At 39.5% G+C, this 136,890-nt stretch overlaps 4 protein-coding genes across 12 annotated transcripts; 2 read left to right on the top strand and 2 right to left on the bottom strand.

Annotated features, from left to right (window-relative positions):
• Window positions 1–18,830: 18,830 nt before the first annotated feature.
• On the top strand, window positions 18,831–57,921 carry HEATR1 (HEAT repeat containing 1). 2 transcript variants are annotated; one of them, XM_074896795.1, is made up of 45 exons: window positions 18,831–18,896; window positions 19,089–19,267; window positions 21,275–21,491; window positions 22,300–22,441; window positions 22,956–23,057; window positions 23,942–24,082; window positions 24,665–24,876; window positions 26,123–26,256; window positions 28,631–28,739; window positions 29,081–29,191; window positions 29,647–29,764; window positions 30,956–31,063; window positions 31,476–31,571; window positions 32,562–32,650; window positions 32,944–33,155; window positions 33,439–33,560; window positions 34,063–34,260; window positions 34,888–35,071; window positions 35,334–35,482; window positions 37,399–37,591; window positions 38,120–38,292; window positions 38,623–38,790; window positions 39,617–39,859; window positions 40,610–40,741; window positions 41,153–41,259; window positions 42,371–42,514; window positions 43,250–43,368; window positions 43,629–43,750; window positions 45,208–45,336; window positions 46,598–46,828; window positions 47,512–47,638; window positions 48,779–48,945; window positions 49,561–49,607; window positions 50,442–50,565; window positions 51,415–51,555; window positions 51,761–52,050; window positions 52,797–52,947; window positions 53,455–53,613; window positions 54,336–54,470; window positions 54,717–54,821; window positions 54,901–55,069; window positions 55,754–55,908; window positions 56,278–56,436; window positions 57,149–57,257; window positions 57,691–57,921. In XM_074896795.1, the coding sequence occupies exons 2-45, from the start codon at window positions 19,126–19,128 to the stop codon at window positions 57,777–57,779; spliced, it is 6,474 nt and encodes a 2,157-aa protein (XP_074752896.1). In that variant the 5' UTR covers window positions 18,831–18,896; window positions 19,089–19,125; the 3' UTR covers window positions 57,780–57,921. The 2 variants fall into 2 exon arrangements, with proteins under 2 accessions (XP_074752896.1, XP_074752895.1); XM_074896794.1 differs by having other exon boundaries at window positions 35,286–35,482.
• Window positions 57,922–58,771: 850 nt separating this feature from the next.
• LGALS8 (galectin 8) lies at window positions 58,772–72,362 on the bottom strand. Its single transcript, XM_074896796.1, has 9 exons — window positions 72,245–72,362; window positions 69,986–70,122; window positions 67,590–67,678; window positions 66,657–66,867; window positions 65,886–66,002; window positions 64,024–64,050; window positions 62,543–62,631; window positions 60,509–60,674; window positions 58,772–60,045 (listed from the first exon to the last, which is right to left on the bottom strand). Exons 2-9 carry the CDS (start codon window positions 70,025–70,027, stop codon window positions 59,896–59,898), a joined length of 891 nt encoding a protein of 296 aa, XP_074752897.1. The 5' UTR covers window positions 70,028–70,122; window positions 72,245–72,362; the 3' UTR covers window positions 58,772–59,895.
• A 4,823-nt stretch (window positions 72,363–77,185) lies between these two features.
• Window positions 77,186–105,593, bottom strand: EDARADD (EDAR associated via death domain). Of its 8 annotated transcripts, XM_074896790.1 has the most exons (7): window positions 97,574–97,677; window positions 93,160–93,221; window positions 91,511–91,550; window positions 88,449–88,549; window positions 84,829–84,874; window positions 82,056–82,331; window positions 77,186–79,250 (listed from the first exon to the last, which is right to left on the bottom strand). In XM_074896790.1, the coding sequence occupies exons 1-7, from the start codon at window positions 97,602–97,604 to the stop codon at window positions 79,177–79,179; spliced, it is 630 nt and encodes a 209-aa protein (XP_074752891.1). In that variant the 5' UTR covers window positions 97,605–97,677; the 3' UTR covers window positions 77,186–79,176. The 8 variants fall into 8 exon arrangements, with proteins under 8 accessions (XP_074752891.1, XP_074752894.1, XP_074752893.1 ...); XM_074896793.1 differs by lacking the exon at window positions 97,574–97,677 and adding an exon at window positions 105,509–105,593 and having other exon boundaries at window positions 77,186–82,331; window positions 93,160–93,218; XM_074896792.1 differs by lacking the exon at window positions 97,574–97,677 and adding an exon at window positions 105,495–105,515 and having other exon boundaries at window positions 77,186–82,331; window positions 93,160–93,218.
• A 459-nt stretch (window positions 105,594–106,052) lies between these two features.
• On the top strand, window positions 106,053–134,722 carry ERO1B (endoplasmic reticulum oxidoreductase 1 beta). The gene is made up of 16 exons (XM_074896782.1): window positions 106,053–106,360; window positions 111,038–111,157; window positions 116,222–116,305; window positions 116,687–116,728; window positions 121,079–121,161; window positions 123,115–123,188; window positions 125,833–125,953; window positions 126,044–126,090; window positions 127,216–127,227; window positions 128,061–128,087; window positions 129,440–129,532; window positions 129,692–129,938; window positions 130,765–130,834; window positions 132,009–132,095; window positions 133,535–133,668; window positions 134,594–134,722. Exons 1-16 carry the CDS (start codon window positions 106,262–106,264, stop codon window positions 134,652–134,654), a joined length of 1,401 nt encoding a protein of 466 aa, XP_074752883.1. The 5' UTR covers window positions 106,053–106,261; the 3' UTR covers window positions 134,655–134,722.
• The last annotated feature ends 2,168 nt before the right edge of the window (window positions 134,723–136,890 follow it).

Raw genomic sequence — 136,890 nt, 5'->3', positions numbered from 1 at the left:
CAATTTGGTAAAATACCTGTCTGTCTTTTGTTTGGTTTTTTTTTCCTACCGACATGTATTTTTACTTCTCAAGACCCGCCTGTGATTTGCTAACGTAGTTTGGTATTATCATTAGTCTGAAGTCTGTGTGAAGCCTTGAGTCACTTCCCACTTTCCAGCTTAAGGATCACACGAGCCAGCACAGACAAGGCCACTCAAGAGATGAAACAACTTGCAGTGGAGATCAGGACTGGAGTTAAACCACGAAGTGTGGAAGCACAACTCAGAAAAGCAACGTACGTCCTTTTCGTCCATGAATCATACTCAGTAGAATCACCCAAAAGCAGGCACCAAGAAGCACATACAAAACTCTGTGGAACCAACAACTTCATAAATGTGTGACGGGAACCATTTATTCGTGCTTTCTACAGGGTAAAATCTGAAAAAGTAGCATGAAGATCAAGCATCCTGGCGAGCATGTCCCATACCTCCCCTGTCATATCATTTCAGTTGCCCTGGTGACAGTGTTTCTTCTGGGAACTGGCCCATTGACCGTGTTCGTCACATAGCCTGTCATTAATGCCTGTGCCTCTCAACATCCAAAGGTCATCTTCTCTAGCAGTGTCCACGCTGGATATAATGCGAACCTTCCTTAGAAAAAGAAAACGCTCACCCAAGCTGAGCTTTTAGAAGCCGTAAAAAACAAAGTCAGATATAAGGAAGAAGTATGTTCAGTAAAGGCAACCATAGGTCTCTAAGCCAACGTGAATGAATAACCAGAACAATTAACAGCTAGGCACTCCACTTCGTACTGCTAACTAGAGCTCTGCTTTCTGCCAGTTGCCTTCTATCCTGTAAGTCTATGCAGTTTAGAAGAACATGCATACATGCAGTTTAGAAGAACATACATACACAGCTAATACCTGCCCATCAGGTCAAAAAAACATCGTAAATGCAGTACTAAGGTTGCAAACTGAAATTCATAAGATTGCAACATGTTTCATCAGTCAACTTCCACAGATTGATGTATATACTGTAAGATAAACAGTCCTAAAATCAAGTTCCAAATCTAAGCAGCAAAGTCAGAACCACATGCTTTCCACCTCCTCAACGCAAATATTCTCAAGGTTGCTACATTTCCATCTATATAATGAAGTAAATGTTGATGAATGCTATGCCTAGACATTTTTCAAGTACAGGTGAGCGTTCTCATAGGATACTCTCAGACAATATCAAATAGCAGTTAGAAAACAAAGTATTTCATGTATGTACACATTATGTGTATGCTGGTGCAATTTGTGTGGTTTATTTTTATAGCTGGGCAGTCATCTGTTTATGATACGTGTCCAATTTCAATCACCTAAATAACAACTATTTAAGCCTTTGAAGTCAGTAAACCCATTTCTTCTTATTCACCATACACAGCACAGGAGAGGAAAAGGAGGAAGAAGTCAGAGAAGTCCCAGGAGTATAGACGTAAAGCTGTAATGCTCTGGACTGGAGCTGTCTCCCGTGCAATGAGCTCTCCTGCACTGACAAGGCCTGTGACCTTCCACACACTGCCTCCTTAGAGGGGACCCATGGCAGCCAGCTTCGTGCCTCTCCTGGGCGCTGCCTTCTCTGGGAACCTACATGGGTGAAGCCAGATGGTACCGCACAGCTCCCCACTGCACAGTATAGGTGAGCCTTACAGGTATGACAGCTTCAGACAGGGAGGTACTACTTAAAAGCCACATTTTATTTGTTGGCCCTTATCCTAGAACACAGGCCAGAGTGCCTGTGTCATGAAATAAAAACTGAAGCATCATAATGACAAAGAGTATCCGATCACACTGTGGATTAGGTCCCTGAAGATCACTGAAGTCAGACCCATGCCCATGTTTCTGGAACTCAAAGGAAAACCTACCCAGACCTTCTAGAATTCTGAAAGAAGGTTATTAACTTTCTTCAGAAAATAACTGGATTTGCTCAAAACAGAGCTAGCCACTGCTGCAAAAGTACAGTTTATTTTTTCACGTGTACTTGGTACAGAGGTAAACTTAGTAATTTCATAACAGAACAAATAAAAAAGTCTTAATTGTTCCAAGGAACCAAGAGCTAGAACCACAGTATCTTTCAGCTAGTTTGAGAGATTAAAAAAATCCAAGTTAATTCCAAACAGAAATAAACCCACATTTTTCTATAAGAGGCAAGTATTTAAAAATCCACTTTGGGTAGGTTATGTTATTCAGTTTGGATGAAAAAAAAATATTTCAGAATGAAAAATCTAACTTTTTAATTCTGAAAATGTCAAAATAGGAGGCTTCAACTTCATTAGTTTGCATTTTGAGAGAGGGGCTTTCTACCTACGAAACAGGAAGCTAAATAGAATATCCCCATTTAAAAAAAAAAAACCAAACAAAAAACAAAACAAAAAAAAAACCTGCCTATCTTGATGGAATCTGACGTGGTTTAGGTTCTCTAAATAACTGCTTACTGCCCCTTAATCAGACGGCATAAGTAGGCAGTGGAGATATTTATAGATGGAGCTTTAGGAGGAGTATCTGGTATTTTGTTTACTACTTTAATTTAATTTTATAAATGAACAGTGTGGATGGTAAACAGAAGCATCTGAATGGAGGTCTGTAGTGGTAAGAGAGCCAGAATGGGACTCTGACACCAAACTTGAAGTGGAAACGAGCTATCTCTTCCAGCTCACCTAGAGAAAAGGAAAGCTGTGTCCAGCAGAGCAGTATGAATAAAGCAGTGTGCTTCAATCAGCTTATTCCCACAACAGAGGTAGGTTAGGACTATCCCCATTAAAGCTGGCAGTTGCACAGCTACAAACTATGTGTGCCTAAGGAGAAAGAAAAATAAATCAAAACAGAAATAAGCAAGCTGAGCAGGAAAGAAAGGACTGAAGTCCCAAGTAGAGAAAGAAACACAGTGTACCACATAGCTTTGGAATTTTAAGCTGACATGGCAAGATACCTGAGAGCCAGCCAGTATATTTGGGGTAGAAATGGCACAGATTGCCTACAGTGTGGTAAACCAAAAAGAATACTCATCACTGCCAAACAGATTAGAAGAAATAAAGTGGCAAAGGGAGATCAGAAATGGAGATAGCAGAGCTGAACTGTCAACTGTTTTTCCCTTTTATTTGGCAAAACGCGCAGTTGTAGTGCATGCTAACATAAATGCTAGTAAGGGCCTACCCAGGAGAAAGCCCTTACCCCAGGAGAACACTGTGGCAGCAAGGGATCATTTCCCACGTACAAGGAAGACCAAGACCAGAACTTTGCTAACAGGATAAGCAGGTCTGCAGGTGAACTCACTCAATATTTCTTATCACAATTCCAACTTAGGAAGGATCTTTGAATCTAATACCACCTAAGTGAAAGCCTCCTGGCACACTTTGCATTAACCTCCTTGAGAATCAAAGGGCTTTCCTCCTTAAAGGAAACAAAGGTTTCACCTCCTCTGTATCATTTCTTAAATGAAATGGAAGTTGTTTCACACAGTCTGTATTTAACACCCATTTGCTCCCCAAAAAACAGTCATATCGTTCTCTCAAGAACTCCTCTATATTTTCACTATTCATCAGACTTTCAATCCCTTCAACCTGCTACTTATTCTTCCCTCTCACAAAATCTTAGAATGAGAATAAAACCCCAAATTTTTAATAAAACTTTAAAAACTCTGAACACTGCAATGTTTCCCCAGATCATTCTTCTATTTGAATTTAGTGAGATTTAGAGAAAGAAATCAGCCAGATTTCTCTACTTAAATAATCACCTGTGAAATAATCAACTGATGAGGAAATGATCACCATTAGTTTTCAGATGTAACACTTCTGTGTAGGAACACAGTAGTTCACATCTAAAAAAACTGTCTCAGAAAGGCCATGGGAAGATAGAGAACTTTGAGACCTCAATAAGTCAGTGATTCATTAAGCAATCGTCTTCCCATTGGCACAGTCCATTTCTTTGTGAAAAAGAACAGTAGAATGGTTTCTCAAAATAGAAGTCAAGGAAAGATAAAGTAAATTCAAAGTGATTGTTCTCTTGTGTAAACTGTTAACAGAATCTTAAAAGAGGGATCAAAAAGCCCTTTATTTTCAAAGCATGTTGTAATAGGTTAATAGAATAATAGGTTAATAGATAATAGAATCATTCAGGTTGGAAAAGACCCTTGGGATCACTGAGTCCAACCATCAGCCCCACTCTCCAAGCTCTCCCCTACACCATATCCCCCAACATCTCATCTAAATGACCCTTACACACCTCCAGGGATGGTGACTCCAACACCTCCCTGGGCAGCCTATTCCACTGCCTGACCACTCTTTCTGTGAAAAATTTTTTCCTAATGTCCAGTCTGAACCTCCCCTGTTGGAGTTTAAAGCCATTCCCCCTTGTTCTGTCACTAATCACCTGTGAGAAGAGACCAGCACCAACCTCTCCACAATGTCCTTTCAGGTAGCTGTAGAGAGTGATGAGGCCTCCCCTCAGCCTTCTCTTCCTCAAACTGAACAGTCCCAGCTCCTTCAATCTCTCCTCACAAGATTTGTTCTCCAGGCCCTTCACCAGCTTCATTGCCCTCCTCTGCACTTGCTCCAGAACCTCGATATCTCTCTCGTATTGAGATTCCCAAAACTGGACACAATACTCCAGGTGTGGCCTCACCAGTGCAGAGCACAGGGGGACTATCACCTCCCTACTTCTGCTGGTCACACTGTTTCTGACACAAGCCAGGATGCTGTTGGCTTTCTTGGCCACCTGGGCAACTGCTGGCTCGTGTTCAGCCACCTGACCATTAGAACCCCCAGATCCTTCTCCTCCAGACAGCTCTTCAGCCACACCTCCCCAAGCCTGGAGCGATGCCTGGGGTGCAGGACCTGGCACTTGGCCTTGTTGAAACTCATCCCATTGACATTGGCCCACTGATCCAGTCTATCCAAGCCTCTCTGTAGAGCCTCCCTTTCCTCATGCAGATCGACACTCCCACTTAACTTGGTGTCATCTGTGAATTTACTGATGATACACTCTATGTCCTTATCAAGATCATCAATAAAGATGTTGAACAGAAATGGTCCCAACACCAAGCCCTGAGGAACACCACTTGTGACCGGCCACCAGCTGGATTTAGCTCCATTGACCCCCACTCTCTGGGACTGTCCATCCAGCCAGTGCTTGACCCAGCAGACAGTTCGCTCATCCAGGCCATGGGCAGCCAGTTTTTCCACAAGAATTTTATGGGGAGCTGTGTTGAATGCTTTTCAAAAATCCAGGTAGTCAATATCCACAGCTTTCCCCTCATTCCATAGTTGGGTCATCTTGTCATAGAAGATCAGGTTTGTGAGGCAGGACCTGCCTTTCATAAACCCATGCTGACCAGGCCTGATCCCCTGGTTGTCCTTTATATGACTTTTAATGGCACCCGAGATGACCTGCTCCATGACCTTCCCTGGCACCGAGGTCAGACTGACAGGTCTAGAGTTTCCTGCATGGTCTTTTCTGCTTTTCTTGTAGGTGGTGTCACGTTTGCCACCCTCCAGTCCAATGGGACCTCCCCAGTTAGCCATGATTTCAGGTAAATCATGGACAGCGGCTTGGCAAGCACATCTGCCAACTCCCTCAGCACCCTTGGGTGTAACCCATCCGGTCCCACAGACTTGTGTGCATCCAAGTGGTGCAGCAGGTCTCTGACCACCTCCTCTTCAACTGTGCTGACCTCAGTCTGCTTCCCCTCCCCATCTCCCAGCTCATGAGGCTGGGCGTCCAGGGAACAGCCAGTTCCACTGCTAAAGACTGAGACAAAGTAGGCGTTGAGCACCTCAGCCTTTTCCTCATCCTTAATTACCACATTTCTCTCTGCATCCAGTAAGGGAGGGAGTTTTTCCCTAATCCTCCTTTAGCTGTTAACAAATTAATAGAAACATTTTTTGTTATCCTTAACAGCTGCAGCCAAGTTGAGCTCTAGCTGCGCTTTGGATCTCCTAATGTTCTCCCTGCATAACTTCACTACATCTTTATAGTCTTCTTGAGAGACCTGCCCCCTCTTCCAAAGGCAATAGATTCTCCTTTTGTTCTTGAGATCCAGCCAAAGGTCCCTGTTTAGCCAGGCCGGTCTCCTTCCTCACCTGCTTGTTTTTCGGCACATGGGAACAGCCTGCTCCTGTGCCTTTAAGACTCCTCTCTTGAAGCATGACCAGCCTTCCTGGACTCCCATATCCTTCAATGCAGCCTCCCAAGGGATTTTGTTAATCAATCTCTTGAACAGGTCGAAGTTAGCCTTGCGGAAGTCTAAGGTGGCAGTTTTACTAACCCCTCTGTTTCTCTAAGGATCAAAAATTCGATCATCTCATGATCACTGCACCCTAGACAGCCTCCAACCTTTACCTCCCCCATGAGCTCTTCCCTGTTCACAAGAAGCAGGTCCATGGGCGCACCTTCCCTGGTCGGCTCACTCACCAGCTGTGTGAGGAAGTTATCCTCCACACATTCCAGGAACCTCTGGATTATTCCCTCTCTGCTGTGTTGTGATCTCAGCAGATACCCTGGAGGTTAAAGTCTCCCACAAGAACAGCGCCAAGCGAGCACAAGATTTCTCCCAACTGTTTATAGAAAGCTTCATCCACCTCACCGCTTTGGTTGGAGGGTCTGTAGCAGACTCCCACAGCAAGATCTGCTTTAGTGGCCCTTTACCTAATCCACACACTCTCAACCCTTTTATCACTATACTTGATTTCTGAGCTGTCATAGCATTTTCTTACTGTCGCTTAAAATGTACTTTTGCTTGTAGCAAATATCCACTAGTTTAAAGCTTATCCAACAAAACCTGAATTATTTAAAGAAGACATTGATAATTTAGATTGGGCCAAAATGTTGAGTTCTGTTAAAAATTATTCATAAATTTCCTGAACAAATCTAAGCAGAAAGGTGGGGTGTGTTCTTTTTTATTAGAGTTTGGGAGAAATAACCCCTCTTTTTGTTTTTTTTTTTTCAATACAATAAACACAACCCACCTTCTTCAATGTCAGAAACACGCTATTTTGTAAGTTCAGAAAAAAACCAAGGAATTAAATTCAATATGTAAAGATAATATGAATAAACATTAAACTCATTTCATATTCTCAACATGAACACATACAGAAGGAAGGTGGGAAGAGAGCAGAGAAGAGAAGCAAACATCTGGGAAACAAAATTCTGACTTTATTTGAGCTAAGGAAAAGCACCATGGGCACTGAGCATATTAGCCCTCACACATCTAGCACCAAGAGGCACAAACATTGACTGAAAAATCCCCATGCTACTCATGCATGGTGATACTCACTATACAAAAGCTAAGTATATATTATAATTATTTATTTTAAAGTATATTATTTCAAATGACAGGTTTGGAAATAAAAATGAAGAAAGCTCAGAAAATGCATTGCTGGCTTCATAGTAGCAACTGACATTGTCAGAAGATTGTGAAGTGTTTCATCAGCTATATATAGAAACGACTTACCCTGTCCCTGAAACGCAGCCATGGATGAAGTGCAGCAAGAAACATTTATAGGACAGATGAATACTACCAAAGCATAGCTTGGGCTTCAGGAGTATGGAGAAAATGCTGACTGCACTGACATCACTGGCTTTTGCCAAACCTTTGTGCAGAAGGAAAATCACGGGGCTGAGTTGTGGGGTGATCCATACCAGTTTAAGATGCCCTATGTGACCTTGAGCAAGTCAATTCAGATAAAATTTTCTCAAAAAGCTGTGTGTTGGCCCACTAGACTACTCTCAAAGAAAGAGGAACAAGCTTGTTGAGGAACAAGCTTGTTGTGCTGCAGCCTCCCATCTCTAAAATAGCAATGCTTCCTTTAGTCCTTAATGTCCAACCAGAACACAAATTCTCTGGAGCAGAGGCTTTTCCTGTCTCAAAGCCCTGAGGAGCCTACACAACAATTATGATTACAGTGTGCTTTACCTACTGTACACCCTTCACCTCCATGTTTGTCTCTCAGGTCTGCACCCAAAAATGCCCAGCATTATTCTAGCGTGTCAGGTGTGCTCAGGCATTCGGGGTCCCTCATACTCTGGAGGATACGTCCCTATTGTTTGTAGGGCCATACTTGCAGCCCTGTAGCCTGTACAGCAGATGGTCCTGGTTCTCAGAGAGGCTTCAAGGGAGGTATTAGAAGGAAACATTGAAGATCTGGTCCCTGCCACAGTATCACTAGGCACTACTGTGATACATAGTACCAACCACAAACTGCAGTGTGAGTGCTGAAAGATGTAATGTAGCAGAGCGCAAACCCTCTGGCGATGGGGACTGCCAGGCAGCACTACACAAGATCATAGCTTTCATGAATGAGAAGAGCCCTCAGACCTCACATTCTGACATCTCTATTAAAAATTTCAGAAGAAACCGTGATACCTGAACTCCCTTGTCCCTGGAGCTAGCCTCCTGAGGGTGTCTTTTTTTGTTTAATGGTTCTTGTCTGGGTAGATGCAACTCACAAAGACAGATTAATCATGAACTACATAGTATCAGAAGCCTTGACAGATGCTTGGCACAGATTAGAAATGTAACATCAAAGGCAAAACTGGGAAATGTATAGGGTAATTTATATACAACACTGCAGTCAGTCTGTTAGCACACAGGTTGTAGAGCAATATGCAGACAGTTACAACGTAATACACACAGTAACAGGTGGGGAAACTACAAATAGTGCTGGCATACGATCGGAAAAAATGGTGAGACAGAACCAGGGTTTTAAAAATGGTTCAGTGATGAGAAAGCAAGGGGCAGGACTAGGGGTATAGCATGGCCTATTGCAAACCTTCTGAAGAAACCTTCACACCATCATGTGTTCTCAGAATCCTGGCTGTGTTCCTGGTTTAGGTTGGCTGTGTTAGGTTTAGGTTATCACACAGTGATACTAAGCAAGGAAGAAACTGTGCGACTAAGGCAATGTGAAAGCCCGCAACTGACTATGCAATTTGTACTTCATGAATACAACCAGTTAAATAAATTCCTTAGTGAGCCAGCCTGTGATGCATAACTGATTTACCTGAGACTGTCTAAAAAAGCACAACGTTACTCAGCAATAGCTTTGGTCACAACGAGACAAGAGAACAGCGATGTGTGTGTGAGAGAAGGAATGTATAGACACCATGCCTTCAGTTATCTAGAAACAAACATCAGCAACTAAGTCAGAGTTCCAGACAATAATTATCTAAGTGGCACAGATGAGACCTAGTAGGTTTTAAATCACTGAGGTATGAGGTAGAGATTATGGGCACAGGATACAGGCACTGGATATCAGACACTGCTGTGTTCCAAACTCAGCATTTGTACAGATTGACTCTGTGACCTTAGACAAGTTGTGGTCTCAATGCCCTCATTTCTCTTTCCACCATTAAAGTTACACACTCAAGAAGTCAACCTGGTTGAACAAGTTGCCAGTCTGTAAAAATTAATACTAGCTACTTATTAATCATTCCACAGGAGTGATACAAAGATTAGTAAAAGGGGAAAATTCATCCCTGTATAAGGCAACATGGCACAACCTGAATTACTGCCAAACAGGGATAACATGTTCTTTTTGCAACATGCATAGTGCAAGTTTTCCTTTTCCAGAACTGTTGTCCTTACAACCTGTCCAACAAAGCTTTATTCTGACACTCAGCTGTATTAAGAATCGGCGCTGAGAAAATGAGCAAGTTCCTGCCATGTCTGACATGAAAGCAGCAAAGCCTGAATTTTCCAGTTCCTGTTCTGAAGACAATTGTTCCCTGTCCAGCTATGATCTCTCTCACTAACTTTGGCTGTATTATCATCTCAGGAGCAATGGGTATCAGTTTTGCGCAACATACTTTCCAGTATGAGACTGGTTGCTTTTGAGACCTACCAGCAATAACCTACTCACAGTGAAGACTCTTGTATATTCTCAATCCCTCTGAGTGTGGACAAGTCCTTTGTTTCTTAATTGGCTCACCTCTCACCCTGCTTAAGTCTAGTTTAGCATAACCAAAGGAGGAGAGCACAGTATTTGCATGTTTCTCCACTTTGAAGCCAGTGTCTATAGGATAAATGCAGTGAAGTTGTGCTAATGTGCAGCCCAGATCTCTAGATCAGGGTTAAATCTGGAATAGCTACAATCTTCCAGAATCTCATGACTGAACTAAGTTCAAGAGGTTTGGTTTTTGGGGATTTTTTTTCCGAGCCAGATGCTGTTCTAGGTATTTTTCCAGTTCATATGGACAATAGTTACTGGAGGTAGTCAGCAACTAGGACAAAGGTGAACCTACCCTTATAGGCTGTAAGGCTACACATGTATTTATAGCAAACTCTGGAATTCATTTTTTAGTTGAGATACTGTGAACATATCTTCCCCTGGCCTCTTTTCCCATGATAAAAGCATTCAGCAGAAAGCTGGCTTTGCAGATCAAGTGGATGGATTCAAATGTATCTCGGACTTCTCTAAGGGAGACTATTCAGTTACGAATGCGTTTCTAGAAAACCAAGACACTTTTTCATTTGCTTCCCATGGCTCAGCAATCCTCTTTATATCTTCTTCATAGGTAGCCCTGGCACACAGATGATCTACGGAAAATTAGGCTGATCAGGCTCTAAATTTGAAGGGCCTGATTTTTTACTGCTAAAGTACCAGTGGTAGAAGTCAGGAGGGTCATAGACTGCACTTTCAATTGCGGGAGAGAATGTTCAAAACAATGCATAAGGAAATGCCATAAGGATCATGCTGGGCCTAAAGATTCAAACTGCCAGGCCTATTCACTGGGCAAAAAGACAGTATGTAATTGTACTATGTAAAGCACTTTAGGGAAAAGACAAATTCCATAGTACCACCATTCATTATCCTAAAACTATTCACCGGATGGGGAAATGCAACTATGGACAGTTTGGAGCATGCGTCTCTGTTTTCTTTCTGTAGACCAGGAACAATACTAACACGGTGAGGTGTAAGGAAATACATGAAAATCAAATACCCAACAGATTTGTAATACTTGAAGACAAGTACAAATACTGTGATGACCAGAGCTGAAAATCATAAATTATGTATTTTGGAATGTGCTTCAACTGAGTGCAACAGACCTTCACTGAATAAAAAAGAGAAATCATAATGCTGGAGAGCACTGCTTATGCAATACACTGAACAAAGCAGGATTTCTGGAGAAAAAAGTAGTTTGTGACTAGGCATTTTCAAGACTGCATTATGATGCATACAAAGCAGCTGGCCTGAAAAAGTTAACTCTGGAATAGTTCACCATTAATTGACTATGGTCTTGCTGTTCTTTTAAGATATCTGCTCTACAACTAATTATAAATGCATTATAAATTAAGTAATTATAAATGAGTTCTGAATTGGAAGACAGTTCATACAAAATGTTAAGGAAAGAACTAAAAGTTTCCAGTGCAGTCTAACAGTTGCATAACCACTACAGCTTCTGCTCAAGAAAGGTCATGTTTTGCAGCTCAGACCTGTCTGTTGTAGTTCACACAAAAGAGTCTTTAAATATGTTACAGTGACACAGACAGATTAGGCACATTTTAAAGATTAAAGGAGTCACAAATTGTTTAAAACGTTTTGTTCCCCCTCCACAGACTAAAGCAAGACACATATACCACAGTACTCTTAAGAATCAGCAGGTATTGCACACCAGAGGGATCCTACCACAAGTAAAGTGAGAAAGATTTTGAAGTGCAACCTCTCCTGTGCAGTATTTGAGAGCATCACAGCAGGAACTGCGTTGTCTCTGGCCACCAGACTTATTTGAAAGAGGGGTATTTGCATCAGTGGCAGAATCACCTGATTCTTAGCACCATGCACTCTCCTTCACTACATGTTCAAGACCAAGCTGCCTTCTTACCCACTATACTAAGTGCCTGTCAAGTGTTCTGCAGAAATAGCACCCTCCTCTCAGTGTGTCCAAGGAATTGCCTCTGATGTCACCGGGCCTCTAAGCCTCTCTAAAGTAGTTTCTCTGCAGAGAACTCTCTTAAGTCACTGGCATACACAACACATGCACAATAACAGAGAGTAAGAAATGCATTAGAGAAAACACTGGTATATACTTTTTCCAGTAAGAGTTATTAGCTGTTATCAAGAACATTTCCAGTTGCCAAGACTATTTTATGAAAGGCAACACAGAGCCTTTACATCATCTCGAGAGAGTGGGGCCACTATTTCAACTCTGAAAACATGGCACCTCTAGTAGGCCAGCAGATCTGGAGATCTAGGCTTATCAGTAAAACTCAGTTGCATGCCCTCACCATCTAAATCAAATGCACTATTTCTTCTAATAACAGGGTTTTTTCCCAAGAATTCCTGAGATACATAACAGCATGAACAGTTCCAATGAACAATGAAGGCAAATACAAAAGCCAATCATTTTTTAGAATGGCACTGAAATGCAGAGAAAAGTTTGGAGGATTTTTGTGATTGCAGATACTATGCATAATTCAGTATCACAGAAATCCACTCTCTGACTTTTTAATACCTTTTAAATATTATAATACTAATATCTCTCATATATGTGTATATATACATGTTAAAAAATATTCAGTTGTTCAGTGTTCACAATGCCACTGTGCTAGGCAGTACATGTACGCATAACTCATACCTACACAAAAATATGTAAAATAAATAAACTTTAGAAAGCGCATAAATAAAAATATGTAACTGAATATAATTGAACAACAAAACCAGCAGATATATATTCTACCCTCTACTATTGAATGTGGATCATACTGGTTTCAGGCATTATCATGTGAAGTTGTGAGCTCATTCTTCTTCAAACCATGTATTCACTAAGTATGGAAAATGTCCGTGGACTGGCAGTGACTGGGGGAAAGAAAGAAATGAAAGCAACACTGGTTTCAGTGGCCAGCCTGGGAAAAGGCTGAAATTTGCATTTAGTGCCTCCAATAGGAACAACACTATTTCTCCTTCAGGGGAAGATCTGTGATTCATCTCAGCATTTCAAAAAAAACCCCCAAAGCCCAGCAAATGTCTGGCTGACAAGCAAATAGAGGTTTGAACAGCTGCAGGTCAGGAATGGGTAGTTGCACCATATGAGATCTATTGCTATTCCAACGCCTGTCAGTTGCTTGAATAACAGGCAACTGAAGGAGGCAACAGTAAGACAGTATACTGCAGTAAGAAAAGCATGTTCCTTATTGATCACTTTTTCCTTCTCCTCATCCTTCAGTTGATTGTCTCTTTTACTGTTTACAGCCCTGCTATGAAAGATGAGACATGTCTAGTGCAAAATACTCCCCTTATTGCTTATTACATGTAAGTCCCTAATGGCCTTGTTGCTACATTCTGATTACCAAATTCTCCCAATGCATTAAACAATGTGACTCACAACTACCACACAGTAAATCTATGACACCTACTCTCTCAGTAGATTGTCTGGCACAGGTATCTTTTCATAAACAGCTAACATATACACACAATACCGTATTTCCCAGCCTAATATACATCAGATCATGAGAAAGGACTATCAGAACCACAGCATGAGAGACATTTTTCTATTTTTCATTGCAACAATTGTGCAGCTGTTAAACTCCAACTTTCTAGTTGACTTTTTACACAATAAACAAAAAAAATCACAATTCATTAAGTAGCTCAGCACTGAAAAGACTACTTTTTTTCTTCCATTTTTCACCATCTCCATTTGCCTTCCTTACTTTCCCTGATACTTTTGGGACAAACTAGACCTACCTCAAGTGGATACAAAAGGAGTTACAAAGATGACTATTGTCTACCCTTTTCAAGTCAATGTTTTCTCTGCATGTGCCTAGCTGAAGCTAGTTTGTTTACTAGGGGTTTATTTCTTCTTATCTAGAATATATATTTTATAACTCCCTTTAAAACAATTCTATTTCAAAAGCCCTCAGTTTATATTACCATATCAGAAAGACTTTAATACAGTAAAATCCCAAAAATAGCTTCCCACCACCCCATCCAGAGGGTTTCTATTTATTATTAGATCTGGAATGCAGCTACACATGAGAATTTATGGCTGGGGGAAGCTGCAATAGATTTTCCAAGAAAAGCCGGGGAAACATGATACTGCCTGCCACAGTGGTCAGTAAGTCGATACTGTGCTTGATACACTGCCTAGCAAGGAAGCTTCTTCTAGCCCTTCAGTTCAACTCAAGAATTATTCTCCCTTCAGTCCTCTTCCAGCAATGAGAACTGCAATTCTCTGTAACTTCAACCACCATCGAATTACGCTTGATTGTTTCTGCCTCCTGTTACATCAGCTGTGTACTCATACAACTTCACTGACATCATCGGAATTACTCCTGAGTTTCACTAATGTAAGCATGAAAAGATCAAGCCCTTAAGGGAAGAAGGGTAGACAGGGAAAACAAATCTTAACTCTCTCATTTTATATATTTAGACTACTACATGACACAATGGCTCCAATGTCTTTGCATCTAACAAAAGCTTAGCCAAGGGAATAATGGCCTCAAGGCCTTCTCATTGTATATGCTGCAGAAGGATACTGTCTCATCATTTCACAAGGGCCAGAGGTGAAGGGTGACTGCTGCACTGTCACAGAGCGCAAAAAGAACTGAAAACAGAGAATAATACAATACTGTAGCCTTAAAGTACACAGTAAAGCACTGTTCTTCCTGATAATTACAGTAACTCTATAAATCCAGAGACCACAGATGTATTCTTATAAGAATTATAAACTGTCAGTAGGGAGCAGATACGTACATGAATCAAGAACAAAAACCACAGTTTGGCTCAGAGCAGCAGATTTAACTGCACAGCCTCTAAAACAACAAAACCTTGGTATGCCTCCTACAACCAATAGCAAAACAAAATATATCCCTTGAGAATAAGATTACCTTGGCTGACAAGATGTTCAAGCCACTGCTCCAGAACACAGATTGGTTTACAGGTCAGCTAGCATACCTATACCCACATTAAACACATGTATCTGTTAACACCTACTTTTTCTTAAAAAGTTAGAGAACTTGATATATTCTAAAGAAGTTACAATCTCCTTTGCATATCCTAGAAACGTTTTAATATTACTTCATTACACTTCAATCAGATCAGATTTTAGATCTCAGACACTGTCACACTCCCTATCAGAAATGGCATGGGGAAATGTCAGGGAACATACCAAGATTATTAGCAAGCAATGGTGAAGTACACAGAAAGTGGCTCTCTTCCATCTCCTCCAGAGCTGTTTTAGCAATCCAAAATCATGGTGGCTCACTAGATTATAAGAGGTGGTGCATGAAAGAAAAAGATGCATCATTTTAGCAAACTAATTAATAAGCTTTTGAGAGCACTTAAGAGAGATGCCCCCTCCCTGGCAGTGTTCAGGCCAGGCTGGACGGGGCTTTGAACAACCTGGTCTAATAGAAGATGCCCCTGCCCATGGCAGGGGGGTTGGAACTAGGTGATCTTTAAGGTCCCTTCCAACCCAAACCATTCCCTGATTCTATAATTAATACAAACACTCTCTAACTTTGTATGCAAAAGGTAAATTTTATGGGTAGTACTAAATTCCTTACCTTCATTTTGATATATTACAATTGAATGCAACTGAACAGTCCTTTTTTGTACCAGAAGTGATTCTCTTTTCCCCTTTAAATGAAATTCCTCCTCATCTGTTGCCTACACGTGAAACCAAGCCAGAAGACGCATTCTCGAAGCGCACCTAATGGGGATTTGGTCTACAGAGCAGAATAAGATCTAGTCTGCATAAAACTTCTGAAATGCACATGGTGCAATCCTTGATGAGGGTTCCTCAGCACCACTTCATCTACAAATTTCCTCCTATTGGGTTGCATTACTTACCAAGGTAGATATAGCTCTATATATGCACAGCTGGTGAGGTAAGTTGGAAGGAAAGGAATATAAAGACTAGATCTTTATCTACATAAAGACATCAGTTATATTTGCTCCAGTGGTAGCATAAACTTACCCAGATATAAAGAGCATTAAAAGTTTAATAGTTCTCAATTTCTCAATCAAATCTTTTCAAACACACCAATGCTTACAAGTGAATAGGCTTACAGAAAATGCTTGGAACAGATAACATTTTTCCAAATAAAAATTAGCAGGTGATGACTAATATTCTAAGAATTCAAGATTTTTTAACAGACAATCAAATCTGGCAAACACAGATTAATAGCAGCCATCAGCAGAGGTGATCTCAGCTGTAGTACAGCTATGAGAATTCCACCCATACAGGCTAGCTACGTGATGACGCAGGCACTGAGAATCTAAAGGGACTGGTTGAAACAGGCTGGGATCCAAGTTCAGAAAAGCATCTCTTTGTAGGCCAGCATGGAGCAAATCTCTTTGATATGTAGCTTCACCACTGGGGAATTACAAAGCCAGCTAAACATATTTCCTAATAGACTTTCTGTTTTTACATTTTTCCCCAGGGAACACTTTCTTAGAATTAAAATCAAGAACAAATATTTTTTGTGTCTGCAAAAGTGTCTCTGTTCCTCCAATTAACCTCCAAAGGGAATCCCAACTTTACTCTGAAACCAAACAAGGATGCAACAGAAAGCACAAAGGTACAAAACCTCTGTCTTGCAGCTCTCCACAGCAAAGAATAGAGTGGGATAGCACTACTGGAAAACCTGAACACATTTCAGCATTTACAACATCTACTTTATCTTTCTGCTAGACTACTCAAATAATGAACCACATTGCTAAAAAAAAATTACGAGTTTTCTCTTTTAGAAACAGCTTTCTGTCCTTTACAAAGTCTATGTATTTTATATGTTTGGTATTTTTAGACCTAGAAACATGCATATTTTTACATGATTAAACTGTGATAAAAATAAGGTCACATGAAGGCTTCATAAAAGAAAAAGATGCGCAGAAGCCACAGGAACTGTGAAAAAGTAGAATAAATTGGCCTCTTGGTTTGCACCACCCATAGCCAGCTCATTTGCTAGATGATCAGAATCTCAGTGCTAGAACAATAAGAAAAATAACATCAATCCAATTAAATCAGTAATATCCTCCAAACACCTTAACACTGTTCTAACTGCAGTGATAGCAACTGCTGTCAGCAGTTCAGCAATTGCTGTCATTACATCCAGATAATACCATGTCAAAAGTAACACTACATATAGTTAATACATGCTCTCTGACAAAGTATTAGCAAATATAATCAGGCACAAAGTCAGACATCCAGCTTCCTTTCCTCTCTCTGCTTCCACTCCTACAAGATTTTAACTTAATACAAGCAGAGTCTTGTTGAAATCAGTGGATACTACTAATGGATGAAAAAAAAGCATTTAAACGATTCTCTGCAACCCTAACTTTTATCAGCTTTTTGTTATTTCTACCATATGCTAAATGATTGCCAAATAAGACAGCTTTACTATGTGAACAAATTTGGGTTTTCTCCATAGCTAGACAGCTTCTCAACAATATATGGAAACAATTTTTCAGATCTGGTGTTGGAATTATTATATTTGGCATTGTTTTATCCATCCACTGACATCAACTGAAATCCGTTGTGTTCCTGCTCTTTTTTCCAGACTTCTCCTGGTTAGCACAAGCTATGTTCCCCTTCTGACTTCATGCACCAACTTCCAGGTACAGAACCCTGCAGCCCTGAACGCAAGCTGGTGGGACACATTACAGCTTTTAATATTAGGAATTTCCTTTTAATCTGAGGGTAACCAAACCTTGGATGAGCAGCTCAGTGAAGCTGTGGAATTTCCATCCTTGGAGATACTCCCAACGCAACTGGACAAAACTCTGAGCAACTTGCTCTAAGCTGGCGCTGCTCTAGGGCTAGATCAGATGACTTTTAGAGGACTCTTCCAACCTACATCGCCCCGTGGTTCTTGCAGCCGGGATCTAGCCCATACACACAACAGTAGCTTTCAAGACCTTTTGCTCATGCGTGTCCTTGTGCTTCCCCTGATGCCTGCAAGCAGTTGGTGCTAATTGCTGTAAGGGGCCTCAGACAAGAATGCACCCAAGAACATAATTTTTGCAACTGTGATGGGTACATCCCGGGTAAGGCGGGTAAACTAGCAGACACCTGTGGAAGCCAAAGATAAGCTGAGAAACTTTACAGAGCGCTGAGCCCAGGCAAAACCTTATATGACAAAAGACGCGGAGTTCGTGGAACGGACACTAAGACACCTCTTCAACAACCACTAGGGACCACCACAGACTACGGAACCCCCCCGTGGAAGCCCCTCAGAGACCCTTCCCCAAATTTTAGTACGCTTGCTCAATGTATTAACCTATGCATTAGATTATCTGGAAACAGGTGTGTACTTCTCAGAAGCAACATGAATATTAATTTCTTTTATGGTGCAAGTGTGCCTTTGTCTTTCAGCATGCACGTTAGGCGGTGCGAGAAAGAATGCCTGCCTTCTAAAGCTGCAGACTAAATCCCGTGGGGGTTCTTCTGAGACCGGAATGACGGTTACACCCCCAGCACCGCACCCTTCTGATACAGAAAAATCCTCGGGTGGAACAACTCCAGCCGTGGGATCCCTTACTACTAAGGCACGCTGACACCGTTTAGCGGTTCCCGCCAAGCCCGGGCTACCGCCTTGCTGGGCTCCGCGCAGAGCCAGCAGCGCCCCTCGCCACAGAGGCTCACGGAGGCTTCTCCGGTCGCCGCTGCGGGCCGTCACGGCTCGCCTGGTGGCCGCGGCCGGCTGCTCCCCCCACGGCCGGCGGCCTGGCGCCGTCCCGCCCCCGCCCGAAGCCCCCACGCCGCGGGGAGCGCCCAGGCTCCCGCCCCCCTCAGCCACCGCCCCTGCAGACGGCGCATGCGCGGTGCCGCCCCGGGCCGGGGACCGGCGCTCCCCGCTCCTTCCCCTTCCGCGGGAGCCGCCGCTTCCGGGTCAGCGGCGCGCGCGGCCCACGTGGGGTCTGGCACGGAGCGGTGAGGAGCCAGGCCGGTGGTGGGGACCGGGACCGGGAGCACCGCTTCTGCCGCCGTCCCTCCTGTCCCCCGGCCCATCCCCACGTGCGCGCACCCCCGAGGGGCAGCGGGGCCCGCAGCGGGAGGGAGAGGGACAGGGACAGGGACGGCGTGTGACCACGCAGCCGCGTTATCCGGTGACCTGCTCTGGTTTCCCCCCGTTAGGTTTCTCTGGAGGCTCCTTTCCTCGAAAAGCGAAGCGATGACGTCCCTGGCGGAGCAGCTGAAGCGGCTGGCGCTTCCCCAGAATGACCCCAGCCTGCTGGACCGCAGTGAGGTGGCGTCCCTCTTGTTCAGTGGCAAGGAAGCGGCTCGCATTGACAGGGACACGTTCTTTGCCATCGGTGAGTTTGGCTCTTTAGATGCTAGTGACTTTAAACATCATCTATCTAGAAAAGCACCCGGAGAAAGATAAGTGGGAAAGGCAAACCCATGTTTAAAAAAAAACCAAACCAAAACAAACAAACCCAACCAAAGAATCATTGAAAAAAACACAGGCTGGTCAGCAACACTCCAGTCCATGGGGAAATTATGGCACAGCTCCTTTTGGGGCACGTTTCTGGGCATGTGAAGGGTCGAGTGATTGGAAGGAGTTGGGGGGCTCAGGGTGATCAAGGACTGGAAAATTTGGCCTAAAAGGGGAGGTTGGTGGGAGGAACGTTTTGTCTCATTCAGTGTGGAGAAGAGGCAGCTTTGAGGGGTCTAATAGCAACCTGCCAAATACCATCAAGAAGGTAGGTCAGGCTGTCCAGAGGAATGCACAGCTGGAGGGCAGGAGACAGTGGACATAAGTTGAAACGGTAGAGGTTCAAAGTGAGTGTAAGGAAAAGCTTTTTCACTGTGAGGACAGTCAAGTAGTTGAGCAGGTTCTCCAGGGAGATTGTGATCTCCATCCTTTTGAAAACCCCAACTGGATAATGATCTGAGCAGCGTGGTCTGACTTCAGGGCTAACCCTGCTTTGAGCAGGGCCTTGGACTAGAGATCTCCCAAGATCCCTTACAACCTGAGTTCTGTGATTTCATGAAAACATGCTGATGCCCTGCTCTTCTGTAACATTATGGCCGCAAATAATGTAAAGTGGCAGAAGCCATTCAGAAGCCTTCAGATCCTTTGTGCTTTTCTCTTCATTTTTGTATAGAACTTTACCCAGCAATATGATACTTCTTGAATAAGAAAGTTGTTTTCTAAAACCAGGAAGGTTGATATCATCTATTGATTTGAAGTAATGAGACTGTAGGTATATATGACTTTGATGCAACACAAAGTATTTTGTAGTTTCTTAGTTACTATAGAACTGCTGCATATAATCATTTATTTCTTCCAGATTTCAGCCAGGTGCCATATTTATTTATTTCAACTGAAGTTGTCTTTTTTGTGCTTATCCATTAATATTTACAAGCTTCTGTAAAATAAATAATTCCAGCGGTTGTCCAGTGGTGTATGTGCAGTATTGTATTTTAATTTATTCCAAGAGGTAAATTTGCTTGCTTTATCCATATAAAATCATAGAATGTTTTTGGCTGAAAGGGACCTCCGAAGGTTATTTGGTACTAGCCCAACTGCGCACAGAGCCAGTTCGTGCAAGTTGCTCAGGCCTATGTTCAGCTGAGTTTGAGGATGGAGGTTTTATAGTCTCTGATCCAATATTGGGCCTCTGATCTGGTGTTTGACCACACCGGTATTTAAAAAAAAAAAAAAAAATCAATCCATACATTGACTTGGAATTTCCTGTGTTCCAGCTTGTATCTGTTGCCTCCCATCCTTCCATTGTGCATCTCTGAGAAGAGTCTTGCTCCGTCTTCTTGATAACGTACACTATATCCCATTAAGTAGTTGCAGACAGCAGGAAGATTCCCTTTTGACACTCTCTTCTCTAAGCTGAATAAACACAGTTCCTTCTTTTCCTTGTATGTTATTTTCCAGTCCCTGACCGTCTTAGTGTTCCTCTGCTGGTCTCTCACCCATGTGGCAGTGTAATGTTTTTCTTCTGCTGTTGAGCTCAAAATTGTACCCAGTACTCCAGATGCCATCTCGCAAATGGAGGGGACAGCTCACCTCCCTCAGCCTGCTGGCTATGCTCTTGCTCATAGCTGCTGGCCTTCATTGCTTCAGGAGCGCACTGCTGATGCTAATGTTCTTTTTCTCCGTCACTTAAGAAATGCTTTCAGTGTAGAAAAAGTTTTGATCTTAGACACGTTTACTATTTGGTTTAGTTTGCTTAGTGGGGTGACATATAGCAGGTTAGCAAAGAAGTTGGATATGCCAATGAGGAGGTAGGTGGGCAGGGATGGTGAATAAAACTGTTGCATTTAAAGCAGTCTTCCTTTTTTTTTTTTTTTTTTTTCCACAGGATGCACTGGCTTAGAAGAGCTGATGGGGATTGATCCTTCTTTTGAAGTGTTCCAGTCTAGTTTGTTTAGTACTACATCCAAGGGTCTGGAACGCAGTGTTCAGTCTAAAGCAGTAAATCAGCAGCTGAATAAGAATATTTCATTGTTCCTGATTCACCTGTCCCCTTACTTTATGCTTAAACCAGCCCAGAAGTGCCTTGAATGGCTGATTCACAGGTAATCCACTGAATATCCTACATGTCGATAGATAAGGCTACTGGAAATGCTAGATTTTTTTTCCCTGATGAGAAAAATTTTGAATAATTTTACTTTAGTTTTCTGAAAATACAGGTTAAAATGTTAAAAATATCCATTTGGGTTTAGTCTTTATGGAACCAAATGTTCTTCTTTACCAATTAGATTTTTGTCCTTTGATAAATTTCTGTGAAAATTTTGGTCTTTCGTGATGTTCTATATAACAGCAATTATTTCCTTGCCTAGCTTTCACCAGATTTTCCCAGCTCTAGCCATCTTACAGAGGACCTAGAGAGGCATTTAGGTAATGTGCTTTAGGCTGTGTGAAATAGCTAATTTTCAATAATAACTATGAGCCATGAATAGCATACCCTTGTATTACAACATGAGCCAAGTACTCTTATTTCAAGGTGATGTAGGAATGTGTGAAGAAAAAACAAACCCAAGTATTCTGTGATGTTGTGTTTATTTATATAAATTAATGTATCCAGATGCAGAAAGTGTAATATTTCATTTCATGAAAGGGTGGGCAATTTTGTTGATACAACCTTTGAATCACAATTTGTTTTATATATGTATTATACTGAAATTCATACTAGATTATTGTAATGTCTGGTTTAATATTGAAATCTACGCAGAAGAAACTCAGTATGACAGTCATCTCTTTTCTTGCTTAAAAGCAAGTAAACCAGTTGTTTTGAGAAGAACATGTCTGGGTCTCTTTTTTTCTTTTTTTTTTTTTTTGGACTTACAGATAGTTTTTAATGGTACATATATGTGTTTTCTTTAGGTTTCACATCCACCTCTATAATCAAGATAGTTTGATTGGTTGCGTTCTGCCATATCATGAGACTAAACTATTTGTGAGAGTTATTCAACTTTTAAATATAAAAAGCCCAACTCATAAATGGCATTGGATGGATCCAATAAGGGTAAAGTATTTAACAGATGCAAGTTGGGAGGACCATGAGGGACTGTGTTAATATCTTGACTGTGTTACTAGATTTATGAATATGGTCCACCTGTTCATGTGGTTAGTTGCAGAACCGTACTGAAAGATTTAACTGCAGGGATGGAGCCTGGATGCCCACCTGTTGTTTCTGCTATCTTTCTTTAAATATAAAAGTTAATTATAATAATCTGATTATAATTGCTCTTTGCTTTGGCAAAGTTAAATTATGTGTTTAAGGTGCAAGTATTTACTGCTGCTAGGAAGATATGTCAATTACTAAAATATATGTGTATTTGAATATAGATTATATGTAATGCTCTTCATCTGAATTAATGTAGATACAAAAAAAATCCAGAGATGTGTGGGTTTCCATTACTTATTTCAGTTTAAATGATGTTAACTGATCGGTAGCATTAATTTAGAGATTATATTAATTTTTGCTTTGGGTGCTTTATACTTGAGTGTTCTGATTTAATTTCTTTTACCATGTAAAGAAACCTGGAGTCCCACTGGCAAGGGGTACTGTCATTACACACTGCTACAAAGACATGGATTTCATGGATTTCATCTGCAGGCTGGTGGCAAAATCTGTCAAGGTTGTTCATTTATTCTAGAACAGTATTTGTTTGTTGTCACTCAGTTTTCCCCATCTCTGTATAGTATTATGCTATTTACTAATGTTTTGAATTACGTATCAAATAGTAAAAGGAGTAATTTATTAGTAAACAATGTGAAAATTTCTTAATATAGATGACAATGTATCAGAAATTGTTGTAAGGAAGTGGCTGAGAATCGGTGAGCCGTGATAGAACAATTTGGCAATACTGTATTACTTAAAGATACTGTATTGCTTCAAAGTACTTCATTGTCTTAATTTCTCTTATAAAGTCATTCCTGCTATTGATTTGTAACTGTGCTTTGAATTTGGGTATCTCTTTTGGGGGTTGCCATGGGGTTTTAAACATATGTCTTCAAATATTGAGAAGATAAAATTGAGAATATTAGAAGGTGAGCAGGTTTATTTGTTTTTTCAGTTAATGTCAAATAGAGAACTAGTTTTATAGTCTCAGAAGGCTAAGATATGCAACAGTTCCAATTATTTAGAGAACTAGAATGCATGTACTGTGAAACTAAGCAAAAGCATGCACAATAGCAGGGTTTGTTCACAGGGGTAGTAGGGGGTGTTAAACATGCCTGACAACTTCTTGGCTGTCCAGTTCTCAGTCTTGAGCATTACACCAAACTCACAAGTCATTTAGGTTACTTTATTATGATTAGCTATAGTAGCTGAGGAATAGCATCCATTTCCTTCTACCTTTTCTGCAAGGGGGAGCAGTAACCTCTGGTATTACTGCCAGGATGAAGTGATGACTTAAGTTGTGCCAGCAGGAGCTCGTAGAGTTTACATGCTGGAGTTCTGAGATTTTGCTGGTTTGGGTGGAAGCCATACATGCTGATGTCTGATTTTTCTGTGGTCCAGGTCTTTTCAGAGTGTCCTGGGAACTCAGCTCAGCTGAGAGTTCTTCTTGTGTTTTATGCTTCCACCATTGTATCAGCTCTTGGAGCCGCAGAGAAGATAAAAGACAATACAGTCTCTATCCTCCTCCCTTACATCCAAAAGGTACATGAAGCTTTGTTTTCCTCCTTGTGTGGAGTGTACTGTGTTCTGCAGACATCTGTCTGTCGATAACATTTAAGAGGGACATTTGATGTGAAATGTATTGTACCGCTCTTAGCCTGCTTTGAAACATCAGGCAGGTAGGTGAAGGTCCATGAATAGTAATGTTTTTTCACACCTCGGGTAAGCACTTTAAGAACTATATTTCCTACTCTGCATGAGGAGTGGAGCTGTAAGAAATAGATACACAATTTGAATGAACCTCTTTGCCTTAGAGACTTACTGTGCTAAGTGATGAGGAAATGGAGTCAGAGTGGGAACAGCCTGCCTTGAGATCCTCTTTCCTCCAGGATTGTTTCTCAATTAACAAATAGAGCAGCAGTTAATGAATGTGTCTGCTATATGTGTGCACCTTGGTGACAGCTTTTTCTTCTTGAAAGTTAAGTTTACAGATCCCTTAAAAGTTAACATATGGAGAAGAAGGTAGTATGATTCCATGGATGTCAGAATGAAAATTATTTTTATGGTAATGTACTCTTTTTTTAAATTTGTGTGTTGAAAATCCACCTTTATCTCTTTTCCTAGGGCTTGAAATCCTCTATAGAGGATTACAGAGCTGCAACATACATGATAATCTCCCAGATTACCGTAAAAGTGACAGTGGAGACTTCCTTGGTGCATTCCTTGATGTTACAGATAAGCAAGACATTGTCTAAAGTGCCCTCATTAGTCAGGGACGGGGTGGCATGCTTGAACCTACTTCTACAAACTCAGAAAGGAGACAAACTCGGGAAAAAGTAAGTCTGCATTAATTGAGTGTTTCTACTTTTTAAAAGCTCAGAATGCACTTTGATAATTTGAATTTTTTTTGTCCTCTTCACTAAAGGGGTACTTTCAGAAATTTTGGCAGTTGACGTTTCAAAGGGCTCAGAAGTTTCTTTGGCTTACTTTGAAAATTTGTATGCTCACTACAGCTAAGGAGTCTGTGGTGCGAGTCTGTCATCTTTTGGTCCCTCTCCTGCCACTTCACTCAGAAAAGGATTGCTGTCAATATGCAAAACTGAACACTGCCAGTAAAAGGTTTTCTTGAAAGTGGGAATGCTGGATGAGAAGCCAGCATAATAATGGTAGTGCAAATTTGAGGTTACTTAAATAGCTTGGAAAAAAGTTCTGTCCCTTCAATGGAAGGGCTTTGAGTTCATATGGTTTGACACCCACCTGAAGTGTAAGTGCTTCTATAGCACCACTTCTTTGGTCCCACGAGTCAGGTGTTCTGGAAGTACATGTAGTATTTCATTCCCGTCGATCTGTTTGCCCTGCCCCGATACAGTTAGCTGGTGCTGTTAACGTGCGGTTGAACACGCTGATGGAAGTTCCACATGCTATAGGGAATTTGCTTGCTGGCAGAGAGGTTAGCATGAGTATTCCAACAGAATCAATCTTTGCTGGTGTAAGTATAGTGATTACCTTCCAGATGCTTGAACACACTCATAGAAGAGGAAAACAGGTTAAAAGCTAAGGTGTGGGGAACTAAGGAGAAGTATGATTTATGCTTATGCAGCATCCAGCCAGGTGTCTATAAAAGGAGACAAGGTGAAAGAAACTTTATTAGCAGGAAGGGAAATCGCTTCTACTCTTTAAGGATCTCTGTAGTTGAGCTATTATTTCTCCTCCCTTCCCTTTGCTGCTGCTGGTTAATAGATACACTACTTGCAATGTGAGCATATCTCTTCCTGCAAGCCATACAAGTATTTTTTCTTGTGCTACCAACTTTGCAAAAACACAGGTATGTTCACTGTGCCACTACAGCTGCTGTCCTCAACATACCTGGCAGTATCCTGTTTTCTTCTTGGACAGTAAATGCATCAGTAAACCTCTGGCAGTAAGGAAGTGGAACCCTTTGAATCTTTTCAGCGTTTGTTTATAATGAGGCTGTTACTTGGTGCTGAGAAATGAATCCTTAGGAAGTCTGCTTGGTTTGAAAGTGTTGGTAGCCCAGATGTGTATGCATACTTTTTTCTGTTTCCCTCTTCCATTGTGCAGGCCATTTAATTATCTGTGTAAAACCACAGAACTGGTAACACTTCTACAAAGCCTTTCAGCAGGCTATGATATCTCTCCTCTTCTGCGTTACCTGTTGCCTCACCTTGTTTGCGCTGTCATGAAAACTGATACGGGTAAGTTAGCGTATATTTTTACAATTTTGTTGAGTCTTAAAGTCAGATGGCTGTGGTCAGTGTTTAGCTGTGTAATTTTAGTTGCTTCCGCTATTAAAACTGTGCCCATACATATGAAGACCTGGTTGAACGCTTGTATATGTGTTGCTTTTTGTTTTTCCAGGTTGTCCTGGTTTCAGATGGGATCAAGCTAATTTTCTTCCTTAGTAGCTAGAACAGCTAGAGTTTTGGAGTCAATATAGGATTTGTTACAAGAAAAATGTTGATAAAACACAAATGTTTTCAGTTGTTGCTAAAAAAATCAAGGGCTTTCCAATTCCCCATGTCATGCTAGTGTGCAGGTGGACATGAAGCTGGGAGGCAGCACAGCCATAGCAATGGACTCAAATTGACCGATGAAATATTCCATACCATACAACGTCATGCTCAGTATATAGATGAGGATTGGCTGGGAAGTTCAGGCTCTTCCAGGGTTGTGGTTTCAGGATTTTCCCCCCTGGAATTTGCTAGCTGGGAATGGGCTGGCCACGAGTCAGCAGGAGATGGATAAAATATTTGACATGGTTATGATTTAGCAGCAGTTCAAGATTTATTAATGATGTGAAATAGATTAAAAGGTTGAATTTTAACAGCATTTAATGACTGACCGATTTGAAGATTAACAGGGTGATTTGGTAGAATATGTTATAATTAAAACAGCAACTTAATTACAAATTCGAGAATGACAAGATTCACACTAACTTACTACAAGGTACCCTAAATCAAAATATATACATGTGCATATGTGTAAGGGCAAAACATACACACAGACAGACAGAAATATTTGGATCTGGTGAAATACGTAGACACCCACACTGGTGAAGGCAAATGTGAGTATTCAGATACATAGATAGGTAGTGAGGTGGATGGAAGAGGCTATCTTACAGTTAAAATCTCCCTCCTCTCGAGTTTAGAGCAAATACTCACAAATGCATCAGCATTCCTCAACAGGCGCTAATTGAGCTTCGAGAAGTCTGACTTCTCCCTGGCCCTTTGTCGGCTTTGTCAGCAGACAGACTTAAAGCCTTGAGAAGCCTGTGCCCAAGAGGTGTCACAGCTCGGGGGAGATGCTGGGCACAGCCTGCTGCAATCCAGGAGCGCTCAGAGGGTCTCACTTAGGGTCACTGTTTATAGGATCTGAAATAATTGACTTTCAGGTACTCTTCCATGTCAGCTCAACTCAGATGATGAATGAATACTCATAAATACTCTGGTACTTTCCACCAGTTGCATGGCCCAGAACGTACTAGATTTCGAAGTTCTGATATCGCCCCCTTTGGGCCATGACCCAGGTACAGACGTACTGGGCTCTCAGGAGTTGATTGATTGTCATTACGGTTCCCAAGTGGCAGGGGAGGCAGGAGCCAGGTGCATTAAGGGGGCACCTTAATGCGCTGGTCCAGATGCCTTTCACAGTCCATGTTAGGTTGATACATGACCCAGGGAGGGGTAATCGCACCGAGTGGCCCAGGAGCTGGGGAGGGAGTTGCACCACCACACAATCACATTGTGCATCGCTCATTTGTATATTTTATTATTACTATTATTATTTTAATTTTAATTTAATTTCAAATATTAAGTTGTTTTTATCTCAACCTGTGAGTCTCCTTGCCTTTACCCTCCAATTCTTTCCTGCATCCCCTGGGGTAGAGGAGGGTGAGTGAGCAGCTCTGTGGTGTTTGGCTGCCAGCCAGGTTTAAACCATGACCCAGGCCCTACAGAGGAGGCTGGTTTAGGCATTGTTATATCACTTTGATTCAGGTGTGGAAACTTAACTTAATTTTGATGTATGAAATCTCTGACTCTGAGATGTGGTGTTGTACCATAAAATCATTTTTAGGTAAGTTACATGTACTCCATATGTATTTTAAGTAGTGGGGGTCTGTGCTTACCTGATAAATTAAACATGCCTGGGACAGCAAGGTTGACTGGCATGCAGTAGTAGCCTGTGTCTGCACTAGTAAGTCTACACTGTGGACTTGTAACTGCCAAATCATGACTGGGAAAGGTTTTTTTTGTTGAAAAGGTCCAGATTCATGCCAGGGAGTGCTGTAGGGAGTTGCTAGCACAGGTTGTGGTAGCAGGTCTGGGACTTCGCAGAGCATACTTGAATTTATTAGTAGCAATACAGCCTTTGGCATTTTAATGACATTGGTATAAAGCATTGCTAGCAGCTCATGAAGAGTTAGCACTAGTCATCAATGAACATTGTGCTCTTCCAGTTGTGTGCTTGATTCACCAGATGATGCTGCTTATACAAGCTTTTTCTTTGATCAGTATGAGGGAGTTACTCTCAAACTGTTGTTCATCTTTTATGATTACATGTTGTCCTTAGAGGAACAAGAAGAATCTGAAGAGACAGAGAATCAGATTTACATCAGACATCTTGAAGCTATTCTTCAGAGTGTACCACTTGAAAAGGGTTTAGATCACCTGTTGGCTTCGTGAGTTAACTTTTCTTTATTTTCTTCCACAGTACTGCAGTCGTTTTTGATTTAACAACAACCAAATTCCTGACAGGGGTATTAGCATTATATGAGTATGCTTTTCCTAGTTCTTAAGGGAACTCCAAAGCTACATTTTGAAACTGAAACATTCAGTAATTTGTCAGAGGCTTGTGTTTAGCACTTGTGGGAGTATTTGTGGGACAGAGTGGAACTTCAGGCCAGGAGCAAGTCTGTATTTGCAATATTAATCCTAACCTGTTTAGCAGTGTGCTTTATAACATTAATGAAAACTGTACTATCCAAAACATGGTGGCTTTTTCTTTTGTTTGTAATTTTAGCAAGTTTCTTGAAGAGTTTATCTCCTGTGGTACAGAGATCGAATCTAATCCTACCCAAATGGCTGCACTCAATCAAAAGATGCTTCCTCTTATCAGACTTCTTGAGAGAAAGTAAGTTCCATTTTTCTGTGACAGACCCACAGTCTGTAGATTGGTGATGTCAGCTATGATCTTGGCTTATTGGGTGTAAGTAAGTAAGCACAATATTCTTGCCCAAATAAATACAGTAAAAATAACCAACTCCTAATCTTTGTCCAAATTTTATTTTACTGATCTATCTTTACATATTTTGTCACTGTAATACAAGGACACAGACCTACTGGCTTTGTACAGCTGTTTGCTGTGTAGCATGACCTTATCTGCTTACTATTTATCCTCGTGGTCTGCATGTCGTTCATTTGTGTGAAGACATAATGGTTGATTGCCTTTGCAAAGCTGCTTAAAATAGCTGGTTCAGATGAGTGCATGTGTGTTCAGCTTCCTTGTATTTCCCTGCATCTCTCTAGAAAATATGTGTTCTTCTGTAATACGCTGTGGAAAATGTTGGGGGGTTTGTCTGTTGGCAGGTATCCTAAAGCCTTAGATGCTGTGTTGGAGAAGCATCTGGAAGATTGCACAGATGAGGCTGAGCAAAATCTTTTTCACCAGTTTATTTCTCTTTCATTAAGCTGTGGCAAATACAAGGTAGGTGGAAGCTCAGTTCATGATCCTAGCTCTTACCTGGTTATACTGTCAGAAGGCTGATATTTTGGAAAAGTTCTGCTCTATCTTCCTCTTTCTAAACAAAATCTCCTTTCCCAATGAATAAAAAAATAAATTAAAAAAAAACACAACAAAACACCAACTGAAATTACTTTGGGGAGGGAAACTTGACCAAAACTGGGGTAAAATCAAAAGTTGTCACATCTTTTAAGTTCATTTTTATTGTGAACAGTCATGAGTGTGGGCTTTTTTCATGGTTAAAATTTGTACATTTCCACCTGCCCCAATTGTTATCAATTTTTTTTTTTTCCTTAGGAACATGACCATTGCTTATATTGTGGTGATTTAGAGTGATGACATGGTGGTGCCCAGCAAGGCCTCATCTTACTTAAAGATTTCTGTCAGTGTTAGAGGTGTCTGTTTTGGAGAAGTTCACAAACAACTTTATTGCTCTTGAGAGAAGGTGGCTCAGTCTTTTTTGTTGTATTGATTTTATGAATGTTTACAGTGGAAGAATAGTGACTACAGAGTTCTTCCTGTGTCGTTTCTGAAGAGCAATTGCAACTCAACCTAACACAGAATAACCTTGAGTGTGACAGATCTAAGGAACTTAGATGCTTAGTATTATGGCTGCTGTTTGTAATGATTGAAAGACTGAAAGCACTTAGAAAAAGATGATAAACTACCTATAGAAGTGCTTCATGTATTTTTGTACTGATTTAATGAAGGCACGGTGTCTGTGACTGAGTAACAAGTGGATTAACAGAAAAACAAGGCATGCAGAACAAAGGCATATGATCCTCTTCTAGCCTTTAAGGTTCCTGAGATAAGTGCACGCAATTGGACTGTCAGGGATGCCTTTTTAACAGTTTCTATCTGTACTCTGTCACACTGACATTGTCACTAGAGCTTTCTCGGAATGCTTAGATAAGTGTAGTGCTTTTCTAGGACAAAAAGGTGTCTGTGGCTTACTGTACTTTTCAAGGTATATTACAGAAACTATCTGCAGAAGTGAAGAGAACCAAATTTGAAACAGTTAAACAACATCATAATTCTGTAATTGATGCTTTTTGGGCCTGAAATACACGGGTTTTCTTCTGGTACCAAAAATTGCTGAAAGAATTTCTCCCATTGTCTTTCATGCAGTAAGTCACTCTGAAATCTATATTTCAGTTTTTGGAAGACTCTGATACCTCCCTTCTGCTTAGTTTGAATCATCCTCAGCCAGCTGTGAGGGTCCTGGCTCTTCAGCATTTGAAGAATGTTATTGAAACATCAAAGGTTTGTGTCCTGAATCTCTCACTTAACAAAACTGACTTAATGTCTTCAAAAGCTGTTTGCCAGACATATCTGTTGAAGTTGAGTGGTATGTTAAACCATTCATATGTCATCCTGACTGGTTTTCATGGTATTTTTAATAGTCTTCTGTCACCATTTTCCCATATTCTAGAGTCTGGATGTAGTTCTTGTTTATTGAGCTGATTGTAGTCTAAGATAAAATCAAATTTCAAGGATACTTCTGGTTTTCTTTCATTTCTTGTTGCCAATTAGTCTGCCTGTGAGATTTAATTTAAATGATGTTACCGCTTTTCTTGTACTGGGATTCAGGTATTTCATTAAAACCCTGTAAATTGTGCTAACAACGATTTTTTTTTTTTTTCCCTTTGGCTCCTTTTTCCTTTATTTTTTTTAGGAAGGCTTTGATCAGTCTTTCATAGAAGAAGCAATTTTTGGCCGGCTGAAGGATGACAACAGAGATGTTGTAATGTCTGCTCTCAGTTCTTTGGAGGTAAGTGCGTACCTTTTGTATGTCAGGTGAGATTTTAGCTGGTCTTCAATATGTGTGTCTGGAATGTATTCTTTGTAATTGTCCTTCCTCTCATGTCCTTAATATACAGCTTTTGTCCTTTAACAAGGTGAAGCAGCACAAATTTAGGAGGCTTACAATTCCCCCCCAAATTCCTGCTCCCTGATCTTTCCCAAAGTGTTTGCAATTAACCTGAATTTATTGAATTTTTTTTTTTTTTTTTCACAGCTACTAAAGGGTATTTTAATCTTTGATTATTATTTGAAGTGTGCTTCCTGCTTACTCTGTACATTTTTCTATTAAAATGTAAGCCATGTTATCTGCCTTATGGATGGAAAGTGGTGCAGTGACAAGTCATTACGCTAGTGAGAAGTGCACAGTTAAGTTTTTCCACATAAGAGTCATTTGGTCAGTTGATAGTGGCAAAGTCCTAAACTCCAGCTCAGGTTTACTGGATGGGACTGTGGTATGCATTGTACTGATTGTTTCCAGCTAGAGTAACAGTCTGACTTTATTGCTTCTGCTAGTAGTAGTGGAGAATATTATTAGCAGTAGTATAATCGGTCTTGTGTGTTCATTCATTCTCAATCACTAAAAATAGGAATCAAAGCACATGAGAGTTTCTTTAGCTTTAGTATCTTTTGTTCACGTGCTTTATATTTTTGTCACGCAGATGCTATGTAAAGTAAAAGCAATTCTTATTTATTTATAAAGTGTTTTTCTTATTGGTTATCAATTTTACCAAACATTTCTGCATTCAGTAAATCTGTACTTAGCATATCAAGAGGGCATACTGGGCAGCCTTAGAACTTCTGTTTACCCTGATAATATTTTTATTACATGATCATCAATAGGAATGCAATTAGTGATGTTTGATCCCTGTTTCCACTTGGTATAGCAGATACATTTTCCATTACAATATGGTAGATTATTTTGTATTTTATTTAATTTTGTTTTCCTGGTTGTTTTCAGATTTTCAGGAAACAAGTCAATCCAGAAGTAGTAGTATCAAGTCTTTTGAACATCTTCCAGAAAGCTGATCTTTCAAAGGATGGAAAGTGGTATGTTTGTGCCTTTTTTCTGTCTACAAGCCTTTTGAATAAATTAATTTTTTTAAAAAATAACTGTAAAGTATACTTTTAAAACTGCTTTTCACTTCAAATACTTTTTTGTTATGCTATATCTGTGCTGAGTTACAAGAGAAACATTCTATTATTTGCACACCGTTTCCCATGAATTCCTTATTTGTTCTCACTGCTATTTGGATTCATTTCTGCCGTGGAAAATGGAGAACAAATCAAAGTTCCTGGTATGCTTGAGCAGTGGGTTTTCAACATGACTTTTTCTCTTTTAGGTACAAGGTTCTGGAGCGAGCAATAAAAATTTTAGTCAAAGAGGAGATTTTAAAAGAGAAGAAAGAGCTACTAGATGAAGCAGTAATGCAGTTGTTACCTTTTATGGTAGTCACTAATGCGAATTCAAAATCCTCAGATTGGAAAATGGCTGTTTGTCTGTCAGAATCTGATCTCTGCTCCTTACACTATTTACTGAAGGGTTGGCCAGAAGGTAAAGCATTAATTGTAACTAATCTGGTGAAAGAAAAATTGTGACAATTTAGGATGTCATCCTTACTGAATCTAACACTTACTGAAGGAGACTGGCTGGCATTGACAAGCTATCATGCTATGAGTGTGAATGGAGTTCTTTTAAAAAGTCTTTGAAAAGATGAAGAAATTGTCTAGTATGTTTCTGACTGTTTCTAAATAAATATTACTGAGCCACCAGTGTTTTAATATGTGAATTTCTATATGTAAGATTGTCTGAATATTGTTTTTTTTCCTTGGCATAGCTCTTGAAGAAGTAATTAAATCTAGCAAGTCCTCAGAGTTGATTGGAGCAGCCAGCAATAAAATGATTCTGCTGTTTTCTGCAAACATGACTTCGGGGGACCCTTCCTCACTGTTGCAAATGGTATGTGTACCGTGTTACTCTAACCTTAAGAGATCTTTTTTCGAGGTGAACACTGCAGTAGAACAGAATGTGATATACAAGAACTTTGTATGTGCTCTTAGCATTAGTGTGCTATCATCAAGCTGCTAGGCAAATACATATATTGAATATCAAACCCCAATACAGTCTAAATAAAACAGATTTCTACCTTAACAAAAGGAAAAGAAGTGAAACTATTACCTAATTGGACAAATGATTAGTGTAAATAAATTCCAGAAACTTTTAGTTTCCTGAAAAATAATTCTAGAGAATAAACAAGTGTACCTGTGGGTAGTGCATAGAAATAGATGTTTGTGGATTCCCAGGTTCCAAAGAGTACCATTACAGCAGACAGTAACTTGTTACCACTGACAGAAGGTAAGAAGGGTTTAATTGGATGTGCAAATGAAAAATGGTGTAAAGTCATAGTGAAGTCCCACTGTCTTATAGACTTTTTGTTGTTGTTTTTCTTCCTCTGTCTAAGGTTGATGATCTGATACTCATTGCTGAAACAGAATCTGACAGTGTGAGACGGAAAGTAACTGCTCATATAGTTGGTTCAGTGCTTGTTCAGTGCTGCTGCAATACACAGATGAAGGAAAGTTATTTTTCAGTGGCTATCAAAGTCTTCCGTTTCTTGAATAAAAGAATAAGAAATCTCAGAGCTTGTGATCCTGCAGAGGTAAGATATAAACAGTTTAATTTCTTTTCAGAGCACTAGAAGCTGCCATTAAGAATGTCTCTTACATTTCTTACATTCTCATACATTTTACCGCTCTAGCGAGTCTGTATTAAAAAATTAAGACCTCCAGATCTTTAGGATAACATCCCACCAACTGTTTCCATTTTCAGTGCTGTGAGCTTGGCACAAAGTTTGGGCTTTTCTGTTTATTATTAATTGTTTATTAATGTGGTGTCATTAGTTATTCTGACCTCAGATTATTCCATTCAAGAGTTTTTATATATACAAGTATTTGAAAGTTATGGATTATACTGCTAGAACAGAGCTAGGTGAAAGGATTAAAACTGAATGTCTACAAAATGCTGTAACTTGTAATCCCTTTGAAGAGATATTTTAGAGAGATTGGTATTTTACTCTTCTGTTACCTCACTTATGTACACTTAATTGTGGTAGTAGGAGCTGGCATTGGTTTTAAAACTGCAAATGCAAGTTAAATGTAAAATCAGAGATGTAATTAACATCATAAGGATACCTCTTTTGAGGTTGGAAGTTAAATATCACTGAATTTTAGTGCTAGATTTCTGTCTTCTGTTGCATGAAACTGAGTTAATGAATTTTCATTCACAGGAAGCTCCCCTAAATTGGTCTGTTGAAACAGCAGAGGAAACTTTGGTGCCTAAGGACTTGTTAACTGCATATATAGAAAAGCTCGATAGGGATCAGACTGCTCATGCAGAGGAGTCAGCTATGTTCCTGTTCTTATTGAAAAGCTTCATTAATGGCCTAAAACCTCCTCTGTCCTTTTCAAAAGGTAGGTATTAAGCTTTTGAGTCTTTTATATCAATAGAGCGAAGGAGGGTTAATTTTTTGTCTTTTGGATTTGCTGGAAACCAAGCAAGCCTTCCTTCCCTAACCTTCTTCCTTTGTTGTTATTGAGGTCTGTAAGGATTACTTGTGAACATGAAATCAGCCAAATATATTGTTGTTTTCTAATAGAGATGTATATTTTCTCTTGGTTTCTGAAGGTGTTCGTATGCGTCCACTGTGTCTTATTTTTAACCTGTATCTTTTAGAGGAAACCTGGTGGAATCCCGAATCTCTGAATCAAGAAAAACAAGACTACCTGCACCTCCTTTTGGGTCTATTTGACCTACTTGTCTGTGGAGCTAGTGAGGGAAGCAATGCTATTCAGTACAGAGCATTGATGAATCTCTTGCTTAAGGTATTATTTTTGCATTTGTTGCTCTGAATTATTAGTCGTCAACTATTACGCAGTTAAAAAATTTTAAGAAAGACTGAGAAAAATGGAGAACTAATCATGCAACTCTGCTTATGTCTTGATGGTACTGTGAGCAAATGAAAGTCTAAGCCTCAGCTGGTTAGTTAACCCTAATCAAATGTAAGAATAGAAAACTAAAGTAAAAAAATAGTAAATGGACCAATTGATGCAAAAATGAAAACAGAAAACTGATTTGCAGGACAAGGTCAAGAGCTTAAAGCTTGAACTAAAAGTTTTGGTTCTATCTGGGAGCAAAGCAAACAGTTGCTCTGTAAAATTTGTTAGTTTTTAAATACAAAAATCAAAAGGAAAACTTTGAGAAGACATTGCATGTTTCATTATAACATCATCTCTTGTTTTCTTACCCCCATTGAGAGTGATACACTTTTGTGAAAGAGAAGAAAAGAGAAGCAAAAAAACTGACACAAAGCCAAATTTGGTGCTGTTTCATCAAGAACAGCACATGACAAACACAAACAAAGGAAGGAAAGAATAGCAATGATTTCATAACAAAACTTGTTTCTGATGTTAATTCTTGTATATAACTTTGTCTAATTATGAGTCACTCCAAGATCTAGTGAAATTATACTGACACTGAGCTGTTAGAGATTGATTCAGGGCCTGGCTAGCTAAAGGCTGCCAGCAGGGAAGGAAGGATATTATTTTGGTGAGATTTTTGACTTGAGTAATATGGGTCATACTGCACAGAAGTAAATGAGGTTGGAAGAGGGACACAGAACATTTGTGGAATGGCATTAGTAGCGTTCTATGACCTAGTGAAGGCAACAGCTGCAGTAATAATTTGCTTCTTTCACCTGAGGAATAATGCTGGTCTCTGCTTTTGTAGAGTATCTCAGAAGCTGTATCAGTTGTTCCGGCAAGCTTGTTCAGTCTGCGGGATGTTGAGTGGGCACTCCTATTTGATGAATGAAGAGCTCTTAGGATTCAAGAGAGCATCTTGCAGACAGAAAGCATGCTAGCTATTGTTGGACCATGTAGTAAGCAAGAACTTTAAATTGATTGGGGATACTGTTAGGAGACAAGGTAACTGCTTCAGAATTGAAAGCTATCCTCCTTAAATTGTGACACAAAGGTCCTAAAACAAAGCCAAAGTAGTTGGATGTAGATATGTGGAAAACTGAATAGAATCTTCTTGGAGCAGCTATTACTGTTGGCGGGGAAGAAGGCACTCTGACCTGTGTCTGCAATGGTCAGTGATAAATTTACAATTGAGTTTGTTACTCTTGGTCCATGCTTTATTAGTATAAAGCCTATACAGCCAATCCAGGGCGATCTCTAAGAAAAAAGTTTAGTGTGAATATTCAGCGCAGAAAGTTGTGCTGTGCAAGGAAATTGGATGCCCAGCTCTTCTGAGACACTAGTTTATAGGTTTCTGAAAATCACTTCATACAAATGATGAAAAAGTCAGAGATTACTTAAAACACTTCTAAGATTACTGCTGCACAAAACAGGAAATAGAAGTTCTTTGTTTTGCATATAACAATTTTCTTGCGCAGTTGACATACTATACAAATGTTCATATGGATGTATTTCCACTGTTACGATTTCTTAAAAAAATCCCTTGTATTTACATACCTATAGACTACAAGTTATCTGTTAAACTAAAGCCAGATGTTAAGAAACACGTGGAGTTGTATACACAGGCAACTGCTGTTTACCCAAAAGCATTTGCTCTAACTTTTTCTTCCCAAAAGACACTGTTTCGGATCGTTTAGTTCTCTTCCTGTCTACTCCTTTGATTTGGGTGGTTTATCAGATGTTGTGAGTAGTAGTTTGCCAAATAAAGTTATTAAACAAGTGCTTTCTCTTATTTTTTTCTTTTTTGTGTGTGTGTTAAGGTACATCTAAAAGATTCAGAGTCTCTCTTCAAATTCCTTTCAATTTTATGGACTTACAGTTATAACCTTTCAAATCATCTAAACTATGAAGTCAGTGCAATGCTACAGACTCAAGCTCTATATATTGGCTATGCACTGCTTGAATCACAGACGTCCCAAAAAAAGAAACAACTGCTATTGCCATCATCTCCAGGTAAAGTAAGACAGTATCTATCTCTCACCTTAAGACTTCATCACAGTATTTTTAAAATTTTGTATAATTTTACTATATTATATACCGTGAAGAGTATCTATAGCTATTTATGTTCAGCTGCAGTAGGCTGAGACGGCTCTGTTTCTTGCTGATTCACTGCTGCACTTAGTAGCCCAAGCTTGGAAGTAGGTGAAACCACTTTGTGTTTCTTCAACACTTAAGAGTGAAAGCTATGCTGAAGAAGTCAGTTACAGCACTTTACTGTCTGTGCAGTATAAGGATGTGGCAGTCAGTAGCAATATATGAACTCTCTGAGTTTAAATATAAGGACTGTGATGAGGAAGTTCAGAGCCATGGATCTGAGATTCATGTTGGTTTTGTGTAGTCTAGAGGTTTACAGTGAAAAGAGGTGACTTTTGGAATTAAAAATTAATGCCGATGCCTCTTCAGGGACAGAAACAGTGAAATGCTGATCGCTCACTTTATTCTGTAATTTTTAACTCCTTCCTTCCCTCGCTCTTTTTGCAGTGGTGATATCTTTGCTAATTAACTTGGGTAGTCCTGTGAGTGAAGTTCGAAGGGCAGCTCTCAACTGCCTCCATTCCTTGAGAGGGATAAAGGAGTCTCTATTTCATCCTGTTCTTCAGCATTTGGAGCAAAAGACAGAAGAGATCATATCTGACCCTACGTACATAACACAGGTATTTTTGTTATTAAGTTATACATTAATGCAAGTTTTGTCTGCTGCTGTGAGCTCCCATCTTTTCTAAAAGAAATCAAGTTAACTGGGAAAGTTCATTGTCTTTTTATGCTATAATAGACTGGTTTTTTTTAAAGGACAATATAAAAAAAGTGATTTATCTACAGAGAAATGAGAATATCAATCAAATAAGAGATATTAACTTGTGACTTACTTACAGATGAAAAATCCTGTTTGTATCTAAATTACATTATTACAAAAGCATTGGATAGGCATTATTTTAAGGCATTTTCATTACAGGGAAATAATTTTCACTTTGTTAATGAACTAGATTATGGAAACTCTATTTGAGGATCTTGAGACCCAACCAAAACAGAAATCCCAGAAGAAAAAATTGTTGGAAGCTTTGGAAAGCATACTTGATGGTGTACAGAACCCTATTTTCCCATCATATATTGCAAGAAATTTAATGAAAATTCTCCATGAAGTCCATGGTGAGGTAAGTGCTGCCTTTCTAGTTGTTTTATTGGTTCTGCACTTGATTGCTGAAATCAAATTTCATTTAGTAATAATGCTGTTAAATAACTTCATAATGTATTAGACTGTTAGGCATTAAGTTGGTACTTCTAATAGTGTGCAGTAGTGCTGCAAAGTATGATTTAATGAAACATAAAATATTTGCATGCTCCATCCAGGAAAGTGCAGGCTGCTGAGTTTTCCACTGGCATTCTTAAGGAAACTCCCTTGTTACTGAAAAAGACTGTTTCAGAGAAGAAGATTCTTCCAGAAAGAAATTATTACCTTGGTGAATATAGAGTTTTCTGTACGGAATTGTAACATATTAAGTAGTACTACTAATTTTATTTCACAGAATCGCATAATTTGTATTAAGCTCCTCATATCTAGTATATTCAGAAGTCTAAGGAAGATACATGAGTTCAGTGTTCAAAAATGAAGGAAATTATTAATTTTATGCTCTGTCCAGTTGTATGTGTTTTGTAAGGATTGTGAACTGCATTGTTGCCTCACATTTGGGTTTTGTAGGAGACAGTCATAAATGGGTGAAAAAAATTGCATTATTTCTGTACTTTAAAAATATGAAATACTGCTCTTCAAAGGAGAATGGCAAAGAAGAAGATGAGCATGTACTTATGTTAATCTCATAATAAGTCCTGTATTTTTCCTCTTGAACAGCTGTTGCATAAAATACTGTATACAGGGTGTTACCAGAGAAGGGTATTCGCAGTAAAATGCAGCTGTGCTATTGGAAGTTTGTTAAAATGAGAATGGAAATAACTTCTGTTATGAATTCCCTCTGTTTGCAGATGATTCTTTCTCACCTCTTGCCTGCACTAGACAGGTTGCTAGAGAAGGTCTTTAAGAAACCCAAGGCAATGTTGAAAGATGAAGTTGTTCTCCTGCATCTCATTCTTGGAAAGTTTAATGAATATTCAGCAAGCCTCTTGTGCAAGAATCAGCAGAGTCTGGATTTATTTATCAAAAGTCTGCATGCTGATAAGAAAATATATGAGGAAATTCCTCCATTTCAGATCACAGCACTTGGGCAGGTATGGTTTTATGAAAGATCTTTAATTTTATGCTTAAAGCAAATAGCAGTGTTTATGATTGGATTCACAAGGGCTCTTTCTGTCTTAAGGAGTCCATAGCTTTTGACCTGTCTTTTAGTACAGTTTTTCAAGGTCTCCATAGCATCTTTGAAACATCTAAGTAGGCTGCAAAACTTTATCTCTTAAACTTACCAGAAGGAGAAACGACTGCTTGTCTTTTTTTTTTTTTTTTTTTCATTTTGACAGTTGCAGAATAGAAATATCATTGTATTTGCATACAGATGAATACCTGTATCACTGCCTGCAGGTACTACTGTTCCACTGTCCTTAGTTTTTATCAGGCAGGCAGGAGCTTTACCTCTTTTTTCTTCTGAGGAAAAACTTATGAAAACACAGGAGGTGAGAAATAGTCTCATTTGAAGGAGGCTACAAATTCAGGCCTTCTATTAGCCAGATATTAGCGTATACTTACCAAAGGCTGGCAACAGCAAGTTTGTTCCCCCCACCAGGCAGGCTGTGTGAAATGTTTCAGGAATCTGTATGTCTGATGAGTATCAGAAGTATGTGCTTTGCATCTAAGGATTCTTGGATCTGTACAAATACATAGTTAATGTGCAAATTTTTCGAGGTGTGTTCATGTGGAACTGGGTGTGTTATACATAATCTAACATACTTAAGTTCCATAGCTCATGATTTTGTTACCTTCTTACAGTAAACCTCTCTGCCTCCTTTCTTTTTTCCCTTTTGTAGATTACTAAACCATTCTTTGCAGCTGTGTCAGATGGGACGGTACAACAGCAGCTATTAAAAGTATTGTTTGACTTACTGTTAAACTGTAAGAACCCGCTTTGTGCCCAGACGGTTAGCAGTGTGTTTAAAGGGGTAAGTGGCAAACTCCAGAACACAGAAATGTGTTAAAACCTGTTGCAGCATTGCTACACTCAGTTACACTCATTGTTTATATCATTCGTAGCATGAAAGGAATCAGAAACTATTTGTCACTTAATATGATTGTGTTAATGGCATGAAAAGTTTGTTAAATGACTGTTTTTATAAGGTGTTCCTTTAGAAGGCATGCATCAGTCATTTACTGTACTATATGAATGAATTCAGCAGAAGTCACTTCTTTCTGCTGCACTCATTTTCATTTTCTGGGATATGATTTAAATATGTGGATTACATAACCATATGTGCATGAAAGGAATGTGTTTTATAAAAAAGGAGGTGACATAGACAGGAGATGTGATATGACATGTTGCTCATTGGTACTTGCATTATTGTTCTTTGTTTCAGATTTCAGTGGGTGCTGAGCAGATGGTCAGAGAACTGGAGCCTCCTGAGAAAACCAAAAGTCTGGCCACTGTTCAGCAAACTAGAAGGCAGAAAATGCAGCAACAGAGGTAAAATAACTAGAAACCCAAAAGTATCTGTACAATTTGAAAATGCCACTTGTTTTGCTACATTCCATGATTGGTATTGAAAGTGTAAGCATCTATTTCTTTTTCCTTGCACAGTAAAATAACTCTGAGCTACTTTTGACAAGAGAAAACCAGCTCTTGCTGCTTGAGAATTGACAGAACTGTAGTCAGAATTAAAAAAAAAAAATCCAGTAGTTTTAATGTTGACATTTGCTCTTATAGCATCTAGCTTGACACAGATGAACAAGATTCATTTTTGTAGGTATTAAAGATGTATGGACAAATTACATACATATGACTGAAGCCTACAGATGCTCATCAAAATATTCCCGTTAGTTGACTGAAAAACAGTATTTTCCTTCAGTTAAAACATTAATACAATCATTAATTGTTTTATTTCTTTGCCATCTTTCTTCATTCTCATAAGGAAGGAGCTGTTTTGTCCACTGTACTTATTAAGCATTGGCTGTTAGCTGTTGTTGAAACAGGATATTGAGTTTATTTTCTTGGTTTAACATAGAATAGCTGTTCTTACTTTGCTTCACTTGACCTTTTTTAATAATCATTATTAAATTGGTTATTTAATATTTAATAATAATTATTAAATTGGTTATTTAATATTCATCACCCATTAGATTGATCCATCTGTAAGTTCTGTGTGTCAGTTTATAAACACACGCGCTTGCACACACCCCCATTGCCTGCATAGTCAGTAGTTAGACAACTAGTGGTTCCAGAGGTGCAAGTTTCCTGAATGGCAAGCAGGTCAGCATGTGGACAGTTATGTGGCAATTTTATTTTTTTTTTTTTCCCCACCGATGTCTGCTTCATTGTGTAGAATTTTTTGTATGCACAGAAGGCATCATATACTTTCTTGTTTTTTTCAAGTTTGGTCTGAATTTTCTGTTTAAAATGTGTTGCTGCTTCAATTAAAAACACACGCATTGCCACCTCTCCCAGGAGAAGTAGTAAAGGATATTACTATGTGAAAGGAAATGTATCTTTTTTTACTTATCATGCATGTTTGTTCCCTGAAACACAGTCCTCTTTTCTTTGCAAATTTATCTCTTGATTGTTTGTCTTATCTTTTTAGAAAGCTCCAAGATGCAGAATTGGCACCAGAAGCAAGCCACTTCAGCTGGCGGAGGGTCATGCTTATTCTGGAATTACTGCAGCATAAGAAGAAACTTAGACGTCCGCAGGCATTGGTGCCTGCACTTTTTAACCTGCTGAGCCGGTAATTTTGTCTTCATAGCGCATGAGTCCTTGAGCATTCTCTTCTGTAGCAGACACCGTAAAGCATTAAAATATGGGCTGCTTTCTCTCTGCTTTGTTGCCATGTTTTGTAGGTTACCTTGCCTTTTTTACTTGCACTTGTTTTAGGTAAATCAGGTGAAGGGAATGGGAAGTTATTACTTTTTTGCTTTTTAAAACTTCTACCTGCTTATGTGAAGACTTTGTCTCTCAGGTGGAGGGATTAGGATCACTAAGAAGGATGACACCTGTGCTAAAACTGGTACAATTGACGAGACTTCTGTCTTTTGCAGAACTATTATAATAATACTCTAGGTTTAAAATTCCTCCCAAAACGTTATGGAACAGCCTTCATCCTATACAACCTAAGAAAATTTTCACTTTTTCTGCCAGCACTATCTCCAGGCACTTAGGAAAGCTTACATAGAGATAGGATATTTATTTTTTCTTGTTACTTGCCTTTACATAGACTGGCAATCATATTTCAGATAATTATCTTATTCTCCTGACAGCACTTTGATACATGTCTTTTATTAGACCAGTTGATGTATTTGAAAACAAGAAAAGATACACTTTTTGGCAAATGCTTTTTAGAAGCCTTGATTTAGAACTTCTGTAGAATGAAGATTGCAGTTTCTTATTTGTATCTTAATATGCAGTTTGGTCACTTATTTTTCTGTTGTCTTTTTCAATTTCTTACTTTTTCCTGAATGTGTAGGTGTCTGGAACCTATGGCATCAGAAGAAGAAAATATGGAATATACAAAGCAGCTAATCCTCAGCTGCCTGCTAAGCATCTGTCAGAAATTGTCTTCAGATAGTAGCAAGATCCCAGCAGGTAAAAATTGCCAGACACATTTCTTGATACTTCTCTTACCAGTACAGCATTAAAACAGTGGTCTCTAACTTCTTTTCTGAGCCTACGCAGTATTCTTGAGGAGAGATAGATTCCTCTGTAGGGCATACAAGTTAGCCTTATTATTTTTCGTAGATCCCTTAGGTATGGTCTACAAATTGAAACCAGTGCTTGAGTGCACTGTTTATTCCTACATGGTTGACTGTTCAGATGTTAATCAGTGAGTATTTTTTTACTTGCAGATATCCTTGACAAAGAAAAATTCAATGTGGAAGTGATAGTTCAGTGCATCAGAGTATCTAAAACGCCTCAGACACATCACCATGCGCTCCTTCTTCTTGGTGCTGTTGCTGGCATATTTCCTGTAAGTAGTACCTGAAATTTATGTGTCAGCTCTTCCTATTCCAAATACTGGGAAGAGTGAACATACAGAGATGTTCTATGAAAAGAAACTTTCTGAAAAGCGTAAGAGGCAAAATTGACAGGTTCCTTGCTCTTTTAGGACTTTCTATTCCATTTTATTTCAGAATGAATCTCTTGTCTTGACGCTTTGGTCACTAATCATTTATGACTTGCAGTGAAGTACATTAGAAATGGAAGAAGGTTTCTTACAGCCCTGTCTCAGCTTCCTGCTGTGGTCAGAGTTCTTGTGCATTGTTTCTTCTTTCCACTTATTCTTTATATACAAGAGAGAAAACATCTAGCCCAAGAGCACATGTATTCTTACAAGTTCCTATCTTGTACAAAACTGAGGAATGTGGTTGTAGTTGATAAAATCAGGTTGGTCTGATTTTAATCAACCGAGAAACAGGCCTTTTCTTCTATGGATTGAAATTTAACTGTACACTCCATCTTTTAAGTAAGATTCTTTTGCTTTGAAACCATAAAAGCAGCAAAATGTATCCAGATGCATCAAACTCAGTTTGCATCTTTCAGTACTTCCTCCACAAATTTGGAAAGGTGTTTTTTTCCAAAAGGCAAAACTGGAATGTTTTTGACAAATTTTTGGAGGATTTGACTTTAATTTGGGGATTACTTTTCTTTGATGCTATCTTACTGCCATCCCCTGCTATAGAACTGAGGTTTTATTCTTCATTAATATTGGCTCTTACAAGATTTATAAGGTCAGAATACAAGGAAATATTTCGTATGAGTCTCAGCTCTCCTTTTAAACCTAAAACACTCCTTTACTCCACTAAAACTGAATGAAAAACGTGTCCATAACTTCTTGCTCTAAATTCTGGCAAACTCTAGGATGCTAACTCTTGAGCTGGGTGACACCTCTAATCCAATCCTCTTAATTACTCTGATTACAGTTTAGCCCCCCAAAAAGCCAAGAATTAAAATTAGCGTGGTTGAGTTTCCATTGTAGGATGCTGAATATTGCAGATGTTTTACAGATATAAAAAAGATGGGTAGAAAGGGTATGAAGATCACTGGAATCTGTGCCACATTCACATTTGTGCTTCTGCAAATCCCATAGCTGATTTTGCGTGTCATACTACCATGGCACTGAGATGACGAATACCAAGGTTTTTCATCAGACTCATCTCTCAATTTCCACTCTTTAATTACTTGCTTAGAGGTGTATCTTGGTTTCTGAGTAATATTCAGAACTCTTAACAATCACATAGTAAGTAGCTTTAAGGGACACTATACATTTCAGATCAGTTTAGTGGAGATTTTGGAAGATACTAATGATTATCATTCTCTTTTATAGGAATCTAGTGCCATATGTGGGAATGAGAAAAGTCTAAAGGTATAATATGCAGAGCAGCACAGTTCAGAAAATAAACTAATCGTATCTTTTGTCTTTTCCAGGATAAGGTTCTCCATAACATCATGCCCATTTTTACTTTCATGGGAGCAAATGTCTTGCGTCTGGATGATACTTACACGTTCCAAGTAATTAATAAGACAGTGCAGATGGTTATTCCAGCTCTTATACAGGTAAATTTGTCTGCTTAATGGAAAGGAGTAGAAAAATGTGAACAATGTAAGTAGAGTAAATTGTTTAGAATACAGTGGTAGAATAAGTTGTAGCCTACTCTAGGATTATTTTTAGATAGATATTAAATTACATAAATATATTAACTCCAAATTACATAAATATATTAACTCCTTGTCTGATCAACTCTGAGTTCATCAGACTACTCCTTTTTAATCTTATGAGCTTCTGCACTTTATAAATGGTTTAGCCAAAACTATCACAACTGTACCTAAATAGGACTTGAAACATACTTCAAGTTCTTCGTCGTAAAAATAGAAGGCAAGTTCAGTAGAGGAACCATTGGAAATAAGAAGGTGGCTATTAGTACTATAATAATATGTCATGGTCATATCTGTAGTAGACATGGTCTGAAGGAAGAGGAAAGGTAAACATTTGACAAATGCTTCTATTCTTCCAGCTTGTGTGGGTTTTGTGTTTGTCTGGACATCTTAGATAAATAGTTACAAACCAAAACAAAAATACATCATTGTTTTTCAAAGGGGACATTTTTTCTGGAGTCAGATTTCACTTGCACCTAATGAATCTTCATTCTAGAGTCATTCATAGATTTAAACATGAAAAATGGCATATAAATTTTTTATGTAAAAATGAATTCTGAAAAAATTCTTCTTCTAACAGTGGGCTGGTGAGTTCCCAGTGTATTTTTTTAATGGTATGTATGCACATTTTACATCCTTTTGCATATCTGTTAGAGAAATCAGGTTACTCTCTTTTTTTATTATTTTTATTTATTTATTTATTTAAAACCTTTCACAGCAGCCATCACGAGTTTCTGTGACTCTTTATGGCACACACAATTATTACATGTGGGGAGAACCTAATGTTACTTACCTGAGATCATGTAGCCTACTCATATTATTTTTACTAGGCCCTTGAATCCAAGACCCTAACTTACAGGCAGAGTTTTCTGAAGGATGTGGCATTGCTTTCCCTTGAAAGCATCCTGCTTGTTTCAGCTGATGCCAAGTAACTTTTCATTCTTTTGCTTCTTTTCTTTCTTCACGCAGTTCATTTTCAGTGTTTAAGGAAGATGCTTCAAATAAAATAAGAAAAGAAAGAAAACTTTATTTTGGAGCACTTAAATTTTCCTTGAGATTATACTTTTGGTAATGCTGTTATCAGGCATGTAGTGCTTTCTCTCATTTTCTGAATTTACAAGAAAGAACTTGTACCTATCTGTGATAACCTGTTTGTACACAGGCTGAAGACAGTGATTTGTCAGAGTCCTCGGGAAGCGTGGAAGAGGTGGTGATCAAGATCATTCGTGTGTTTGTGGATGCCTTGCCCCATGTGCCAGAGCACCGACGCCTGCCGATCCTGGCCCAGCTGATCACTACGCTGGGAGGAGACAAGTTCCTCTGGGTTCTCCTGGTGCTGCTGTTTGAGCAGTATGTGACCAAAACTGTGACTGCGACATCAAGCACCGACAAGGTTAGAAGACTAGTGGGCTCAACTTTTTCCTCAAGAGGCTGATCTCCCCTTTTCTGTTTATGGTCTTTCTCGCCTTTAAGAAAGGGCAAGCTCCTACATTATGCTAAAATAAGTAGTGAGCTCTGAGCTTGTGCTGTAGCAGAACCTGATGGTGATGTTGACTATGACTTGTATTGCAGATAGGATATTGTTTTGTCCTGCAGCCTGAACAGTAAGTCAGATCATATTGTACAGCAATCCTTGACACGAAGAGCTGATAATCTCATTATGAAGTGCTTCAGTATTTTTAAAGGTTTTATTTTTTTCTTTAACTGTGTTTGTGAAACATGATACTGGTCTTCCTGTACAGACCAAGATAAAAACCCTGTTGTGTTTTTTGTGTAATCAGGCCCTTGTATTGGGTGAAAGCATAGCTTATGGGGAAGACTAAGAGAGTTATTAAAGGAACATTGGTGAGAACATACAGTCTTTGCTGTAGCAATTTAATCTCTTTCTGCTCCCTCTGGAACTATGTTCTCTGCAAGAGCTTGCTGCTATTACCTTTAGTGTTAATCCTAGCAGTATCGAGCTTACCATGATATTTTCACAAACTCACTGAGGAGTTTTTGAGTCTTTTTATCATGAGTAGTAATACTTTTTTTAATTCTTTAAATTTTTTTTTATTATTTCTAAACCATAAACAGGATGCTGTTCTGGAAGCAGACACTGAATTTTGGATTTCCATCTGTTGCAAATTTAATGTACATTCTCAGTTCCAGAGCATGATGAAAATAATTCAGTACTTGACAGAGCTACCAGAGAACAAAGAAGGTAACCACAAAACAGAGCCAGCAAATGCATGTAAACCTTCCTATTACAATAGAACAAGGGGTAATAGTTTTAAACTAAGAGAGGGTAGATTTAGGCTAGATAGAAGGAAGAGATTTTTTAACATGAGGGTGGTGAAACACTAGAACAGGTTTCTCAGAGAGGTGGTGGGTGCCCCATCCCAGGAAAAATTCAAGGTCAGGCTGGACGGGGCTCTGAGCAACCTGGTCTAGTTGAAGATGTCCCTGCTCACTGCAGGGGCATTGGACTAGATGACTTTTAAAAGGTCTCTTCCAACCCAAACTATTCAATGATTCTATTACTCCTCTAGACAGAAGACTAAGGGATACAGAATTACTACAATAAAAAAAGGCTAAGATATGATATTACTTTTTTAATCCATTTAATTATAGATTAATTTGAGTGCTTAGAATCAAACAGTAAGCCTCATGTAGAAGGCACAGTAAACAATTTAGCTGAAATAAAAAGCTGTTATTCATAGCAGACAAAATCACAGAGACTACCAGTCATTTCTGGTTTGGGTTTTGGTTTTTTTTTTTAAGGTTTCATTTCTTTCTACTAAAATGTAGGGAAGCAATAATTAAATGCGTTTTAATACTTGTCCAGTCTGTTATTTCAAAGAGCACTGGGGAAGGTGGGTGAGGGTTGTTTGTTTCATTTTTAAATGAAATAATTTTTAAAAAAATAATTTTAAAATTCATTTTTTAAAAAGACTTGCAGTATTTGAATACATTTTCTCAGCCAGAAAGGACCAGGTAATGACACTGAAAGCAGTTTTCCCAAATATGTGATGCACAGTGCATATGGTTCTGCCTCAAAAGTCTCTCATGTTTGTAGCCAGTGTACCATAGCTTAGCACCAAGAAAAAAGGTTGTTCACAGAAAAAATGGTAAGATAGAATGGCAGTGAAATGGCACTACTTCTTTTCAGGCTGTCGAAATGAAAAATTTATCTCCTGTGGTATTTCAGAGCGTATTTTTTGGAACTTTGACATGATACTGGATACTGCAGAATGATTGTCCTTGGTAGGCATCTGACTGTAATTTTGCTTTGTTTCTGCAACCAGAAATCAAATGTCTTTTTCTCTTGGCTGCAAATTTGTTTTGTGAATGTTTTCAACAGATGATCCTGGGCCAAAAAAGTCAAGGGCATGCAAGACAAAGCTAAAAAATCAGGATGGTCAGCTCTTTAATGTGGAGTGTCATTCAGACAAACAACTTCGGCACTTCAAATTCTTGTCAGTCTCCTTCATGTCACAGCTTTTATCCTCTCAGAGTTTTGTGAAAAAGGTAATAACGGCAAATTGCTTTTTACACTGATCACATTGAGTAATTGTGCCATACTGTAATAAATGAGGTTTGGTTTGCTTTTTAGTATGGCTTTATATTCAAAGGGGATGAAAGAATGCAGTCTCTGGTGTACCTTACTGGCATCTTTATTGACACAATTTTGAAACCTCTCAGTAATATGAATTACTTTTTAATAAGGCTTTTTCAGGTAGACTCTGTGTGAATAAGTAACACAGTGAAATTCTGGTCGAGTGGATTCCCACTGGCTTTATGGAGTCTGGAATTTTACTTACAGTCTGTGTAATTCCAAGTTCAGTGTGGGATTTATAGTATTAATACTGAAAAGACAAACGTTACAAATTATAGGCTACAGCTTTAGCTGGAAGTCATTCCCAATTTTTCAACTGAACATCATCCACCAGCATGTTTGCTACGGTGACTGCATTGCCTAAGATTCTCAGATTTTCTTCTAGAAATGATGGCTGAAGTGCAAATATGGGGAACTCATAATTACCATGTTAGTGGACATTTCAAATTTACATATACTAGGATATTAACTTAATGAGGGAATGTAAGTTTCACACTTACAGTTTTCATTCTTCCTTTTTAAACCAGATAGTTGAATGTGAAGAAACAGAAGAGCTGCAGAGGTTGGAACAGAGGTATGCTTTAAATCTGCTCCACTCCTCCTATTTCTAGCTTTTACTGCAACCTGGGAATACTTTTTGAAGTGTAGTCCCATTAGAACATTTTTTTCCCCAAGGATACTTTTAATGTTGATCTTGGCAACAAGCAGTATTTATTATATACAAGTTATTTGGGTTTTGGTTTGGGTTTTTTTCTGTTTCTTAATATGATGTGGAGTTTTTTATTTCAGAAAAATTGACCTACCCAATAGCCACTCTTTCTGATAGTGCTTAATTACATACTTGGCCATTAGTATTATGCTACTGATGATGGAGTGTCTAATAGAATTCCAGTTTTTTTGCAAACCATATCACTTCATTTGTAGGAAAAAAATTGTTATTCACAGGTGCCCCTGTATCAGTGTAAGAAAATTACCGGTAATCACAGATCAGCTGTAGTCACTGGGTTATAACAGCCAATGATGCAAAATTGAGGGTTTATTTTGTGGAGGCTTAAATTTTTATGTTTGTTCTAAGTGAAAAAGGGCATATGATTTATTCTAAATGCTGTGTACTTTAAATGCTCTTTTTTAAACATCTATATCTTCCTAGACTGTTTTTCTTTTGAAGTAGAGTTCTTAAGTAGAACTGTTGTTGTATGTAGATGTTAATTTGGAGGTAGACATTGGTAGTGCACATGATTGTCCTTATTGCCATAGCTTTTTGTTAATATGTAGGTGTTCTGCTAGTCTCTCTCTTAGGTGTTTCATTTTCTTTTATTGTTGCTGTTTGTGAAATTTTCTGCTTTCCAGTAACACAATCAACTTCTTCCATGTCCTTGTTACTATAAGATGCTTCCTTTCCATCTAGGCTATTAGAAGAAGTTCTTCATTATATAAACACTGTGGCGTCTTCAGTGGAAGGAAACGTGGACAAGCCAACAGCCAAATTCTGGAGGGTTCTGCTTAGCAAGTCCTATGATATGCTGGATAAAGTATGTCTCATTAGCCCTCACGTTAGCAGTGGGACATTTCTGCTTTTGCTTATTAATATGACTATAACCTCTGTAGAATTTCTTGTTGGATTAGTACTGATCTTTATTGGATGGGCTGCAACCTGGTGCATCAATGTTTAAACTCATCTAACAACTTTAGTAACTACAGCTAACAGCTTAGACAAAACAACCAGAAAAAAAATCAGGAATGCTTATTTCCTCTAGTTAGTGTTCTGTGGGCTGGAAGCAATCATTTCCATATCTATCTGGTGGAGAAGAATGGCTTTTGGCATCATTTCTCACTGTTAACTCATAAAATGATTTAACTGATGCTAATGGAACTGTTGTACACTTCTACATGGAATTTAAATGGAGGAAAAAATCCTTATGCTTTTCTTTCTAATCTTTCTCTGATCAGAAGTGTATTTGTAGAATTGGACTGGTTATCTTGTTGCATGCTGTGGAGCATACATACCTTCACACCTTGGATTTTTTTTTTTTTCCTATGAAGCATATTCCAGTTTTCATGATGTACATGGACAGGGCACTACCAGAAGTGTTTTAGGGTAAGGAGGGATAGCTCACTGGTGTAGACAAGGAATTGCTGAGGAACTCTCGGAGTGGATGATGGCTGGTTAGCAGCCAGTGAACATACATAAGCACCGTGACAGGAACCTGCTTTGTTCTTTTGCTTGCCTCAGATACAGCATTGCTAGCCTTTCCTCTCGTCTTTGATCCTGAAACCCACATGGGAAGTTGAAGAGACTTTGCCTGTCTTATTTGGGGGCTACTCTGTCACAGTGCATGGAAGAGTGTTTATGGTATTGTTTTGTTTGTGTTTTCTTGTAGGTCAATGCCTTATTGCCAACAGAAACCTTCATCCCCGTCATTAGAGGACTAATGACAAATCAGCTCCCATCTGTGAGACGTAAGGCAATGGACCTTCTGAACAATAAGGTGCAGCAGCGCACAAAGTGGCAGAAGAGCCAGGTGAGACAAAGTGGTTAAACTTGGTTCCTTTAGCAGAAGTCCCTGAAGAGAGATTGCTGTGGAAGTGGTTTGCTCTAAAGTCAAGTACCAGTGCCAAGTCTGGCAGGCAGCTCTTGAGTAGTGAGAAGTAGGCTACCTGCCCACAGATACCTTGCGGGTTCTGAGTTTCTAGCTGTCTAATGTGTGTGTTCTCTTGTCCTCTTAGATCCTGCAGCTCTTAGAGCTAGTTCCTGAGCTCATTGCTATTGTGCAGTGTAAACGGAAGGAGGAAGAGGAGGAGCAAGCCATCAACAGGCAGACTGCTTTGTTCAGCCTCAAGCTACTCTGCAAAGGTTTTGGCACAGAAAATCCAGTGCCATTTGTACCTGTTCTGAAAACTGCCATTGATCTCATCTCTTCAGAGAAGGAGGAAAAGAATGTGATGGGAAGTGCTTTGCTCTGTATAGCTGAGGTCACCTGTACAGTGAAAGCCCAAGCAATACCCCAGCTTCCAAGGTACTGTTGGGTTCTTCTGAACAGAACCAACTGCAGCAGGAATTTACTAAAATGTATTACTGAAGGCATGCCGATTGAAGGCCAGTGGCAGTCTGCCTCTCTGTGTTTTGTGTAGCAAAGAATAAAGGTATTTGTAGCACTTGAAGGTGCTTCCTGGTTATAGAACTAAGAAGCTAGTGAGGAAATTGTAAGAGTTTTATAATCAGTAGAGTTCCTTATGGAGTCTGCTACTGTGAACAGAGAAGCAATTTTTATGGCTTTTAGAGAAGTCAGACCATATTTTGTATTTTTACTGTAGAACAGATTGCACTTAAAAACATGAGAACTGGTGCTGCATGTTACATTATTCTCCCTAATCAAGAATTCAAGCATCTAACTTGTCACTTTTAAGACTATTTTATCTCATTACAGATATGTAAGTTTCTTACTAAATCTTTAAACTAAAGACGGGGCTTTGAACAACCTGATCTAGAGAAAGATGTCCCTGCCTATGGCAGGGAATGGAGTAGATCTTTAAAGATCCTTTCTGACCCAAACCATTCTATGATTCTGTGATTTTAAACCTAGTATCCTTCATTAGCTTTGAAAAATCAAGTACAGCAGAAAAGCCCAGAATACTGAGTTTTCTCAAATACATGTGCGAAAATTGTACCTGCAGATGTAACAGATGGATTTTCGTGGCTGGAAACATGCCTCCTAATGGTCACTGGTTTTACCTTTCTCTGTTTATGCTTGCCTATTCACAGGTTGATGCCGGCACTGCTGAAGACTTTAAAAAATAAGAAGGAGCTGGTCTCCAATGAGATTTACTTGCTGAGTGCCGTCACTGCTCTGCTGAAGGTTGCAGAAACATTACCACACTTCCTTAGTCCTTATCTTTTGGACTGCTTGCTGCAGGTGAGCCATCAGACTCCTACAGATATGTAAAGAGAGGCAGGATCTGCCCAGTTCCTAGAAGCAGCTAGAGATTACTTCCTTCTCTCTGAAACTTGGAAGTAGGAGTGTGTGCCAGCTATGTGTAAGGTCGTAATATATTATTCTACTCACCTTCTTAGGCAGATAACTAAGATACAGAATAAAACAGCATCTCCTACACTTCCTTCTAATAAGGTTTGCCTCTTTGGAAAGGGAGATGAATCCTGAAGGATCATTCTGTAATATCCATGATCTCATCAAATGTGTGTCTTACAACTCTAGTTAGGGTGATTATGACCCTCTGCCACTGACATGTGCATTTTTTCAGTGTTTGTCTTCTGAAGACAGTGAAGCTCTGTGCACAGACATCTTAACGTAAGGTGCTCCAAGTGGTGCAAACAGAAAAATTTCCATCTGACAGACAACTACCATAAAGTTAGTTCTTAAGTTGTTTAAAGTATGCCTGACTTTTGTCGGATTTCCTGACAGGTTCTCCGCTTGGAAAAGATTATGGTCGAGTTTGGTCCTTCTTCCCAGATAAGCTTACGCGTAACATCACTGAAAACTATCCTAGCTACAAGGCTTGCTTCCCGAATACTCTTGCCTGCAGTTACAAAGTGTTACAGTGAAGTGGCAAATACCCGGAAGGTAAGGATTTTTTCATTCTTTTGCATTGTAATTAAAAAGGAAGAAAAATAAAACCAAGCAGTGCAGAACTTGGTTCAACTGTCCCGGCTGAGTCCCCTCCCAACCTCTTGCCCACCATCAGCCTACTTGCTGGGACAGCAGAGTGAGAGACAAAGGAAGTCGTAACACTGCAAGCACTGTTCAGCAATAGCTAAAACACTGGTGTGTTATCAGTGTTGTTTTGGTCATATATTGAAAACACGGCACCATGTAAGCTGCTGTGAGGATAATTTACTCCATCCCTGCCAAACCCAGCACAGTCTTTATATTTTGTCATCTTTTATACCGCAGTGGTGATGCAGGAAAGTTAGACCTGGGAGAAATGAAGCATGTCCTCAGCCTGTTAGATGATGAATGCTTGAGAGCATTCATAAAGGCCTTGACTGGCCTTTATGTTCTGCTTGGAACATGAGTTGAGTCGTAATTTTCATCTGGACATTGTTCCTGTCTCATACATGCAAACCTTTAAGACTTAACTGGTATCCAGTATTGGAGCGGGGAAACCAAAGTCTTTTCAGGAATCCTACTAACTTAAGCCCAAAAGTACAGGAAAAAGTTTATTTTATCAGCAGTATTTTAAAGAGTGAATGTATGAAATGCACAGATCCAATTCTCTTGTTACGTTTCTTGGTTACTGTCAATATCCCAGTTGCCTTTGCATTGCTTTGCTTTCGTTTCGGCAGAACTGCCTGGGTCCCCTTATGGACATTCTGAAGGAGCACATTGTTGGTATGGAGAAGGAGCACCTCATCGCCCATCAGGCTGAGCTGACGGCATTTTTCATGAAAGCCCTGGACTTCCGAACAGAGCATGCCCAGGTGGCTTGTTTAGGGGGATGAACCTCTACATGCTAATTCTATCAATTGTCTTAAAAAAATATTACTAGTTTCCATTGCATATGTGCTCTGAAATTCTGGGTATCAAATATTCTGTTCTGGAATTGTTCTTGGGCTAGAAAACAACATGGTTAGGTATTTAGTCTGAAACAGACAAAACTAAAACATGCTTTGAAAGCTCTAATTCTTACATTTCAAACCTAGAATTATGTTTTCTGTTTCTTCAAGGATGATTTAGAGGAAGTTGGTAAAACAGAAGCTTGTATTATTAATTGTCTAACAAGTATGGTCATGAAACTTTCTGAGGCTTCTTTCAGACCCCTCTTCTTCAAGGTAAGAAGTTAAAAATAAACATATTTGTATTTTCCAGTGCATAGACACAGGAAAGAGCTAATCTGCCTTTCGCTTTCAGCTCTTTGATTGGTCCAAAACAGAATCTAGCCTAAAAGACAGATTGCTGACATTCCACCGAATAGCAGACTGCATTGCAGACAAGCTCAAGGGTCTCTTTACCCTGTTTGCTGGTCATCTAGTGAAGCCATTTGCTGAGATACTGAATCAGGTCAACATTTCTAAGACTGGTAAGTTTTCAGTTACTGACTACAGAGAGGCATTGGCTAGCTAACTCCAATTGCTGCAAGAGGTTAATTATAACTGCTAGAAGTTTAGTCTTAAAGGATTTACTTCACAGCATATACCTCTCATTTATCTTTCTTCTTTCTCTCATAAATAAGGCATCTTGTTTATTCTGATGGAACCAAAGAACATTTTTTTTAATCCATGAGCTCTGGGCTGTTAGTACAAATTGGAAATTTTCACGTGGTCTCAAAAGTCAGTCCCAGTGAGTTCCAAAATGAAATTGTGTGGAAAGAAGGGTGACTTGTTTCTGCTCTTTTTTTTTTCTTCTTTTTTATTCATTGACTTCTCTCATATGCTACCTGATGTATTCAGATTCCTCTGCTTTCTTGGCAAAAATAGGATTGTTTTTTTTGTATGGGAAACTATTTGCCCATCCCATGTGTAGTGACCATATCCAGAGATATGGCTAATCACTTTTCCTATAGCCTGTGGCTAGTCTGTTTTATCACTGGCAGACCTGCTAAAGCATTAGCTAAAAGCCAGATAACATACTTAATCTATTTTATTGTTCTGAGTGATGATGTAGTACATCCTTTATCTATATTCACAAATTAACAATGTTTCTGTCTTGTGAGGAAGTTTTGTATTTTCATTTCTTGGTATTTTTTCTTCTCCTTGATATGTAGATGATGCCTTTTTTGACTCTGAGAATAGCACAGAAAAGAGTTGTCTACTCTTGCAGTTCACCATGGACTGTCTGCACAAGCTCTTCCTGTTTGACACCCAGAAGTTCCTGAGTAAGGAAAGAACAGAAACCTTGATGATGCCTCTGGTTGATCAGGTATTGACAAACACAAAAACCCAATTCATAGCTGGTTTGGTTTCCCCCCCCCCATCAGAAAGATTTACTTTTTTAACTATCAAGTCTTAATCCTCTCCCTTAACAAAAAGGGAGGAATTACTTCATTGTCTTTGGGCTACAGACAGTATTAACTGCTTTGCCTAAGCTCTTAATTATGAATTTTTAATCCTCTTCCTAAATGTCTTCATTCTGTGTGGTTCATGCATGTTGTTGAGCTCTTGCAGACCAGTGCACTCCCACTGATGCTCTTTGATGTAACTCCTGAGTACTTGAAAGCCAAAGCTAGAAGTGCTTTTGGCTGGGTTTATCTGAGCCTGGATCTGTTTGACAAGCTCTTTACTTCCACAGCTAGAAAATACACTTGGAGGAGATGAAAAGTTCCAAGAAAGAGTGACAGCACACCTGATACCCTGCATAGCTCAGTTTTCAGTGGCAATGGCAGATGATTCTCTTTGGAAACCACTGAACTACCAGATCCTGCTGAAAACAAGGCACACCTCTCCTAAGGTTGGGAGCTATCATAATTTGAACTGGTTTTCTTTGTTGTGTTAGAAAATGAGAACAGTGGCCCAAAAAACCAGAAGTGGATTAGCCAAGTCATTGCTAAAATACTAACCTAAATTTAAATACTGATATAGTACTCTGCTACACCCAAGTTCTACAGAGATGTATACAACATGGCCTTCTGCTGACTGTAAGCAGTCAATATACCATGTGTGGATGTCTTCCATACTGTGTGCTTTAAGTTTTTTAAAGATTTGGTAGGTGTTGAAACAAGAGTTAACCTGTTTGCATATGAAGAAAGACACACTTTAGAGGGGGAACTGAAAGACAGTTATTTATCAACCTTCAGACCTGTTTATTATATTGAGTTTTGTCAAGACTCTCCTATTTGACAGCTTATATGTATTTAGGGGGGAGTACTTGGTTTTTCACTGTACTAAGTCCTTCTGATGCAGTGAAACAGTGGCACTGTAACAGGAACTTAGACTGTTATATCAAATAACTTCCAGCAACATACCTGCTTCTTGCAACCTATTTTTCCTTTGACATTATCTTGACCTGGATGTTGAGATTTCAGTTAGCTTAAGACTACTTCCCTTCACTGGGGAAAGCTAGTTTACAAACTTACATGGAAATGAGGGGGGAGTGGCCAGGAGAAAACAGGGAACTGTACAGTAATGTTTGTGTCCTTACAAAGATTATTGTTTCGATTTAGGTCCGATTTGCTGCTCTGCTTGCTTTGGTAGAAGTTGCACAAAAACTGAAGGAGAACTACCTGGTCCTGCTACCAGAATCTATTCCATTCTTAGCTGAGCTCATGGAAGGTAATGTACTGAAACGGCATTAATGAAGGCAGGCAGTTGGTCTACAACCAGGAAAGAATAAGGGGCGCTTACTTCAAAGATTCAGACAGGATGGTTGCTATAATTGCTATAAAATTTTATGAATTGGCATACAGTAGCTTAAACTGTGCAGGATACATTCCATTTTGGTTTGCATCCAACACACTCCTAAAATCCAGTTAAATTACGGTAGTTTCTTCAGTGTTCTTGCCTGTATGTATCTCCCCAGTTGCATGTTTTAGATCAGTGTTCCAGTAGAAGTAATTTGCTTAAGTCCTGAGTCCCAAAAGATTTCAAACAATTATTTCATACCTGGTGTTTGAAGACAGTTCTAGCCTTGATGAGTGATGAAGCATTTCCAGGATAGCTTTGTAATCACTACTCTCCATAATTCCTGCTTTATTTCTTTTTCTAGATGAATGTGAAGAAGTTGAACAGCAGTGTCAGAAGACAATTCAACAGCTAGAAGTAATTTTGGGAGAACCACTCCAAAGCTACTTCTGAGTTTATCCCCTCTCTTTTCAAATTTGTCTGAACTGGGTTAGCTTCATACATTTAAGTATTAGAGGCGAACCGTCATACTAATTTTTATCAGAGCTAAGATCTTAATTTCGTAATAAAATATTCTAAAAGTCTGGCTTTATCATTTCTGGGTGGTCAGGGGACTTTCTATATGACTTTTCCTTAACTGCTGTTTTCTTAACAGTGGGAAACTAGAGCAAGCTATAAGCAAATTCTGGTAGCTGGGCACAGAGTGACAACATGCCAGATTGACTGAATTCCACAAGCCCTGTGGAAAGGCTGTCATGCTCCAGCATAAGCATGGTACTTGCTGGACCCAGTCTTTAAGGACTGCTACTGATTAGCTTATTATTCACCTGAAGATCATGATGAAATTGCTTGCTAGGTTGAATTTAACAAAAAGCTCACCACCTTTGCAGCAGTAGGTGCTGGTGCATTACACTCAAACTCTGTACAGTATGGTTTAAAATGTGACTGATTAGAACCAACATGATAAAGAAGCTAACCTTACATCCCATCAGGTGCTGGGAATAGGCCTCTCTGTTCAGGGTGCAGCATGTCATGCAGATCCCATCTGCGGAAAGGTGACCCCACTGTGGTCATCTGTGCTCTTACAGGATTTTCTTAAAAGAAAACAACTGTTAATCATGTTGGCTGTCAAACAAAACCAATGTTCATATGAGAACTCCCTGCTGAACAATTAGATAAAGGCAAGGACACAGGTGCTGTAACTGCCATTCCTGAGTGGGAGGTGCCTGCCAGCTACATTTATCTTGCAGCCCAGGAGTAGGTGCACAACACTGTCCTGAAGGCCACACCAGCACAGCTGAGGCTACTCAGGTTAACTGGTCTGTGGATTGCTAACTCCTTGATGTGAAATGGGCCTCAGGATTCACTGTGCCACCTTGGAGATACTGGTAAGATAACTGAAACAAGACAAAATATAGACTAAAAAGTGATCATAGCAACTTAGCTACACTTGGAGAAAAGCGGAGTTCACATTTTTATTTATGCTTTTTAAACATTAAATATGGTTACTTTTCTTAAGCAGTCTTTTAGGGTACAGCTTCTTCTTGAAATTGCTTCACTCTTAGCAGCTGCTAACATAAGTAGGAACAGCCCTCAGGCATGCATTGACAGCCAGTAGCAACTTATTTTTAAAGAGTATAAAAATTAAGACTGACATTTGTACAGAAAACAGTGAATAAAACAGCTTGTTTCAGACATATAGTATTTTAATGCAAGACTGAAAAAGGATCCATTCTCTGTTCCACTGATGAGTATCCAAGTCATGGGTTCACACTCCCATTTTTTAAAAAACAAACATCCACTTCAGTCTCTGAACACTTTCAACTCAGGAGCTATTTCAGATCAAACAAGTTTTCAACGGTTCATGCAACTGGAATGACCTATATCATTTTCATTTGTTTCACCTCAGAAAACTAAAAGCTAGAAGTGTTGCTGTATGTTTGATTTAATCTTACAATTTAATCACTTACAAGCAGGAGGTGACATAACCATGAGTGTTAGAGAAGGTACTACTGCAGCAGCAGGCCATCATCAAATTCCTTCTTGCCTTTTGTTAGAACTGATGAGTCGACTGTTTGCTTAATCCAGCCTCAGGAAAAAGTTGCTAATATAAATTTAAGAAGCAGAAAAGTATATTTCATTATTCTATTTTAAATGAATTATCAATGTCCCTTTTGGTGTGGATAACCATATCTTCAGATCCTATTTCAGTCTTGTTTCTACTTCACAATACTGAATCTATGCTATCAAGGAACGCCGAGTTTAACTTAAACATACCAAGTGCAACTGTTAGACACAGTATGATGCAGCATCTTCATATTGCTAGGTTTAGTAATACAGGAGATTTATCTCAGCAAACACTTACTTAGCTTGCCACAATACTGTAAAATAGATGGGCATTTAACCTCATGGTTAGTAGTTCTGGTACTCACCTAACTCAGAGAGGCAGACACAGAAGCCTAGATAGATAAAGGCAGGCTCAGCACAAGTCAGTGCCTGTTTGTACTTGACAAGGAGGCACCTGTCATTATAAGAACAGTTTTATTTTTTTAGTAGTGAGTGAAAAGAACTACGCCCTCCTCACATCTAATATTTTAATATCTCCTGAGATTTCCACTTTGTTGATCTTTCCCAGTTGTTTAAAACGATGCTTGTACTCCAGCATGTGAACACCATTAACAGCAACTCTGAACCCGTGGGCATCACAGAAAATGATCAGCTGAAAAGCAAGAAAAGAAACAGTTAAGTTTTAAGCCCTAGTAAGACATGAAAAACAACCTGATGATCCAGCCAAGACTTGGGCAAGCTCTGCTTCTGTTACAAAGAATGTTTCATGCAAAAGAAACATTTAAAAGGCTGGAACTTCAATAAAGTTCATAGAATAACTGAAGTTGGAAGAGACGCACAAGGATCATCAAGTCCAACTCAATTCAGTTAAAATTCATCCTGAGCACTGGCTGAATTCCTGCAACTATTTAAAAAGAAAATTGCCATTGAAACCAAGTCACTTCTCTGCTCCCTGTGGTCCCACTTAATCCTAAATATTCTCAAGACACTGAAATGCAGGAATGGCAAGCAGTTTTATTTAAATCTGTATTAGTGACATGACATTTAAGCACTACTGCTAATCCTTTCGGCAGAATTACCAGTCTGAGTCTATGCTATGTTTCGGTTAATCTTACCTCAAAGTACATCCCTGGACTGAAAGGGAAGTTGCTAATTTCTTTTTCTTCTTCTCCCCAGCTGTCACGAAGGTATGAGTTTCTTACAAAAACTTTATTTTTCACACGGGGATTCAGATGTAATGCAATGTCCTTTGAGTCACTTGGTTTCAGATCTATTGCAAAGCTGGAAGATATTTTTTAAAAGTTTACTATACCAAGGGTTTATAAACATGATGTAGTTAGTCCATGCTATTTACCAAGTCCTTAGCCAATACTGAGAATTTTCTGGACCACGATTCACCTGAAGAACCAAGCAGGCAGTTAACATGCATTTGTCTCCTTCACACAAAAACCTTTGCTGGAGGCAGCACATGCAGAACATGACCCTGCTAGATCTGCTTCATCACTCACAGCTTTCTGTTCATGTCTCGGCAAGGAGGTACTGAGCCAAGCAGGCCAAGTGCTACTCGCCTACAGCGCTAAGAACGTATGGTGCTACTTGCTCCACCATCTCTTTCTCCTAACTTGGGCAGTGGAGAGTGGGAGGCTTTGTTTTATCTAAAAACATTATATTCGTTCTGCCAACGAAGAGTTAGACTCCAAGGAAAAGTTTGAGGATTCTCTCCATACATTTAAAATTGGTGGGACACCATGCACATAAAGTGTTAATCTGTAGGCAGCATAGCTCTGCCCAGGCTGAACGAATACGCTTACAATCTTAAGACATGTCCACCACACAGGGTTCCTAAATGGGAGCTTGAATGCTTCAACCTGTGGCAAAGACCTCACTGCATTTGAAGAGGAAATATTCCTCCCCTCCAATTAACTCCAGCTGTCAGGTTATTTCCCTCCTTTGAGAAATCTAGAATTGCTTACCCCAGATACAAAATATAGCAACAGCTACACTTCCAAGCTGTGAAGTCCTCTTTTTTGCTGAGAAAAAGGAACATCTACAACTGTGTGAACTGAGTGAAAGACATTAAATAACTTATAAACTCTATAAAAATCTATACATTTAAAATCACAAAGAGCGGGCAACCTTCAGTGCTTTAACTAACACCCAAATGCCCCTTCACGCTTATAAGCGGTGCATTCAGCACTTGAAATGTCCTAACAAGCTTTTCAAGCCAAAAGAAGGAAAACAAATCCTACTATCTAAGTATTAATTATCCTGTCCAATTTAATGCCCATTCAAACTTTGTTGATGAGATTTCTAGACCTTGGGTTCCAGTATTAATATGAACTCTTGAGTGCTGTTCAGCTGCAGGGAAGATATGTGCTCTGAGGAAACAGGAGGGCAATGCATACACACAATGTAAAAAAGCCTGCTTCTCATCATTTGCACTAACCACTTCATTTTTAGGCATGTTTCTGCAGAGTCAAAACCACCCTTCAAGCAAAGGGCATGCTGAAGCACAGATATTTCTTCAGCTCCATTCTGACCATGTGGCACTCCCTTTTCTTCTCCCCTCTTTAAATCGTTGGGAAAATGTCTTCTTCACAACCTATTGTTCCTAATTTGCTATCAAAATTATAGCTCATACTCCCCTACCAGCTTTCATCACTCAGCTGTTGTCAGTTAGGCACCTTCATGCTTATACAGTCCCCAAGGATGCTGTCCAAGAAATATTCAGAGAAACGTTAACATGCAGCATTTAAGCACACTGGCAACTCATCTAACTCACTCATCTTCCATCTACTTCGCCAGTTCCCTTCCTCTTGGATCTTTTTAGAATAAAAGCTGTCTTTGTACGATGTGTGCACTCACATGCCTCGCACAATGAAAACCCTGAACAGACACAAGGTCTTGTGAACGATGAACATTTAATAGGTAAAACACTCAGGTTTTACCTTCACTTTTCACAGCAGAGCTGCTTTTTTAAGTCCTCTCTAAAGCGGTATCCTGCAGGTTCCCCAGAAAAGCGCACTGAAGTTTCAGATGATTCCAGATGCAAAGTTGCAAGTGAATATGGATATACTGAGGCAATGGAAAAGCCTCCTCATTCTCAAGAGCAGCGCAGTTAAATAGCAGAAAAATTCTGTAACACTTACCTCTTTGCGTTTTTATTCACCTCTCCTTTAATGAGAACTGTGCATCCTACACAAAGTGCAGCATCAAGATTCCAAACGTAAGGAACCTCCTGGAAGTACATCACCAGTAAAAATTTTGACTGTGATTTACTTTTTTCAATATACAAGCTGAGCTCTACTATAACAGGAAGAAATCTAGCCTACAATTGCAAATCTGCACTTACAGCTAAAGTTAACCCTACCAACAGATTCTGGGATACTAATACTATAGCAGAAAAGTTAACACTGTGATAAATGTATCCATGTGTTGGGTTTTTGTCCTTAGACTACCACCTTGGGTTCAAAATAAACACTACTTACAACTACTTCTGCCACCAGTAATGGTGGAAGGAGAGTAGAAAGAAAATGAAAAAAAAAAAAAAGTAAGCACAAAACTCCCTCTACTAATTTAAATTATATGTTACATAATTATTTGGATACACACATCCCAACCTCTCCTCTTGGAAAGTTTCAGTTATGCTTTAAGGAATAAGACTCATGCGAGGTGTGTATCCCACTGCTGCACAAGTACCAGAAGTAGGGCCACTGAGTATTCTGCCCTCCTGACACCAGTTCATAATGGTAGATAGAGCAAGTATTTTACTTGCCTTTTTTTTCCTGTTGTGTTAGAAGTTATTTTGATCAGGGAAAATGAGCGAATGGAGGAGTACTTCAGCTTTATTCTTTTGTTGAAGTCCACCACTTGCAAATGACAATATTGCATGTTATTTGGTTTTGAAAAAAGAAGACTGAAGAAGGCAGACTGTCAAGTGACAAGGCAACTAAAATCATGGCACTCACTGCAACTGCACCTTCTCCACAGATGCTATTTATACACATTCCTGGTTTCCAACCCCTTTTCAGTTTGAACATGGTCCTTACTCCAGTCTGGATACTGACCACCTGTACAGCTTTTTGCTAAAAGATGAGCACCCCTTCCATCTATGCTCCATGCTAGCTGGGTGCAAGTTCTAACCCTAAGGTGCGATGCTTGCATCCAGCCACCTGAAGCATATTCAGGATATGCATGGATCTGTCAGCAAGAGGAAGATGTAGTCAGACAGATTCTGAGATACACACATTAACATAAGGCCAGCTGGTGTAATATGACTGCAGATTACTTTTGTTTTGCAGGTATTCCGTAAGGCAGAGGAAAGTAAGTATGTTTATTTGAAAAAAAAAGTTTTGATGTGATTTGGTTCTTCAAAACTTCAGGTACCTCACTTTCTATTTCTCTGTTTATGGCTGTGAATGCTGTGTTTATCTTTTGGGTTTTCTAAACAATTTAACAAATAGCTTCACTTCTACTAGCAGCAGCAAAGAGGATTACTCTCTAAAAAACCTCACTGATGATCATCTCAATTCCCTTGTTCTGTGCATGCTTTTTCATGAATAATTGAGATCTTTTTATTTTGATCTTTTTTACTCTTCACATTTGCCACAAGTCTACAAGAGACACTTACAAATTGTGAGCCATCTGGCATTTCCACCTGCAAGAGAAAGCAAACATTAACTAGCTTATCAGACAACAGGGAGATTCACTCAACCTTTTACAAAGATAAGTACATTTTCTGTGTTTATCTTTGTTACTCCTAGAGATGATGACTGAGAACTTTGTAAAGATTGCAGAAAGAGAGGTATTTGGATGCCACTGCTAACATCATAGCACTTTAACATAAAGTTGGTTTAGAACCATATGAGGATCTGTGCTTCTTTGAAGCATGAACTGTTAACATGGAAATCCAGAGCTATGGTAAATAAAGACAGCCAAACCCTTACAAACCCAGGAAAAGTCCTGAAGATCAATTGTTGAAGCCAAATCGAGATTTCTAGACCACCTCATTACAGTTAGAGTCTTTATTTAACAGTCAGAGCACTGTTAAGCCCTTACCCTCTGAGGGTACCCACTGAGCCTTCCTCACTGGGGTAGGAATACCAGCAGGGCAGGTCCATGCATGGGGTCTTGGGATTCTAAGCAGCCCCCTGCATCCCCGTCTCTTCCCATGGGAAGGACAGATGAGCAACATGGCCATGCAGAGATACAATTCCAGCCTAACCCTGGCAGACTCTGTCTTCAGCCTGTTTGTTTCAATACAAGCCTCCATCTTCCTCCTCGGAAGAGTATATTAGAAGCAAAGACAAAAAGGGAAAAATTGCCTTTCTCCACTCCTCTTCCCCAAAGGATACAGCATCAGCAACCACAGACTAAAGCAACCGTGTTGTTTCGTGCTTGCGACAGAAACCAACATACAGCACCTGCTTGCCCCCAAGCTCTTCTCAGAGTCAGTCCTCCAAGACCAAGACTCAGACAGCTTTGAAGTAACACTATTCTGGCAGCATGCCCAAGGCCAAGTAATGGAGACCATAAAAGTCTGTACACAGGCTTTGCAAATGATCAGTGAGTAGATATATCTCTAAAGCTTAGACCCATTCCACTCGGGCCCAAATCCCCACCTTCTATCAATAGTTATTCGTCTGCTGACCTGAGTTAGACCCGATGTTTGGCAGCAAGAGACTCAAGCTTTGCCCACAATGTAGTGAGGATGGGACAGAACAGACGCAGAATATTACACAGGAGTAGGTAGGCCACCTTAACAAGTGGCAAGAAGAAAGGGAAAAGGCATTCACCTTCTGTATCTCCCTAGAACTTATCACCTTCCACTTCTGGTCTAAAGTCTCACCCTCCCAGAGCAGAAGAATCTCTCTTCCTGCACAGGGGAATATGTTATTCAACTGCTCCCTGTTGGTTTACTTTCTCTAGCAGAGCTGGCAGCTGAGAGGAAGCACAGCACTGCATTCACTTTGAATTCACTGCAGTTTAGTCCAAGTGCAAATCAAGCCACAAAGTCTTCATGAAAGGATACCTCTTCTCACCCCCCAAAAATAAAAGTACACTCCTCCTCCTCAATTCATTCAACAACTCAAGTCATTTTAGCAGAAAGACCAGGGTTATGTGCACAAGCAGTTAGAGCTGTGGCTGAACTTAGTATTCAGTGTTTCTAAACAACAATAATTCACTTTGGAGCTACTGCAAATATTTGAAGTCTAATCCATCCCTAGATCCAATCAATTCTTATACCATCCGTCCTGTTAACTAAGTAAGAGGTAAACTTTGTCACCCTTTAGCCCCTAACCTCAAGACTAAAACAGGAAGACAGAGATCCTCACACGACACTCACATGTTGAAACACAGGGAAAAAAATCATTTGCAAACTGATGTTAAACTGCGCAGCTGCTTTTCTTTACCTCCTTTTCACCATAAATCCTACTCTGCAGTTCAACAAGACAGAGAAAAGGAAACAAGTCAGCTCTCTATGTAACTTACATTAGAAACAAAATCTATAGTTTTGATCTGCACTTTGCCGTATATTCCAAGAGTATCTATTTTTCTAAGGCTCACTCTGTGGTTGTAGAGCAGCAAGTGCTTCTTGTTTACAGTCACCTAAAGAGACAGGAAACAAAAAAGGAAAATTGTATTAAACATAGACTACTCCAGCCATGTATCAAATTGTATGCATGTATCTCTGTTTCACACTGGTTGGTCCAGAAGGAGGAAGTATCCTAGAAACTTCAGAGCAACTAAGTTCAGCTCATCCATGATTCAGTCCCTCTTTTCATCACTATTAGGGAGATTCATTTGCCTACACTAAAATTTGCATTTCACACTTTTTGCCTCTATCACCTGCTCATTTACCAACGTAGTATTACCAATCTAATAGACTCTACTATTGCAGTCTAACAGAGCAAGACAAATACACCTCACATTTTTCCTCCAAGAGGACTGTCCTACACTAGACAAAAAACAGGCTTATCCTAAGGTCAGCACTTTGAGCTAAGAAGGGAAGGGTGGAGTACCCATTAGCTGTGACAGGAAGTTACTCACTTACTCATCCAACTTAAAGGGAAACAATACATAATTAAAGGTCTGATTTACTTAGCATGGCTTTAAAGAAAAACTTCTAAACTTTTCTGTAGTTAGACTATACCTAGGTAACAGAGAAACCAAGGCTTCCAACTATTTATTTTAAGTATACAAAATAACTCTCTCTTATTGGCCTGACAACCGAGTATAGATAAAGAATTGACCCAGACTCACCTGGAATTTATCCTTTAAAACCGTGATAACAATCTCAAATGACTCCCCTTTTTTAAAGGGCATCTCGTAAGTGATCTCCTCCCAGCCCCATTTTTCCCTCTCTAGAGTGTTGCAAACAATGCAGCCAGACCTTCTGAAGCGGGGGTTGAAGTGAAATGCCACATCAGCTCGAGGCTCTGTACTGCTGCCACACTGTAAATCCACCTGGAATCTAATCATAAAAATAAGACAAACCACATTCAGGTCAGTCTGTCAAAAAAATCACCTATAAGTTCCATACACTTGTGTTTTACTGTGGAGCCTCAGAACAGGCAGATATGACGTGTTGTTGGATAAGTTAAAAAACCAAACATATTCATCCAACTCCTACACATTTGTGAAAGGTTGTCCCATGATTTATTACAATGAACTAAAATATTTAAGTATTTCTTTAATGGCCATCATTCATATCATGAAAGGTCCTCACTGTGTTCACCATCTTACCTCCCATCACCTTCAGCAGAGTAACTAAACGAACCTTGGGGAAAGTCAGGTAACAGAACCCCCGTACTGGGCACGTGCACTAGTCCCTACCTCCTTATCCCAGTTTCAGTTAATTCCTTCACACAACACATTCAGTTATCAATTTTGTTAGTCTCAGATAACCTCTTTAGACAAGGAGATATATGCTATGACAGGGAAAAAAAAAATTGCCAAAGCAGACAAAGCAAAAGAGAGAAGAGAGGATCAACAGAAAACAAAAAATCAGTTCATCCTCCACTTCTTATCACAAAGCTTTCATTAACCCCTTCAGCCTGCATTCATTTTGATGCTATCACAAGGATTTAGATCAAGTCTTTGTGTACCATCATAAGTAGGACCCCTGGAAACATTTTATCCATTACATTCTTGTTCACATGGTGACACTGCAAAAAGTGACACTGTAGCCACTACCTGTCTGCATCATCAGGAACAGTCCCATGTATCACAATCATATTTCCAGGAACAAGGCCACCATGTATTGTCTCAACATATGGAATGGTCTAGAAGAGGGTGGAAAAAAAAATAAATTCAAATAACATTTTGTGATGGAGGAAAAAAATCCACAGTAGTTTAAAAAATAATATTCTAATACTTAGTTAGATCTAACACATTTAAAGAAACACAACTAGCATTTAATTTAAAAGAAACAGTAGAAAAGCACTTAAACACCCACCACAAGAGGAAGGAAAAACCCAGCCTATTTTTTTCCTATAAAAACCAAGCTTGTCAGATAAAACGAAAACTAAAATTTCCAGCCTCCATTCCTAGCTCTCAAATGAAGAGTGGTAATATTTTATTGCCTCACTTTTAATAAAGAGGATTCACTTCAAATTAGGTCATTGCCAAGGGCTGACCATTAATCAGCCCTTTGCTGGTAGCAGAAGACACCTTCCACAACACTTCTGATCCCAGACTACAGTAGCTGCCTTTTGCTTGTTCTTGCTCCAGTTCGGAAAACAGTGACAGGAAGAGACTGTGTCACAGAATGTCTTCGCAGTTAAAAACTACGTGATAAACACAACAAAATACCTCATCCTACTGAGCTAAGAACTGCAAGGTGCACTGAAATAGCCCTGTTCTTGGTCTTTATGATATCTACAATAAGCAATCTGGCTCAAAGCCTGCCTATCTTTTCTTCCATATCAATAACTGAAGAAGGTAACACATGCACATTATGCTAAACTGAAGTGGCAGCATGGTAGGAGTTGTTAAGCCATGGAGAGGACATGTCAGTTAAAATAAAAGCCACACACACACCAACACAGCGCTCTGGCAAAGGCTCAGACATGCTGACAGAAGTCCTACCCTGACCTAGAGCTGATGCACCCAGCACTTCAGGGAGGGAAGGGGAGCACCTTAAGAGAAAACTGTGGAAGTTCACAGGAGACCGACTTGAAGCAAAGCTAGAAGTCTGCATCTCATCACCTGTGCTTTAGATTAAAAAAGGAAATATAAGGTGGCACATGTTGCATTTGCTCTGGTTAGCAGACAAAAATTTCTGCCAAGGTTGTTTTCTGGATTTTTTTCCCAAAAAAATCCCTGGTCTGTGGAATAGTGTATAAGATTTTAGGACATTTTTGAAATGAAAGATCAGTTGCAAATAAGAGTTTCAGTAATTTAACAACAAAAAAAAATGAACAGACTGGAAATACTATTCTTGAATGGATTATTGGACCATAAAAGGACAAGCTGAGATTTTTATTTTTTTACTATCTATATATATTATCATGGAAAACCAGATGATGTGAAAAGCTGATACATTTGCTGACACATATTCTTGTGAATTTTTGAGGAGGGTAAGGGGAATGACAGCAAAAATTGTCTAAATCCAGAGTGTCGACCATTTCTGCCAGAAGATACACATCCTTTTCTACCCTCTCGCCACTTCCCTTCTCAGCTATCCACACATTGCACAAAACTTCATTTGCAAACACCAGGGTCACTGGAAGAAAGGAGGAAGGGGTCAGGGAAGGGTGTGCTGGAGCAGACACACCCCTCGCTGCAGCCTGTGGCGAGAGGGCAGGCTGTGCCCCTGCAGCCCATGAGGGTCCATGGTGGAGCAGATGCCCACCTGCAGCCCATGGAGGACGCCACGCTGGAGCAGGAGCCTGTGCCTGATAAGAAGGCTGGGACTCTGTGGGAAGCCTGTACTTCAGCAGTTTGTTGCTGGGAGGACTGCCTGCATGGGAGGGACCCACACTGGAGCAGTTCAGGAAGAGCTGCAGCCCATGGGAGGGACTCATGTTGGAAAAAGTTCATGGAGGACTGTCTCCCGTGGGAGGGACCCCACGCTGGAGCAGGAGGAGGAGTGTGAGGAGTCCTCCCACTGAAGAGGAAGGAGCAGCAGAGACAATGTGTGATGAACTGACTGCAACCCCCATTCCCTGTCCCCCTGTACTGCTGCAGAGGAAGAGGTAGAGAAATCGGGAGCAAACCTGAGCCCAGGAAGAAGGGAGGGGTGGGGGAACGTGGTTCTATTTCTCACTGTCCTACTCTGATTGTTAAATTAAGTTGCAGTGGTGATGGTGTTTGAATGAAATCGATGTTCTTTTTTTCTTCCCCTAAAAAGTCTGTCTTTTGCCATAATAGGGGGTGTGTCATCTCTCCCTGTCCTTATCTCAATTCCAGAGCCTTTTGTTTTTATTTTTTCCTTCCCATTTCTGAGCAAGCAGCTTCCTGGTGCTCAGTTGCCCTCTGGGCTCAAACCACAACAACCCCTCACTGTGCAAAACAGTACAAGTACTTTTGACATAAAACAGCAAAGTCTCATTTCCCAAGGAAGAAATTGTTGACATGACAGGAGTTACCGGGTTACTGACTGTCTTCCCCAGTTCAGCCAAGGATGCCATCTTCCCTCCTCCAGTTTAAGTTTGTCAGTTTTGTTGAATACTGCTGGAGCGTATTTAAAGGACACACTGGTCAGGCAGCAACAAAGGAGGGATCCCTTCAAAAAAACCAAAACTTTTAATTAGAAAGAAACAAAGTGACACTACATGAAGTGAAACCCTCCAACATATAACTTCAAACAGCACAAGAAACGATGCAAACATCTTCCCTTTCCAAGAAATTTGCTGGAGTTTTGAAATATGAAAATTAAAGGCTTGCTTAAAGAAATAAGGTGCCACTGTAACAAGGGATAGTGCGCACAGGTAGACAAAGTCAGAAGTAGCTTCCCAAGATTACATACACTGAGACAGACTCCAACGTAAAAATAATCATTGTACAGGGGAACACTGGTAACTCAGTGCCCCTCAGCTGGGCCCTAATAGCTCTCCATTTGGAGCTGACCCCTGCCTGCAGACAGGGAAAAGATACACAGTACAAAAGCAGTTTTTCCAAGACAACCAACCAACTATTTCTGTTTCCTTTAACACTTTCTGTGCTATCCCCAGATTTCCCAAGGCAGACAAGCCCTAGGGGATGAACTTGCTCCAGTTTTATCTTACATAAAGAGATACAAGGCAAAGACGTACCAGGGAAGCAAAGGGCATTTTATGTTTCTTCCTCCAGCACATACAATCCCTGAACTCCACAAATAACTACAGGAGTTTGTAAAACTTGCATTAAATTCTCAGTATTAATAAGAAATGGAACAACAGCACATGAGTATAACCAGCTACACTGTAATTTCTTTAACAAATCTTCTAATGAAGTTACCAAAATTCAGGGCACAATTGAAACTGCTAAGTAATTATTTCTTGCACATTCTGGAGAAACAGCTTAATAGCATGCAAACTGTGTGGTGATGACAGGCAGACAGGAAAAAGTCAAAGGTGAGGGTTATAGCATCATTACTATGTGACAACCGCTAGCAACATTAGAAGAAAACCAAAAAAGCAATAAAAACGCCACCAAAAACCACAAGCAAAGAAAGACCCAAGGTCTGTGACCTGTTCCACAAGGCCCTGGGATTAATCTTCTAAAATGATTCAACAATAGTGGCACATTGCAACATCTGGCTTATCTTGTGGGAGATTTGGGGCAGAAGGTCTCCCACCAAAGACCAGAATGCAGTCCAGAGAACATAAGGTGCCTATACTGTATAACTGTTTTGCCCCTTTGACCTTCTCATGGGATACTGCCACCAATTTGCAACAGGAACGTGCAAAGGCAGGCAAATTTCATTGTTTTCATTTTTAAAAGGAGGGAATCAAGACCAAAGCAAGCGATAATTCTGCTTATAGCACTGGAAATTGCCACAGCAGACCCAAGAAAATTAAACCCAGACCTACAGTTCAGTGTCCAGCACCTGAACTTCCCCGGGTGTGCAACAGCAGCTAGGTCCTGCTGAAAAAGAATCCTGGAACAAAACTGTCAGTCTTGGCAGACCAGGTGGCACTATGGCAAAGTGATGGGTTGAGGGTTTTTTTTGTTTGGTTATTACGTGGGGTTTTTTTAATTGAAAAGGTCATAACAACGAGGGAAAGCTGCAATTCCGGCTCTGTTTTTGACAAAACAAGGAGATGGGTGTGCAACTGCAAGGTTCTCCTGTCACCTTCTGTCAGAGGAACCACTGTCAGCACATTACACCAAATCTTAAGTCTGCAACACTTTAACTTGAGGTTTCCTGACTATACTTTTAGAATTGAAAACGATATGTATGCCTTCTTGTTGTTTCACACATTACAAAGCAGACGAAAACGTCTTCGATAAAAGGAAAGCAAAAAGGCCAAGCACCAGCTGTCCCACTGTGACATGCAGAAAATGTCTTTCAAGAGGGCAACTCACGTTAGGCTTTATCATCAAAGCTAGATTTTACACCAAGGCAAACATGACTTCTGCAAAGGGAAGACGCGAGATACTTTCTGGATATCGGCAGGCAATTAAAGTACAAAACACCAGTGCCGTCCCCCTGCCCCCGGCCATAAACCCTACACTACCGCAGGGCAGAAGGACAGAGAAGCCTCGGACACTTCAGCCTGGAGGTGCCCCGGCTCCACAGAGCGCCTCCTCCGGCCGGCCCGGCCCCCCGGGGCAGCCCCTTCTCCCCGGCAGGCTGACACACGCCGGGCGGCTAGCACTGCTTTTACCCCCCGGGGTGCTCCCTCTTCATCCGCTCGACCTACCTCCGTGACTAGCAGCGCCTGGACACCCGCGGGCCGAGCCGGGCCGGCGCCGCCATCGCCCCCCGCCAGCGGCTGCCGCTCCGCGCCCGGCCTGGCCCCGCCCAACGGCTTCCGGGGCCGGGACCCGGCCCCGGCCCCGGCCCCGGCCCCGGCAGCCCCGGCCCTGGCCCCGGCGGCCCCGGCCCCGGCTGGCCGCAGGCGGGGGCAGGCAGCTTCCTCCCGGGGTCGGCGTGACTGCGCTCTGCTCGCCCGGGAAGGCGCCTGACACCGCGGGGGTGTTTAAGCACCGTTTTACACTGAGCTTTTGTATCTGTGTGACCGAGCCTAATAGTGACAAGGAACAGTTTAGGCAGATATTTTGCTCGCTGAGTCTGTTGTCAGCATAACCGGGTTGGATAGAGTTGGGTACAAGCACCTGTATAATTGTAGCACCCTTCAGTGTAAACTGCTGACCGCAACACAGCCCGTGCTAGTAACAGTTAAAGCCCCCACAAAAATCTGGGAAAATTGAACTAAATTGATGACCAGGCACTTTGACCCCTTCTCACGTATTCAGTCAGGTGGCTGAACAAACACCACTTCATTGGATAGAAAAAGAAGGGTACAACCAAGGACTGTTTTGAGCCTGCCTGTGATTTCTTGCTAGAGAAGCTGCTATGTTTGCTCCCTTCTTCCTGCAGTAAATGCCTCATCTCACATCTGCCTTTCTCCTTCCCTGCCGGCAGCAGGGCTGCCTCCGAACTGCGCCAGCCCCAGCCCCGTCCTTTGGGGGTCCCTCCAGCAGTGCCCCAGCTCCGCTAGCAGCCGTGCTGCCCTTCGGCTGCCTGCTCCTGCCCCCCAGTTCCTCCCGCTTTCCAGCGGAGTGCCACAAAGTATGTGATTACATGTTATCCTACTTCCTCAACGGAGACGTCGAGGAGGCTGAGGGGAGACCTCGTCACCCTCTACAACTACCTGAATGGAGGTTGCAGAGAGCTGGGGATGAGCCTCTTTAACCAAGTAACAAGCGATAGGACAAGAGGTAATGGCCTCAAGTTGCACCAGCAAACGTTTAGACTGGATATTAGGAAGCATTTCTTTCCAGAAGGGGTTGTTAGGCGTTGGAATGGGCTGCCCAGGGAGGTGGTGGAGTCCCCATCCCTGGGCATGTTTAAGAGTCAGCTCAACATAGCGCTGAGGGATATGGTATATTGGGAACTGTCAGTGTTAGGTTAATGGTTGGACTGGATGATCTTCAAGGTCTTTTCCAACCTAGATGATTCTGTGATTCTGTGACTTCTTATGCAGACCCTGTCCTTGCTTCCCATCCTACAACCTGTACCTGTCAGGGCAGCAAGTCATTGCCCAGAGTTAGGGTAACAACATACCGAGTCATACTTACTTGGCCCAGTATTTTACACACAGCTGCAATTATAAAATTTCCACCAACTGATGGTGAGCTACTTAAGAAAGAGAAACCCCTTAACTTGGCACAAATAAACACATTTCAAAACCTCTCACGGGTCCCTTTTTGTTCAACTCTCCTCATCTCCACAATACAAAACACCATTATGTAACAGGCTGCTTTTCCTTTTTAGGCCTATCCAGCACTTTCTGTATGAGGTTACTTCTGTTACCACAACCTGGTAAATGAAGAACTCTCTAACGCTCAGTTTAGCATTAGAAAGCAGGTGTTAGTTTATTTGGCACCAGGTGCATGGGAGATCATTCCTCCTATCACAAGGAGGCACACGCACACAAAGGCACACTCCTTATATACAGTAAAAGAAATGAATATTCAATGTTATTTCCAAGAAGTAGCTGCCTATTTCCAGAAAATCTAATGCATGTTAATACATTGCACAATTGTGGAAGGGTGTCTGATGGTCGTTTTGAGGCAAAGACCTTAACTCAGTTTGCCCACATACTGTAACTCCCAGTTTGGATTGTTCTTTGGCACGCTGCCCCACTTACCCTGTTTACACAAAGTTTATACAAAGAGGGCCTGTCACAGTTTGGGTTGCTCCTTGACACTTGTCTGTCTGACATGCAGACTCCCTCACCCTGTCTGTATCTCTTGAAAGCAGACATCTGCACAGCTACTGGCTTAGTCAGCTTATCCCAAAGACTGTTTGCACAACATGGACTGTTTTTTTCTTTTTTACACCACTTTCAGTTTCTCAATGTCCAGATATGTTTATTTACTTCCTAGCCTAGGTACCCAAGCCCAAAGTTATGCTGACTTTAATACAGGGGTACGGTTGGCTGCCCCACTGGCAACATGTGTCCTTTTTCTGGTGCATACAGTACCACAATAGCTTCCTAATTACTGATGTTCTTTTGAGATTGGTACAAGACGTCTGTAGTCTGGTAGAGACAAAACTGGCTGTACCACATAAAGTCAAAGGGCCATGTAGCCACGACCATTACAGCTAGTGGCCATCATGAGCTGCCTAGAGGAGCAGAGTGAGAACTGAGGCAAGCACAGAGTACAGCACTCAGCTGACCATCAGCTTTTAGGACTTTCTGAGCCAGAGGTCACAATTGCACCATCTTACTGAGTAAGCAGACCATGAATTTGCCCGATTCATTTTTAGGTCAATGACACCACTTTTGGGCCTCCACAACACGATCCATGGCAGTATGTAGTGTATTTTAATAAATAGCTGTCTGAATATCCTGCAAGAAAAATCCCATCCAGAAACAGAAGCTTCTCCCCACTGTACATACTGCTTATACAGGAATGCACCACTATGACCATTCAATATTAATAACCCCAATGGCTCCCTGCAGGTCTCATCAAGAGTCCTTAACAGGCTGGTAACAGATCAAACATATGGGTTATGACAAGTTTGCTTCTTCTCCCTCAAAGCTGATGGATATACACATTATCTAGCTTTGCAGTGAAGCAGTTAAACTACTAGACCCCCTTAAGAAATTTGCCCAGGGCAAGTTACTCTCAGCTAATCATTTTTATGTTGTTGTGTGGTACCAGAATAACTGTAATTGTTTCCTCTAGTTAATACAGTACTCCAGGCCACAGGGGTAAAGCCTCTATCACACTGTACTGTTCAGAAATTTTATGTGTAAGGACTTCATATGATCTCAAAAGCATGACATTGTTGTGTCTCCCATAGCTTTAGTGGAGCTGTTTGTGCATTACAGAATTTACAGATATTGTTCCTCGAGCTTCTTCGAAAGGCTTTAGATTCAAAGTGGACATGAATCACTACTTCCTGGTACACTAACCTTGAAATTTCAGTTGACAGCCCAGCTGTTTCAGCTGTTACTTAGTTACAAGTTAATCAGTGGCCTGCCATTCCTCTTCCTTGATACCTCAATCCTTAGCTCCAGTGATCATTCAGATCTTCCAGTTTTCAGTTTAAAGCCTAAAGGCACAAATCTTACAAATCACAGGGAACAAAATAAAAAGTCTTTTTTTTTAAAGGGCTTACCCATTCAAAAGCTTAAAATGTTACTGCTACTTCAGAAACGAGTAAGTAATCTGGTTTTTTGTTGCAGTGCCTGCTTTTTAAAGCAAAAGATTGATGAGAAGCATAAAAGCAAATGGGATACAGATTAGGTATGAGGGCCAAAGGACAAATGAGTTACAGAGAAGTCACTGGTCCTTTTGAAAACCTACTATAGGCGATATAACCCTTAAAACATACTTGCCCCTTCTTTTTTAAATCAGTGACACTATAGGATTCTGAAAGCAGTCAGGATCACTTCTTCATTTGCACTGCAATAGATACTAGAGCAAACATGTGCCTGTGCCTGCCCTCTCTGCCCCCCAATAGATGATTGTGCCATGGTCTACACAAACATAGTACCTCAGTCCCTACCTACCTAGGGAGATAAAAACCAAGAAACACCACACATCTGTGCAAAACAAAAACCTGTCTGATCTTCTCCAAACCAGAGACTGTGACCAAACCCCAAATCCTTTGGACTAGACCTTCACGCCTTAGCTACACCATCATCCCCATTGCAGTTGCCTTTGGATCTCCCTGTTGAGTCTCTGAAGTTACAGACGAGCTCACTTGCCCTCAGTGTTGCTGCATTTTCAAGGGAGAAATGCGAGGGCTATAGTATCACCTCTCACCACGAGATGGTAGGTGTTTTCTGATGGTTAGAGGGGCATAGGCTTTTAATAGACCTTTGAGGTGGTGAACACCTCAGCTTCAGAGAAAGTAGAGACAAAAGTAAATTAGGACAAAAAAAATCTAATAAACTCTTTATGGGATTGTGAACGAACTGCAGCTTAAGAGGAGTATGGGATGCTCACATATATTGTGCACAAACATGAAAAAAACCCCTCAGCTTAGTCTCAAGATACTATTGCTAGCATAATGTTTTGTCTGACCCTTTCTTATTCATATCCTGGCTCTTCATGTTAAGAAATTTTTTAGTTGTGTGAATGTGTTTTAAGTCATCAACAACATGAAACTTTGGTTATTTTTGGAGACAAAAAGCATTCCCAAACTAAGTACTGCATAATTTTGAAGCAAACTTTAAAAAAAGCACCTTCATATGGATACATAAAGTTGTGTGTCTACCTCATCTGCACACAGATGCACAGAACACATTTATTACCCAAGTTACTAACACATTTGTCCTTGTTTTTGGAACTTTCTCAAAAAAAGTTGAAAGATGCACTTGTAAATAACTAAGATTTTTTATTCAAGGAAACTATTTCAAGGAAAGAGAAAGTTAACACCATAGACATTACTTCTCACCAATTATTTTGGACAGAAGCTACTTCTTTCTCATCTGTTCTCCAATTTTAATCCTCATCTTCACAGCACTGTGAAGGCCCACAAACAAAGCCTGAACAAAGCCCAACCCAACAATACTCTCATGTCGGAGTTCAAACAGGCCAAAGCCAACCTTGCTGATCCCATTCTAATGAGACTTGTGGTGACGTGGAAGTTCTGGACACAACTTATGCGATCAATGTGATCAAGTTAATGCCACTTTATTAAAGGATACACAGCAATTTATAAACTACCATAAAGCGCACACACAGCTACTTAATTGCTAATAGGCTAAAACTACTTGTCCACGCGCCCTTTTGCCCTCTATAATTGGTCCCATTGTAGTGTCCATGCGCCGTTCTTCTGTTAGGCAAACATCTTGTTTTCCACAGTTCAGCTTTCTTAACTTTTTGCAATGCACGAAGTTTCTCAGCCCCTTGGCCTTGCAGGTGTTCTTCACAACATCTACAGCCTGTTGTTACAGCGGGGCCACTCGGTCTGGATCACTCATAATATGTCTGTTGTTTTCCAGCCATTCCACAGACTTGCACTGCTTTATCTTTCTCACATTTAAGATTCTCATGTGACTCATTACCACAAAAACAAATAAACATTTACCCCAACAGACCTGCCTTTGAAAACAAGAATCACCATTTTACAAAGGTAAAATACAGAGATCAAACCAACTAGTAAGTCTGCCCAGCTGTTCAGTTGCCCTCGCCCCAACAGAGGGCACATGCAAGCCTTTCCCAGGTCTGTCAACTCCTCTTTGCCATCTGTTTCTTGTAAGATGGAGTCAGTCCCAGTCCTTGGCTAAGATACAGGCTCACAAATACTACAGACTCCACCCTTCCAAATAAATTCTTCTTAGTGCTCACCATATTCAGCCTGTCTGACCAGTAGATCCATACCTTGCCTGCTCAGCTACAGCTAGCTACTAATCATAGCCATGCAGTCAGGACTAGCTGAACTCAGCAGCAAGGGAAAGCACTTTACTGTCAAAACAGGCAACAAGCCCAAGTCCTCATTTAATGGTGCTCTGCCCTACTGTGCAAAACTAACCCAAAACTTAAGACTTACAACATATATTGAAATTAGTCATGAAAAACAAACTGCTTTTCCTTCATGGACACAGGACATGATATGCTGCAAAAATTACAGGAGTAGGCTGCTCTTTAAACTGTTATAAATGCCATTCACATTCTTTGACTTTGTTTAAACAATTCTGCTGCCTGACAAATAACTTCCAAATATGTCTGGCCACAAGTCAACAAAGTCACCCAACTTAAACCACATTAAGGCAAAATTTACATTTTTTTTCCACTTGCCAACAGCTTCACTTGGAATTATGGGAGGCAGTCAGTTTGAGACTGTGAAGAATATGCAGTCTCTTGCACAAAGCACTGTCCAAACTGAACTACAGCTTTCCATTATTCAGTAGTGATTCACAAAGAAGTATGGTTTAGTTTCTGTACAACTTACTTCCAAACAAGTACCCAGGGCCATGCTGACTACCCTGTCCTCTATGGCAGGCTTCCAAAGGACAGTCCCAAACCCCTTTTGCTTTCCTCTCGGCAGAACAAAAGGAAGTGCATGAGTGAATAAGGCAACTGGATACTGTCACCATTTTGTTGGGGATGCCCCACAGTTGGCCTCACAGCAAAACTAGGGGCTCTGGGAGCACAGAACTGTACCTTTGCTGTTGAAGAACGGTTATAAGGCTCACTATGTCTTAAACAGAGCTGCAGGAAAGAAAGAATATAGTGGTTTGGATATTTTCATAGAAGCTAAAGTGGGTGGAAGGGGTCACTGTGACCATCCTGCAGGCACAGACACGGCAGCCAAAGAACTGGAAATCCCTGAAGGGAAAGAGAGCCTCATACAGGAACAGGAGAAAAATATAATGGAACAAAACTGATAGTCTAGTAGAGCCTTTTCAGTGTCCATGGGATTCTCTAACGTTCATTATCAGATTGGTTATTAATTCTGGAAGAGTTCACTCAATGTAGGTTTCATAACTCTCTAGAACTCCGCTGCAAACGTCTACGTAAACATCTTTGTTCATCATCTTATCAAAATGATAAAACTCATTTTTCATATGGAAAAGATAAGTGCACCTTCCTTACTTGAACAGCAGTATCTGCTGAAAACATAGATGCTTTAAGATGCCATGAATCTTGTATTTAAGATGTTTTTTTACACAGCACAACTAGTTGACAGTTCAGTGGTTCCAAACAAACTGGTGAGAAGGAAAATGGCTGTTTTCCTAGCTGTAATAAAAACAAATACAATAAAGTCAAATATTGACAATCTGTATTTCTTCTAAAAACAGTATACATTATAACAGAAGACAGAAGAATAAACTGAACACTCAGACCCAATATCTTGTAAACAGATACAAAACTAAAAAAGTGTGTACATCTCAATTCATGCCATACAAAGAGGAAAAAAAAATATTTCAAGTATACTAATGAGTAATCCAGTGTGTGATGAAGTTTAAGGCTAACATTTTCAACCTTCAGTGAATTTATATAGAATCCATCTATGAACTCTCAGAAGCAGCTTTATTTCCATCAGATGTGAATTCTTGCAGCTGACATTGACTTTCCAAGAGTTTCATGGGATCAGAACTCATTTCCACAAGAAAACAACGTTTCTTCAAAATGTTCAAAATGTCCTGTTTAGCCAGAAAACAGGAAAAGGGGTAGATTCAGTTGAACATCTTGATTCTGAAATGCTGCTGCATCATTTCACATTCCCATTGAGTCTTAGGTGAGGGCTCCAGCTCTTTACTGGACTGGATCTATCAAAGCAGAGCATCCTATACCACACATCTACAGCTGTGGTATGTTATGGGAGAGAAAAGCTGTTGACATACATGCCAGCACTCAGAACAACTTAATACATAGACACATGATCCTAGATCACGTATATAGTGGGCCCAAGGTATGGGGATTATGTTGGACAAGCTGTATAATGAGCTATTTGCACATACACAGTGGATGCCTCTGTAGGAATTCAAACTAGCAGGCAGCCCAGCCACCACAGGAGTCCTCAAAGCTGATTCTAGAGCTCCTAACTAAAGACAAAACATTATTTGAAAAAGTTACAGTTGAAAGAAATCTATCAGAAAACTCCTGTTCCTAGAAGAAGAACATGAAACATTTGAACAGCAGCCCCAACAAGATACAACAGTACTATTTCCTCTTTAAAAATATAGCTAGAAAACTTACTATTCTAAAGAGTAGCAGCTTTTTCAAGGAATGGCTAAAAAAAGTTATTACAAAGTCCAGTCTTCTACAAGCTTTTAAAAAAATAAGTCAAACCTCAAATTTAGGTCAGTCTTTTCACCTTGAAACTAGATCTTCAGCTTCTTGAAGTTACTAAAATAAAGCTAATTGATGTCACCTCAGAACTAGTGCCTGACATTGAAAACGTTAGCCTCTACTTCAAGCTTCTCTGTAACCATATCTCACTATCTATAGCATAGTATTACTAAAGGTCTCTTTTCATTCTCTTACAGTAAGAAACGCAGTATACAGCATTAGACTTCCCTCAGCTTTGCTACTAATTCATAGTTATTTCTATTCAAGAAAAGTAAACAGTGCATCAACCTGTACCCCATTCTAGTTTTGCCCCACATCTTGACATACTCTTCACCAGTGCTTTGGTATATACACCTATGTACATATTAGTATTGTCTGAGATGCTTTTAGTAAGGGTAACAACCAGAAGTACTTTTAAGTTACAACATTCTTGTTTGTGGTATTATAGCTATAAGTACTTTATACATCTTACTGCATGACTGATTTTTCAGGATTTTTTAAAAAAGATTAGAACACAGAAGAATAGTAGGAAAAGTACCAATTTCTAAAATATTTTAAATGTAAACAGTGTAATAGAGAATATGAAAATTCTTTGAGAAACATCAGTCTAAACAACTGTAAGTGCTTTAATAACCATCCACCTGGACCACAGATGAATTCACCTGTTAATTTCCTATTACAGTGGCTTTAATCAATACATAAACTTATGCTAAGTTTCACACAAGTGTGCAACTGCTTTGGTGTGGGGCAGAAAATAGGTCAACCCACAGGACTGTAAAGAAAACCATAGCCCGTGAAAAGGGAAGTTATACTCAATACTAAGGATATACTTGTGGGTGAGGCATCAGCTGTCACCTCACACTGCAAAGCCAGTGGCATTTGACACAAACAGGTAAGTGCACTCAGAGTGCATATTGTCTTCATAACTTTGGAAAGTAATTTTAAGTATAAAGCATTTTAATTTTTTTGGTCCCTAGTGGTTATGGGCTGGTAAATCTGAATTGCATGATTTCTTCTATAGTAAATAGATGCCCTATGACATAGTAGTATGCAAATAATTATTTTAATATCTATTCTTGTTTATAAAAGAGTTTTGAAGCTTAATTTGCCTGAATGTGATGTTGAAACTCTGAATTAATTGTAACATGCAAATTCAAACTATTGCTTGGAACACCGAGGTGCCAAAAACAGTGTCATAATGCTTAAAAAAAATTTTAAAAGGAAGAAAAAGATAACCCCTTATCTTCTACTAGGTAGAACATATAAAACTGTGGAAGGGCTGCCAGAAAGGCTAGGAGACTTGCCTTCTAATTGTTGCTTTCTCAACAGCAACAGCACACAACTGGCATGGTTCACAACTGCTGCAGTAAAACCAGCAGGTATGGCTTTTTCATGGCTCTACTGCTTTGGAAGCCTACAAACAGCAGCAAATAAACTGGAGGCATTTGTAGACTCAAGAACATAACCTGCATTATTCCGTCCACTTTTGGAAGGCACAGAACATATATATGTGTATACAGTACATAAAGCTTACACAGTATACAAACCGTCAGTATGGGCTCTTTCTCTCTTGCAAGGGAAACTTCCCATGTACTAGTGGCAGCTAGTCCCAGAGTTTAACACGTATGGACTAACAACTTTCTTTGACCTAGAAGTCATTCTGGTAAGTTCTGTTCCCTCTCTTGGGCCATTCCTCCTCCACCCATTTCAGCAGCACTTTCACAACATCAATTCTCTTATAAAATTTACAGAGATCAATCAGCTGCTCCACAGTCCGATCACTATTCCGTAGCAAGAACTCCAAGGTGGGACTTTGGGGCTTCTGTTCAAGGAAACACAATTCATCATAAGTCATCCCCCACTTGCTTGCTAAATTTCTCCAGTTCTTAACGGTTGGGTGGCAGGGATCCAGCTTTAGCCTCACTGTGTACAACAAGTCCTCATCATTGAGCATATCGCTGATGGTCGGTGCACGGAATAAGCACAAGGAGCAGGTGCCATTCTCCTTGCAGGTTTTCTTGAGATCTGCAGTGAAAACGATTACATGGGGAGAAGTTAGGATCTATTGCTGTGGTTTCACTGGAAACAAAAAGTTAAAAGCACAAAGGGTTGAAGACTATCACATTCCTGTGAATCATTTCTGAAAAAGTCAGAACAGTCACAGATAATGCCTTTCCTTGTGACTTCTCCCTTCACTACACTCAGGGGTTATAATCAAAAGGACAGTAATTTTGAAAGTACCATATCTGTACTTTTATAGAAAAGGCATGCAATTCAATCCAGTGTGTAAGCTGGGGCATTCCCCTTTTTTGTTTTTGGGAACTAGACTGCTTCCTCAAATCTGCCATCACCTCTGCTTACATCACCAGTAGGATTATGTGTGCATTATGTGCATCTTGTATACATGTGTTGTAGGATGAAGGAAAAGGGTTTGCACTTTTGAGCTGCTGACATCAAAACAACATGAAATATTTGCACCAGGAGAATCTTTGATGACAGCTGCAAACACATCTAGTACTTTAACACAACGAAAAAGTGGAAATGTTCCTTTGCTTTGTATGGGCTCTTACTATAAAAGCTGTCCCTAGCCTATTTAAAATGTACATTATAGAAGGGAATAAAGTGCATACTCCTCCATGTGTGAGAAAAATAAAAATACCAAGTTGCTGGAAGTAGGTGGTGATATGTTCCAAAATCTGCATCAAATACCAAAAATTGCCATTTAGAGGTTTCCCACACACAACAATTAATATCTCCCCAGCACTGTGAACAATGTGTTTCTATCAGAATATATTATATACTTATAACCTGTAAAAGCATGTAGAAAACAATTCCAGTCATACTGCTAGTTGAACCCTAATACCAAGACCTTTGAACACTGCAGTGGTGGAGGGCACTGTTTAAGCATTTTGGCTGCAGATAAGACCTTAACTCTCTGTGCTCCTTTTTGAAGGCAGGGAGAATTTGGTATCTCCAAAGAAGAGCAGATAATGGATGCAGCCTAGAACCCTTTCTAAAGCTTCTGCCCTCCAGCCTCATTGTACAGCTTGAAATAGGGAAGTAACTGGTCCTACTTGGGATGAAACTCTGAAAAAGGGACACTACAATAAGAAAACTGATATTAATGAGAAGATTGATTAAAAACAACAGGAGTGACACAATTTACAAGTGCTAGATCAGTGATGGTCTGAGAGACCTTAACTGTACCTCTGGCAAAGGGTAAATATGGTACTTAGTGCCACCTACACATACAGACAATAGCATCTGTTAAGGTTGGGGTTTTTTGGTTTTGTGGGGTTTTTTATTTGCAGAAATTACTGTCAGATTGTGTGAAAACTTCCGAAAGACCATCAAATTGTGATTTTTTTTTTTTTATTCTGTATATTAGAGCTTATAAAAGCAACTCGGCTGAATGCAGCTTCTGCATGCACTGGTTTTTGTTTTTAAGGGAAGAACAGGTATATTGTTATTCTTGTAACATTGCTCATCGGCTTGCTTTTTTAGCAGGCCAAAGACAACTTCTGAACTTTTCAACAAGTTAGGACATGCAGCAACAACACTGCTGCAGACACTAGCTTCATACAAAAGCTCAGATTCCCTGTTAACGGGAAACATGTTCTGGTGACATCTTTGCTCACAGGTATCCCACAGGCCTTGCAGCTGTTCTGTACAGAAATATGTATGTTAATTATTCTGTTCTTCCTGTGCACCCTAAACTCTTGCTGAAGTGAGACAAAACTTGCTTGCTTCACTCTTACCAAGATCTAGTCATACAAGCAAGGCAAAATGAACATAATCCAATCAAAGTTCTGGCTGAGCTCAAAGGGCCAGAAAGCACCCTATCTGAATTTCATCTTATTTTGCTTTGCAAGGATGCCAGAGTAAGTTTTATCATCCAATGGAAGCAGGTCAGAAAGGGTAAAGAAAACACAGGGCACAGTTATAGGTAAACAAAACTAAACCAACCTGCTTCTTGTGCTATACTGAGTGCAGACTATCAAAAGCATTATAAAAAAATCCTGCTTTTCTAAGATACCCTGTGTTAGATACTGATGAGCAAATGATGACCTACCCACCTAATTGCATGATCCTGATGCTACATGATAGGACAAGCTTCTTTACTAACATGGAATTCTCAGTTGTCCACTGTTAGAATAACAGGGCTACATATCATCCACACACACTCCACCTCCAGCAAAGCTCATACAATTATGATACAAGCCCCCACAGCCTACTGCCAGCTTCTGCTCCCTCCTGACAGCTATTTACAATTTCTTTCAAAACTGGATGTACTCGATGTATTTGGAAAGCCCAACTTAGGCATTTTGTATGTTCTGCATTATTGATCACCACCCCCTTAGAACAAAGCGGAAGCTGTAAAGGATACTGATAATGAAATGAGCTCCACAAGCATTGGCTACCCAGGCAGTTCCTGGTTATGACAAAACAGCAGTTTTTAAAAAAGTACTTCCAAAGAAAATCTAGGAATAAAATATGTAGAACAGTAAAGCTGTCATACTACCTGAAAGTGAGTCGTCAGTATGGTTTTGTGTGTCTTTGTCTTCTGGCTACAAAGCAGAAAACAAATATAAATCAAAATAAAACAACGTATTTGAACACCAGAATTCAGCTAATTTAGGAGTGGCAGGAGATTACTTAGAAGAATCCTGAGCTACCTGTAAAGTCATACAGGGAAAATATCTGGTTTTGAGGAATTACTGACTATCTGCAGCCTTTTCAAGCAGTATTTTCATGCTTTTGCTCACAAAACTGCCCCGCTGGTTGTATCCACTGAACAATGTCATCTTTATTAACATTATGGGGTTACATCTTTTGAATAATTTATTCATAAACCCTCAACAGCTGCTCAACAATTCATATGGTTTGATTAAAAAGATTTCTTAAATGCTTTGTAATGACAAATATGAGAATTTTGAATTTTGCCTCTAAAATACAGCAGTACAGGGCTGTTTCATTGATCTAGGAAAAGTGGAAGAACTTTTTGGGTTTTTTACAAGCTTCTTCACATACATAGGATGCTTTTGTAGACAACAGGTGGACTTGAACATTTCTGCTGCCTCATGTCTAACCATCCTCATGTTTGAAGTACACACTCCCTCAGTGACTTTTTGCCTGCTAATATAATGAAATTACTGAGCAGTTTGAGACTGCAACACACGTTGTAACATTCCAATTCTATTTAGAGCAACATCTGAAAACTGGAAGGACCACACCCTTGATCCTAGGACTGCAGGATACTGCAGCTGCCCTTACTATGCGGGTGTGGAGCCAGGTGAAATAGCTTTCTTCTGTTGAGGATTTAAAGATGAAAGCAGAAGGGGATTTTCCCCTTAGATAGCTTCAATAAAGTATTGTTGATTTTTTTTGTATTGCGTCATTCTTCCAAAACTATCACGGCAGGCTTCTTAACATTTTGCAGGCTGTGCATGCAAACGCAAGTCAACTGGGTAACAATATAGTGTAATAACATACTCTATTCCAGTGGTTCTTAACCTGTGGCCTGCAGAACCCTGGGGGGGCTGCGATGTCGTCACGGGGGGCCTGCGAAGGCTTAAAGCAGGGGTGGGGAACGTCCAGTCCAGAAACTTTTGGTCTGGCCTGTGGCAATGACTGCACCTCCTTTTCCCACAGCCCCCTCCCCTCAATGCTTCTCTCATATTCAAGACACACACACACACACCCCTGCCCTGACACGCTAGTATATTCAGTGCTAGTATGGATGGTGGGACCAACTTTAACTGGGTGATTTTTTTCTTAAAGACATTTTCTTAATCCAACAGCCCTCTCTAGGGCCACAAGAGGGCTGTTCCTCCAAGTGGTGGCCCTGGGCCCGTAAACAAAACTATACAGTGACAGAACACAGACAAATGAGGGAGGAGGAGTGAAGAACTGTAAAAACTTTTAATCAAATTTTAATGTAAAAATGGGCATCAAATTCAGAATCAGCACGTTAAAATACCATAAAATGGGCCACTTGAGCAAGAAGAGTGTTGATGCTATTAAATTAATACAAAATCTTTGCAATACAAGATATAATAGGAATATGTGCATGAACAGATTAACTTATTTCCCCTTCTCCAAATTTGAAAACCCTTCATGAGAAAATTGAAATAAATATTTGATGCAGTCTTGTGCTTTAAATCTTGAATTAACTCTTGGTGGTCTGTAGCCACAAAAGGTATTTAAAGGGGATCCGTGGTGAAGCAAAGGTTGAGAACCCCTGCTCTATTCCTACCTGCTACACCTTCTTTACTAAGAAATCCACTAAAAATAGAATATAGGCAGTTTCAGTTGATGTGTTGAACATGCATACATTCACTATGCAATTCTAAAGAAGGTAAGTTGTCTCCAAAATATTTTAAAACTTTGTTAAGAGAGGAAAAATGCACGTGCTGTTTTCAGCATTTCTTTATTCCCTGAAAACTGCAAGATCACACGTGCAACATCAATTCACCTCACAAAATGTCTGCTCTCTGCTCAAGAGAGATGTAACACTGCACATGCCACTTGCAACAGAATAATCCTTGCCACTATCTTCTAGTAGTTTACTTTTCCACTGGCACCACATAAGCTTTCTCTGGACAAAGCTTTTTAAACATGAACTTGGCTTCATGGCAACAGGTGAGCAGCCAAAGTTTAAGAAAAATTAAAATCTGGAGATACTGATTACAGCCATTGTCTCCATTCCCACAAATTCCTTTAAAGGGTAGAACATTATTCCTGAGCCCTGAGGAGCAAACTGCCGGAAGGGTAACCCACTGGGAGAATAAGGAGCTGCCCATCAGCCTCCTCAGAGATCTGTTTCAAAAGTAAACAAGCAAATAAAAACAAAAGGGGGGGGGGGGCGGGGGGTAGTGGCTACTATTGACTTAGTTTGCAATAGCTAAGTTGCTGTCCTAAGCTTCAGTATCATTTCCCAGACTTTATGAATTCATGAAAATTCAAACCATATTGTGAAAACTAATACCTAAGTGCCTTTAGGAGATGCTATGATACTCATGTTTTGTGATAAAAAATAACAAGTGGCTAGTATTGCAAAAAGTACAAGGAAAACCAGAGAAACTTACTTGTACCATACATCTGTTCTCAAAATTCATATTTTTACTGATCAGTTATTATACGCTTTTATCAAGTCAGATACACTCAGGTTTATTCAAGACCATTTTCTTGTAATATAATTGCACTAAGGCAATGTAGTGTTACTACCCATGAAATGAAGGCATTAAGAAGGAATTATTTTTTGCCCACAACTAAAATCCAATCAACTTCTACAGGTCTAATCAAAGCCATAAACCTATGCACAGTCTGAAGATAGGCAGAAAGTCTTCCAGCTCTGTAGAATCATTAACACCCTAGTACACTGAAATATCTTTATAGTGATTCTAAGCTGGCAATAGATGGGAATGAGACTGTTACCTCCATCACCTCTGAAATGCATACCAAACCCATGTTTGTTTCTAATGAAATTCAGCTGGGACTCTGGCTAAGAAACTCCTTTTAGTTCTTTGTCTTGCTGAAAAATGCTCATTCATTTCTCATCTCCAAGTTTTCTGCTCAATCCAGAAAGAATCAATTTGAAATTCAGCAAATCACATTCACTTGGAAGATGGTAACCATGGAGCATGGGGATCACTCAGCATTGCCCACCCTGTGGCAATGTAAGATTTCACAACCAGTGGTGTTTCCACTAAGGGAAGAGCAGTATCCCAAAGTCAAAGCAGAACAGCCAAATGTCTCCCTAAGGGCAAAGCACAAGGAGTCCAAAACCCAGGATTCTTTATTTGTTCATTTATTCTCTGCCCCGTCTCTATTTTCAGCAGGAAGGAGAGAGAGTATGCATGACAAAGCCTTAACTCTGTCAGCTCCTCTTCAAAGTATCTACACACTAATCAAAACCTATTTAAAGTACAAAGTACACATTAATGATTAAATAACCTTTCTTTCACTCTTCTCCACAAAAGCTCACTTAACTGAATGCTTGAAAAGAGAGCCTATTTCTGGTCTGTTTTACTGAGTAACTCCATGCTCTCCAGATACACTCTGAAAATATATTTATTTGTTAACATACTTGTTTAATCAACAGCAATCATTTAGTTCACATTCAGATATCATTTTTCTTACCTGTTGGATTAGGCCAGAATCTGATGTAAGGGTCTTGATGTTCACAGATGCAATTTCCAGTGTAACTTGATCTGTTAGGTATTGCTCATCTAAGACAAAGACTGTGAAACACTAGTCTTCCACCCAAATACAAATTTAAATAGTAAGAGTATCAAACATAAATTACAGGTGTCTAGCACACAAAACTTAACTCCAGATCATGATCAGTCACTGGGAAATGCTAGATTAAAAACCCAAAATATTAAATTGGCAGACTGCAACAATCATGCAGAGCATGACTGTGCAAAGAAAAATAATCCTTGCAGAGATTAGATATTAGTGTAGCAGTTGTTTTTTAAACAAACACCATGCTATTCTTGAAGCAAGATTCATGTTCTTCTTTCGGAAAGCTGACCAAAGAATATTAACATCAAAGTAGGCCGAAGATGATTGTTACAACTCACTAGATTTTGCAAGTCACTATAATTTTTGCTTTGCTTTTCTCATCACACAATGATAATTGTTGAAATATGTACTACAAAAATATTTACCTTTTATGCTGCTCCTCTGTGAATTAGGCTTATCCTACTTTACTATACAAGAGTTTTCTGAAGAAGTGAAATAATCCATTTCAAAGTATTTATCAACTGCCCTGGGAGTCCACTGAAAAGCACAACATTCCCCAGTGCAGCACAAACTCTATTTACCTTTCAAGCTTCACTTCAGCCCTCAAAGTGTGGTACAAGGGATACATAAGCCCTTTGTGAACCTTGTGGAAACAGACAAATTTCACTCTGCACAATTAAGATCCTCATCATCAAACCATCTGCATAATTCCCCTGGGTCAGGTGCTGCACAACCATTAACACGAGCTTAAAAGAGGTTATATTCTACATGTTTTTACACACAAGAACTCTCCATACTGGTGACTATGTACATTTCCATTTGCTGTTTGTTTAGGGGTAAGATCTCATTAAAGAACAACTGTTATCTTTATGAATCATCAGATAACAGAAAGAAAACGTATTTCCTTATCTCACTGAAGAAATTGATCTGAATCAAAGAATTCATCCTTACACTTGCAAGAAAAAAAAAAACAAAACACAACAACCAAAATCATGATTTTCCTCTTTTTCTGGTTGTATAAGACTGCTGAAACTTAAAGCCAAATAGTATTCCACCCTCAGGAGGGTAAATGTTTAGTAAGGATCACCTTTATTCTTTATGACTGTAGGTCCAGAGACAGCAACAACAAAAAAAGCCTGGCTGAAAATGCAGAGTATGGACATCAAAATTCCACTTCAGTTGTGTGGAAACATGATGTGTGAAATTTGTTCTGTATTTGAGTGGAGGCAAAATTTTAATCAAAACATGATGAAAATGTTAAGCTTAATCCTGCAAGATGAAAAGTTCCCTCAACTCACCTTTAATTCATAATCGGTAGTGGGTGCTAAGAACTTCAATGAGTTATGGCCACAAAATGGTTCATTACTCAACTGACCTATAAAAGCAACAGAACAGTCCCCCCATCCAATGTACTGTCTATTCAAACATTAAGTCTGAAGCAAATACAATTCTGTGTTACATAGAATCAGACCTGAACATCTGTAGCACTTTTTAGCTCACAGATTCATATGTCTAAGTCTGTATTTTTATAGAACTAGTTATGAAAAGTCATTCTCAGAAAAGAATTTTAATCACAAAAATGAACAGAATATTAAGAGGTATTTGTATCACTTACAACTCCGAAGGGGAAATGTCAAGCTATATTAGTACTTACATCTTTTGACATTTAGCAAGAGGAAGCAGAAACTATAATTAAAAACAAACCAAGTTCACTTCGTTTCTACAGAAAGCCCTGAAATTTCAACTTCCTCTAAGCTTTAGTTTTCAAATTAAATGCATCTAAACCATGCAATCTCAGATTTCAAACAATTTTGACAAATTTCAAATTTAGAATTTATCTAATCAATTTTGAGGAGGACCTAATGTTACAGGTGAAATAAAAAACAGTATATGGAAAAGAATGTTACAGAGAACTTGCTTTAGTGTTAATAAACAGTTTTGAAGGAACAAACCACCTGCCTGCAAATAAACAGAAAGTGGTGTATGATTTCAAATAGTTTTCATCCTGCATTCTCCTCCCCTACTGAGCAGCACTTCTCAGAAGATGCCCATTTCCTCTAGCTGGGCTCCCTCAAGGACCCAAAATAGTCTCTAACCTTTCTTTAACCCCAGTTGGCGTACTGCTGATGCTCCTCAGCAAAGTTTCTACTGTGACTAGCTGCCTCATAGTTTCCTGTGTCTGTCCCCACTGCAGACCTGCTGTACAACACAGGACAGAGAACACACTACCTGCAGAGCGCTCCACAAATGAGCCCCTGTCAGTACAGTCCCTGGACAAAAGCCAACAGTGAAGCCTGGGATGACAAAAAACCTCACCCCACATGTCAAGGGTACCATAAAGGCGATATTCACACTGTGTAATCCAAGTATTTGATTTCAGTGCAATACAGAACCTGCACTCCCTCACTCCATTTTCAGTGAGGAGAGGCAGCAGTTTGTGCAGAGCAGATCTATATTAGGCCCCCAAGTAGATGGCAGTAATACCTGCTGAAGGTAAAAGATGGCATGAGATTTAATTGGTTATAGGGCTGAGAAAGCAATCAGAGGCAAGAGACCTGGAAGGTATATCTGGATTGTATTTCTGATAACCTGAAAGCACTTGTAATCTCTTCAAAGCCACCTTCTAACATTAGCATGTCTCTACCATCCGTTCTCTGAACACCGTTTTTCGATGACACTACCGTATTTTCCTTCCAGATTGAGAACCAAGATCTTCTGATGATAAGTTTTAGACTGACTTTTAGATCAAAACGCAACTTTGGAAGGAAATTTCAGAAGTTATATATATATACACACATACCAAACTGACCTTAAAAATACACAAGACACTACATTTAGAACATAAACATCTAGGAAAAAGTAAGAGTATTTCAATCTGTTGGATAACATCAATGGTTTTACTGAATATAACAACACAGATCTATGACACCTGAATAGAGAGAATTCACAATACTTACCTTTAGGTACTCCTGTGTCTTGGACAGGATATTTTTCAGTCTGTCACAAAAAAGCAAGAGACACTGTTACTTTGAGTGTAATTGTGCTGGAGAAGAAGTATATAAAACAGCATCATTATAGTCGCATCTCTTAAACTGCTACTAGTTGATCTGTCTACAATCAGATATAGTAATACTCTTCTTATGTGGGAATTGAGATGCTACTAACATTACTGATTAGCACATCCAAAAGTCATAAAGATTGATGCTTTGCTGCAGTATTCAGAGATTGGGAAATAAATTTTGCATTTAAGTAGCAAGATAATCTAGAAAAGGCAATGCATACCCAAAGGTAATGTTCCCAGGAGGTACAGAGATGACTACAAAAGCTTTTAGCACATATAAGCTTTTACTAAAATGTAACTGTACGGAAAGAAAAAAATCTTTTTACTTTCTGCTCTAAAAGTAAAAAGCTGATTAAGATGCAGTAGAAAACTACTACTATTAATGAGTTTAAGGGAATAGCAGCTGATTTCAAGGCATATTATAACTTACTATTATACCTGAAATCTACCTCCTTCCCTATCACCCCCACCCTTATGTAAAAGTAGGTGTGGCTTTTATAGAAGTTCATAACCAAGCAAATAGATTAAAGACATCTTAATTTAAGGGTATGGGGGGAATAAAGTCATTCCACAAAAACAATCACAAACTCTGTATCTTTTATCAAAACCTGCTAACACAAATGTATGTACACAAACTGCCATAATGGAACCCAGTGAAGGATCAGCATTTAAAGTACTAGTTAAATTTTCAGTTTCCTGCTGACTCCCTGCTGCAAAGCTTCAAAATGAGAAGAAAACGCCAAGGCAAAGCAATAATTGCTTGCTCACTTGCCATCCATAAAATAAACCAATGTATTTCAATCTGTTTAGGTAACTACAGTTGACAAGTCTCTGGGCTACTCAACACTAACTTCTCCCCAGAGCAAACAATACATAGCAACATTACAAAGAAAAACTCTTAAAATGACTTCACAGAATTTCGTATTACTTTTACCCAATATACTCCTTGTCTCAGCATAAGCCTGACACGTTTACTATTCTAAGACAAAAAAACTTGTCATAAACGGTGTGACTCTGCTTGCCAGCAAGCACTAGAGCGCGCTGTTTGGTCCCTCCTTAGATTCACTCGTGCCTGCTGTAAGGTACTGCTGTTTGGTCTTACTTAACCTTGCCATGTCTTTAACTCATCAGACAAAATAGGTACAGGAAGGAATAACAACTTAGTACAACTGAAATTCTAAGCTTTAGGTGGGTTTTCTTATCCCTCCAACCCATATGGGCAGAAGAATGTCAGCACCAAACTTTCTTGTTTGTTTTGCGGCTTTTTTTAAATTAAAAATGAAACCTCCAGAGGCTATCCCATGGACAGCTCAGCTGATAACACTCAAATCACCTTAAGCACCTACTGGTATTTTTATTCACACTTTAATTGAGCAGGATTAGTAAATTAAAAGTTGGTTATACAACCACAGGGAGAAGCAAATCCATATGTATATATATATGGACGATTTGAATTAACATACTTGAATGTTTTACCTCACTGCTGCACTACATAACTGTAGAGAGCTATAACGATTTTAACTGTGTTAGACCAGAAACACATACCATTGTTAAGGAAAGAGTGCTTGGATCTGTATCCTCCACCGGCTCTTTTGCTGCATGATCTGCTGGAAATAAGAAAGCTTTATCACTGCATAATCCTCAAAATATTTCTGTCTGGCAATTCATATTTTGCTTCTTTGTCTGACCAAAATAAATCACAACTATGCAGACATTACATGCATTACATCAAATTACATTTCCACAAGAAAATATGAGAAAACTAGAAAATGCCAGAGCTACTAGCACACATAGAAGAAACTACATGCAACAAGTAAACCCAACTCTAAGCTAACAAAAGACAGACTTAAATAAAAATTCTAAATTATTTTTAGTAAAAAAAAATAATCACAAAGCAATTCCACAATGAAGAGTAAAATCCAGCAAATCTGCTAAAAGGTAAGGTTTGTAGTGGCAGCACTCTGTTTTTTTCCTCAAAGCAGTAATTCACACAGTAAAGATACCCACTACAACAAAAATGAATACTATAATAAACAGCAGACTGTAGCACAAAACCTAACAAAAAATATATTTGAGGTAAAATGTAATTATTTTTATACAATAGAATTATAAACTCCAATTATATTAAAAGGATACAAAAATAAATCTTCAGGGTACTTGCAGATGAATCATTAAATGCAGACCCCTCTGTATCAATGGCTAACTTGACACATAATAGTGGGGTACTGACCAAATGTGTACAAAGAATCTGAAACAAATCTCATACAGAAGTCAGGATTCACAAAACCACTCCTGTAATTTAATAATCTCTTCTGTTGATAAGTGTCATATTTTCAAAACCCAAAAAGCATTTTAAATTATGTAGTAGGATTTTCACTCCATTCTTGTCAATCTCATTCTAAAAATCCTTATACTTACCGCAAGTACACAATAAATGTTTTCAGCCGCAACCAGTAAGAGGTGACTGGAATCAATATTTGGCGATTACCTTCTCCCACATATAGAAATCAGTGTATTTAGAACACAGTCCCAGAAATTAATTATGAAATGCATAGTAAGCCCCAAAATAACACAGCAGTTACACAGACACTATTCTAACCAACTCAAATTTAGCATATTTGTCTATTTCGGGACCTACTCCTACAAATCCATTCAATACAATAGAACAACAAGTTAAAGCATAAGACTATGCAAGACGGTGCAATAAACAGGCCTGAAAAAAAGGTGGCAGCCGTGGGACAGAAGCAGCCCAAGGCTCCAGGACAGAGCTGTTCTTCCTCCTACTTCTGTGAGGCAGCCCCATCAGCAGAGCTCCTGGGTGTCTGGTGCAGTGCTCAGCCCCTCTCTGCAATTCCAGTTAGAGCCTTCCCCAGCACTAGTGCCCACAGGAAAACCACACGCACTGTCCTGGCAGGGCGGACACAATCGCAAGGGTCACATCTACAAGGCCTGAGCACAGTCTTTGCACACAGACACACTCAATGGGTTAAAAAAGAGGAGGTCTGTGAAATTTCAGATGAACATGTTCACCCTGCAGCACAAAGTTTAGGAAGACATATGCAGAAGATGAAAAACCCCCAAAGCAAACCCCCATATTATTGTCATGTGCTCTTTTTGGTAAATATGAAATCCCTGCTCCTGAAACATGGTATTAACAGAACGTTCAGGATGAAGCCTGCCCTGATGACAAGGGCCAGTACAAACTGCCATAAGCTTCCCAACTCCAGTGCAGAGAGGTTGAGAGTCAGTCTGGAATATGAGAAAATACAGTAAACTGGTGTAAGACACTGCATGACAGCAGGGACAAAAATGGAGGATCCAAGTAGGAACTTGTAGTGAAGAGCTGTGAAGGAACTGGAATGGGAGCTGGGATGAAGTTACAAGCCCACCCTGGAAAGGAAAGCTGAAGGAGGAGGTACTGGGAGCAAAAAAAAAGGCTCCAGGGAAGACGGCCAGCCCAGGCATCCCTTATCTCACCCTTTCTCCACTGTCAGCAAAGACCCAACAAACCCAGTGGCAAAGCATGCAATTTATCGCTAGTTTATTCTAGAGGCCTTACAGCTACTCCTTATGGATTCTTGGATGCATTAAAAAGAAAATATTTTTTAAAATTCTTTCTTTTGCCCTTGTAATATAAGAGGACCCTTGAGGTAGACAAAAGCAGACCCTACAAAAGGTCCATGCCCTGGTGAACCTTGGTGGCTACTGCAGCTATGGTAAGAGCTTTGTCCCCTACATCTCCAAGATACGGCAAAGGTACACTGAGACACTGGTAATTTACTTTCCACAATCCAGAGGGAAGCACTGAAAAAATGGGAGAAGGTCTAAGAATACAGCCATTTGAAATAAGAATCTTGTCAGATCCCAGGGTGACCCTACAAGAGGTGATAGTGGACAGGGTACTGCCGCTTTCTAGGTCTCACACAAAAATACTGACACTGTGAATCTGTGGCTCTGCATCCTTCTTGTTTAGTATCCATCCTGAAAGATATTTAAAAACTGTGTTTCTTTCCCCATACCTCAATTTCTTCCCTTTTGTTTTTCTAGTTCATGAAGAACTGCAATTACCATGTTTTTGAGGTTGCAAACAATTACCACATCCCAATGTTTCTTATAAGTGGCATGTATGCATATTAATATTTGTACCTAAGAATACAGACTTCACGTACTGGCTGCAGATTATTCACCGTGGTCTTGTTGACCACTGATAGAACAGATAATTTGAAAACCACAGACTTAAATATTTAATTGTGAATAAGGCAATTAAAATGCTATCTCCCCTCTCCCTTTCCACACGTATCTCCCACAGCATTCTGCAGGTCATTGTCATACAGCTGGATGCAGGTGCACAGAACAGCAGGGAGGAAAGTTCCCTGTTTATCTCAAATGTAAAACATCCACAGTTTTGCATGTTGAAAGGCCAACAGGAAATACAGGTATCATCTGACCGACTGTTCAGTGCAGACTGTCTGATTTCAGTGACTTTGATAGACAACTTGTTAACAATGGGGTCCCTCAGAAAATCACTATCTCCATACTCCCCACTGACAGCATACAGCCACTGGCCCACATTTACTTCTCCATATGTCAGCCAGGAACCACACGGGAGTTGACTCAGACGGCCATAAATCAGCACGTGCAAACAGACTCAGACAGACCTAAGTCAGGTTCAGTGGTTCCTCCCAAGGTTCCTTTCTGCCGTCCAGCACACTGCTCAGTGGCTGCCATGCCTCTTCCACCTGAGCCTGTCCAGTATAACCAGTCTGCAACAGGAGCTGCGGATTTGTACCCATCACCACCATTTCTCTCTGCTCAGCACTGCCGCTCTAGTGAGGATGTAATGCTGTGCACTAACCAGCAGGAATAGTTTGTCCATTTTATAAACATATATATGCAGAGGTATATATGCGTACACACATAAACATTCAAACTTCTAATTCTACATCTGCTCCTTGTCCTTGGATTGGAAGGAAGTCTGAGGGTAAGCTTTGGAAACCTGTGTGTTTTGACCTTTAAGCAAGAGGGGGATCACAAACCACCATGTAGCAGCAACGGTATTCACCTCTGTTAGTTATTTCCCTGCAGCATCCTAGCCTTGACACCACCAGTAGCGAGTGAAGCACATAAGGTCTACCCTAGTTACGTAGTTCAAAACCATTCACGGATAAGACCTCTTTCACACCAAGGCAGGGCATGCACATTAATAGTATAACTTAGTACGTCTCGAACAAAATAATTACCCTAATACAAATGTTGTTCATTGAGATGAACTCTCTGATTAAACCCAAAGCACCACTGTGGTGCTTTGACCAGAGGCACAGGAACTTCCAATCTGAATAAGAGGAGGAAATATAGCAAATTATATCAGAATAATCAGTTCTCTGAAAAATCTAAGTCCATCAGCACTTGTGGCTTTTTGGTTACCGTTAACTGCTCAAAACTTTGTCACTGTCCGAGCAACAGGTAGGGGAACTCTGTGATGCTGGCACACCTGAGTTGAGGTACCCAAAAGTCATTTGCACTATCGGCTGAGTAAGTTTAAAAGTGTGGGCTCGCTAACCACCCGGAGTCTGGGATTTTAATAAAACGGCTTTTCGATGTGCCGTTAGCAAGCACAAGCTAACTTACACACTAAACACTGGAACAGGCTTGACAAGACAAGTCGCACTAAATCACATCAGCGGAGCAACGAGAAGTTATTACCATGCTTAATTAGCGCGTGCGGAGGGGGAAGGGAGCAACTAAGAAACCCTTTTAATCTCGGCCGGGGGTGGGCTCCTCACCTGGCCCCCGTAAGCCAGGCCCGCGGGTGGCCCCTGCCCGGGGCGGCAGGGGGACGCGGGGCGGCAGGGGGACGCGGGCCGCACGCCGCCCAGCGCCTGCCCCGGGCCCGCGGCGGGGCCCGCGAGCAGCCTCCGCCCCGCCCCGCCCGCCCGGCTCCCCGCGGCGGCGTCCTCACCTGGGGGCAGCGGGTCCTGCGGGGCGGCCATGGGGCGGGCGGCGGCGGCGGCGGCGGGGTCCCAGCGCGAGGAACGAGCGGCACCCGCCGACGTGCCCGGAACCGCCGCCCCGCCGCGCCGCCCCCTTCCTGCCGCCGCCCCGCCGCAGGTAGGGCCGGCGCCGCGCCCGCCGCCGCAGGGACGGAGGGAGGTTGGGCGTTCCGGCCCACCCCCGGCGCTCCCGGGAGCCCGCAGGTCCCCGCCGCGGGAGGCGCCGCTCTCCCGCGGACACGGCGGGATGGCTCCGCCGGGGCGGAGGCGCCCCACGCCTGAAAACTCCCGAAGTTTCATTAAGAGCCCAGGCCGGGCTGCGCGGTGCGGCTCTCCGGGGAGCGCCGGGGTGGGCCGAAAGGATCCTACCGCAGCGGCGGGAACTCGAGCGCTCGTTCCGCGCTCCTACCGATTCTGCTGCGTGTAACCAAGGGCCTTCGCACACAGGGGTCTCGGTGAGGGTGCAGGCTGCGCAGGGCGGGGACGGGGTTCAGAAGACAAGTGCCGCAGAGCAGCGATCGTAACCCGCACTGGCTTTTCATTTAAAATTCGTCCTCTTGTGCTACAGGCACTTCCAGTAGCGTGATGATGGCAAATCTTGGTATGTAATCGCTTTGGGTCCTCACTCTCATCTCTGGCAAATTCTCCCACTTAAGGTTTCGATATACTTTTAAAAATACAGATTTCTTAAGTGGGGTCTGTGCATGAAATTACTTTCTGAATAAAAATCGTGCATTGCTATTAATTGTACAATTCAAACAAAAGAAACAAGCGTATCTCAAATCTGCCATTAAAAAGACCCCATTTGCACATTTAGCCACCTTACTTCTTTATTAACAAGGTATTTTTGCAGCCAAATTCTACGCTCCTACACTGGGAAAGCTCCAATTCAGTCAACTAACTTACACTGGAGTAACAAAGTACAGGGGTTTGGTCCATAAAGCATTAAAAATTGAGTGCTCTTCCACAGATTGTTTTCCATCTCTCATGCATGTTACAAATCTTAAAATCATCAAGATTAAATTGCTCTTATTTTTGGAATTTAAACTGAACACAGCAACTCATCTGCTATTTGACTTTTCATTTGATATCAGCAATATTAATGTTTGTCAATTATTCTGTTATTGAATTTGTGAATTCTTGTAAGAGAGCAAGCCTCTGTGAGGGGAGCTCTTAGGCTGTACCCCTAAATCATCCTACCGGTGAGAGGACCAACATGCTATTCAGAAGATTCAGAGCATCGCCCTTATTTTCACCTGAGACAAATGGAGGTTTTGCCATTGGGTTATACACACACACAAACATATATCTCTATATATCTTAATCTCAAAAGTCAAGCTAACAGATCATTAAATATTTCTGTAATTCACGATGTGTAAAAACCAAAGGAGTAATTTTTAGGCATATTATTGGAGTCTGGCTGCACAAGGTATGGCTTGACTCTGATTGCTTCCACATTGATACTGAAACTCATTCTCAAAGAATGGCGGCACTTCTTGGTTTAAAAGGGTAACACCAAGTCTGGTTAGAAATAAAATTGCTGCTTCTGTTTCCCTAGATTTCCTTAGAGGCATAATCTTTTTGGTGATGGATAATCAGGCCGAGAATTAGAGGGTGGAGCAAGTGTATTCTTACCAAGGCAGATCTGCACAAACGCTAGAGTAATAACTGGAGCCTCTCCTACAACAGTAAGGAATGAGAAAGCCACAACAGAGCTAAGAATTTTCTGGATTTTAAACCTGCCAGATTTATGCCTCAATAAAATGAATGCCATATCTGCTCTGAGAACCTGCATTTACGTATTGCCCCTGTGTGCTGTGTGAAGACTACTGGTTTTAACCCCAGAAGGGGATATAGTCAGTGACTACAAAAACTTTGGATAAACATATGTATAAACTAGATAAAAATGTATCCATTAACCTCCTTCAAAATACCCCTGGTGTACTATTGTTACATAGGTGGCTGTAAACTACAGAAACATACAAAGCATTGGTGTTGGGGGCTAAGCCAGGTTTTTACTATCAGTGTTGCATTTAGTCTTCTGATAATTTACAACATGGTCTTCCTACATTAGGATTTAAAAAACTGTTTTAGTAAACAATAACAAAATAATTTTAGCAGAACAACACTTGTTAATGTTGTTAAAAGTCATGTATTTTTAAAAGTGTATCTGTAAATTACATTGGCTTTTCAATTTGAAACAGGTGGGGGTTTTAAACACATTATTCATAAGGAACTCTAAACTAATGGAACTTACTAATAGAAGTGAATAGTCTAAATAACATTACTGCCCCAAAATTTAGGTTAGTCATCATAATTTAACAATCTTTTCCTGGTACTGAAGGAGGAGCCTGCAATTACATATAAATATCTCTAGAGCACTGTCAACAGTACAGCTTCAGTCAACTGTTGCACGCCTGTTCTTGTATCATTCTTTAATCAGTGATACAGAAATCTTTGTTACTTAACTAACTGACCAGTCCAGAAAGCCAGCAATTAATTTTAGCAAAACTAAATATAGCCATATTATAAAAACTAAGTCCAGAATAAGATAACTTTAAGCAATGGCATTCTCTAAAACAGCAGATTAACTTTCTTAAAATTTCTGTACTTAGTACAATCTGTATCTTACCTTGCTGTAACTCTGCAAGCTGCTGAATTCAGTGTAACTAATAATAAGGTGAAGAGTTAAGGATTTTGTAAATTTTCATTCAAATACAAAATTCATACTTCCAAATAGTTTTTACAAATCAAGTCCACACATGCCTCTTCTCACCCCTTTCCTGGCCCCATCAAAAAAACAGCCATCTTTGATGAGGACAGAGACTTTTCCCAAAGATCTACAAACTATGTGGTAATACATAGCCAGATAGTTTACTGTTTGAAATAGTAATTAACCAAGAGTCTCAAGGGGTTTCCTGCCTTCTGGGCCTACGGCTGTAGATGAAACCTTTTTCCTTCCAGGGACAATATATGCCTGTCCAGCAAAATATAATTGCTATCTCCCCCCCCAAAAAAAAAAAAAAAAGAGAGATAAAGCTTTTTTTTCCTAACTGATCCTCTATGGCTTTTCCCCATGGAAATAAAGAGCTTCTGTTCCAGATCACAACTCCACAGACGCAGTGGAACAGTAACCCTCCTCTCCCTGACAGGGGTTGCTAATAGTCACAGTAGATGTGGGCCTGCCAGTATCGCATGGCAACCTTGTTTATTATTCCTCAGTTGCTTGCTTTATACATTTTAAACATCTTTATTTAAGGAAGCTCATATTAAGTAAAATACTTCTGTTTCAACATAAACTTTTCACCTCTAATGTATTTCAGTAGAGTTAGGAAATACCTCCCCACGTTTTCTTTCCTAGGTACTCTATAGATAGCTTTCAACTGTCCATGGCTTCAGTGCATTGCTAGACCAGTTCTTCAAAATTCTGAGACTGTTTGGAGTAGGAATAATTAACCAGCAGCTAAAGAGTTAAAACCGCTTTCTTTGCCAGTAATGATATTGGTCTGTTCTTTTACAGTTTTACAGGAATGTCACAATTTTGACATTTATTTGACAGAAACAACATTCTATGGAGAAAGTACATGAAATAACACACATAGACCATCTGACGTAAGCCTGGGGATAATTTGTTTGCCTTATAGGACTGCACAATACGGGAATGTTCCCACCACTCCGGGAGCTGCACGGTGTCCAAGTTAAACATGCACCACAGAAACAGTGAAACCTTGCTTTCTCTAGACTGACACGTTGAAACTGAGCCTAATACGGTTGGTTTCAGGCTGCAGCTTATCTCTCTGCAGGGGCATTAGCAGGGTCCCCCTGCCTAGCTGCTTGTTTCCATACACATGTAGAAGTTGAGTTGAGATCTCTACCTCACGATCAGACTTGTTGACAGACAAGCACATGCACAGAACATTCAAGTGCATAAATCTTGGGGTATTTTTTTAAACAAGATTACTTATGTTCATCGGCACCTGCTATATTCAGAAGCTTGAAAGAGTTAGTAGACTCATTTCTTTGCTAGCATTCTTTCTTCAAAATGTATAGGTACTACAGGAATGACTAAGAGTCCAGAGATTACTCCTGTACTCTTGATTCAGACCATGCTGTCATACACTACACAATGCAGCTTGTTAACATTCAATTATAACACACACACTTGAAACACAGGAATGAGGATACAAGTGTATAGCAAAGATTCATAGTTATTTTTTCCACCACCTATAAAAACTTCAGAAAAAGTTCTCCTTCCTTGTACTTTGTGATTGTTTTTTACTACATTCTATCTTTCACCTGGTTTTCCTCATATTAATTGTGAAGATACAACTATGCAATTTTCACATTAAAAATTTTCCTTTTGTTTCACTACTCTGAATTTGACTTACTGTTTTGCCCTTTACAGCCCATAATCCTTCCATTTCTCGTTTGTCTAGACATCCACGGGTACTTTTCAAGTGTTATTTACAACAGTTGCCTCAGACTTGAGCATATAGTGTGGTTTTAAGGCAAGTATCAGTAGGTAAGAACAGCATGTCAGTGAAGCATGACCTGCAAGGAAACTTAACTTGTACTGGGCCTAACCACAGCAGGATAAAACAGGGTTTGAGCATACAAGTTTTTCAGCTGTAGCAGGCCTGATCGACCACAGAGCTCATGTGCCTCTCTGTGTGCTCTCTGTACTTACATCAGGTGGTTTACTGAAAGTCCTTACCCATGCCTTTGCCTTGCTCTATCATTACGTTGTCACAACGAGGCTACCACAAGATGTTCCAGCGCTCAACAGGCACCACACTGCTGCTGTTTGCGAGACTTAAACAGATGTTTGTGACATATCGATTCCTCTCGTTTACTCTCCTAAGCTTAGAAAGGACTCACTCAAATGTTAATTTGGAAAAATAAATAAAGGCAGACGTTTCAAGGGCAAAAAATTTCCAAAAAGCCACATTTCAGATTACTGAAATCTAGTTCAGGAACTTGGCAAAGCAGCTGGGATTTACCAAGCTTCTCCTAACGTGAAATGTGAAGCCACTCTGTTTTGCCTGTCTGTTCACTTAAATTAGTCCATAATAATTTCTAAGTTACATTTTTTATACAGTTGATGACCACAGCTCATTATTTCTGCATACAACTACAGTGCATAAGCTTAATTCTGGCCAATAAGAGCTGACTCAAAAGCACTGATGGAGCTCATACAAGAAAAGTAGCAGGATTTTATCAGTTTCAGTTCCCACTGTGTCTTCTCTGCAGGCCAGAGTCAAGTTTGGTAATCACAGATTTTTTATATCCCCTAAAAGACCATCTGTCACTTGCTGGTGCACCCAGATCTCTGTCCACTCTAGAGAACAATGCTGTGATGGGGAACAGGTGACTCAGATGTGTGTTACTTCACTCTTATTTACTAATACAGAATAATGTTTTTAATTCCTGCGTGCAAGGCTTTCTTTGCTTGCACATAGAAACTGTTAGAGCTTGCAAATAAAACTGTCAACGTTTTTACAGCAACACATATTATGAAATCACAGAAGATATCTGCGTACATGCCAAGCATGTACATTGAAAAAGTAAATATGTATGCCAGACTCTTCATAAGCCCAGCAAGCTGTAAACTATGATTATTCCTGGATAATATTTACTGGACAAGCCAGTAAAGACTTGTCCCCAACCCCTGCTAAAATATTATTACCTCATGTCAAGTTTCTTTAAAAGAAAGCAGCTTAGTAGATACTCCCAGCTTTGTACCATGCTGATAGGCTTTGTTTGAAGTCATAAGCCTGTTTCTTCTGCAGCTAATTCCTGAAATTGATTTCACAAAGAAATACTATATTAGGATCTTTACATTTAAAAAAAAAAAAATTATACCATTGCCAAAGTAGTATTCACAGGTTGAAATCAACACTAAAACATAAAATAAGATTGGAAGTACCCTAGAGTTTAGAAGACTGTATTAAACTAAATTCAGCCCTGGTGTAGCAGATAATATACATATACATAAGTATGTACAAGGAATTAATTTTTTTGCCCCTTAAAATTATCCATTAAACATTTTCTACAGTCAATTCCTTATGCTTCTAACATGGCAGTCACAAACTAAACTGCTACTACTGACTTTTGATGAAAGCAGGGTAAGACTCTGTTAGAGGTAAAGAAATAAAATACTTTCTGTAACTAACATAAAACTCTCTTAACTGACAACTGAGTGAACACTATGACTTAGAAAATACGACAGTTTACATCTATTTTGCATAGTCCTTTATGCAGCGTAAGTGCTTGATTCTTCAAAGGTTTGGGGGCTTTTTAAAATACTTATGATAGAAACTTTGGTCCAGAATCAAAGTTACAAAATGAAAACAAATACAATGAATTCACCTGAATCTGCTAAACAGAAACAGTCCCTTTGTGAGAAGTACAAACCACTGGCGATAAAGGAGTACTGATAGTAAGAGCAAACCATGGTAATAGAAACACTAGCATTAGCTGCTCTGCCATTTCTTCTCAAATATCTAGCAAATTTCTTGGTCCACTGATGCAGAAAGTAGGCATAGATTCTCATTTAATCATTCCCAAATGACAGATGTACTGCCTGTACTCTAGAAAGGAGGGAGCAATTATACCATCTCTCAACAAGGACCAAACTATAAAACTCTATTTCATTGTCTTTGTAATGCCTAGCTATCCTTCATCTCTTCAAGACATTTGCAACAATGCAAAATTTGTGACACACTGGCACTTAAGGACAAATATAATGGAAAATAATTTGAATTAATTAGTAAGTAAGTAACAATGGCCAATCTAAAAACTTTTAAGCTCTCTGAAGTAGTTTCCCCAACCACATCTCCATACTCGAGTAAAAGAGTACACTCCTCTGACTGAAAGGGTGTAAGAAGAACCTGGGTTAGCAGACAGGATTTTATTTTCAATCTAATTCCAACAACCTGCACATGAAATCAGCGCAACACTTGTGTTTGCCTACTGGAAAATGAATTTTTGCAATTCTGAAAGTGAATTACTGGTATGTATTTAACTGTTGGGAGCAAAACATGGTTTCCAAGGTGTTTGGTTTTTGGTTTTAAGATTTTGAAAGGAACTGAAAAGAAGCAGCAATAACAGTTCCAATACCTATTGGCAAAGCACAGCTAGACAGCTTTAATTGATGTCATACCGACTTTTAACCTCTCAAGTGTCAAAACAGTCTCCCTAAGGGGTCAGGGGAAAAAAAAAAAAAAAATTGGGTGTAGCTAAACTGATCTAACAGCAACCAGCCACTGGAAGGGATAGTTCTACCCTCTGTTCTTCCTACCAGGATATGTACCCTTGCCTCTTCCCCCGCATCGAGTGATGAAACAGACATACAGTGAGTCAATTCAGCTGGCTGCTCTGGCAGAAAATTATCCCTAGAGGGGGGAAAAATACTAAATCGCTCAAGTAGCTGAAATGATTTACCACACAACTCCAGGACTGCTAGGTCACATACATGGGATGGGGAACTTGGAGAAGGAAGGAGAGGGAGAAACAGGACTGCCTCTTTCAGCGTAACTCAGTATTTCGTTATCTTAGCTGCAACGTGAAACCACATCTGAAAGCACCTTCTTCCTTGTCTTCTAGGCTTCAATTTGCTACACAGGAGCCTGTGCCTCCACTAAAAAAAAACAAATTAAAAAAAAAAAAAGCCGGTGGATTTGAAGTATATAGCTTTTCTATTAACTTTCAGCCTTGCTCTCAAAAGGAACAGGTAAGAGAATCAGACAAGGCAAAGCGGTTATTTCCTATCTTCCTGTACTTCTTGCCGTTAAGTGTGTCTATCTTCATATAAATAGCTTCTCGTAAAAGCAGCTGTGCTGAGAGAAAAGGGCAGTTTAACCTGAAAGAAAAAAAGCGGCTTCTACATACTCAACGCAATTCACCTCTAGGGCACTTCCCGACACTTCGCTGCAGCCGGAAGACGAGAAGGCTCTAGAAGCACTTTTTGTCTCTGCGAGACACCCGGCCGAGGGCTGGACGCGGGCGCCGGTAAACACCGGACATTCCAACCTCCCGGCGGCGGGCCCCTCTTGCCTAACGGCGGAGCGGGAAGGCCTGCGGGCGCTGCCTAACGCAACCGCGTAGCGCAGGGCTAGCGCGGCGCCAACCCTTGCTTCCACACGGGTGGCACCCCGCGGCGGGACGGCGCCCCTCGCCGCCATCTCCCCGTTCCTGCCTCCTCTCACGCGGCTCCTGCTGCCCCTCCCGCGCGCACGCGCCCAGCAGCCCCTCCCTCGCCGCTTGTTTTGGAGGCGCGCGTGGTCCTCTCCCATTGGCCGCCGCCCCGCGCCCCGCCCCGCCCCTCCCCAGCCCCGCCGCGGCCGGGGGTTGCGCGCGCGCGCGGACTACAGCTCCCGGGATGCCGCGCGGCTGCCGGAGGAGCGGGCGCTCGGGCGGGCGGCGGCGGCTGCGTGAGAGGACGGGGTGTGCGCGGCGGTGCTGGCAGCCCCGGCAGCCAGGCGCGGGCAGGTTAAGGTGAGCGCGGCGCCCCCGCCCGACGGGAGGAGACGCTGCCGCTGCTGCCGACCCTCGGTTCGTCTCTCTCCTTCCTGTGGCGGCGGCTGCTGCGCGGTGCGGCGGGGCGAGGGCCGCCCTCCCCTGTCAGCCGCGGCGGGCGGGGCGGCGGCGGCGGCAGCATGAGCGGCGGCGGTGCCGTCCGGAGCGCAGCGGCGAGGGCACGGTTGGCAGCGCGGCTGGTGGCGGCGCTCTGCTGCGTCCTGACAGCGGAGGCCCAGGTAGGAGCCGGCGGCGGGTGGGGCGGCGCGGGGCGGCAGGGTCCCCTCATGGCGCGGAGCGGGGGGGAGCGTGGCCGGGCAGGGCTGCCCCACCGCTGCGTGGACTGAGGGGAAGGGCGGCAGAGGTCCTGCCTGTCTCGGGCCGGAGGAGGCGCTGAGGGCGCTGCGGGGGGGAGAAGGCGGCTTCGTGCCGTCCCTAGTGCAGCTTCGCCGGCGGACAAGTCTGGGGGGCCCTCGCTGGAGTCCGCAGCCCAAGTCCTGCCTGTCCGCTACCCTGCAGTTGCTACTTGCTGGGATCCGGCCCGGTGACGGGCCGCTGGGTGCCTCCGGTCTGCGGGGCCCTGCTGCTCCCACAGTGAGGGGAGAAGTTGATTGGCCTGGCAACTACGGGTAGTACCCTTATGTAACGGTCCAGCTACACGGAGGAGCTGTTTAATCCAGGTAACGCTGCTTGCTGCCCGTGGGGTGTTGTGCTGAGGAGCTCTGGGTTGGATCGTACCCTTGGCTTAGGCAGAAACCTCGATGTCCTTATGAAGTCGATGCGAAGCCGTGTATTTGAGTGGTAGTATCAGTGCCTGGGCTTGGCTTGCGTTTAGGTCGTGTTTGTTTGCCCATGATACAGAGGAGGGTAAGAACGCTCCTTCTTTCAGTAAACTGCCTTCATAGCTTCAGAAGGACAAGTGCCTGTAGTTGCGAGTTTGCTATTCAGCAGTGTGACTGTGACTGAAATAATAGCTGGTGGCAAGTAGGGAAGGATTTCACCTGGTCCAGAGACTAATTAGAGTGAGTTTATATGGAAGTACGATGTCCACGTGCAACAAAGTGTGTCTTCTGCATCTGATTATTATTTTTCTTATATTTCCTAAATTTCTCCTTTTTATAATATGCTGTTTTGTAAGTGACCATCCAAGGCAGTGACTAGATAGCATAAATAGCTTTTATTGCAGGTGGGGGTTTTTTTGTAAGTTGAGCTTTCCTCAGGTTTAAAACCCCCTTATTTTAGTAGCTATTTTAGAACAACTAAATGCTAATTGAATTGGTATTCTTAAAGAAGCCATTAACAAACTGGCATTGCTTATGACGCTTAGCAGAGGGATTGGTTGTTGCTGTTTCACAAAATTGTTAGCATATCGTATTCAAAGTTTAAATATCTAGAGTTTGACTTGTGCAGGGGAAAATAAGCTAGCTCTTAATTCTTGGCCTCATGTTACCTATAGCTTCTCTCTCATTCTGCAGCTATGGCAAAGTGAAATGTTAAGGAACAAAACAAGGCATCCCAGGTGGTCTTCTAATTGTTGAAGCAATTAAAATACAACAACCTGATAACGCTAATAAGGTTGTTTGTATGAATAGACTGCTTGTTAGTATATGCATTTATTCAGGTTTTTCTTAATGTTGAAGTGCTGAATACGTTTCTCTTTCCAGATTTCATAAGGAGAAATTGATGCGGGTTGGATGTTGACCTTTTCTCCTGAAAGGTTGATTTATCTCAGAGAAGATAAGTTAGAAGTTTAATATCTCCAGTACAGCTCTTGTATCAGTACAAGAACTAAACTAGGTTTGACAACAACTGGAAATACTTTGATAAGCATATTGAAAATGTAGAAGAAACAGCAGCTATTCAAGGTCAGAAGACTTATTGAACACAAATTATAGTAGGCTAATGCTTTTAGAGTTTATCACAGAGTTCAAAGTAATTACCAGATGAAAAGAAAGCTTGATACTTGGCCATTGTAATAAAAGTTGTGATAATTTACAGTACAGTTGAGCATTGTATTTGTAGACTAAGTTAATTAGCAGTTAGAAAAAGGCATAATACCAATTGTGTGAATAGCAAAGTAGGTCTTGCGATAAGTAGTTTTAACTGTGTTAAAATTACTGTTGTTATTTTGATGTCTCCAGTTTGAAAAGGAATTCACTGGAAGATCAGGTGTTGACAAATATGAAACAATTTTCTTCCTGTTCTCAGAGTGTTTCATCATTAGACAAGTGAGAGCATTGAATACTACACCTGGACTAATAAAAACCCCTCTAACTGTGGTACCTGAAGCCTGTGTTGCTGTTGTATTAGTGTGCTGTGAATGGGCTCCACTGATGTGCAGTATTGGTGTTTCATGTGTGCTGTCAAACCATTTTGTAAATTGTGGTTTGGTACAGATATAGCCTAGTTTAATTTTAGAGCATGCCTTCCAAGGAAACATTGATTTTGCTATTTTATGTATACAGGGAGCTAACTGTTCCAGTTTTGAAAAAGTTGTTGGAAAGAGATGGAGATTTTCTTTTGCTCTTGTTACTCTAAAGTTATTCTTCTCTTAATAAAACCAGTTCTAGATTTTGGGGAGGGTTTATTTCTGAAACTTAATAATGTTCTAAGTAAACTGTACAGTGTTTTGAAAGATGTTCTTAGAATGGAGATTTTGTCAGAGTCATCTGGCAAAGGTGTGACCTCCATTAGTTTGACATCTTAGTTGAATAAAAAGACTTAAGCTTTTTATTTTTCCATGGAATTTGACAATGAATCTAACTACTGTGTGTTTGTTTGGAACATTTTCCCCTGAAAAAGCATTTTCAGTTTTGCATGGATGGTAAAAATATTTTTGTAAGCAGTAAATAGCTTCATGAGGTGGTCATCAAAGTAATTTTCTACTCTTTACCTTCTGAGTCCAAAGAAAATTTCGTGGATCTTTCCTACTGCTTTCAGCTTAATAAATTATTGCTGTTCACACAAGGTTTATTCTGTTTATACAGTTTGATAATATTTGAGCAGAATGTTAAGTTAACTTTTTGCCTTTTTATATTATAATGAAATACACTGTTTTGTGGTATGGTGTTGCCTGTAAGGACCGCAAAATTAATTTCTGCCTATGTGTGATCAATAAGAAAATGTGAAATTTGTAATGAAATCATTATAGATTAAAATGCATGGGGGGTTCATTTCTGTAAATATCTGTAATAACTAGTTTTGTCTTCTGTCATTCAGTTGTCAGTCATGTGGGTTGTGAGCTTTCTTGGCTTTGTGAAAAACCTGTAACTGCACATAGGCTCTTTCATAGCTGTTTGCCCAGGTCTGAAGTTAGGTAACATTAACAAGGCAGGCATAACAGTGTGGAAGACTTTGGGTAAAGTAACCTCTCTAAATGAGTTTTACTTCATTGCCACATCTGCTCTGCAGAATTATGACAGCCTATTTAGTGCCTCAGGAAAAGGGAATCTACATAAGGTGAATTTTCTACTTAAATGCTTTATTGCCATACCCTCACCTCTTTATTCCCACAGGGAGTTGGGTGAAGTACATTTTCCAGGCCTCCTTTATGCTTCATAAAAGAGCAGAAGCCTACAATGTAGTTTCTAGTGACTTTTACATCAAGCTTGGTTATATAAGAATATCTGTTTTGTAAAGTAGTGATTTATCATGCATAAAACAGATTAGATGATTTCATGATCTCATCTATGTGAAATCTGTAGAGAAAAAAAAGCTACAAAGTATTTTTCGTCTCCTTTTGCACATAACCTTTTAAGACTTAGTTCTTCTAAGCCTGTGCAAGATATAAGATGTGTGGGCTTTCTGTTTTATATGCTTTTGAGGCCATTATGTATGTCAGCGAATTTCCTGTCTGGCTGGAGATGGTAGGTAGCTAACAGCAGTGTTTGGTTCCATTCCCTTAGATACAGTCTAAAGCCTTCAAACTTATGTTTGAAGGGCCTTTCAAAAATGTTTGCAGTTGTTTAAGAAGCTATGCCTGAGAGTAGTTTGTTTAGATTTATTGAAATTTATCATACAAAAGTTCATATAATCGGGGCTTCTGTCTTTCACTAAGGTGCTGTCAGGGTCTCGGCAAGAGTGTTGCTGTAGCTTAGCCTGCTGAATGAGTTGGGCCTGTCTTCTCCTCTGCTTGCACAGTCCTGCCTTCCTCTCCTGTGCTGGCAGCAGCGCCTCTGCACTTGTGTGCACTCTTCTTTGCAGAGGTAGTCTTAAGCTAGTGCGGTACCTTGAACCAGCTACTGTCCTGGCACAAGAAGAGGGAGGAGGGGACCTGGAAAGTTCAGACTTAGTTTCGCAACGCATTTACAGCCTTTCTATACAGGTGCCTGCACTTAGTTTTCCTACTATTTCTTCGTAGAATTTAACTGTGAAGTTATTAACTTCTTGGTGCAAAAACTACCTATTCCCCTTTCTCCCATGACTCTAAAGAGACGAGCTGGAGTGTTCTTACACTTTGAGAAGAATTAGAAAAATAAGATGACAATGCATGACTGGGTTTTTTTAAGCAATTCAACTAAAGAGTGTTCGGTAGGAGAATACTTGGTGTGCAACTCTGGTGTGCTAATATACCATGTGTTCATAGTTTGGAAAAATCTTGCTGCTCATTCTGCAGAAAATTTTATATGCTGAATCATCAACAGTTTCAGAGCTGAAAGTGTTAATCAGGCTAGTATTGATTCAGCATTGTGTTTGGACGTGGACTTAAGCTCAGAAAAAGTGTTAAGGTTTGATATATTCTAATTCTTATTAAGGTATGTTGTAGAGTATTTTAATAATGAGAAATAAATTATTTGCTATGAAACTGCATTTTACTAGTACTTCTTTTGGCTGCCATCTTTTTCTCTTTAGAGGATTTTTCTCTAATTAATACTGCATTTCTTGATTAAAAATAAATTTTAATGTATTTTTATTAGCTCACAGGAGTCCTGGATGATTGTTTATGTGACATAGAAAGCATCGATGACTTCAATACTTTCAAGATCTTCCCCAAAATACAGAAACTGCAAGAACGTGATTACTTCAGATATTACAAGGTACAATTAAAATGGTACTTTCCTGAATAATTTAAATAAAATCCAGAAAACATAGGAAGGATTACAGATCAAACCAACTTGTCTATTTTAAGTCGTCTTTTAGGAGCACATGGCTCTTGAATTTGGTTGTAGCAGATTTTCAGTCCCTGACAGTTATGTTGGTAATAAGTCATGTTTGCCGTGTTAATCCTGGAGTTAGTGACAGTAAATTATGACTGCTTTCATTCAACTGATAAGTGGTAATTTTAAAGGTAATATCTTTGCATTGCAGCATCTAGAAAAGGATTATATATTAGCAACTTTCTGACGGCACAGTACTTGTCTTGTAAGAAGTGTGTGCAATTTGAAATGGAAATGCTGCAATGATTTTCTTTTCCTATAAGTTGCTGTTTTAGTTCTAATTTTAGTGTTTGCTATTTAGAGAACTGTTATTTCTTTGAAAAATAGGTAAAATTACTCAATTTTCAAGTAGTATGTAATATCACAGTTTTAAGACGCTAAACATTTTTTTCATTGTATTAGAATCTGATGGGCAGAATAAGACTTTGAAGCCTGATAATTCTGTTTTCAGATATGCTTAACTTAAGAATGAGTTTGCATTTTGACTGAGCTGATTAGAGAGTTGCCTGCCTCTGGAAAAAGCAGGCTGTGCTCCTTTAGGGCAGACTGTCCTGCTTCTTTCCTACTTTTAGCTCTTGAGCTTGTCTGAGCTTGAGGCCAATGCATCTCTAACCTGGTAGATTTTTAGTTTGGATGTTTGGGTTTGGTAGTTGGTTGTTGTGGGTTTTTTTCCCCAGGACGTAGCAAGTTATGTAGCTGATCTGGAATCAGACAAGTGTTAAACTCATGCAAGGTGGGGTTATGAATGTGAGGAAGGAGAAAAAAAACCTAGAATCTTCCCTTTCTAGTCTGACCAAGCAGTAATGTGTAACTTCACCCTGAATCTTCTCCTGCTACATGATACTGTTCTAACTTCACTTTTCAGGAGAAACAAGGTATGTGCAACTTCAGTGATAATACATCACATAGTAGTAATTAGATTCTCCAGAGGCCACAGAAAGATACAAAAAGTATTTGAAGAGGAGGAGCAACAGGTATACAGGGTTTTATACAACAGTAATTTCATCCTGCAATTTTAGAGCTAATCTTAATTTCACTAGCAGTTCTGCAGATCATACTTTAATGATGTGTTGCAATCTTCCCTCATCTTTCATACTGATCTTCCTAATAGATGGGCAGTTACAAGGACCAGTGTGCAGTCCACCCATCACCACATATTAGTTAGTATTTCCAGGTGTGACAGGGAGGAATTTGTGTTGAACAAAGTGAATAAGTAAGTTGGAATGTCTTTCCCTTTTCCCCTCCGAATAAGCAACAGAGTTTTTTTGATATCCCTGCACAAAATCATGGAAGTGCTGTTAAGCACATAGATGGATGTGGAAATTGTGAGGGAAGACAGTGATCATCTAGGTCAACTACAGTGTAGCTAAATACTGAATAAACATTGGGGGAGTATACTTGTCTGGGAGTGAAAACACTCCTATTCTGAAGTAATTTAATTTCTAATAGGAATTTGGATCATGAACTTCTGTAACTATGGTCACAGTATTCCCACTGTGTTACTAGTTCAACAGCCGTAAAAGAATTCACACATTAATACTGAATGGAACTAGCTAGTTTTTCTTTAAAATCAAAGTTTTCTTCAGCCTTTAAAGTCTTGCTGAAATTGTGCTGGGTGGTTTCTAGATAGTTAGTGCAACACTTATTGATAAAAGAAAAAAGGAATAAGACATTTTGTCTCTGTATAGTTTTATACATAAAACCACACAAACTATAGAAGCCTCATGATAAGGAATCTAGCTTTTAATCTGTGGCAAGTACTGAATAATACTGTAAACAATAATAATGAAATCTAATACTTCAGACCCTGAAGAAAGTAGAAGGATGTTCTATGTAGTCAGTGCATGTTTGGTATTGATTAAAGTACAAGTGCTATACAGCCTCAGTTTGTCTCAGAAGTGGTGTGTGTGTGTGTGCGCACTGGTTTTTAGCACTCTTGAATCATTCTGGGACTAGTATATCTTGATTTGCAGGTGTTCTTTTTGAATTCATTTGCAGTTTAGACAACAGCGTTCTTTTATTTACAGTGTGCCTATCTGTAAGAACAGTGGCTGCCTAGTTATTTTTGTCTTCCTAAGTGTTAGTGGTTTTTATTGTTAGTTTACTTTGAAGAAGCTTGTAGTCTAACTATGTTAGCTGATTGGGGTTTTTGGTAGAAATTGTGGGAGGGACACGTTTTAGGTAATAGGTCTTACTGTGAAGGTGATGTAAAATGTAACACTTCTGTGCTTTATTTAAAAAAAGATGGTGAGTGAACAAGTATGAAAGATTCTAAAATTCCACATAATTTTTTTCAAGGGATGGTGTTTGTGAATTGACTAGAGGAATTGGAATGTGGGTTCTGGATTGAATAGAAAGAATTGGGGGGGTGGGGAGCAACCGAAAATCTCTGCTTTTAATATATCTGTGCTAGCATGGCTTGAACTGTGACTAGAAGGTAGTTGTCATCACTCCTAAGAAGTCATACCATCTGCTTAATGTCTTGTTAGGGTTTTTTTTGACTGAGGAATCTCTTTAACATTTTAACGCTGAATTAATAATTCCCAGTCGTGCTGAATAAGTACATCAAAATGGAAACCTGGAAAGCAGTCTTTCCTTCAGATGTTATATAGCAGTTAACTTTGTATGCATGTTTTGAAAATACAGAAAGAACTTACTTGCTGAAAGGTTTGGTAAAGGAATTCCGTATATTAAAAGGCAGTTGAGCAAGTTTTCCTCTTTGGGGATCTTTTGTGCTATTGACAGAACATTTGAAGAGTTTTTCTTCAGACAGGACATTTGAGTTCAGTTGCCAGTTCTTTGCCGGGAGACTGCTCTGACACTACTGTACTAGATGTTTATGCTTTGTTTCCTGTCTGTTTCTCCTTATGTAAAGTGAAAGTGTAGGATATAAACTACATGAACTAGAAAAATGTTCCTACATGTAAGGGTAAAACGTGTTTTTCTGAAGACTAAATGATGTTTGGTCTCAATCTTCTAACCTGTTAGGTATAACAAAACCACTGTTCTTGACAGTGTGTGAACCATTAATTTACTGTACAGCTTGTAGGTATTCTTTTCCATAAGATAGCATAAAGATTAGTTTTCTGACTTAAGATTTATAGATTTCACTAATTTCTGTAAGCACATTTATAATTTTTAAATTTTTGTGTTGAAACTGCTCTAGGACCTGATGCCATCCTTGGGGTATTAGGCTTCATTTTACAGTGCATTTTATATAACTGTTGCTGTGTCTGACTACAGAATCAAATTCAGTATCTGCAGCAGTTTCAAGTAAGAAGTGATACATCAAATCGTTCAAGATGTAGTTTGTGGGTTATAAGTAGTGACTTCAGTTGAATGTCTTGATGAATAGTATTTATCAACAGAAGAAAATTAGTACAAGCAGTGCTAAAGGAACACAAAGTAAAAGAATAGAGGTAATTTTTGTTTTCCATGTCTTTTTTTATTTGAAAGTTTTAAAACTGATTTTATCTGAAAAATAGTTGCTGCTGAGAATGAATGTTTTATATTTTGTTTGTAATGTTAGATTTCAAAGATTCTTCTGCACTTCTGCAGTGTTTCTGGTTGTTCATGCAGGAGAACCTTTAGTCTGTAGTCTTCAGTTTAGGAGTGATGAGTGAGGTCAAAGTGTTTTTTATCACTAATGTTTGTTAGTATGTATAAGGCCGATGTAAAGGAAAGCTGGGTTTTGTTTTTTCTTTACTGACTTCTACATTGACAAACCAGGTGAAGTGTAGTGAAGTATTTGAATCCCTTGCCATATGTAGGGTATATTAATATATGTGATACTCCTTGCCTTTATTGTGCCATTTGATGACAAATAGGAGCACTAGTCATTAGAGGATTTGCTGGTAATTTTTCTGTATGTTCTCTTCATTATTCATATTTGTACTTTATCAGCTCTCTAATTTGAGACCATTATGATACTCATTCTTCCTTGACTAGTTGTGATATGTATTAATATATTGCCTGGTTTTATTGCTTGAAATCTGAAATCATCCAAGCACTTACTTGAATTAGTAATCTTGTGCACTAGTCTGTACTCCATCAAATCTGCTCTGGGGCTCCCAGCATAGGAAGGACATGGATCAGCTTGACCAGGTCCAGAGGAGGCCGTGAAGATGATCAGGGGCTGGAGCACCTCCCTTATGAGGACAGGCTGAGAGAGTTGGGGTTGTTCAGCCTCTGGAGAAGGCACCGGAGACACCTTATAGCAGCCTTCCAGTACCTAAAGGGGGCCTACAGGGAAGGTGTGGAGGGACTCTTTATCAGGGAGTGTAGTGATAGGATGAGGGGTAATGGCTTTAAACTGAAAGAGGGCAGATTTAGATTAGATGTAAGGAAGAAATTCTTTACTGTGGGGGTGGTCAGGCATGGGAACAGGTTGCCCAGAGAAGCTGTGGCTGCCCCCTCCTGGAAAGTGTTCGAGGCCAGGTTGGACGGGGCTTTGAGCAACCTGGTCTAATGGAAGATACCCCTGCCCATGGCATGGGGGTTGGAACTAGATCTTTAAGGTCCCTTCCAACCCAAACCATTCTATGAAATGTATTTTCTTGATCAGTATAGTACAACTAACTATAACTATTTTAGAGCTGCATATGTCTGATGTGCCTTCTTTTTAGTAGTTTATTTACTGCTTTGAAGTTATATTAGTGGTGAGAGATTTAATTTGTGCTTTAATATAAGATGTGTTTGTGTCCACTGGAGACCATGATTACTAACAATTCCACTGCAGCAAGCTTCAGCTTATATATTCAGAGGGAGAGTAGTTCAACCAACCAAACCTTTGCACACCCCCCACAACCTTAAAATTACTAAATTTAACCCTTTTTCTTTGTATGCTCTCTTTAATTTGAAAGGATTTCCTGATACTGAGAACTCTTTCTTTTAAAGTTGCCTTATGTAAGTATTGGTTGTAAACTTTTGGTTTTGTATGTTTAGGTCAACCTAAAGAGACCATGCCCATTTTGGGCTGATGACGGCCATTGTTCTATCAAAGATTGTCATGTAGAGCCTTGTCCTGAGGTATGGATCAAATAATATAAAATAGAAAAAGGTTATTTGGTTAAAAAGTTTACTAATTTGCAGTGACTAAAACTATACTAACAATATTTACTAATGAGAACTTAAATATAGGTAAAAGGGAGACAAATTATTTTCCATTTCAAAAATAAAAATATAACTAAAGTATTTTAAGGTCTTAGTCAAAAACAAATAACTTTAAGTCTCTTCTAAGCTCTAACACTGTTTTGGATATGACATGTTGAGAAGGTAAAGGAGAAAGTTAATTATTTAAAAACAAATTTGCTTTGACTTCAGTAGGAGTGATACTTAATTCGTAGATTTTAATCAAGCGTAATTATTTCTATGAACAGTATAAAACTGTGATATATTTTTTGCTTTTAGAGCAAAATACCTGTTGGAATTAAGGCTGGGAGCTCTAATAAAGTAAGTAGTAATTTATTTTCTAACTTCTCTCTGAAGTAGCTGTGTGACTTTATTACAAACCTTCAGTCTTGGCATAGTGATGAAATTGTTACCATAATTGATCAGCTCCTGTATGTGGTGTTATGTTTCTACTTTTATAGTGAAAAGCGTTTCCGATATAGCTGGTACTGCAATGCCATTTTGAGCCAGTCATAGCTTGAGAGCTGGTGCAGACTGAATCAATGAATGACCAGGGACAGCAGTATGTGGCCACAGAATGCCAGATGCAAAATGCTTTGTTCATTTCTGAGTACAGGCCACCTTCTATAAAGTCATGGGCTTATGCACAGCTGCAGTAGCAGTGCAGTCTTTTGTAAGAATCATATATAACCACAGCCTCTTAATATTAAAAACATGAATGATTACATGTAGTTTTGCCATGTCTAATCTTGAGGAGGTCATCAGTCTAAAGATGATTTGGTCATTAGTCTAAAGACAATTTAGACTAAAGTGGTCAGCACAAGATAAAGTAGTCAGTCTGTGCTGTTGGCTTTTGTTTGCTCCTCTCCAGGCCATCCTGCCTAGATCACCGAGTGATCTTAGCAAAGCCAAAAATGTAAAGAGGGTATATACGCCTAAAAAAGAGTTCAGAGCAGAAAGACAAACAACCCCCTCTGACCACCAAATCCCAAATACAGTGCCCAAGAGTGAGGATTTTAGCAGTTAATGAGATAAAGGTGCCCTAGTGAGAGATCTTCCTGTTGAGTGCCTTGACTGTGTTGTAGACTCACACTGACTCTTACTTAGCTACTGTGTCTCCATCCTTCCCAGTACTTTTCGCCTCATTGGGCAGCTGTAGTTGCTGCTTGCCTTACCTCACTGTAGTTCACCATACCATAAATGACTTTACACCAAGAGAGATTAGCAACGATAGCTGAGAGGAACGTTTCGTCATAAATTGATGACTTCTGTATCCTGCTGTCATGAACACTGCAGGCAAGTCTGTCCAAACTTCAGCTCAAGAAGTCTTGTCTCCTGTTCATATGTATATCGTTAAGCTCACTCTGACGTAAAGTGTGCCTCTTCATTTAAAGGTTTCTGGTGATCAGAGAAGAAACATCTTTCTCACTGACATGACTTGAAATGTCAGTCATTCACCATTTCAGCACAAGCAGCAGTAGTCATTCTCAGAAAACTTTGGCACTATCTCTAGACAGAAGATCTTGGGTTTCAGCTGGATAATCTGTTGCCTCTCCTCTGTTTCAGTGACTCTGTTCTCTTCCAAGCTTCATTGTAGAGAAACTTACTCCTGGAGTACCGTAATGCCTCCTAAAGAGATATTTTAAGACTTGAAAGACTGTTTTAGAAAGGATTCTTTTAGTAGGCATTTGAGCTTCCTGATTGATTAATCTTGAGAGCCATAAGAAAGATGTTAATAGCCAAAGACTATGCTGTTCTTAACATACTTCACATGAGCATACTGAATTGGATTTTGGATGTGAATGATCAGCCACCTTTTGCTTTTACCACAGTAAGGAAACTGGTATATTTGCTGGTGTATTTGCTACAGTTGTTTCCTTTGAATTGCCTTGTAGGTTGTTGCAACCAACTACAGTACTGAAAGTTGGGCAATTCTGTATCTTTAATCTGTAGTAGAACAAAGACACGAATATCTGCTGCTTCTTTGTCAGAAAATGAAGTATTTCTGCAGGAAAATTGTCATCAGGACTGACATAAGTCTTACCTACACCATTTTCTTACTACTTATGATTCAATTAAAGACCTTTCTTACAGCCATGTAAAAATTGACAATCTCATTAAATATCCTTTTTAAGGAAACATCAAACTTATTTTAGTATGAATGTTCTATTTCAAGGACTCTACAAGTACTGTGCTGTTAGCCTGTGCTTGGTCCATTTGAGAAAGCCCTGCATCTTGTTGATTATCCTTAAAATGTTGGTTTAAAGAAAAAAAATAAAAAGATGTTTTCCTCTGTGGACATACTGTCCAGTTGCTGTCTTTCATCCTGATAGTGTCTGCCTTGGAAAGGTGAAAACAATCAAAGGCATCATTTTAATCATAAGAGCTATAATCTCTTGAGTAGATATACTCAGGGTAGAATCCTGTGGAAAAATTTTCTGTGGTCTAAGTGCTTGGCTTCTGTGCAGTTTCCTATTGCCCTTTTCTCCTAATGTAGATGAGCTTGTAAACTTCTAGCTTGATTTAGGCTTTCCTGGGGCATTTTTTTGTTTGTTTGCTGAACCATGGAGAGAAGAGTTCTTTTGAAAGCTCATCTAGCCACAAAGACCAGGGTTACACTTGCGCAACTTCCCCACAGAAGTGCAGTTAGTAATAGAGGATCTCTTTTTAATTCTTGGCACCAACGTAAGCTTTTTGTAACAGTGTTGGAGAGGCACAAAGTAGTTTCCCTTTCTGTAGTCATGTTTCGTTTGAGCTGTAATCACATTTTGGGGAGATAGATATTAAAGAACTGCTGTATGAGTCTTTGAAGCAATGGTGAACAGGATGCAGTAACTTAAGGTTACAATATTTAATTTATTATTTTACTTCCTGCTCACTTATTTTCTGTTATCTCCTGGAAGCTGCTCTTAGGAGATCCTGTTTTGGGAGGAAGAGATACTTCATCGTGACCTAGGTCACAGAGCACTGATCCATAGCTGTTGCTGTTAAACACTGGACAGTAGTGAAGCCTGGAAACCTGTTTTGAGACTCAAATGTTCATTCTGTTTGAAACCTTAAATTTAGGTTTATATTCTTGGCAGTAATTTTTTTTCACTTCAGGGTAGGGATTGGTTTGCAACTCTAGACATGCAGAATGTTTACTTCAGCGTCTCAGTATGTTACTTCATCAGCAGTATCTGTTTCATTCTAGGTCAGATCCATTCCTTGTTCAGATTTTTCATTTAACATCCATATGATGCTGAAGAATGAGCCCCCACAGCTGGCAAATCCAAGAAAATTGAGTGAGAAGTTCCTTCTAGAGTAAATAATTGTTACGGGCAAGGCCCCTAACAAGGTTTAAATTATTTGGGTTTTTTAATCTCCTTCATTTCTCAGGTCTTCAATAGGTTCTGCTGTTTGTTTTTTTTTCTTGTATTGATTCGGGCAAATGCATTTTTAAAGCAAGTCATCTTGCTTACTCATCTGAACAGTTTTAATTAAATCCTTTTTTGAGAAGTATTGTGATATGTATTGTGGTGGTACTTTGCCTCTGGCATCTTGACCACAAGTCTGTCCTCAGAAATAAACTACTTTCTTTCTTTTAAAATCTATCAAATTATTATTGTTGTTTGCTATTTCTGAAGGGCTGACCAAAGCCTTTAGCTTATGTTTTTATTTTGAGCTGGTTTTGGGTAGTAATCCTTCATGTCATTATGTGCCCTGAAGTGAAAGGAAGCCAGCAGTGTAGCTTTATATAAGCTATTGGTTACTAATCATTAAATCACTTTCTTTGTTTCTTAAGGACTGTGATAATGTGGAAATCTGTGTAAACTTAAGGCTCAGTCTGCAAGCACACACACACACACAAAACCCCAACCCCAACACCCCCAAAAAGAGGAAATTGGGTCTTGTTTATCTTTTGAGAGGACAGATATTGTCTATTATGTTCCAAAACTGTTAGAGGGCTTTTTTGAGCTTCAAGCTGGCAAACAATAATGTCCCTGTTGACATGACTGTATTATTGTAGAATAGTGGAATTTAATCTTTAATTCTTCAAATGTTTTCCGTAGAAGTATTCTAATAGTAGAGTCTATTTTAGTAGTTTACTTTTTAAAAAAATAATGTAGAATCAGAGTTCAGTTTAAATACTTAAATTCTGGCTTTAATATATAATAAAATGTCAGTTCAACTTGAAAAGCCTCTCTTTCAGTCCTGTGCACATCTAAAGCATGCCAATGAATAGGATTAAATGAAACATGAGGGGAAAATGACCAAAACTTGATACATTTTCATACTGAAATGACCAATGAAAGTTGGGGTATGATTATGCTTGCAAAATACAAGGTGTGTTTATAGGTATGACACTGCTTGTCTTCCAAGGTCCTTTTACAAGATTGCAAATAAATCTAAAACACTTCAGAACTCCATTTAATTTAAACAAACAAAACACAAAAGCAAAGCAAACAAAATTTGAACATATTTAGCTGAATTTTCTGTGGTAGTTAAATCCACATATCGAAATTGGTCTGATGAAATTAGGTTAAGAAAAATAGAAATAAGAAATGTTCTAGAATTACTGCTTCTAGAATCTGAGAATTTTCCCTGATACTAGCCAATCACTGTTAAACCTAGAAGCACCTGTTCTCAGAGAATTTTAGCTATTTCATTTATATATGAACTCTCTTACAGTATTCAAAAGCAGCAAATAATTCCAAAGAATTGGAAGACTGTGAGCAAGCTAACAAACTGGGAGCAGTTAACAGTACCTTAAGGTATGCTGTGATTTACAACAATAGTACAAAAATAGTAACAAAGGGACATTTCATTTTGTCAATGTTGTTTTTGCAATGTGCTGGTTTTTGTTCTTCATTCTTTCCATAGCCTATTAGAAAGTAAATGTGAAATGATGCAAGAACATCTGAAGGTAAAGGTATTAAGTGATAAGTAGACTTTCTTTTTTTTTCTTTTTTTTTTTTTTAAAAAGTACACTTTGAAAGAGGTATCTTACAGCATCAAGAATCAGAGGAAACTTGCAAATAAACCCACCTTTTTTTCTACTTTTTACCAGTATCAGTCTTTGTTCTTGATGACTGTGCTGGGTTAAGGGATTCTGTCCTGCTCTGTCACTGTTACACTGACATGCCTGTTTGTGATCATTCAGTGAACTAGATCAGGGAACTTGTGAGTTATTTTTGTTGTTGGCAAAGTTATTTTTGGCTTGGATCAATTCCCTGATCTTGCTTATTGTATGGCACAGTCAAGGTTGGGTGTGGGAGGAATTCTGCAGGATGGTGTTGCCCCCGAGTAGCAAAGTGTGTGGAACAGCACTTAGAAAAACTTGCATTCTACTAGATTGTCCACCTTTAAAAAGTAAAAATAAAAAAATTAGTTCTTTGCTTTTGTTGGGGAGATGTGTCTTTGGCCATGGATTTCAGCTGTTCTACCCGATAGAGATGTTGAAACTCTTTCCTGTCATCTGAGGAAAATGGGACTGCCATGGAAAAACAACTGCTTCTGCCTGGTGTGTGGTGTTTTAAACCAAACCGGGTAGAGCCCTTATCCAAGGTTTTTAAAGGGGAAATAAGAAACCATTAAATCTCTTTCACTCTTGTAGGGCAAAAGAATATGAAATTGATTACACATAAGGAGAGCTAAAGAGATGCCTTTTGTGAGAGCAGGATAGATGATTGAAGTTGAGAGAGGGCAGGTAATGAATCCTGCAAGTGTGGGAAGAGTATATGCATTTTAGGCAAACTGCCTTGTTCTTTACACTAGCAGTGCATCATCCTCATGAGTTTGGGTTATTTTCCCTTATCAACTGTATTTCATGTTATTATTAAATCTTGCCTGCTAATAATTACTGGAGAAGTTCCTCACCTAATGCCAAGTATAAAGCCTCCTATTATGATTTGGCAGAAGGTTAGAACTGCAGTTTGTTACAGAATTGCCTCTGTAGTATTGAGCTAGTACTAATTTGATCAGAGTAGGTTGTTTTCATTATTTCAAAGTGCTTTACCCTAGAGTAGAGTTTCTAGTCTTAGCTTTGTTTACATTTTGCTGTCAGTAGTGTGGCATCAGTAGTTCTGTGCTGCACTTATGCACAGAAGAAAGCATTCAGATTTTGGCACTGTTTTTGTTTCCTAGTGTGAGAACTTCAAAGTACTTGTCTCTGTGGTACAGTACACTTTTGAAAGTGCTAGGCTGAGTGGAATACTATTATTATTTAAAAGCTTTAAGACAAATCATATTCCTAGAGTAATTTAGCTTGGAAGGAGTGTTTAGACATCTGGTCTCCCACTAAAAAGCAAGGCTAGCTATTGTAGATGTCATTAAAAGTACAGGTTATCAAAATATGATTCCCCCCCTCCAAGTGACAGCTGCTGAAGTGGTACCTTGAGAAGTGTTAAAAATGTATGCTATGAAAGTATTTTACCAAGCTCTTACTGAAGGAGGAGAAGTCACTGCCACTGCACAGTTTGTTCAGATAATGATGGTGAAATCTTTTTTGCTGTCTTAACATCAAGACAACTTTATAAGTATTGTAGTTGATGCCTGCTTGAATCTCTGTGGAGCTAACAAGTGGTAACTCACATATTCTCGAGTTTCAGATATAGTAATTCAGAATTCAGTTTCAACTACTACATGTGGATTGTGTTTCTTTTGGTAGCTCTCACTGATGTTATTTATTTAAAAGTGTAAAATCAAATGTATTTTTTTCCCTTCAGTAACCAAAGTAAGGAGGCTTTCATTGACTGGGCAAGATACGATGATTCACAGGATCATTTTTGTGAACTTGATGGTAAAATGTTTAAGCTTTTTCAGTGTTTGTTTTATTTGCTGTCTCTTAAAAACCACAAAAGATTATAGTTTCTCTGCAAATAACCATTTTTGGAAAGTTTTCATTTTGTGCTAAATGGAGATGTGACAGTTCATATTTTACATGCAAAGAATGCAATTTTTGACAAGGAGCATTTGGTAGTCTACATAAAGCACATTCACTCTTACCTCCTGTTAGTATAGTGAACAGGAGACTTTTAAGGAAATAATAAAAAAAAGGTAAATGGGAGGAGGTTAGCATATATTTTTTTAAAAAGCTTCTCACAAGAGTTGCATCTAGCACAAATATAAGACAAATTACTTGCAACTGATTCAGTTTCCTACTACTATATTATTTTTGTTGCTATTCTACTATCTATGCTTGGACTGAGTTTGTTCCTCTTCCAGCCTTGCTATTTTTACAAATGATCTCTGCACTAAATTCACTCTTATTTCTAAGGACTTTCTTGTAGTTGAAACATTAAGATACTAGATTGTGTCTTCCCTCTGCCTGACATATATGAGTCTTTTTGTTTGCTTGTAACTTTCAGAGCTCAAAGGAATGTTTTTTTCAGATAAACATGAGAATTGCCAAGTTCAGGAATGACTGCTAAAGGCCTTTTTAATAAATACCTTAGAAAGCTTTCTATGCTAGGGGAAGACTTAGGGCATAATGCAAGATGTTTTAATCTACCTTTAGGCTAATGTTTCATGTCACTTGAGAAAGCAGCAACTGTAGTGGACTTAGCAACTGTGGTTCTCTTTCAGTTCTGCTGCATCTTATATGTGAAAATTTTCTGTATAAGCTGTTTCTGTAGTAAATAGCGAGCATTACTGTAGATCTGAACTGTTACATTCAGTAAGCTGCTGTTGTCTCTGCTATCTTCAACCTGCCTATTTAGATTTTTAAGAGGACTCAGTAGGGAAAGGTGCAGTTTAGGAGCATTTCTTTTAGAAGTAATATTAACTTAAGTAGTTCCTGATTCTACCTCGATTTCTCCTTACATCATGCCCTGCTGAAGGAGGATGTACTGCCCCCAGCTGTGTTCTTCCAGTGCTTTTGCACTGGCACTGGCTCTGGCGTGCATCTTTCTGCATGGTAAGCTGATTCAACTTGAATAGCGGGAATATAAGTTGGCATCTCCCTCCCATCTCCCAGATTGTTGTGATGAACTGGCTTATCAGGTGAGTTTGTGAGCTGGAGCAGGGAGAGGTGAGAGAAGATAACTTCTGGGAGTGACAGAAGGAGGTACAAACTCTTGTTCTCTTCCTCTCTTCCTTATGATGAGAGTGAATGTAAGAGTGTTCAACTGTATCACAAAGCCATATCATCAGTTTTAATTTTTACTTGCTTTTTGTTGGGCTTAATGCTAAACTAGATAAGGGAATTGATCTAGCTGAAAAAAACTTCATAACCCAGGTCAGCTTTCCATCTTTCTGTTCCACTGCCCCATAGACTGTGTATGTGGGTATAATGAGAAGAAAAAGTAGAGACCTGAAGTGACTAGGAAGTGTAGGAACTGCTTAGGTTAGCCATGCTGTCAAAGAAATAAGTAAAACTGTAATTTCACTTGTCTCATCTGGCTGTTGTTGTGCGTCTTGTGTCTGTCTCTTTTTCCTCTGTTTATACTACTACTGCTGAAGTAATGCTTAACTGCTCATGCAGAATCATCTCTTCTTTTTAGAGCAGTTTTCACTCTCTGTTTATGTGGGGTTTTTTGACATCTGAGGAAATAGTGGCACTGCTTGTCCTATACCTATCAATAAGTCTCTGGACTACTGGCTTGGCTTGTATGTAAGGGGTTTTTTTAAGCACAAGTTGCTCTTGACCTATAATTTCAAAAAGGAGGGAATTCTTCCTGCTTTTTACTGGTTGTAGCTTGAAAGTTATGTTTTCTAGTCATGCAGAACATTTAAGCAGAGAGAGTATTGTTTCACAGTTTTCTTTGGATATGTTGCCTAAATTTGTAGTGAACTTTAGAAGGTATAACTTGTTGAAATGCCATTTAAATAACATGTTTCTTGCCATAACCAACAGAGCATTCTTCAATATGCTGAAAGTTTGTTCAGTTAAGCAATGTGATCCAGACTTTCTGCCAGTATACAAGGGTGTCTGGGGAAAAAGGGATTTAGCTAATAAATATACAATATGTACCAACTACAGGATGCACTTCTTTGACCTCGTCCTATTAAGAAGGCCCTGTAGCAGTATACCCATTTCAAATAAGCAACCTTTCCTCCCCCCCCCCCCCCCGCCAAATACTGCTGGACAAATAAATCCTAAGTTTGAAATCTATTGAAAACAAAACATTGTTTATATATTAGCATGGGGTGAGAGAACACATTGCATGACAAGCGTTTATGGTAGAGTTGAAGAAGCCACGTAGGTGATCAGACACTGTAGAAATTATGGCTACATGAGAGACTTTGGTATAAATTACAGACTTTTGAGCTTTATATTTACTGTGTCAGTTGCTGTATTTTTATGTACAAGGTGTTTATAATCCAACTAGAACACAGAATAGTATTATATGAGACCTTATTGATACTTAATGCTGCGTGACTTTTTAAAAATTGTCTTTTTTAACTCATCAGTTAGAATGTGTAACAAAAGCTTTCCTATTTAGATGAGAGGTCTCCAGATGCACAGTATGTGGATTTGCTGCTGAATCCAGAACGTTACACAGGATACAAGGGACCTTCTGCTTGGAGAGTGTGGAACAGCATCTACGAAGAAAACTGCTTTAAGTAATTGGGAGGGAGAGGAAGCCTATTTCTTATACTTGCGTTTCAATTTAGTTTAAAATTGATTTTTGTGTTTTCTAACTTGTTTTCTAGGCCTCGATCTGTCTATCGTCCTTTAAATCCACTGGCGCCTAGTAGGGGTGGGTCTTCCCTGTTTTATTTTCTAATGCAGTTCTTTTAACATAGTGGCTATTGCAGTACAAGTGATACAAATAGTAATCTTCAGTTTGTAGATATGCTTTCTGCTTCTTTTAATTTCTTCTGTAGAAGTACCTGTCCATTTTCAATAATTAGACTAATGTTTGTGATACTTGATTACCTACATGCTTAATCTTATGTATATGAATAGTGTTAATAATGTCAGGGAGCTAACGTGAAAACTATGGTCAGTCTCAAACTGTTTAGTAAGTGTGTGTCACAGTAATTTTCTAATGTGGATGGGACAGAGTTAAAGTTCGACAAAAATTTCAGCACTCTTGTATTCTTCTCATGTTTTGGTTTTTTTTTAATAGATCATTTAATTTAATCACTTCAGCTCATAGTCATCCTAGTGTAATGAAGCTGTACATTTTCCATCCATAATATTTAGTGTATTACAAATGTACAAATAATTGCACTATTTTAAGAAAGGCTGCTATCTTCAAGAATGTTTTTTGAAAAAAAAAAAGTATGCCAGTGACTTGAGTTTTAAGTTTTCAAATTTAAGTTGAAAACTATAACCTGGTGTTCCAAAGGAATCAACTTTCCCCTGTCACTGTGTCTCATTTCCCTTAAAAATTAACTATTGTTTAATAGGTTGAGTTAGAAAACATCACCACACATTAGAAAATCAAGATGGCTTTTAGTAATTGTAAAGATTGAGATAATATGTTGCTGGTAGACATAAATAAAAAGAATTAGAAGAGCGGTTTAACTCAGGGATCAGAATTTCATAAAGGAACACTGGTCAGATTGTTGAATAATGCGAACTGAAGACGACAACTTCCTAATCATCTTTCTGAAGCTAAAACATAGCTTTCAAGAATATGTAAAGCAGATGCTACTAAGATTTAAAATTCTTAGTGACTTTCATTATTATCATATGTTTAGTCTCAGGTGGTCTTGAGGAGGAGGAAGAGGATGGAAAGTAGCCTATGTTTTTTGTGGATTAAATAAGGTTTCTTGCACTTTTTCTGTGTTTGTAGTAAAGGCTGTGTTTCATTACTATTTTGCTGTGGAAATTATCTTTTTAATGCTTACAGATTTTTTTTTTCCCCCCCCTTAAGGAGGAGATGATGGTAAGTTGTCTTATTTTGCTTGATTTGCAGAAATGAAGTAAGCATTAAAGAGTTTTGGACATCTGATTTATTCACTTTATTGCTGTTGCACTAGACAGCAGGAAAGTTATGTTTTTACGCAGATGATTGATCAGAAAGTGTTTTTATTGGGATAATTCTTTCATTCAGAGTAGGAGGAAGGAGTGGTTAAGAGCAAAATACAGTTCTGCTATGGGTTCTTATCCTTGTAACAGAGTATGTGTTGTGGTAATGTTATTAGTGAGATAACGAGATACATTAATGAAAGGAATCTTGGGTCTCCTCCAGAGCCCTTTTAATAATGATGTATGATCCTTTAAAAGAAAAGGGACAGTTTTTTGTGTACTTTCTTGCATGTCCTTGATTTTGGGGAGGTGGGGAGGAAAAGTGTTTGGTCTGCCTACAGTGAGTCAGACTTTAGGATTTTTTCATTCAACTGAATGTGCTTAGGCAAAAGATCTAAGCCTACAGGAAACCTTCAGACAGTAGCAGTCAAGGTAAAGGCTGTCAGGTATAATTACACTCCTCCATCATGTCTTTCACCACTGGTGCATATGATCAGACTTGTGCTTCCATACACTTTTCAGTGTCCTGATGAGTAGCTTAGCCATGCTCATTCTTGTATTTCTCCTAATCTTACCTGTACAGATTTAAACTAACTTCAAAGTTCAGCCACTTCTGTGCCTATTCTCACTTTAATAGCTAAATGATTTAGTTTTATGTCCAGATCGCAGCTAATGTTAGTACACATAGTAATGTAAAGATACTGTAATGTTGAAAATTAATTCATTTAACAATATACTTTGTATTTACAGGAGAATCTTTCTACACATGGCTAGAAGGTAAAGGCTCTTGGATGGGTTAATGTGATGTTAAATTTACTACAAGAAACACTTAGGGGTTTTTTATCTCCCTAGATATTTTTTGTAATGTAAGCATTTTAATAAATCATGCAGAACTTTTGAGTGTCATTCAAAGAATAATTTTTTCTTGGGTCTTTGGAAATCTTATTCACTTAGATGGTATACTCCTTGAACCCTTCAGTGTTTCATCTTTTGTAAAGGGGGGTTCACTTCAATACCAGTTACTTTGGATTTTCTGCTCATTTTAGGCATTTGGCAGGGATTATTACTAACATTGCTAAGTCTTTTTATTTGAAAACATAACTATAATGTGTGTTCAGTAGGCAAAGCAATTTGGTTTTTATTCATATTTAAATAGAAATTATGAGAGGTAGCTATCAAATTGCATTTTGGAGGTCTGCGGAAAAGTAAATAAGTTGAATGTACTTAATTTTAAACTTAGTTTGTTTTGCCTTTCATAAGCCCTTACTTGTCTAGTTGGAAATCTCTAACTGGTGCTGTTGTAGGAAAACACACATTCACATGCCTTTTCTGTACATGGGGCCATATCTCTGCCTCACAGCTAGACTTCACCATCAGTTCTTCCTACTTCTGTGTGGAGATTGGAGTGGCAGGGAAGTCACCTAAGCATAACTTTGAGAAAGGAACAAACTCCTAAATTCCAGGTGTTGTCTCTGGGTTTAAGTGGTGTTATAAGTAATTTCTGCATTTAAATTATATTTTGGCCACCCAATGCCATTGCGTTTCTGTTTACGCTGTAGAAGTCTGTATCTATCAAAGTCATATTTTTCAGTGTTTTGCTCTGTGCATTTATATCTTCAGTGAATTTACAGTGAAGCTGGAAATAAATATTTTTGCTGTTTTCCAATGCCATAAGGTTTTCTGGGGTTTTTATGTTTTTCTGTCACTACTGTAATTCAGTTGTAGCTTTAATTCAGATTAAGATCAGTCACAGTATAGTTCTGGTTTCCAAACAGTCAAAATTCAAGACTATTTCAAATCTATTGCTCAAACAATGTAAGCATCTTACTTTTGTATAGCAATTTTATCTGTACTAATTGACCAGATACTTATTTGACTGTATTTACTAGAACGCTAAAATACCAAGTAAGAAATGTCAAACTTCATTCTTAGTACTTTATATAAAAAGTAAGAGATAAACTTTTCCTATGATGGATATAAGGGCTTATTAACAATGCTGAAGTACTGTGATTGTAACTCCTGAAGTTACACTATGCTGACTTGCGTCACTGAAATATCAAAGTATATTCATTTTAATACAGTATTTCCAGTATTTAGTTTGCGGTCTGTTTGTCTTTTTTCCTGGACAGGTCTTTGCCTTGAGAAAAGAGTGTTTTATAAACTCATTTCTGGACTTCATGCTAGCATCAACTTGCATCTCTGTGCAAATTATCTTCTTGAAGGTAATTTAAATCGAGATAAAATTGCTGAATTAAATGCTGCAATATCTGTAACATGTATTTGTGGGTTTTTTTTCTGAAAATTTTTGATGTCTACTTAGTTGCTTTTTTAAAGAAATATGTGTGTTTTACTCCCCCTGCGCTTTCTTTTCCTCTGTGTAGAAACCTGGGGGAAGCCTCGCTGGGGACCAAATGTGAAAGAGTTCACTCGCCGCTTCAACCCTACTGAAACAAAAGGAGAAGGACCAAGGAGGCTCAAAAACTTGTATTTCTTATATTTGATAGAGCTGCGTGCTTTGTCAAAGGTTGCACCATACTTTGAGCGTTCAGTTGTTGACCTTTACACTGGAAATGGCCATGAGGATGCTGAATCTAAAGCTCTCTTATTAGATATCTTCAGGGATACAAAGTAAGGCATAGCTCTTTTTTTAATCAATAGTTTTAAATTCTCAGCTATATTCACAAATGAGAATAGATGACTTCTTGATGGGATAGGACAAGAAGGAGAGTGGAATGAAGAAATAGAATTAAGTAATGGGTGAGAACAAGAGGAATTTGTACATTTGATGGAAAGAGATTAATATTTGAGTACACCAATCTTTAAAAAACTATAAACTCACCAAAAGAACCCAAAACCCACAACACCCTGGGCTATTCCCTATTTGTTGCTTTTTCTGATTCTTCAGCGTAAAATACACATGATTTATTTTGAAAAGGAAAATAGTATGTGTAGTCTTTAACAGTCCAGTGAATGATCCAGCTTTTATCATAGACTTAACCTCTGAGCTTTTAGTCATCTCTACTTCCTTCTGTTTACTCTATAAGGTTCTTTAGTCCAGTTCCTTTACTCACCTTCTCACTAATTTTTGTGACTTGTAATGTGTTGTGTGGCTGCATTGCTGTCCCTAATCATGATCTTGCAAATTATATGAGATGTGGTCAGACAATGATCAACTGAAAGGCAAATGTTAAGACAATTTCAGTGTATATTAGGAAGAAATCTTGATCGGTGGAAGTGAAGAAAATTCTCAACAGAACTGTAAATAACAGATTTCAAATTACAGTGATTGAGCAGTAAAACTGATAGCATTCAGTAATTTTTTTAAGAGCTATTCTGCAAATACTAGGAACTCTGAAAAGTATTTTACACAGAAGGCATCAGCTGCTTACCAAACTTGATGTTAACACTGTAGTTTATGCTAGCGTTTGGGTTTTTTGCATTTTGTCTTCATTAGGTCCTTCCATATGCACTTTGATGAAAAGTCCATGTTTGCTGGAGATAAAAAAGGAGCCAAGTCATTAAAGGTAAAGCTATTTTTCTGAATGATGTCCAAAATAATCCATTTTGGAATTAAGTTGTGTTATTTTAGAAAACCTCTCTACCTACCAGAAGCATACTGCTGAGAGCAGAAAAGGCAGGGGTAAAAACTTAAGAGTTGTGTCTGAGGCCTCTTAATCTACTTTCTAGTAAATGAGGACAAGAGTTGTCCTGAGCCAAGCAAGCTGAAACCTTTAGTTCCTTGGGTCTGCTATCAGGACTGTGGTGAGGTAAATGAGTTGAATTGGTATTGCCAGTAGACGCAATGGTGTTTTTTAAAGAGAGTATCTGTTTCACATAAGTATCTGGAAAAAAAAGTGCTGTTTACTTAAAAAGCAGATGCCTTATGTAATATGATGTAATATAGTATTATACTTAACATTAGAAGAGCGTGATTCCTAGACATGAGAACCTCATGCGAATGCCGTTACTGCCTAACAACTTCCAGTGTTAACATACTGGTGTTCAGATTGGTATGCCCTACAATTCCACAGTTGGATGTGGCTCAGAACTAAAGATTTGTTTTAATACTTATTAACACTTTCAATACTCATTTCAGTAGTAGTATGGAATTTTATCAGCATTAGAAAGAATGCTTATTAGAAAGGTGTCAGAAGTTGATCAGCCCAGCTAGTGTTTTTCTGATCTTAAATATTTAATTGACATAATCTTAATTAGTTCTGTGCTGTTCTTGCTTCTGCTCTGACTGAAGCTGCAAAGCAACAATCTACCTAGCTTTGGACAGGAAATGTCTTTTGTGAAATGTAACTTGTTTGCCTGTTTGTCAGAAAGGTAGGTTGGCTCAAAAAAGGTTTGAATAATGAAAGCAAAATTGGGCAGGGACACGGATACAGTGCTTATAGTTCAGAACATTTTGGGAAAGTTCATAGAAACTCAGCATATAGAATTCAAGCTTTACCCTTCATGTCCTGTATTTTGGGGGCTTTTTTGAGGAATTAACTGTTGGCAGTGGCTTGGAAACAAGATTCTGGGTTTACATGGACCTTTGTTGTGGCCTGACCACATAAGGTAGTGGTTTTATTCAGATTTAGTAATAGAGAATTGATATTCTAGGGGTACTAGAGTAGTTAACCTTCTGCTTTTGTGAAGCTAAGAGGTACTTTTCAGTTAACCTTTTTCTGTTTTGTTTTTAACTAATAGGAAGAATTCAGATTGCATTTCAAGAACATATCCCGCATAATGGATTGTGTTGGATGTGACAAATGCAGGCTGTGGGGCAAACTGCAGGTACAGTTTATTTTATGTGTGTGTGGCAATGGGGGAGCTTAGAAAATCATCAGCTATTCCAGTTCAGTAGGACACCATTTACCTTGGCCTTCGGACTGCCCATGGTTGGTCTTTGATATCCTTACCTATATATTAAAAACAGATATATGCTTAGTTCACTGTTAAACAATTCTAAAAAAAAAAAAAAGTGAAAAGAGGTTTGTTTAGTCAACAGCTGTTTAGTTTACTAAAAAGTATGTTTGTGTTCTCTGAAAAAAATATATTTAAAGCAGATGCTCCATAGCAAAGTCTGACTGGCATTCAATATCTTACCTGTATTCAGTGATCAGATGAACCTTGTAGAATCACCTGTGGGAAGCCTTCTTGGAAGTACAGCACTTCCTTAATTGTCAGAAAGTCCAGTGTGAGATTTAGCTCCACAAATTGAGGCATAAGAAAAAGAAGTAATTTGTATTTTCACAATTTTTGCAGAAAGCAGCAGATAAATGCAAAGGTGCACAGTAAACCTGAAAGTTAAAAAAAAAAAATCAGTTTCTGGACACTTACTAGTTTTATTGAGAATACAGTTTTAAACCTCAAGACTAATCTAAAGTCCAGTCTGAGAATAGTTGTTACTTTGAGGTGCCTACTGTACTATACTGCTGTATCAGAGTTCAGCTTTCAAAGAACTTTATAACATCAAACATTTGGTGGTCTCTGCTGAATTTCTGGTGTTCTGTCTACTCTGTCCTAGTTAATGCTTCTGATCTGTTACTGTTTTTCCTTTCTCACACAAAATGAAATAGGGCCACATTTCCTGACCTACAAAATTCTCTTTCAGCTAGCCTCAACCACTTCTTATCAAAATCCAGAGCTTGTTTCTGTAGCCCGATTAAGAGGGGAAATAAGAATAGCTTCTTACATTCTACTTCTGTATAGAAAATAGGGGTTGAAACTGAAACTGCAATGTCTGCCACTGGGACTGGAGGTGGAAAAAGCAGAAGTGTTGTGATACCTCATAATAAAACCGTATGACTTCAGAGGGTGGTGGGAAGAGGAAAATGGGAGTTCTGATCCAGCAGCTCCTGCATCAGTGGGGCATCTGTAATGTAAGAGGCAGGAGAGAACTGGAAGGATTGTAACAGACACTTTCATATGCATCTGCTGTGGCTGAGGAGAAAAAAGATGAGAGAGAGATTAAAAATGCAAGGATGAAGAACAAGTATACCTGAGGAAACAAATGTTCTTAAATAAGTGACTGACTCTGGTACACAACTGATGGCATGCATTTGCCGTTAGTGTTCTGGTTTGTGTGCAGTTATTTGGGCTGAGGGAGGATCCATGTATAAGAATTGGTACCACAGTTTGCTTGGATTTGTGATTTTTAAACTTTTTTACAGTTTTCTGAGTGTTTGAAGGAGTGATCTTATTGGTGTTAAAACACTGAACTTTTTTTGTAGACTCAAGGCTTAGGAACTGCTCTGAAGATCTTATTTTCTGAGAAAGAAATACAGAGCCTTCCTGAGAATAGCCCATCAAAAGGTTTTCAGCTCACACGTCAAGAAATAGTTGCTCTTGTAAATGCCTTTGGAAGGTAAGTTTTTATCTTTGTGTAGTAGAAAAACTGTAAAACTTCAGTGTCAACACTCAGAGTCTGTGGAAGGATGGTATTGTACACATAGCTGTAGCTTTTAAAATGCTGAATTACTATTAGTGACATTGATAAGCCTAATGCCATCAAACTGAGTATGTAGAGTGTTGATTATTAATCTTAGTCTTCATTCTGGTTTGGATCCAATTCTTCTCTTTATCTCAAACCTCAATAAATTCCATCTGGATTTAAGTTCCTTAAACAGTCGTAAGCATTGGACTTTGAGTATGTCTCTTCCTTTCTGAAACACTGACTACAGCTGTTCTACACTTCGTATTTCTGATTTAAACTAGTATGTAAAAAGTAGTGACAAGAAAGAACAATACTTGGAGAATTTAACACCGTTACTTAGCCCCTAGGCTTTTGGATTTTTGTGTATGACATGATTTTTGTTAAAACTTTAGTTGTGATTGATTAATTTTTTGAAAATTTACCCCATTCAAGTGATGAAATAAAACATTTTAACAGCTTTGAAAGATGTGTAGAACTTGCTTTGTTCATCATGCTAGTTCTTCAGGTCTTGAATTTAACAATCTGTTCCTGTTTAAAAGAATGTAATAAACATTATTACCTCTGATTATAGATTTTTAGATGTCTAATGAAGTCAGGATAGTTAAACATTATATATAAAATTTAATCCCTGTAATATATTATGTAAATATAATGGAGAGTCAAATAGTAGGGAAAGTAGTATCTTAAGCGTTTTCATCTTTGAAAAAGAATCGTTTAAAAAAAAAAAAAAAAACAAAAAAAAAAAAAAAAACAAAAAAAACCCAACCAAAATCCAAAAAGCCGCCATGGAAGATGATGATTTGCACTTCTCTTTCACACTTGCCTTACTAACACATAAGGGGTTTTTGTTTTACAGGCTTTCCACAAGTATAAGAGAGTTGCAGAATTTTAAAGTTTTATTACAACAAACAAGGTAATGAAGGCCTTTGCACAACCCACTAGTGACGACCATTTACATGACTGCATTGAGCAGAAGAAACTGATCCTTACAGGACTCACATGAACTGATAAAAAATAAAATTGAATACCGACTTGAATATTTATCTTTAAACTAGGTATGGTTATTAATTAGAAAAGATATTTATGAATGAAATATATAGTTTTTAAATGTGTAAATTATGCCGATCTGTTTATTTTTAAGTTCTCTGCTCACAGTTCTGTTGTACTGAAACTTCATAAATTTTCTTTATTTCCTTGTTTTATATGAAAACTTAAGTACCTCCACACTGACTTGGCCTGTTCTGTGAGAGGGTGGTTCACCTCTCGCCTCTCCCCAGAACTGAGCTTCAGTATATTCTGAGGATTGGGTATGCTGATTCTGGCTGTCTGAAAGAAAACAAACAAAACCACAAAACAACAGAAAAGGAAATAAGGCCCTTGCTGAATTCTGACTTCTTACTATAATAATGAAATTTACTTAAAAATAGGAAGTCTACTGAGCAGAAAACTTTCTTTCATACCGAGCTCTTTTGCATCGTGCTGATATCAATGTTTTTTTTCCTTATGTGCTGCTTTTCAGAATTTCCTTTTTTCTTTACAATAACTACCTTGCCTCTGATGCAGCACAATTGGAAGTGACTTTTCTGCAGCCCCTCAGCTTCCTGCATTTGCTTGGGGGTGGGGGTCAGGGCAGGGGAAGAGATAGTGGAGTGCTGCTAGCTGAAAAGCCTCAGTCAATCAAATTCACATCTACCCCATTTTATTTTCTATATTGTAATCACAAATTCAGTTTCCAGAATTTGTCTTTTTAATATCCAAAATGTTAAAATAGCACACTTCAGTCTTTGAGCAGTGGAAATAGATTTGCTCTTTATGGGTTATGCTTTAGTGCTAAAGGTCAGTGCAAAAAGTAAGAATTTGTTTTTGTAATCACTTTTAAAAAAAGATGCTTTTTAAAATTCATAATCACACTGACATTTAATATCGCATACTCTATCTATGCAATCCCTAACTATCTTCTTTAAAATGATATTCAGCATAAAAAAACGGGTATGTTAATAACATAACTTTCATAAAATAAGAAATTACTCATGTATCATTGTCCACAGATGGCAGTGATAACTTACCATTTTCCGAAACAGAATTCAGAAACAGCACTACTGATTAGTAGCAACCAAATATTGGTTTAAGTTTAAAATGAAGTAATAATTTTTTTTTAAAACCAGCATGTTTCAGCGTGGTTAGGAGTTAAGAATGTAGGAAGTGCTGGTACAGTGTAGCTACATCTCCTTTTTTAAAAAATGAGTCTTCACAAAATAAAGTGCTCTTAAACATTTTTCACCCTACCAGATATTTAGTGACATATTTATATAATTGATTGTAACTGTCTTGGCTTCCATAATGTCCTTTACAGCTGAGATTTTCTAAAAGCTGTAATATACTCTGTCTTGTGTTTCCAGACTAGCTTCAAATATCTACCTGACTGGAAATGAGACAGACTACCTGCTGACACTCGCTATTATAAAAAATACTGTTTCTCAATACAGTAAACTCTCTTGAGCCAAACTGGGATAAGCTAAATGAAAGTGAAAAAAACAAACAAAAAAAAGCCAACAACAAATAAACCCAAACAAACCACACCTACAAAGTTTTGGTGATAGTTGCACAAGTTGACAGTGAACTGGTGGTATCCAGTTGGAAGTTCCTGTTTAAGCCAGTAGATAATTTAATGTAGTGTTAGAAAAAGCTGATGCCAGTCTGGGGATGTTCTGTTCTTACCCAGCAGCTGCTCTTGCCTGTGGGTACCTGTCTCTGAGCAAGTCACCACAGGCTTCCTTTTTCTAGTTAATGGAGAAGAGCAGGTGATTTCTAGGCGGATTCATCTAGCCTGTTCTGAGCTCTGTTACCCTAGAGTTTATTTTTCTCCATTAAATTGAAGTGGGAATCCAGGTAACTAGCTCAGATGTGAACAGCTGTGTTTGGCAACTGAGTTACGCCCGGAGTCCCTAACTCCTCTGAGTAATTGTATATATTGAAAGTGTGTTGTTTTCAGTTGGCCATTAACTCCTTACCTTTTGGTTTGACCTGCAAGGGCTAGAACCTGCAGGCTTACTGGTATGAAGAATGCTGTATAGCTGGAATTTATCTGTATTGTTACATGTTATAGTGCCTAAAGCTTTAGGCAGAAAAGTTGTGTTGTCTGCGCTGCCCCAG

This window comes from Athene noctua, chromosome 1 (assembly GCF_965140245.1).
Source record: "Athene noctua chromosome 1, bAthNoc1.hap1.1, whole genome shotgun sequence".
Classification (NCBI taxonomy): Eukaryota; Metazoa; Chordata; class Aves; order Strigiformes; family Strigidae; genus Athene; species Athene noctua.
This window is presented reverse-complemented; position numbering and strand designations above follow the sequence as displayed.

What these genes read in the sequence shown, in the direction of transcription:
- HEATR1 (XM_074896794.1), top strand. Translation starts at nt 19,126, where the DNA reads ATGACGTCCCTGGCGGAGCAGCTGAAGCGGCTGGCGCTTCCCCAGAAT. An exon ending in ATGTTATTGAAACATCAAAG is followed by an intron (nt 31,064 to 31,475) that starts GTTTGTGTCCTG and finishes TATTTTTTTTAG; the next exon opens with GAAGGCTTTGATCAGTCTTT. An exon ending in TGATGAATCTCTTGCTTAAG is followed by an intron (nt 35,483 to 37,398) that starts GTATTATTTTTG and finishes GTGTGTGTTAAG; the next exon opens with GTACATCTAAAAGATTCAGA.
- LGALS8 (XM_074896796.1), bottom strand. Translation starts at nt 70,027, where the DNA reads ATGGCATCCTTGGCTGAACTGGGGAAGACAGTCAGTAACCCG. An exon ending in GTTCCTGATGATGCAGACAG is followed by an intron (nt 66,868 to 67,589) that starts GTAGTGGCTACA and finishes TTTTATGATTAG; the next exon opens with ATTCCAGGTGGATTTACAGT. An exon ending in CTATAGATTTTGTTTCTAAT is followed by an intron (nt 64,051 to 65,885) that starts GTAAGTTACATA and finishes TTTCTCTTGCAG; the next exon opens with GTGGAAATGCCAGATGGCTC.
- EDARADD (XM_074896786.1), bottom strand. Translation starts at nt 97,604, where the DNA reads ATGGCCGCCCCGCAGGACCCGCTGCCCCCAG. An exon ending in GCAGGACCCGCTGCCCCCAG is followed by an intron (nt 93,222 to 97,573) that starts GTGAGGACGCCG and finishes TCTTATTTCCAG; the next exon opens with CAGATCATGCAGCAAAAGAG. An exon ending in GCACTCTTTCCTTAACAATG is followed by an intron (nt 91,551 to 93,159) that starts GTATGTGTTTCT and finishes TTTTTGTGACAG; the next exon opens with ACTGAAAAATATCCTGTCCA.
- ERO1B (XM_074896782.1), top strand. Translation starts at nt 106,262, where the DNA reads ATGAGCGGCGGCGGTGCCGTCCGGAGCGCAGCGGCGAGGGCACGGTTG. An exon ending in TCATTTTTGTGAACTTGATG is followed by an intron (nt 123,189 to 125,832) that starts GTAAAATGTTTA and finishes TTTCCTATTTAG; the next exon opens with ATGAGAGGTCTCCAGATGCA. An exon ending in TACGAAGAAAACTGCTTTAA is followed by an intron (nt 125,954 to 126,043) that starts GTAATTGGGAGG and finishes CTTGTTTTCTAG; the next exon opens with GCCTCGATCTGTCTATCGTC.